Source organism: Aphelocoma coerulescens, chromosome 3 (assembly GCF_041296385.1).
Source record: "Aphelocoma coerulescens isolate FSJ_1873_10779 chromosome 3, UR_Acoe_1.0, whole genome shotgun sequence".
NCBI lineage: Eukaryota > Metazoa > Chordata > Aves > Passeriformes > Corvidae > Aphelocoma > Aphelocoma coerulescens.
In genome coordinates, this window is record NC_091016.1 from 69893639 (window position 1) to 70037817 (window position 144179).

The 144179-nt window shown below is 38.7% G+C and overlaps 3 protein-coding genes across 10 annotated transcripts in view; 2 read left to right on the forward strand and 1 right to left on the reverse strand.

Moving 5' to 3' along the window:
- Positions 1-997: 997 nt before the first annotated feature.
- SAMD3 (sterile alpha motif domain containing 3) lies at positions 998-43447 on the forward strand. Of its 4 annotated transcripts, XM_069010791.1 has the most exons (13): positions 5527-5542; positions 5935-6040; positions 6769-6958; positions 10773-10883; positions 18946-19131; positions 19435-19519; positions 25852-26019; positions 37395-37472; positions 38226-38426; positions 38811-38982; positions 40637-40719; positions 40964-41176; positions 43360-43447. In XM_069010791.1, exons 2-13 carry the CDS (start codon positions 5962-5964, stop codon positions 43399-43401), a joined length of 1608 nt encoding a protein of 535 aa, XP_068866892.1. In that variant the 5' UTR covers positions 5527-5542; positions 5935-5961; the 3' UTR covers positions 43402-43447. The 4 variants fall into 4 exon arrangements, with proteins under 4 accessions (XP_068866891.1, XP_068866894.1, XP_068866892.1 ...); XM_069010790.1 differs by lacking the exons at positions 5527-5542; positions 43360-43447 and adding an exon at positions 998-1039 and having other exon boundaries at positions 40964-41438; XM_069010789.1 differs by lacking the exon at positions 43360-43447 and having other exon boundaries at positions 5528-5542; positions 40964-41438.
- L3MBTL3 (L3MBTL histone methyl-lysine binding protein 3) lies at positions 43195-118746 on the reverse strand. Of its 5 annotated transcripts, none has more exons than XM_069010787.1 (22): positions 118545-118746; positions 108954-109065; positions 97080-97191; positions 94739-94898; positions 93607-93745; positions 92209-92293; positions 90039-90130; positions 87425-87529; positions 85926-86061; positions 83626-83717; positions 82920-83071; positions 74041-74117; positions 72589-72674; positions 70305-70415; positions 68549-68663; positions 65250-65352; positions 57445-57591; positions 55894-56058; positions 51859-51950; positions 47830-47993; positions 46990-47052; positions 43195-45076 (listed from the first exon to the last, which is right to left on the reverse strand). In XM_069010787.1, exons 2-22 carry the CDS (start codon positions 109053-109055, stop codon positions 44933-44935), a joined length of 2442 nt encoding a protein of 813 aa, XP_068866888.1. In that variant the 5' UTR covers positions 109056-109065; positions 118545-118746; the 3' UTR covers positions 43195-44932. The 5 variants fall into 5 exon arrangements, with proteins under 5 accessions (XP_068866888.1, XP_068866887.1, XP_068866885.1 ...); XM_069010786.1 differs by lacking the exon at positions 118545-118746 and adding an exon at positions 117501-117646; XM_069010784.1 differs by lacking the exon at positions 118545-118746 and adding an exon at positions 116784-117155.
- Positions 118747-143970: 25224 nt separating this feature from the next.
- TMEM244 (transmembrane protein 244) overlaps positions 143971-144179 on the forward strand; it is an 8422-nt gene continuing 8213 nt past the window's right edge. Inside the window, exon 1 of the mRNA XM_069008573.1 lies at positions 143971-144046. Coding sequence (XP_068864674.1) covers positions 144014-144046 — 33 coding nt within the window. The 5' untranslated portion in view covers positions 143971-144013. The remainder of the gene's footprint in view (positions 144047-144179) is intronic.

The following is a 144179-nucleotide window of genomic DNA, read 5'->3' on the forward strand; positions in this document are numbered from 1 at the left end:
AGAGATGACTGTGCCCTCAGTCAGCCCACAGCTGTTTGTCTCCAGCACAAGTCAAACAAAACCCAAAGGTGTCTTTCCTTGAGCAGGCCAGACCCCGTTCCTGTGCTTCAAACACATTCTCTTGCTTTACTCCTTCAAAACGCTGATGAGGTGCCAGCAGACTACTAACAATTCATAAGGTGCAGCAAGCTCCAGTTTTCCCAGATTCACAGTGACCATTTGAGAAGTAGCCTCTGGGCCAAAACTGATTGTAAACAGGTGGCCATATTTACCAATGAGGGCACTTTGTTAGTTTCAGGGTTTGCTTGCATATCTTCCAAGTAACTCTCACTCCTCTACCTGGCTGATTCATCCTACTGATCAAATGGCAGGAGAATTCAAAAACTTTGTTGAGGTTGAATGGCAGGAGAATTCAAGAACTTTGTTGAGGTTCTTGTTTCTTTGCTGCTTGATAAACATTTCTGGATACAGTTTGTAGGTTTTTTTGAGGTTGGGCTGTCTCAGACATGTGGCCATGCCTGTTGATGGTATATTTCTCAGAGACGGGCCAAGACCCTTCTCAGCAAGAGGTATAATCCTGACTTTGGGCATGACTGAGTCGCTGGTTGACAAAATCTACCACTGACAAAACATGGCTGAAAAATCTAACTTTGAATGCAAGTTGTAACATATAGAGCATATAATAAGAGCATATAATAAGACCAATTAAAGCATCTGAAAAAAATTAGAGTGGTATTTTGTAACACCTTTTGTGTACTGTAGGTGTAAGAGCAGTGTAGCTCACTTACGAGAAAAACATGTAAATGCTGTGTATCCACGTGGTTCCACATGGGAGCCCCAACTTAGGTCATAGTTCAATGATACTGACTCAGTTAAGGATATGAATCACTATCTAGATGTTACCCAGGCCAAAAAGGTTTCTGTATCCATCCCTTGGGAACAATAGAAAGCAGCTTTGTCGAACATTAGCACCTTTGAGGATCTGCCAACTGAACCACTTATAAAATGTCACCAAGCATTTTCCATCAGAATAGACTTGGTAAGTTGTTATTTTCAGTTAGCATTAAGAATTTTTGTAAGGTCACTACAACTGACTGCTAGTTCAGCTCTCTGAACTGGTTTGTGGTTCTAAATCAAGAGCAAAGCAAGCAAATAATAGAATCGTGTATCCATCCTTTGCAGCAATTGGTGGATCAGCCTCAGTTTTTTGTGTATTCCACATCTTACTAGTCTTATTTACCAGAAAGGCCTGAAGAGTAACATTTCAAGAAACAGAGCTAGTATAAATCAAGCTAAGTTATTTGAGGGAAAGGAGATAGATACATCTCTCTCTTTTTTTTTGGAGGTGGAATGGTTACTACTCACACTTTGAGTTTCTGGCCTAACTTTACAAACTAATGCTCCATTAAGATAGAAATCTTCACTGTTATGATGCATTGAAACAAGGATCAATGCACAACGTGATAAATCAACAGATATGAATCCACCATCTATTTTCACACAATTGGCCAGGGATTTGGTTAAAGGCAATGATCCATCCAAATCCCACCATATGGAAAACTTGATGTTTCAGTTTAGCCTGTACTGCTGATTGCATGACCACACAAATGGCTGCAGAGAAGAGGGCTGGATTATGGATGCCAGTTTACGCTAGTGGGGAATTGCAGTGCAGGGCTACAGTGTCCAAGGTCTCTGTATTGCCTGGTGACAAGGGCTGGAGTCCTCTGCCAGCAAACAGTGACATGATCAACACGGTACTCATGGTCCTGGTGAGAAATATGTACTTTGGGGAGAAAAGTCAGCATGATATCACTTATAAGATGAAATTATTTTTTTCTTTAGTCTTCTGTCTGTGTCATACTGACACAGTGTCTGTGTCATACTGAACATCTTCAGTCTGATTGCTTTCTTTTTGGTACATGAAATTTCCTTTTTGTGATTCATTAATTTTTAACCTTTAGTTGATTCTTTTCCTGTTCTCACTACCCAGTAACATTGCATCTTTATTTGATACAATTTTCTTAAAGGGTAGTATAAAAAGCTTTGATTTTACAGGGCCTTCATTTCCAGAAGGTCTTCTAAAAAAAAAAAAAAAAAAAAAAAAAGAAGGCATTTACAGCTAAGTGTATTATTTCATCACTTGTTGCCAGTGATAGCAAGAATGGAGTATCATTTGAATTACTATTAAAACACAGTCAAATTAACTTTCTTTTCCTCCTTTCAAATTGCCAAATAACTTGAACACCTCTAATAGAGAAAAATTGGTACTTGTATTGAATCTTGCTGTTGAAGTAGGACACCTCATTTTTCCAGTAATACTGCAGATAGTACAGATGAAAACATTTTTAAAGTTCATACAGTAAAAACTTGAATATTAGAAATGGCATATTTAATCAGAAGCACATGTATTAAGGAAAGAGTTGATTTTTTATAATATTCTTCGGAGTTAATTCTTGCAGCAGAGGGATTTGTCTGCTTGGTAAGCTCAATAGATGGGCATGTTCAGAACCCTTGAAACTTCCCTTAACTCTGATCAAAGTTTAGAAGGTTTGTCTGGCTTGTTTCCCTCTATCTACAGGTGACTAATGGATGTGCATGTTTTCTTCCTAGATCTTCTTATACAGCCTTTCTCGTAGGTGATACGGGTTTTCTCTTGCATCTGCTGTATGCTTGCATGTCTCCTTGTCTTGCAGCTGCATGTGTCTTACTCTACAGTAGCATAGAAATGAGAACTGATATGTTGACTTTAAGATTTGCTCCTTAACTGATACTGGAATTTTTTTTCCCTTTCTTTCAGGCATCTCTGCACAATGGTTCTTGCTAGCATAAATGCCTGCTAAGTGACAGCAATGTGTTGTTGGCATTTTCTTGGAGGGATGGGGAAGGTGACAGAAGTGTCGCCTCTGAATCTTTCCCTGTACATTGTTGAAAAGTTTTGTGGACAACTGATGTCCTTTTCATGATAACTCAGCATTGGATCTGAGATTACATATTCTGTCGTCAATAAATTTGCTTGAATGTATTTTTAATTGTTTTAAAAATGGGGTGGTAGTAAGTGGAAAGAAAATAATAAAGTCTCTGTAATGCATTTGAAGATGAAGCCAAATCAAGAGAGCATAAAATTGCACATACTTTGCTTATATCTCTGGTATGCCCAGCTCCTACTCATCACACTTGCAACTTTGAGACCTAGCCTGTACAAAATGTGCCCCACAGCTGTGACGTATAGATGTGCACACATCACATGTCTTACACATTCCTTTAGTACTAAAATGTACTAAAATTAACCATAATTCTGACCTCAGTGAAATCCTCATAGAGGACTGTCAAAAGTTGTGCTATTTGTAGTCTGTGATGCTGTAGGCTCTCTCATAGGTCAGCATGGGAGGTAAATATAATAACTCACTCATCATATTTAAAGTGTTTTGATATATCAGCTTACTCATTTAGAAGTGTCACTTCAAGATTATGGCAGTGCAATATATTTTCTCATAGAACAAGCTGTGGGGTAGATTGGTGCATGTGCAGTATGGATCTGCCAGCACAGGCATGCTGATCAGGAACCCCATCTCTTGCTATTGTGTTGTAACCAACTACATGAGCTGAAATCTGTACCATCGATAGGTCTTTAGCCTGATCTGATTAAAACCCAAGGTTTTTATCCTTTCGTCTTGAAGAATTTTATAGTAAATAGAAGTGTTGTCCTGTTGGATCATAGGGAAAGGTTATTTTCATTGATTTCATTACTTAACTTCATTAACCAGGGCTAATTTAGTCCTAATTATAGTTATTCACCCCAAGTGTATGAAGAAATGGCTCCCAGTGATTGACTATATTTACTAACAAAGAGAGATCACTCACACTTAGAACTGTTCTGAATTTGACTTGAAGTTACGCTGTAAATTGCTGTCTCTGAAACGTCACTGTTACTGGGTTTTTGTTGTTCTGACTTACAAGACTTGACTGAGGAATATAAATATTCACAGATTTCACCACACTAAACACAGGCAACCCTTTGCTGGATAGTCTTTTGATGTTACTATAATAAATAGAATCATTAAGGAAGACAAATATCAGCATCTGTGCTCGGTTCCTGTTGTCTCCATAATGCTTCTAGAAGACCGGTGTGCTCTTTTTCTGGTTGCTGTATCTATAGCATATGCAAGTAACTGAAATCACTTTTGAGAAGCATTGCAAAGTATTTATGTTTCATGACCCTTAATGCATATAATCTGATTTTATTTAAAAAGCACCCTCTCAATTATCATCACTTCCCTCTATAAAGTGTGCAGCCTGCATTTCCATGTGCAAGTGGTCATTTTGCTGCAGAATTAGCCACCCAGGTCTAAATGTGCATATTGTTATGCATGTCTAGAGTTTGCTCGACACTTTTTGAAGTGTTGGTATCTGCCTGTCTGCTTTAGAAGAATTGTTTGAGGGTGTTAGTCTTCTTATAGGATGAAGAAGTGACCTTTCCAACATTTTAATGTATCTCTCTCCTTTTACACTACTTGGTTGATAAGGGAAGTATCTTTCTGCTTTGCACCCGGTTTTATCTTTCGAGTTTTTGGAGACTTTTTTTCTGCCCTACTCTTTGCAAGGAAGTAAGAAGTGTGACAGAAAGGTGTGATTTTTAATTTACAGCAGAGTTCTCAACAAATAATGACTTTTCACACCCTGTTCTTGTTGCTCAGCCTGGGGGAGGAGTTGCATGGCTACTGTTGTCATATCAAATTAAATCCACTCACAAAATTCAGAAAGGCATTCCTCTTAAACTTAACCCTTTTAAGTTGCTGAAGTCGACAGGCATAAGAGTGTAAGCTGAAGTGTGTGTCTTTTGGAGGGTCTCTGCTGTTAAGGATGAAAATGGAAATGCTTTTATTCAGGGAGTTTTTTTCTTTTTTTTTTTTCCTTTACATTTGAGCACAGATGCTGATGAGGTTTGTGAGGGTGAAACCTTGTGTTAGCCTGGAGCTTGCTGCAGGCTCAGGGTACGGAAGGAAATGTTCGGCAAATGATGCCAGACACTTGTATACTTCTCTGAAAAACTGACTCAAATAATGTCATTTTGCTATGGATTGCAAGCATGGTCAAGAAGCTTTTAGGCAGTAGAGCTAAAACACATTAATAAGAATTTCTCCTCAGAGAGATTTCCGCTGCTGAGAAGTTTGCAGTGTGGAACAAGCTATGTCTTTATAAGTAATCTTCCTCTGGGGAGGTCACTGTTGGTTTTGGGATGTCTTGCACCCCTTTGTCATCCAAGTGAGTCCTTCAGGCAGGAGGCACAGGATATGTGCAGGATTCATCCAGATGCAAACATCTCGGCTGCCCCAGGGACTCTGCCTTCCCAGGGTGCCCACTACATCCTTCCAGGTACCACTGGAGCCTGGAGAAAGGAATCAGAAAACAACAGGAGGAGCAGTCTCCTCCCTTTCACCTTTATTGTCCCTAGCTGTTGGTAATTCAGGGATAAGTATTTGCTGGGTACCTGCCCTTCGAGATGGTGCAGAGAGGGTTAAGGTGCTTGATTGACTATAAGCATGTATGTGACAGACTCTTATCTGATGGTGGGGTGGTTTGTTTTTTTTTCCTTCTGTAAAATGTCAGCCATTTCCTGATGAGCCTGATGGTGGTGGTGAATTTCACACCTTTTTTCTTCTCTGTGTGGAAACCTGGGTGTTAATGGTACTGGAGCAGGTCGTGTTTTATAAGGAACGAGGCTGCTTCAGATCAGAGGGAAACCAGGGACGGGAGAGGAGGTGAGGAAAGGGATCCAAGGAAACTGCCAGTTACAACAGGCATTAACTGGATTATTTTGTGCCATTTTTATTTAGAGCATGTAGATATATTATTTGCTAAGTAAATTTTTTTGCTATGGAATGTTGGAGTTCAGCTTAGAGTTCAGCATAAAAATACTATCTTTTCATTTCACAGGGATATTTAGCATTGCAACAACTGAAGATGGAAAATTGGTCGGTTGAGCAAGTCTGCAACTGGTTGAAACAGAAAAATTTAGGAGAACTAGTTCCTAAGTTCCGCGGTAAGCATTTTTGTTGTTTGGGGGATGGGGGTGGTATTTGTTTAGTATTTCTTGCTATGCATTTAATTGGCACTGCCTACCTTGTTTTGGTTTGGGGCATGTGTGTATATGCTAAGTTCAGACTTTTATAGAAATTTATTAGGGTGAGAACTGACATAGATCTGACAAATCAATGTAAGTGTGCAGATTTATTACAAAGTCTCTGAGAAATCCTGGGGGATGAGATTCAGCCTGTGTATAAATAGTCACCTCAAATCAGAGCTGGCAGTTTAAAAGTCTTGACAGGGCCTATTTTATGTTGTATAAATCTTTTGAAATAATGCAAATGTAGTGTGTAAATGTTTTATGTGTGAGTATATAAACAGTCTACAGAGGAGTGCACAAGAAACTGTTATGTGAAGAGCCTATTTCTTGTGTACTCTGTTAAAAAGACTTCATCAGCAAGTAACAGTCTCCCGTGGTTCAAGCAAGGCCTGATTTAAAGCCTTAAAATAGTCACCAACTTGCTTCTGTATGTTTTGGACTTGGCTTTTTGTCAGGGGCAGGTATCTGGCCAGTGATTAGGACTCCTGGCACTGCTTGGGAAAGGATGGTGACAGCTGATGATGACTGTTATCAGTAAAAAGCATCCTTACCTTTGACCTGTCTTCCATCATCATGTTTTTAGGCATATAGAATGTAACTATAAAGTTATTATACAGTAATTTTTTACCCCCTTCAATCTGCAGAAGAAGAAGTAAGTGGAGCAGCTCTTCTGGCTCTTAATGATCGTATGGTGCAGCAGCTGGTGAAGAAGATTGGTCACCAGGCAGTGCTGATGGACCTGATTAAAAAATACCAGCAGCAGAAGAGTGGGCTGGAATCCCTTACATACTGTTGTGAAACAGCTTCTCAAAAATTTCCAGAAGTAATCAGTGGGTGAGTTTGTTCATGGCACAGCAAATACCAATCTGGGTATAGCTGTGTTCTTTTCATGGCATTTTTAAAATGGCATTTACTAGCTCTTCAGCTTTTATGAGCATCTGTAACAAATGTGAAATGTAAAATTAGATTATTACCTTGTGGTTTTAAGCAGGGCATCAACATTCCTGAACTACACCATTAATTACTTTAAACCTTTCTTCATATCCAGATCTAGGACCTAGTTTTCATTTGGATGGAGCACTGTCAAACTTTTATTATGGCTAAAAGTTCCTCTGGTTACAATATTAAGCTTTTGAAGAACTTGCTTTTAAATTCTTGCAAGTCTTGAAGTAAAATAATGGTTTAGCCACAGATAATATTTATGTCACAGGTGTATTGAAAGTCAGTTTATCAAAGGAAACTCTGGATTTGGTCCAGATGTAAACATTTAATAATCCCACAGTGGGATTATTGAAATTTATTGTGAAATTAGGTAGATATTTAGAAAACAAATTCCAGGGAGATTGTCCTTAGTGATTGTGTCCCAGGTCTTGTTTGAGCAGATTTTTTTTTTGTTTGTTTTTTGGGGGTTTCTTATAGGTGGGAGAAGGGGGCAGAATTTGTGGGTTTGTGTTTTCATTGGGGGTATTTGGGTGAGAGGTTTATTGATTCACCCATCCTTTCCCTCCATTCTGACCTATTGTAAGTCTCGCAGGGCTATTTTTTTCTGAATGTCTTGGCTGAGGAGAGAAATCCTGACCTCATGGTCCCTTTTAAACCCAAGAGTCCAGGCCGCAGAGAATGACTTGTCAAGGATGCAAAATAGGTTTTTTCAAAGGAAAGGACTCTAGCACTAAGGCTGCATTAGTCACAGTAGGATTAATCCCAGAGGATTAGAACTCCAGAGAATTTGCCTTCATCCAAACGGAGTCCGGGTTGTGCAGTCTGAGGTGGTCAATAGTGAAAACAAAACCATGATGAACAGTGATGACTGAGTTATTTCCAAACAACTCGTGCTCATGAGCAGAACTAAACTGCCCATGTAGATACATCCTCCTGTCCTCGTGGAAGTATTAGTGAAACTCCTTAGGTAAATGCTCCTGCACCTTTGGAAGAAAGGGATTGCAGGAAGAAGACCATGTCACCGCATGTATGATTTATCACAGGCCTGAATTATGCAATCACACCAAGGGCCTGCCTCCTTGATTTATAGGAAACTCCTTCTTTAGGGGTAGAGTAGGTATCTGCTGTGAGGAAGACTGCTTTGTATAGGTCCTGTACTTCATCCAAAGTGTGGTGGATACACCATAATTTCAGCAGGGTGGTTCAGAAGAAGATATGTCCTTTTTTTTAGGGCAAGTAGAATGCTGATTTGCATATTTAGCTTTCACCCTTGGCTTTGTCAGGACTGTTTGGATAGACTCTCAGATGTGACTGTTTCCCATGTGCTTCTCAGCTCTTGCAGGGCAAGCCATGCTGTCCTACAGAGATGCAGTTCCAGTAGCATGAGTGCAACAGCTTTGCTGTGAAGGTTCTGCAGACTCCAAAAAAATTAAATGCTTAAAATATCAAATGTCAGTAAATATAATTTACAATAAAATCTTCCCCTACCTAGTCTCCTTCCTGGAAAATAAGATGCTGGTATCCTTCTATTTACAGGAAAGTTGTGTAAATAAGCTGCTGTTCCTGAAATATTTTATGTGTCATCAAGAATGACAGAATAAAATCGAAGCATGTTTAAGATGCATTCAGACATGTATTTTAGGAGGAGTAAAAAGTCAATATATTCTGTGCAGTTTGGGGTATAAAATTATGGAAAAGCTCTTATAGTGAAAAGAGTATTTTGTTGCAAAACTAGAAGTTGTATCTTCATATGCAGACAGCTGTGACTCTTTTCTTAACACTGCAGTGCTTGTCTAAGTGATGTAGTTCAAATTTTTTTTTGTCTGTTCAGTACATCTTGACAAAATCCTGTAAGAATAATTTTTTTTGGATCTAGTTAATGACTAAAGTGTATGAACAAATGTAAAATTCATAGTTCTGATAGTTCACAATGTATGTGAACTCACATTTCCTCCATTGCTCAGTGATGTTAGGCTGAATTGCAGTGAGTAGACTAACCATGCTAAGGTTTGCAGTTAGTAGCATCCACATCTGGGTGTGTGGTCCCCCTGTAGTGCCAGGGAACAATGGTGAAACTGAGTTTGCATGTTCCTAGTCCCTATCATGCAGTGCTTGAGCCCAGGTGAAAACTATTTCTCGGTCAGAAAAATAGCTGACCCAGAACTAGCTCACCCAGCCAGGAGGAGTGACAGGGTGGAGAGGGCATTGCTCAGGGCAGGGAAGTAAGCATCATCATCACGGTCTCTTTCTGGGTCAGCTGAAGTCAATGTGGAGCTTCCAAGAGCTCTCAGCAGTATTTCCCTATTGTATTTCTGACATAAATGCTATCCCCAGTGCTTTTTGGTGCACTCCTGGCTGCCACCTTTTTATCCTGTTGTCCTTAGATCATCCTCTCACTGTGTGTGAATTGTGCCGAGCTCTGCTTCCCACTAGAAACAGAAGCAAAGTCCTTGGTTGGACATAGAATTCAGAGAATGATAGGTGAATATTTTCTGTGTGGAAGCAATAGATTTGTGAAAGGATGCCAGATGGGGTTTACATCTTGGATTAGGACACAGAAATAGCATCTTTTGTTTGTCCCTGGTTTGGTGGAAGTGTTCTCAGTCACACAGTAGAAACTGTGCTTATGTGTGTATGAGGAGCTCACTCAGAGACATTTCCAGGTAAATATTAAGATACCTTCCACTTTCACGACCAATTGTTTCTAAGAGTCACACAGAGAACATACTAGGGGTTTTTTTGCTTTGTTCTTTGACTACATAGCTGAAAAATAATGATTCATGGGAAGGGAAAACTCTGCCTATAAATTTGGCACAGTTTAGTGTCACTTCCAAAAGCAACCTTTTGTGTGCTGAGTGCAGCTGAGGGTGGAACAGTTTCTAGAGCATCTTAGAGTTCAGATGTTCTGAAGAGATGAGGTTTAGGGAAAAAAAAAGTGTTTTATGATTGCCACGAATTCTTGGCAGCATAACAGTATCCCCTATCTTAGCTCTGCCTTTCCCCCAGTATGGGGTAATACTGCTGATGTTGGCTTCTACCAACACATCTACTAAAAGAAGTAGTAACAGGAATATGAGGAGGGAGAGAAGTGGACAAAAAGGTTAAGCGGAAAGCAGTGATTTGGACTGGCTCATAGCAAAGTGGCTACCTGGAGTTTTTGTTGCTAGTGATGAGCTAGAGCTGGAGCAAATAACCAGGAACAGTGGACTGTAGTACCACGTGGCACTCAGAGATCTTCTAGAGTGGCTGGAGTAATGCAAAGCTGACTTGAAGCTTTTGTCTTGACCTTCAGGAAAAACCAACTTTTCAAGGTTCTGTTTATATAGAAACTGTCTTGAAATGCTGTGTAATTAGTTCTTTCAGCACACCCCTTGCATGTTGTAATGGTTAGTTTTTTCCCAGGGATTTGGAGATACCAGGTTATGAAGGTGGAAGTTACCCTGCAACTCAGAGAAGGCTGATATTCTTGGGGTTTGAAACTGTGTAGTAATTAGAATATCAGCAGGCAATATTATTTACATTTGTCCTTTCACTATGTCAGTTTGGTAATTGAACTGATTGATTAAGAGACATCAGCATCATGTAAAATCATGACTCTTCAATATGTTAGTTTTTCTCCTCTTCTATTTCTGCCACTTGTATTTTAGAACTCTTTTCTATGAGCTGCACAAGACCTGACAGTGAATTTTTTTCTTTCTTCTTTCAGGGCTACTGACAGACAGATGCTAAATTCTTCTGATCTTGTGGAGCAGAAGAAATATCTGTGTTCAGCTGAAAATGAAAAAGGACTAATTGATCATAGAGTGCTAAAGCAAAAGTGAGTTTATAATATATTCATTGAATGTTCCTTACCTTTTGAAAATAACATAAACACTTCTTGCTTAATTTATACTTAACAAAAAGTGATCTTAATTACCAGAGGTCAGGTTCAGGTATATCCAGGTGTATATAGAAAACAACAAGAACAGAAGTTTTTTAGGATTTGACTGAATGAAATAGCCTGATGATGTGTTTCCATCCTCAGTCCTTGCTCACTGTTTCATGTTACCTCATGCAGAGGACAAGATACAGGTTTGTCTTTATTTATCTGATTTTTAAAAATCATCTTTTACAGATGTGTTTTCAGCAGCAATCTGGCAAATTAGTCAGTACAGAGTGGAATATAGCTATTCAAAAAATTGTGTGCCTGAGGCATCTTAAATATAGCACTTGGGAGGGTAAGCATGCTGATTTCATTTGTACACTCATTTTCCTTGGTTATCAAAATAAGCCTCCCTAGAAACTGGAAGCAAGACAAGGTGATAGTTTTTTTTCTTTTTTTTTTTTCTCCTACCCATGTTTTTCTTCCTTGAGGTGGGCAGTCACTGTTGAAAGAGAGTTCTGCTCCTCTTTCAAAGCAATTATTTTCTTGTTTGCAAAGCTTTGTCTCCTTATCTTTATCCCCCTTTATTTCCACTTGCTACAACTTCTCCTCCTGCCGTTCTCCTCTGCAGATATGATTTAATGCTTTTAAAAGTCCTGGTACTTCTGTTTTTAAAAGAACATCCCAAAAAATCCAAAGATCCTGTCAGCATTGTTATCAAAGAAACAAATCACGTGAACCCTTGGAATAAATCACTAATATGATCCTGCAATGTTTAGCCTGTGCTTCTAAAGGATTTTTATTTTTAATTAATGATGACTAATTTGCCTTGTGCTGTATAAAGAGTTTTAAATGGGTTGTGTGAATCAGGGTAACCATTACACAATGTACAGTTTAAATTATTGATATTTGGCCAGGATTACACTTATATCCTCTGTCTCCTCATTCATTTAATCCAAGCTGAAAAAGAAAAACTTAACATTTGTGGGTTGACTTTTTGGTTTGGTTTTGGTTTTGGTTTTTTCTGTTTGTTTTTGTGTTTGTTTGTTTGTTTGTTTTAATTTGTGTGTGCTGTTGGGTTTTTGTGGTTTGTTTTTGGCTTTGGTTTTTTTTTTCCAGAAGATCCATGGAGCCGTAGCTTCAGTAACTGTGTGATTTTGCTGAAGTGAATTAATGGGTGAATTTATGGATTATTAATGCTGGTGATTTGGCTCCAAGTTTCTCTGTGTTTCCTGGGTAGGTAGTCCTAAGAACTGTGTTAAACACACTCTTCTATATTACTAAATAATACCAAGATATCAAAGAAAATTGTTTAAACACAAAAATAAAGAGTAAGTGGATGACGCAATTGCATATTTTTTTTTCTTGTATTCAAATTTGCCATACATAAAACCAGATGAGGTTTGCAGGCTACTCCAATGGAATAATGCTTTGCTAGCAATGACAGAAGTAAACACAGCCAATCTTTTTGTTAATCTCTCAAGAAGATTAATCTTAAAGCAGTGCCTGTCCGTGAAGACAATAAGATAGCCACAGAGGACAATTCAATAAATGCATTTCCCATATTCTTGCTTTTCTGTATTTGAGTACTAGCAGTTTTATGGCTCCTGACAGCCTGGGGTTTATCTTGTTGCTAAGACAGAGGCTTTTATTATTTGTAAATATCTGATACTGCTGTGGAAAACCAACCTTTTATTGGTTGGTTTATATGTTCTGTCTGCCTTTCCTCAACATATTTGCTTAGCAAAATGACATCCCTAATGCATCCCTTTTCCACTGTTTCCACTATGATGGTCCAGCTGTTTTCCCTCAAGAGTGATGTCCTGGTACATGTATATTTTTACCTTTATTTTTTTTTATAAAAGCATGTTCTGTAGCTCTTGAGGGCTGTGTAACAGATTTACTGTCTGAAAGCCTTGGAGTAATTTACTCAGGAGAACAAATCCTCCAGCCAGCCTCAACAGGTTTGAACTTCCCTATTTGCAGCGAGTTTGGAAGATGTGGTCAGTGCTCCACTAAACCTGGGCCTCCTGAATGTTCATATACCAATAAAGGTATTGCCAACATTGACAGAATATTAGTGCTGGTGCCTGCATAAATTTGAGCTGATAGCAAGGACAATGAATTGGGAGATAACCTTTACATGTACAAATTTGGCATCCATCTTCAAGATGCCCATGATAGCATGCCCATGGGTCATTCATTTGCTCAGCAGAGGAAATGTCCTTAACTAGGGCAGTCCCACATCTATTTTGGTCAGGGTACAGCAACTGCCCTGACTGCTGGGTAGCTGCATCTGAAGTGTCTTTTAGTTATGATATGTCATTCTGCTAATGATCTTTAGAGAGCTCCTTCCTTTGCTTCCCCTAGTACCTATATATCAGTATTGTTGGTCTGTTTCATGTGTTTGATGTGTTTTATCAGAAACACACTCATGCTTGTGCTTTAAAAAAATAAAAGAAAAAAAATTTAAAGGGAAAAGAGAAAAAGAGAAGCTAGCCTGAAAAATTGTCACCTAATCAATTACTTCAAATTATTTTGCTCCATTTACACAAGAGAGCAAATATTACTTTTATATACATACATATACACCCAAATATATCTATAACCCTACAGTGAAAACTCAGCAGGACTGTGCTTTTTAATGTATAGCTTAAGAGTTTCTTTGTTTCTGAGCAAAGACCTTATTCTTGATATCATCAGAATTATTTCTGGTATACGTGCTGATTTTTTTTTCAGTTAGCTCATAAGGACATGAAAAGCAAACTTATAACAAAACCATGTTAAGCCTTTGACAGTGGTCAACAGTAGGAGAGAAGTACTGCCTGTCTATTTTGTTCAGAAGTACAGATGTCAGATGCTTCATTTGATTATACCTTGGTATAATGTAACAGAAAAATAATTTCATTTTTATGATTTCTGATAATTTCACTTCAGTTGTTATTCCATCTTCAGAAAACCTGTCTTATCTGTGAATTTTGGTTTGGTTTGTTTGGGGCTTTGGAGAGATGCTTTAAATTTAGGTTTTTAATTTATGTGGATGCGAGAATTTCTGCCACTCTTGTGTTTTAAGTCAGAATTTCACATCTCTGTCATTGCAATGGGATACTCAAGAATACTAACTTGAAAGTTAAAAGACCTTGAAGACTCATAATAATAGATACTGTCTGTGCTTATTGCCTCAATGTTTTGGAAGTCAAGACAACTGAACTCATGGGTTTGGAGCACTTCGGGTTGCTGGAGCCAAATTTATTCACATGGTGCTGTGAGTCTTCCACAGAAGCTTGCAGGAAAAATAAATAAATTGCTAGATCTTCTTCCTTCCACACCAGGAATGAGCCAAGTCTTACAAATGACTTGGAGAAGACACTAACTGCATTGCCTTATTAAGGTGTAGCAAAGTCATAACAGCAACACAACAAAAAAAAAAAAAAAAAAAAATGCATAAAATTATTTGGATACAGTGTAATATATCATAGGGGTGATATTTGTTTCTTTTAAATGGCCTGATTTACCTGGAAATTTTGTCAGTCAGATTCCCTAAGGAGCATTTTTTCTTCCCCGCTTCGTAACCCACTGCTGCTGGCCTCACGTGAGGTGAAAGGGCAAAGTCTTCCCTTATGTGATGCAGCTCCCCAGATTTAAAAAATCTGGACTCCTTCTAGAAGAAGGTTGTGTCTGCATCTCGCAAAATTGTTTGGAAGCAGATTAATTTTGTCTGTAACCATGCTCATACTGAATGTGATGTCTTCTACAGCAAGGGTGCTACAAGGGAAGCTGAAGTGGGAGCTGCTCTGGGAAATGGGCAGTTTTGGCTCATCTGACACCTCCCACATCCCAGCCTTGCTGAAGTTAATGCTTCTGTGGGAAACTTATTTTTCAGTCTAAAGGATAACTGCCCTTGTGTTTAGTGGGAACTAAAAAATATAAGACATCATCAAGCACGAGGCAGACTGCAAATCCCAGGCTTTAGGGAATGACTGGGAAACCTTGCATTTGTGCTCAAAAGTTGGAAATGACAATGAAGCACTTAAAGAGAATGGCATGAGGCTCTTTTAGGCACAGATCTCAGAACTGTGAATAGAAAAATAGTGCCCTTTTTTATCTGACTATTGAGAGGGAGAAAAGTTTCATTTGATATTTCATCTTCTGTCATAATTTCTTCCTTTTGATGGAAATAGCCTGTCGGGTCCCTTCCCCCCTGCCATGTGGGCCTGGGAGAGGGGCCCTGGGGGGGAGACACGGGGTTTCCCTGCCCTGGTCAGCCTCGTTCCCCATTGGTTGTTTTGTGTTCCCCTGCGTGGGCAAGGACCCTCAGGTCCTGTGATTGCAGCCGTTCCTCGGCAGAGCCCCGGCCATGCGGCTGGAGAAATAAACATCTCTGAAACATCTACCAAGAATTGGTCCATAGATATATTCTTTCCAGGGGCCTCGTTGTCTGATACATGTGTTGCAGTATCCCAACTGTAACAACAGCCTTTGCAACCTTAAGTGTTGTCATAAAGTTGAAAGCATATTATACATGTGTTAGGGAAATGGAACATTTTTTTACAGCTGAAGACTTTTCCTTTCTTTCACATCTGCAAGTTCCTTGTTCTCTCCTCTGTTTCTTCCTTGGATTTGTTGACATGGGCTTTCTTCCAGATTACAAACCTTCGGACCTGAGTCTCTTGCTGATGTATGATGTAAACATGTGAAAGGTTAGACCTTCATTTGTGAATAATGGGAATCTATTGAGACTTCACCCATGTGCTGAGTTTTATGTGGATATACCAAAAATGGGAACAACCCATTGATGTCAGCAAATTTCTTCTTGACTGCCATGTCCTCTACCTAAATGGGATCTGAGCTGAGAAAAGATATAGCAATGGGTGCCTGACTCATGGACTTCAGCAGACAGTAGGGAAAGCTTGTGGCACACAGCCCGTTTATGTATGTGTTCAGTTGGCCTTTAAATCACATTTTTCCCTAAACGAACTAAATACGTGCAGGCAACAGATCCTTCTTACTAGTATGCTCAAGAAGCTTAAAAATAACAAAGTCTTGTTATGATCTAGTATTTGATCTTGTTTCTAGCTCTCTATGGCACTTTACACAGCTATCTTGATTGAGTTGTCTGTATTGATGCCAAGATTATTTTTATTGACTTTTTACAGCTAATTCAGGTAGCTCTGTGTGTCTGTGTGATGTTGCACAGGACACCAAACTTGGAGAGATGATGCTGTGTTTACTCCCCACTGTTCTCTCAAGTGTAATCTAAAACTGTCACTGGATGGTCTGGGTGACACTGCAAGTGTGTAACTCTTTGTCTTCTTGACAGTAAAACAAGGTATTCTCTGGGTTTAGGGATGCCAGGGGTATATGATTCAAATAGGTGGGTCTTTGGGGGTTCTTTGTGGGGTTTTTTGGTGTTTGGTTTTGTTGGTTGGTTGGTTTGTTGTGGGGTATTTTTCCATCTGAAGGAGACAAATGACTCCTCCCAAAATGACGCTATTTTATAGCTTCATGTCTCAGTAAACATGCTGTGCACGAGACGCCGAAGATTACAATGGAGACAAAGAAGGAAATAGCTGTGTGAGACCAGACTGTGACTGAGCACATTAAAGTGGCAATCTACAAAAGATGAGTGGTAAAAGCTCTGTGAATAATTGTCTCCTTGCTGAGGAGATGCTTCTTAGGATGCACTTCCGTACTGCAGCTAAGCATAGAGAGATCAGCTTGCTTCATCTGAATTGGCGTTTGTTTCACCTCATGAGAAGCCATTTTGGGGACTTAAACTGTGAGAAAATTAAATGAAAAGAATAATTAAGAATTTTGTCACTGTAGCTCCTTGTAACTTGCTGCAGGATTAGAGGCTCCCTCGTACTAGTAAGGAAGGGGTGCAAGTAAGTCAGACGTGACAGCAGAGAAAGGAGACTAAAATTTTGCCAGAGCTAGCCATTGGATTAATTTAGCTGTAGAATCAGAAGTCTCAAGAACTGAGAGACAAGAAAAAAATGTAACTTTGAGACTTTGAGATTTTTTAAAGATTTTTTTTTTTTCAGTTTTAAGATTTTGATCTTATTTCTGCCTCAGGTTAGCTAGCAGAGGTATGGCTAGAAACAGGCTACATATGTTTGTACCTGAATCTCAAAACTGTATGTGCAAAGGGATTTATGTATAGAGCCAAGACCTCCCTTGATTGTGGAGAACATCATTACAGCTGAACTGAACTGTTCTTTTAGTTAAACTTGTGAGCATTTGCATGTGAGCATTTCTGAGGATAAAGTTTATGTGGAGTTGTGTCTCTTTTCAAACAAGCTTGTATTTCATTGTGAAATATGACAGCGCATGTTTAACATGACTTCCCAAAAGTGATGAGTCCAGCTAAAGCTAGTAAAATATGTAATCTCATGTACTGTGGAGACCGGAGGAATTTTTGGATCTCATTTGGAGAGCAAGGAATTATTTTGTGTTACGTAAGGCTGAAGATAAATGAAATTTGGAGTATTTTTGTGGCAGTGGCAGGTGTGAAGGGACTGGTGAATGGGAGAGTTGCCACAGTTCCCTGGTTATTAGCCATTCCAACTGGAAGAAATTTTATTTTCTCAGGTGACTGAGTGTAGTCCAGTGTGCCCAATTGGAACCTGCTAAACCTTGCTGCTTTTTGAAACGGCTTTTCAGCTTCACTTGTATTACCAACAAAAGGAATTTCAGTGCTGCTCAGATACAAAGTACTGTAAATTTTAAACTTGAGTCCACTTTTGAGCTAGTTTAAGTGGTAGCTTGTTGAAAACAGTATGTAGTAACTTGCAGCCTGTGTGTTACGTCACTTTCATCGGTAAAGCTGGTGAAAGTACAGGATGCAAACTTAAAGGCTGGGGAGCTGCTCACTGATGCCACATTGAACATCTGTGCTTTGTTTGCATAGGAAGGATTTCCAAGGGATTTCAGAATCTAAGATGGGTTTTATTTCCCTATTTGTATATTAATTTATCACCAAAAAAGGACATGAATGTGTCTATGTGGATATATTGCCTCTTCTTGCACAACTTTTCCTTCTTTTGAGACTGCAAGTACTAAGAGAAGTTCACTGCACTTTGCATCTACTGTTAACTGTCTGTGTCCCATGAACTCTGGTGAGCTTGGAAAGACAGTAGCCCTGACCATTTTGTGCCTGTTTTGCATGGGGAAATGTTAGTGCTGTGAGTACTTCTACTGCTGTTAGGAGCAGATGACAGTACCCTATTTTTTTTTGCTCAGCACTGCATTGCAATTTGTGGTAGGGCTGGGGTTGGTGCAGTTATATCATGGATGTAGAGGTTTTGACAGCCTGCAAACTACATTAAAAGGTGCCAAGGTGGTGTGGCAGCATAACCAGGTCAGAAAGGTTGAGAGTTATAGGCCTACCTACTCAAGAAGGTATTGAGACTGTAACTGGCTATTGGGACCTACTTTTCCCTGTGTTCTTTCAGAATTAGGGTTGGGGCAGCCAGTGGTGATAACCTGCCTCAGGCTCACCCCAGCTGGGGTGTGACATCTGTAAATAGTGGTCGTGGTGTTCTTGTGAAGAGCTGCTGGGCTGTGTCTGTTTTGTTTCAAGATGTGTGCTGATGATAATTGCCTTCATCCCTTTCTTGCCTTCCCCTGTGGAAGAACAGCCTTAACTAATGTCATGTATAATATTTTATTCAATTAAGCTGTTTGTTTTACTAGAGTAGGAAACATATTATAAATGAAGACAGAAAAAGATATTTTGCAACAGTAGCAAGCCCCCAGTGACCTCTGCTCTGCTTTCTGTTAGAAACCACCTCCTACTGTCTGCTGGTTATAACATTTCACATTTGACATCTAGTTTTTAACTGTATGTATTGATTGCTGCTTTTGTACTCTTTGTATGCCGAAACAAAGACAGCAGGTCTTGAATTTCTATAGCAAAAACTTTCCCTTGTGTTGAGTTTTTCCATGTATTTCTCTTTGCCTCCTGCCTGCATAGAAGAAAGATGTGATTGTGACAATATAATCTTTTCTTTTACAGAAAAAATCTAAAATTATTTTTTGCAAGATACAAGACATTGCAGTGGACAAGTTCTTATGCTTTGCCAGACTTCCCTTATGATGTCAAGTGCATATTAGCAGAAAAAAGATGCCCTGATCACAGTATGAGAATAAGGATTATTGAATTTTTACAAGCAGACATGACCAAATACCTAGAAGGATCATTGTGAGTAAACACCATTAAATTTATTTGGGGGAGTTACCTGTTGTCTGCAGGCATAAATTTTCAAATGGATGTAAAGCCATTCTCTTTAATATATTTGCTTAAATAAAGGAGGCTAAGGGACTGAAACCTACTGAAACCAATAGAAAGATTTCATGCAAGCCTTTAAGCTCTGCCCTTTGTTATTTGGAAGGCAATTGATTGCCTGAGAAATAGTCAGTTTAATGTAGATCAGAATAGACTCCAATGTTTAATACTGTCTAGAAAACCAAATATTTCTTTTACATCTCCATCTTGTTTGCACAGGTATCCGAACAGTCAGCAATATAACATTGTTGTCAATGCTCTGCTCCAGGCATACCCATTCCTTGATGAAGATGGGAATGGCTTTGTAAGTATTGTGGTCTTTTTCCACTCAATCAATCACAAGAAAATAATCTTGTTTAGAGGAAATCAATATCAATTTCTTATATGCTCCCTCTACTTGGAGCACACACACTTGGCTGTGTTTGGCAAATCACATTCTTATTTCATTATGTCAATTAAAGATTAACCCAGGTATAGCCATACCTCAACGCTACCATGAGATCATGCAGGCGTGTACATGAAGTCCCTGGTTGCTTGTCAGCTACATTTTCTTTCTGGACTGATTTCTGCCCAGGGATAAAATTAAGTCTGATTTATTTCTGTTTTTAAAAACAAAGAAGCCAGGTCTTTAGAAAATTGCATGAGGACTAACATGACTGATGCTCTTGCAATGTATTATGATCATTGGTGTGTTAGATATGAAACTGCAACATGCAGTAATAGTAGTGGTTTAAGGAATCTAGGTCTAATTTTAAAAAAAAACATTTTAAAAGAATTTTTGGAGTATCAGTGGGGAGGATAACAGAAGGCAGTGGAAGGAGATGATTTAAATTTGAACTACATTTTTTTCACTTGTGACCCAGAATATCTGTCTGTGGTCTCGGAGGACAGTGGTCACCTTTTCACTTCACATCATTGCTTTATCATGTGATACTTTTATAGCATCTTGTAAAAGCTTGTGAGCCTCAGTGGGGACTGTTAGCTTTGAACATAAATATATATCTCACATGCCACTACTCTAGAAAGCAAAATAATTTTGGGAATAAAAAAAAAAAGTTGAGGCTTAAGGGGTAACTATTCTAGTTCTCCCCTGAGCCCAGGCATTGTTGAAGGGAAGGAACTATGGAAAACAAACACATTTCAAAGAGAAGAGAGGGAGCAAAAAGACCAGAGAGAAACAGTCTATCCTCATTTTAATCAGGATGCCTCTCTGAATACCCCAGTTGTGGTCCTTGGGCATGATCCTGAGTAATGCTATGGCTTCATCTAACTTCCTTTAGGAGGAGGAGCTGGAATGATATTTGTCTTGGTCCGAAGACAATTTTAAATCCTTTAATTTTTAAAAACTGATTTTAAACAGGGGTTCTTAAGGTAGGTTTTCAAAGGGCTTTAGTTGCAGTAGGACCATGGACTGGGTGAAACTATTATAACTCTGTTCTTTGGGAAATGGTCATTATTAGCCAGATGGATGGCAGAATTGGTGCTGGCAGAAGTTATGTGATGGGGCAGAGGTTTCAGATTGGTTGTTCGTTATCTTTTGATCTTTCCCTCAGGCTTACTAGAAAGCACATCTGGCAATAACTGCAATAAGTAAGAAAGAAAGCTGGAATTAGCAGTTTCCAGTAATGCTCTCCATTGCCTGGGTTGAAACAGGAAAAATGGCACTAAAGGTATATGCCTACATACTTAAGTTTGGAGAAGGGCATGAGAATGAATTACTCTTTTTATTTGCCCTACTGTTAGACATTCTGTTCTTCCTTCATGATCATAAATGCTATAAATACTTATTTTTTCTTGATCTGAGACAGTTGTGTTACAACAGCTGTAGCTTAAACCCTACAACATATGCATAGCTACTTATCACAAGACTTGCAGTAAAATTGAATTCATATACAATTAAGAAGCAAACTAACAACAAAAAAATTGACAACAAGCATTCTTTCTTTTTTTTCTCAGAAAGGATCTTCAGCATGTCAAAAAAGCAAAATTTTTGTAGGCTTTCCTTTAAAAATTCTCTTTGACTATCACAGGACTATAATTTCTGCTTGCTGTTCCTGATAATATTATTAAATGTAAGATGTAAAATATTGATTACTGAGATATTTTGAATACCTTAAAGTTGTTTATCTATAGTAATTAAATAATTGTTGTTATTATTACAGTTTTTTAAATAGTACATTGAAAGTATTCAAGAAATCTACTGTCAATAAAGTTCAGAGGTAAGGGGGAATGATAGGTAAATGTAGAAAAGGAAAACTAACATGAGAGTATTTTAATCAAAAGTGCTAGTTACATTCCTTGTTAAATGGCATTTGTATATAAACTTCTGGGGAGGCAGTTCATATAATGTGGTTTTGGTGTGTACATTGGGAAGAGAGGAATAGCACTCTGTAAGTTCTTGTATCTCTGTGGACTCCAGAGAGAGCCTCAGGTGGCCAGCTGTGCACAGATGTCAGTGTCTGATAGAAAGCCACCTCCTTTTCATGTCTTGTAAGGCTGAAGGATGGGACACACCAAACATGGCAATTCAACTGGGCTGGCCTCTGACAATATGTTCTTTATCATGGATGGAGAAACTTTGAACTGTAAATGTCAGCACTTCTGTTGCAACATTTTTGTGGGAATGAAATGAACAACTGGAAAAGGAAAAGATCTTCTGGCAAACATAGAGGAACAACAAAAACCAAACATAAGAGCACCTAAATTAACACCAGTATTTTCATGACAGGAAAAAAATTACTAGCAAAACTTTCAATTTTTTAGTTTATTTGTGGGGTTTGTTTCCAAAATACTGGGCATTTATTTACATCTGCAAATTACTTCAAATAATTCAGACAATGTGTGTGTTATGTAGAAACATAGTCTAGTATTTTCAATCTCATACTCTTGCAATGAGAGGTCATTAAAAGTTTGTAGTTTCAAACAAAATTTGATTTTTGGTAGATTATTCACAATTCTGTTTTGTCAGTTAAAAATTTTCCCATTTAATTTTGTAGTATTGAAAAAAATATGCTTCTGTGCCATCAGCCATTTTTCAAAGGTTAACCTATACAACATAGTCAGGACAATGATTATGATCCTAAATAAATTCATTTACAAATAAAGTCATGAATAAGCCCCTTCATGAATAAGCCACTTATGCACAACAGATTTTAAAAGAATGTTATTTATGAGGTCAGTCTAGAAGCAGGGATTAAGAATTATCTGGAATAATAATAATTAATAACATTATTATTAATTATTAATTAATAATTAAAATTAATAATTATATAATAATTAATAATATAACTATAATATAATAATAATTTAAAAAATAATTTTCTACTAATAGTAAAACTAATTTAAAAGTCTGTGGCGTACCTGGAATTAAATTAATTCCAAGATTAACTTTTGGTAAGAGTGCTTTAAAGGGACTACCTAAGTAAATTTTCCCATGGTATTTCCTTCTACTTACAAAACAATGCTATCCTAAACTAACATATGATGTTTTAAAAAATAAAAATATTCATTTAATAATGAAATAGCTTATTAGATTTGTGATGTATATTGTAACCAATACAACATTTGTAAGTTATGGATAAACAGTTTATATAGAAAAAGCCAAGGTCATAGACACAGCAGTCAAAAGCAAATTGGCATGATACTGTTTCTTGATGACTTGCAAGGTATTCTATCTCATTTTACAAGGCTTAAACCCAACAATTTGGAAAGAATCATTTCTCTTATTCCATTTCATTTCAGCCAGCCTTTTGAAAATCATATGATTTCAAGAAAACATGACATGAGGAAGGAAGAGAGAGGGGTTTCTCATCCATGCCACTTGCCAGTGGGCTTTGCATAAGCAGCTGCCTTGAGCTGGTGGCTGCCAAGCAGTGCTGTGGTGCCTGTGAAACCCAGCATGCCAGTGCTGACATGCCCAATTCATGTAACTGCTGCACACAAGATGATTATTTGCTAGTAAATTACTGCTTTTAATCTGCATGTAATCCTTTCCCTCCTATGTCAGATAGACACAGGCTAATCCTTCTACTCCTTTACCAGGAAGGTAAACCTTCCTGGGGTGGTGTTCAGGGGAAGCGGGGGAGGGCAGGGAAATTCATAGAAAATAAAGTTGTTGGTTCAAAAATGGTAACAAAAGCATTCTTTTTAGAGGATGCATTACTCACTAGGGAAACCACATGTGCTTGCAGTCTCATTCTGGAAATAGGTATGTGAGAAGGGACTTGGCTAATTTTATGCCAATCCTATTACAGAAATAGGTTTAGTTAAAATTCTTAATTTATTGGGGGACTGGAAGATGAAACAGCTGATAGTTAGGAACTTTGAGGGATATTTAAAGCCTTGTATAGGTGTCAGCATATTCTTTCATGTGAAAGAATAAGCAAAAAGATATTCTTCTTAAATAAAGATTTTCAAAAGAAGGAAACTGTGTGCAGCTCAACTACAGGGATGCTTAAATTGTCATCTGCTAATATATTCTGGGATGATCATGTTTCAAAATATTATAACATCTGTTAAACACTTCAGAGAAGCATTAAACTAAGGTTTTTGTTTGCTTCTTTCTTAGCAGCCTTAAAATAGCAAGCTAGGCATAAATTTTGCTAGGCATATGAAGATGGGGTATTTGCATCAAAATGTGTAAGGGCAGAACTGTAAATGTACTTAGGGACCTTAATGGTTCAGGTGAACAAGTGGGATTTTCAAGGCATGTAGTCTCTACTTCTGAAAATTGTGCTGAGGTGTAATTTTCACATCGAGGCTGTGACTATGTGTTGTGAGAAGACTGGGTGAGCAGTTGTATTCTATTTTTGTCATTATCTTTAGGTTGTTGATGTGACTTCTGTTCTGGCAGAACCCTAAGCCTGAAGTTTGCATTTTAGAAATGCAGATGGGCTTGTTTTCTTTCCAGTTCTTGGATGTTCAACTGTGACTGGCAGTGAGAGGATGCTTCAGTAAGGGCACAGAGGTGGGTGGCAGGCAGTGTCCCCCTGGGAAGGGCACTCCTGTCCTGGTAGGCCCAGGGCTGCTCAAGAAGAGCTGAAGTAGACACCACAGGGATTGTGTTCTCATAGCTCTTCCACTGTAATTTTTTGCCATTAATAGAGGTCTTGCATTTAGTATTGAGGGCCTGTAGGTCAATAAACTCAGCAGGAGAAATGCAAGGTCACACTGACTTCACCACCATCTCTTCAGAGATCCTCTCGTCTGTATCCTGTGGGTGAGAAAGGCAGGAATGTCAGACTCACTGCAAAGAGAGATACTGTACTACTTAGTCTACTTCTACTGAATTCTGGTTTACACCAAAATTAACCTTTCAAATAATTTGATCTTGACTAATAAATGACACCATTTTAGTAAGAAATTTAGAGCAATCATTCTGTTTATTTTGTGTTTTAGCATGTCAGTGGGTACAGGCTTGAGTATAGTATTAAGTGAGTATAGTATTGGAGTCAAATTTGAAAATTAAGTAACAGATATTTGAATCTCTCTTTACATGTCCTGTCATTTACAGTCACTTTTCTGTTTAATTTTTGTTCCCTCTGACTGTTGAATACCCCTCAATAACTGGAATAAGCAAATGATTTTGAGGAATGACAAAACTACTCAAAACTGTAGGTTGTGCCTCCAGATGTGTTTAACAGCCTTTGCTTAGAAATTGCTTCCCAGGGTGTCAATGGCAAGGCAAGGCTAGCTCCTGCCATGGGACATCCAGCTTTGGGCCACACGTAAATGGCCACTGGTCCTTAAGGATGCATGAGGAAGTTGCTGTCCATACAATTTTCAGAAGTGACTTTTCAATAACTGAATAAAGAAATACACGAGGGTGACAAAAGCAGTGGGGCCACGTAAGCTCTGTCTTTGACTGACAAGGAGTGATGAATGGCTGCATTAAACAGGAACTGCATCTGCTTGCAGTGCAGAAATGCCTTTAAGTTGCACTTTACATACCTTGAGGTGTCTTACAAACGCTAGGACCTGTTTAAATGATCCTCTTAGTTCAGCAGTTTTGAGTTCAGTTTAAAAATATACTTGATCCCAGGATAACTGTAGGCTCCCAGCAAAAGGTAGTGCCAGGCTGTGTCTTTCCCACTCCCTTCTGTTAAATACAATAATCATACAGCTGTGCAACCAGTCAGATACTGCCAGAGGCAAAGGAAAAATAAGACACTAAACTAAAAAAAACCAAAAGCAAACCACCAAAAAAATCCCCCAAAACCCCACATCCCAGTTTCTCTGGCATCTGTGAGCTGATCTGCTTCACTGTGTAGTTTCACAACCCGATGTCATGAATGGAGCATAAAGCAAGAGCTGAGGAAGGGGAAAACACACTACAGTTTCTCTGGCAGCCTTGTATAGATCTAACCCTTAGATTCAATTACTGCTATCCTCATCCAGCCACAGCAGTGCCATTAGCCCAGTCGTTGGTTGCCATAGAGCCATTTACCACAGGTGCTTCTGTTTCCTTCCATCCTGATGCCACCGGTGGTGCCGCCCTATGAGTCTTTTTCTGCTTAATGGCAAACACTTTTTTGTAGAGTCAGATAGAACAAAGTGACCTGCTTTAGGATGGGGCAAATTCTTGAAAGACACTTGTAATGACAGCTATTTCCCCCCCCCCCCCCCCCCCCCATGTAGCTGCTGTGGAAAAGGGCCCTTAAAGATCGTTTCAAATACGTGCGGAGACCCATTGAAGATGATGAGCAAGTCCTGAGGAACAAATGCAAATTTGGCCACAGGAGAGGACAGACCAGAAAATCTTCGTTTGCTGAAAATAAACTCGATGGTGTCCAGGGGCAGGTAGAGGTAAGATTTTTGGTGCTTGACTGAGTTCAGTCTTTCAGCTCCTCTCTTGATTGTAAGGCTCCCAGGCAGTAAAGGGGACAACTGATCTCATCCCATTCAAACTCATTTTGTATAGAGCTTGTCATATGGCCAGACCCTTGACTTTTTTTCATTTCTGGAAAACTAGGTATCAACAACAGAGCTAAGCCTGATACTGGATGCCTTGCACATTTGTTGTCATTTAGAATTGTTGTAAATTGGACAGAAAATACGGTGTGTTTTTTTTAAATGCAGTATTTCTATTCTGCTTTTAGTTATATGCCTCCAATTAGAGTGAAAAACAATAGAGGCTTATGTCTACTAGCTGAAGTCTCTGTACAAATAAGAATGCAAAGAGGTATTTGAGCTGGTAACAAATGTCCGTATCCTCCTCTCACTTTGCAGTTTGTTATGTAAAATCTGTTTGTGTTGATGTGTGATATACACTGGAATGCTTACAAATCTACGCATGCAGTCGCTGTGTATTGCTTTAATTGGAGAATTCAGAGAGTTATCACTGTCCAGTAAGTGTCTGAAGCACACTAATTAATTTAGACACTTTCATAAATACATTAAGGTTCCAGCTATGCTCTGCCAGTGGTCCACACACTTCTTCGTGCTGCAATTAAAACATGGTAAAATTTAAACAATTGTAAGAATGTGATAAAGAAGATATGGAAGTAGATATTTATCTTTCATTCATCCATGTCCATCCTGCTGTTTACCAGACCCTGTATTTAGGGAAGCAAGAGTGGTTTATTGGATGCATTTCTGCATATATTGCCCTTGTGTTTGAAGGTAGCTGTAGTTTCCTGTACAAAATGCAAATACATGTTTGATTTGGTTTTTAGAAATTTCAGTAATTTCTGTTTGTTTCTTTTGGGTTAGGAATGTGTTCAGGAATAAACACTTCCCTTCTTGCCTGCTTTAGTTGAAGGGTTTGCAGAATGTGTGAAGTAAGAAACCTGTAGCTTGGGTGCAAAACAATAAACAGTCTCAGTAAAGATGGAATTATAGGCTCCTGGTTTTGTGTTCACGTTAAGAGTTAGCCATCCTTTATCTGCTAAAGCTTGGAAAGGGCACACGTGGATCTTTTCTGTCTTATGGGGCTCAATGAGAAGGGCTTTGGAGTGATCCTGTAGGAACTGCATGCAAAACTTCATTTATCTGTAGAGAGGGTGTAACCAAACTGCTGTGCAGACCAGGAATCACCACTCTCTTTAACTGCTTTGCCCGAGGCCATCACTGGTCACCCTTGTTTGCTTTAGAAATTGAGGAAGAATGTTACATCTCTTCTGAAGGTCTAGACATTTTTAGGTCATAAGCAAATTAAGGGTTATACTTAAAGGAGGTGAGAGGATGCTGAGCATCCCTAAAGAGCTTTTCCTTTCCTTCTCTCATTTTCCCTGTATCCTGAAAATATATATATATATATATATATAAATAAAATACAAATATAAATGCGAGAATCAACACTTGTGTGCCCTATTAAGGCTTAAGAATGAGTTCCATAAAACTGAGGGAATCATAACTTCCTTAGTTTTAAATGTGTTTCTACATTGAAAGCAGTGATGTCTGACTCTGAGATCCTAAATCATGTCACTAAATATGTGCAAAACTGAACAAAATGTTTAATATTTTTTTTAACAAAAGCAGTGTGGGTTTTTTCATTCTTTTTATTTAGGAACACACATAATGGCACTTTCCTGCCAATCCTTGGCACTAATTGCTCTATGAAAATATAAACTGTTAAACAAAGTGTTTTAGTCTTAAAAAATAAATATTTGATCTAGAAGCCAATACCACAGGCAAACTCAAATGATATTCAAATTACCATTAGCCAGATCCATTGTCTTCATCCCTTTTCCAAGACTGGAAGAATGAATCAGCCTTGGGTGAACTAGAAGCCAACACATCAGAATTAATTAAGGTAAAATTGGGGGGAAATGAATTCCAGGTTAAGGATACCTTTGGAGAATAGTTAATGAAGGATTCCTAGCCCCTTTGGGCCACTACACTCTGCTTTAGATAGGCAGAGTAGGACATTTAGGGCATTACAGGTCAAAGCTGACTGGCAGAACTATGCAGATGAGAGAGCACATCTGTTCCCAACAGATGACCTACTTAGCAGTCACACAGCTGACTTCTATATCGAGCTTTAGTTTCTGAGCAGTCATAAGCTGTAACTCTGTCATGTGTGCTTTATGTCAGTATAGTCTTGAATTGTCAGTTGTATGAAACTGATAAAAAGATTATTCACTGATAGGAAATGTCTCACTGTTATACCTGGCATTTATTTTTATATGAAAAGAATAATAAAGTTATTACTACTAATAAAACCCTTAACCAATCTTTTTACTTCTTCATGTGAAAATCCAGCTGCTTACCAGGACAAGCTTCCTGTGATGTTTTGAGCCAGATGATGTCTGCCCCTTGGTCTGCTCAGAACCCATTATCTTCCAAGCAGGCATTCTTCCTTCAAAAGCAGCTCGAGCGTACTTGGCCTCCCATGCAGGGCATTGCTTCTAGGTGTAGCATCTGTCTTTCTCCTCCAGTTTCTTTAAAACATCTGCTGATGTGTTCCTCGTTACAGAGCATTATATTCAAACAAGATTGAAGAGTAGCTACTCTTTTTCTAGTGACTAGCATCACGTGAAAGGTCTTGAGCAAGCGCAGGGCAGTAGGATGATGGTAAGTAAGCACATAAACCCATGCTGGAGGTATTTGTCACTAAAGGAGATTTTTATTTACATGATGCTCCCTACAAATATCCATCAGGTTGCACCACCAGGGAAAGAAGCTTGGACTGTGCCTGACAGACATAAATTTGAGCCTCTGTGTCTGAGGGATATTCAGAATTTTATCAGGAAAGCCTCCATAAACAACAAATTTAATGGCTATGATGTGAGAATCCTCCTCAGTCATTTTCCAGTCAGGCAAATATGCCAGAGATGCAGTAATCCAGGGGAGAGTGCTTTGTAATGATAATGACCTTCATCTGCTGCAAATGGAAGGTACTTTCCATGAGAAGGGTGATCACACAGTGAAAATACATAAGAAAAGCAAGCCAGTTTCCCCTCTGTAGCCAGGATGGAATTACTGCTAAACCAGCCATCCAGTGGCTTGTTCTGACCAATCTCTTTATTATTTTTTTAGCATCAAAATCCCCTTTCTCTGCCCTAAGGACATGTTTGGTTTATGGTCCTTCAGGCTATGAGAGAAACCACCTCCTGCCAGTTGTAATAGGAAGGGCCCTAGACTTGGGGGAGCCAGAAGGAAAAGAAAGAAAGGACCTTCCTGGTCCTTGGCCAAAGGATTGTCAGAAGGCAAAAGGTGATGGAGAGGGAAATAGGGTTAGAGCTGACAATTGGCTTGCATACCTTGAGAGCTTGTGGCTCAAACACTGTCAGTCTTCCCAGGGGTAGTGACCGAAGAGCAAATTGTCCCTTTCAGAACTTTAAGCTTGGAAAGCTTGTCAGTCTTGAGCAGTGCTGTTCATAGAATGTGTGATTTCACAATCATTTCAGTTAGCTGAATACAGAAATGAAAAAACCCACAGATATCCTGCATGGCTCCACCTGCCAATTCAGGCATGTGTTTCCCATAGGTCCTGTATCATATTCTGCTACTTCCAGAGGTTTCTGAGATACCCTTATAGCCACTAAATAGCTATATCTATGCAGCTGGATTAAGCTCCTTCCATCCATCCCAGACATTAAGTAAGAAAATATCTCTGCAAAGAGACTACCTAAGGGTATCTTAAGCTACCTCAACTGTAAGGGAATATAATAGGCTAGAAGACTGCTAGTAGTTCTTGATCTTAAATAAAAATGGAAAGAGAGTACAGTCCCTCTCTTAGAGCCTCTTATTTCTTACATCCTATGACAGCTTGTTTGTGAGGTCATCAGGGTTTCTCTGAAGTTGTCACACAAATAAATTTGGAGTTAGGTGTGAAAATGAAGCATAGGCTCTGACAAGATGTCAGCTAAGATAGTGGTAGATGTCTGCAGATAAATGGGAGTATTTGCCACACCCAGCAGAGCTGGGAATAACATAATGAAAACTATTTATAAAGAGGGCACCAGCAGGCCATCTTCTTTCTGTGTCAAGGGGATAGACACAAGAAATGTTTTGATTAGTACTTAGGCTGGTAGAAGAGGAAGAATTCTGCAGAAATTTTAACTCACAAAGTTGGACATCTACAGATATTATCCCTGTATAGGGAAGACAAGCAGGACACTTGAAATTGGTGAATGTGCAAATCCTGTGCCAAGAGGATGAAAAAGCAGAGAAGACCCCTGGCCCAGGAGGAACACCATATGTTCTTGCTTCAGTGGTATCATGCAGTACAAGAATGGTGAAATTTACCCTGTTGATTGTATCTGGAAATTGTCTTTTCTGATGAAAGGAGGAATCAGGATTGAGTGAGGCCTACCCCGTGAGACAGTCTCTTTTACCTCAGATTAGGTAAATTCGGCAAATTAGACATACCCTAGGGATATGCCTTTCTTCGAGGTGATAACTAACATCATGTTTGTCAACGATCTTATGCCACTGCAAGAGTCAGAAACTTTAAACAAGATTTCAAGGAGTCTGGAAAGAATAGGATTTGGAAAGTGATGGCTGGAGAAAAAGGGAGCAATGAGAAAAATAAAGCAACAGCAAGGGAAAAAGAGAACTAAATGTCTGTAAAATTCTCAGAGAATGAACAGCTTGTGCATGAGATGCAGAAATTCTCTTGGCTCAATCTCATGTCACTATTGGCAGGTACAGTGTTAGGTGTGATCCATACTGAGAATGCCATACACAGATGAAGCAGGGGTGATAGCACCTTTCCCTCTAAGATTAATGGTCTCCAAATCAAGTGTTGGAATATTTGCACAGCCAGAATATGAGCATGCATATATAAATGACCATTCAATGGCTGTACTGAACTGTTGTAATGTGATTTTTCCACTAAAACTTTGATGTGCATGCATCAAACTTTGAGTGTGCAGTGTTGCTTAGTTAATATTTTAAAATGCTTTTAAGTCAAAGCAAAAGCTTTAAACACAGATCTGTGACATACATCTTGCACTTCACCTTCTTATTTATGTCAGCCAGTGTCTTCATTGTTCTGTGAGTGAAATTGTCAAGTACAGGTTGTCCCTTGATAGAGAAAAACAGATTTCTCTCATTTTGCTTAGGCAGCTTATGAAATCAGAAAGCAGTTTCTGTGATCAGAAATAGACTGACTCATGTGGCTTTGAAAGTTTTTGGTTAGCACTGGCACGTAAATCTAGCTCTGAAGTTGCCTGCCTGGCTCAAAAGGGTAATTATGTGTAATTAAAGCAAAGCCTGCTTTAATTAACCATCTCATTGGAGTACAAGTCAGTGTGGATCCTGCTGATAGTTACATGCTCATTTTGCTCGAAAGCAGCCTGTCCATGCTGTTTCACCTGTCTGTGTTCAGTATTTGGACAGAAGAGGTGGGGCATGGTTGTGATGCCTTCTCAATCATCTCCCACCATCCAGGATGAGAAGATGGGCCATGACCAGTGTAAAGGCAGTTTATAGCCTGCCTTTCAGATTCATGCTTGTTTCAAATCCAGTGTTTGGGGGCTTTTTTTGAGCAGATCTTCACTTTCTAATTGTCATAGCCTGTTTTGATCACTCCTCCTGATATAAAACGCCCCCATGTTCATTACAGTAAATGTCATTCCAATGAGCCTGATTGTCACCACAGAAAAAAGGGCTGTCCCTTACAATAGTGGTGGTAAAAAGAGTTCTATACACTGTGCTTTTATGATGCCTTGTGCCTGTAGGTGTTTGAAATAGCAAGACCCACTTTTCAGTATTTAAAAATTAAGACAGAAGATTCAGAGTATGCTCGCTTAAGTAACTGAAAGCTGTTTCTCACTCTGAAGAAGTTATAAAAGCCAATTAATGGAAAAGGTTATTCCAAACATGGGTCCTAACTACTGTCAGGCTTTCTTGTGCAAGTACCTTGAGCACTGATGCTAACTGATGCAGGTGGACTCAACAATCAAGTAGTCTTAGCAGCATCAATGCTCTCAGAAATAACATGACGTGGAATGTGCACTGGCATCTGGCAAGGAAAATTTGAAATGTGTTTTTTAAAGGAAATATTATTAGCAGCTGCTGGGAGCTGACAAGAGCAATAATAACAAAAGAAAATGGCTGTCCCAACACTACTACCCCTCAGCATCCCAGTCCCAATGTATGGTGTAAAAGGAGCTCCCATTCAGTGCTGATGCCACTGAACCTGTCTGCACAGCACTGCTGTTCCAGGAGATGATTCTCCTTACCATCACGTTTTTTACATTGCTTTCCAGCAAGCAGATTAGTCTGCATCCAAAGGAATTGCCTCAAAGAAATATTCCCAGAGCATCCCAGGTGAGGAACCTGGATCACTGGGTTGGCAGTGATCAGACCGACAGCATGCGGTAGTGTCCTCATATCCATCTCTTTAACTCCTCTGCTCCTATTTGAATTCCCTCTCTCAGACTGAGGGGCCAGTAGGTCCTATTGGTATTCTTCAAAAAAGAGATCTTGATCTTTGTCCTCAGCAACCATTAGGCTGCATTTGCCATTCAGGAATTGGTGCAAACCCATGTAAAGAACAAGAGGTGTCTGTTGTCCACACCAGAGGCGCCTTCATCACTCTGTGATTAGGCAGTCATGTTACATTGGTGTTGACAATTATGTCCTTTACGATTTATGATGCTGGCTTTCAACCGTAACTGAAATCTTAGACCTTGGAGATCACATCATGCATAAGAGTTGCTCCTTTCCACCTTGCAAACTGATGTAGCAGTTTCACAGCCTTGGCTGTGACACCGTTTCATAAAAGTGCCCTGCTAACTGGAGCTTTTTACAAGAATGTGCTAATACAATCTCGTATCTTGGGAAGAATCAAGATCCATCAAAAGGACATTTAAGAATTGGGCCTTTATTTAGAAATCCATCTCCAATCAAATGACTATCCTCTTGCTTCAGGAGGTGGGATGAATTAGGGATTTGGAGTCTAGTAGTTTTATGTTTGCATGTTTTCTTGCTTTAATGTGAGCATCTTAACCTAATCTACTTGTATATGGTTCCAAATAGAACCATGAATGTCAGGTGGAGGGTCACAGTCGAAAGGCATCTGGAGCATAGGCAAGGAGCCTCACAACCTGTGACTTGGTGTCTTCAGTCACAGATACCTGAGATGCCAAGAAGTCAAGAGAGTTTATAGGCATGGTCACTAAGGGATGGGCTCCCTACTGCTGTCACCCTTTGAGTGTGAATCCAGCAGAATGAGTAGGATCCTTGGCAGGACCATACTTCAGGCTAGGGCTAGGTTACTCTGACAGACAAGTACTGGGAATCTTCTGCTTACCATATTAACTTCCTTTCTGCATCCTTTTGCCTTTTTCTCTGTTCTGCTGCTCTTCTCATGAGCTTGTGACAAAAAGGCAGCTTCTTATCTAAAGACATTTAGATAAATTCTCTTTTTTTCCAGAAGGAATTTTTTTTTAAAATTCAAGTTTTTATTGTTTAAAAAGAAAGGAAATCCTTTATGTTATAAACTAAGTCTGTAGGTTGCTAAATAAGAAAAAATTCTGTATACAAAAATAATGAAATATCACCAATTAACATTCTTATTGCTGCAACTGAAATGGATTTTACCAGTGACACATTTGAAAATGTGGCCAGAGGAGTTGGGTGACCTCGAGAAGTAAGGATTCTTCATTTAATGAGGCTATTTTTTTTAGTTCTGCCTGGCATATATACTGCACAGTTAGCTGTGGCTTCTTCAGACAAGAGATCCTGGCTTTGGTCTAGGTAGGATTGCTTTTGAATGGTATTGAAATAACTGAGCTTTAACCTTATAGTCAAATTTTACTGGAATATTGCCATGCTGTAACTAGCTTTCTTGCTTTGACAGTTGAAGTAGAGAGGATGTAGAGTCCTCCCTAAATAAGCATGTGGTAGGCTGATAAACCAGTTCAGTAACAGCTTCCAAACTCATATTCTTCCTGCAATGTTAAAGTTAACTATAAAATGTTTTAAACCACACTTGGAATCATTCTCCCATCAACTGGGTGTCCCACTGAGATAACTTATTTCCCCCAAAAGAAAGCCACCTCTCACCTTTCCACTTACCTTAAAAACCAACTTGTTCACAAACTAAGAATTTGGAAAGACTATAGATAGTGATTGCTCTAAGCAGGATGAACACTGCAAGAAAACAAATTCTAACACTGACTTCTGCTTGTGTTACTCCCAGGTAACAGATGATTTACACTATAAAGTTTGGCCTTCCATTGCTAATTTTTCCCCCTAATAGATAGGTATGACAGCAATTCTTCCTTATACTACTGCTGTATTTCTATTGGTAGCATGCCATTGCCACTGATGAAAATGTCAAATGGTCTCCTTTAGCTAATTAATAATGTCATTAGCTAAACTAGCTCTGAAGGACAGATAGAAAGTCCACCAAATTAAGCAGAGTTTTCTGTGACAGGTGGGATGGAGAGAAGCTGGTGTAAAGGTCACAACTTTTTCTGTGGTTACAGCACACTGGGTCAAGTTGTTTTGCTTTCTTGTCTCTGCAAGTAAGACACTGAAGGTTAGAGGCCCTCAGGTAACGAGCCACCGTGCTCAGCTGGCTGAAGAAGTTCCTGCTTTATGGTCAGGAGGCATGAAAGCAGACCCACAGGAAAAACCAGTGGTGAAAGAGCTGTTTAGAGTCAGAGACTTCAAGCTAGCTCTTGCACAGCATAAAAAACATAGTGTAACTTAAAAAGCCCCAAAAACTGCCCAAGTCTGTGCGTGTGAGAAAGCATGGGCATCTTGAGATTGACAAGTATGGGCCAACCCTTGGTTCTGTGCAGTGGTCACCGTGAAGCAAGAGACAGTCAGTCCAACTTATGGCAAGTTAGCAGGTTAAGGAATAGCTGAATAACCCAATTGGGAATGTGTGAATAATAAGATGGTATTCACAGTAGTAACCAATATAAATTACATACCAGAAACCATCAAAGGCTGATGCAGGAAGCTTGCAGAGATGACACACCAGCAGCAAAACAAAACTGATACTGTGAGTGATCTGATAGAGATTTACAGAGAATTCTTTTTGTGGTTTTCTGCCTTTTCTGCACTGGTTATAAAGGCTTTCTCACCCAGGTGAGAAGCAAAAGCCTGATGCTGCTAAGGGAGAGGAGTGCTCAAGGTGCGCTCCCTAGGTACAGGAGAGCTGGCAGAATATAAAGCCATACCTGAAAAATTAGACAGATTTTGCAAGGATTCTCAGTAGATGAGTTCAGATGATCACATTACTGGGGCCATTCTCCATGGGCAGCATCAGGGCATCTGTCTCAGACTGGCATGTCAGTGAAGGGGTTACAGAATAATTCACTAAAATGTGCAGTAACACATTTCCAGGATCAAGTATTTGAGCAAAATTTTCAGTCCTGTCAAAGGATAAAACAGGTAATTTTCTAATTGTGATGCACAATTCTCTCATGAAACATGATACTAGATATTTGGAGGTAGCTAATTTGACGCCAGTTTCTAGAGTTTCAGGAGAGAGCTAAAGAACATATGGACGAAGAAAGCTTCTGTCTTCACTGGCCCAGTTGGCAATAACTATAATGCAAACCCAAGGGGTTAACACATTAGGAAGGAATCAACAAAGTTCCAGTAAACAGACATAATTCTTCACAAATTCATTAGTTCTTTGAAGTATTTGACAACCCTGAGAACACAGGCAATCCAGCTGATATAGTTTACTTTAAATTCAGAAGAGATTTTAGCACATGCCTTACAAAAGCTCTTAGAGGATATAATTTGAGGGGATAAACAGGAAGGTCCTTGAATGGATAAGCAGTTAAAAGATAGAACAAACAAGGCTAGGCAGAAATAGTTGGGGTTTACAGTGGAAAAGACTATGAATGCTTAGTTTAAGTAGTTCAGTGTATTTCTAAATGATGTGGGAATAGTAGAATAGTTGGTGGATTACATTTTGTGATGCTACCAAGGATACTAAAGACAAAGACTGAGGAATCGGAGAGGGACTCCATGCTAGTGAGCTCCAGGGGAAAAAAACCCAGCAGATAAAGTTCAGTTCTGATAGATGGGAAAAAAGGCACAAGGAGAAAACCCAGTCCTAACGTTTACAGTGATGGGCTCTGAGCTTATTAATACCACTCACAAATGCTATTTTTATACTAGGCCGAAGGATATTTGGCACAATGCTAAGCAGCACTCAAAAAGAAATGTTGATTACACAGAATTATTTAAGAAAGAAACAAAAGGCAATGCATTATTCCACTCTATGCCCATGTGGTGTCCCAGTATCTCAACAAGTACTTTAAGTTATACTGCACCTATTTCATAAAGCTACAGTGAAATTAGAAAACATGTAAAGACAGTAACAAGGATAACTGAAAGCATGGACCAGCTTTCATATGTGGAAATGATTAAACAGTTTAGGATGGTCTCAGCTGGAAAAGAGATGGCTGAGGACAGAATATGACATATCTATAAAACTACAGTGGCAAGGAGATGGTGAAGAGGTTTTGAATCCAATATGATAATCAGAAGGCAGAGGTAGCAGGAGAAAAACAAATAAATGCATTTCCTCTGACAGCATATAGTTAAACTGCCAAATTTACGGCAGGATTTTGTGGAAAGTATGATTTTATGAGAGTTGGAAAAGTGACTGGGAGAAGTAATTGAAGGAGAAAAAAAATCTACTGAGGGCTATATAAATATAAATACTGAAGGCTATTAAATATAAAGTTTGGGAATCCACAAACCTCAGTGTAGTGAAGTCTTGACAGAACCCACGGGAAGTAGCACCATCCACTCATCATTTATACTTTCTCCCAGCACCCTTCCCAGGCAGGTAGGGGAGGGTATGGCACTAACTTTTCTGATCCCTCACCTCTGCTCCTGATCCCTCACCTCTGCACTGAGGAAGAGGCCAGGAATGCCAACACAAGCTGGTCAGACACAAACATTATCGTTGTAACACAATGAAGACTAAAATTCTCTCTTAGAAAGAGTGCAGACTGTGCTAAAGCAGAACCCTAGCAAGGGCCAGGGAGTACCTGCAGGGGTCACGTTAGGTATCTGTCCTGCACATAGAGGGATGGAGACAGTTTTTTTCACTGCGTACCTTGTGCAACCATTCTTGGGATATCACATGCATGGTTTTAAAGAAGGATGTTAATTAAACTGGAAAGCTTAATTGCACGTGCAGAGCACCACAAAGTGGTTTGGGATGTTGTGTGTTTCACAGCTCTGTGTCGGAAATGTTCTGGGGAACATTTTGAAGTGTCTCAATTCCCTCTTGCATTGACCCACAGGCCACCCCTGTGTGTAGCCACAGCTGCATCAGTGACAATACCGACAGGCAAAGCCAGCGGCAGCGCAGCCTGAGGATGGTAACTGTACTACCTGTTCATCTCTATGTCCCCTCAGCTTCTTTCAGTGAGCAAATTCACTGCATGCACTGATGGATAAGCTACATAAACTCAGGCTACTCCTATTGGTGTACTGCTTTGGATAGCCATTCCTCCTCTTGGTAATTACTGGCTTTGGAATTACCTCAGGGACAATAATGATAGTTTTGAGGAAGGTTGTTAACTATCCTCACGTACAAAAATACTTTTTGAAAACTCTAACAGTCAAAATGCTCAAATAATGGTTTTCAGTAAGAGTTTTCTTAATTCAGCTGGTCTCCTTGGGGGTAAAAACTCCAGTAGCATAAATGTGAAAGTTAGTTGTCCTGCTTTTAGGACCTGTATGAGTAAGCGGAAGATACAATTTCTCTTGGTAACACAGAGTTAATACTGCTGAACATTGAGCTTTCTTTAAAACTGACAACTCAGTTCCAATAAACCACAATGACACAAACCAGACACAGGAACAGGAATTTCACGAATAGCCTCAAATATGCAATTTGAGCTTGGGGGACTTGGCTTACAGGTATAGTTTTATATGAAAACAGACCTTAATCTAACTATTAGAATACGAGGGTGAGTTCAGAGAGCTGGAGTTGAAACCACACTACACTTTCTGCTGAGCTTGACTACACTCAAACCACAGAGGTCACATCAAATGACCCGAGTGAAGAAAGCTAAATAATCAGATAAAAAGGCTGATTTGTTACAATTCTGTCCTTCATGTCTTGATAGAAATCTGCTCATCTTAAAGGCAGTACAATGGATTTACATATTAAGTGGCTTAATCAAGAATATATGAAAACTCAGAGGAACTGGGAAGAAGTGGATAACAGAATGAATGTGACAATAGAAATACGGAGACAGATGATCAGCGATAAGGCACCTCTAAAAGATATTCTTAGACTATTTCCTTTCTTAAGATGCCCTTATCAGGTAACAGAGCTATTTTTAATAATGACATAGAATTCTGTGTTATAGATGTGATACATCTGTAGGAATGTATTTTACGGGATATTTCTACTGAAGTATCCATCAGCAATGTTCTCTTTAATCGAACTCATATTTTTGCAGCTAATCCCATTTTGAAAGGTTCACCAGTTCTGTCTTAAAGGTGCCACCCACACCACCAGTGGACTATTTGAAGTATTTTGGTGTTACTTGATGTATTTCTTCCCTGCTTTGAAAAGAAATTAAATCAGCCTCTTGAGTTTATAATCTTATTTAACTGAGCTAGTTTTATCCTGTCTTCCAAGTGCATGCATTGTTTACAGTTTTGGTGTTGAGGTTTGCAATATCAAATATTTGTTTTTCTTTTAGCTTTTTAGGGAGTTCCAGCTTCTCACACACATGGACATTTATAAGAAAACAGTCGAGATTTTGGAGATTTATTCAGAAAACATATTGTCCTTATATGTGGTGAGGAATAATCCAATTAACATTATGCTGCAAGAAAATCTGAAGCAGCACACAGAGGAAGACGTTCTGAAATGTCAGTACAAATCTCCTATGCTCTGAATATCAGAGTTTTGTTGTAGCTACTTGTTCTTACTTATGTAACTAGTTTCAATCGTACTGCAAAAATATTTCAAAAATGTTATGGTTTCTTTGAAAATATATAATGATTGTGAAGCATTGAGAATAAAAGCTACTAAATTAGTGGGAAAATTAAGTCAGTCAAGTATTGAAACTTCTTTTTTCCACTGAAGAAAAGGCTGCAGGTTTGATAAAGTAAGTAATTACCTTAAAATAAGTATTGCTAGATGAGCAGAAGTACATATTTCTAGATATATGAGTGCTTCTAAAAATACCCATGTAAAACTAATTTTCTGCTTTAGAAATAGCCCCATAAAAAAAAGACACAATTTCCTTTAGAAAGCAAGTTTCTATGGCTAAAATCTTCATCCCAGTAAAATTAAAGCTGTAGTTCCCACTACCTATTTCAGCCACCTCATCTCTGCAGAGACACACTGCAGGAAAAAGGGCACAAACTGGTACCTCTGGTGAGGTTCATGTACCTCAACGTGTTTGGCTCCCTGGCTGTGGGGGAGCAAACACCTCCTGACATTCAGCTTCTTCCAGTCTGAGCAGTCTGGGGAATGTGGTGCTGCAGGGACAAAACCTACCAAGCAGTCACTCAGAATTGCTATTCGTCCCCAGCCAACGCTGCCTATGCCCAAGCTTAGCTCTCTGAGAAGTGCTCCTTAGACTCACTCTCTATCAAACAGGCATAATGCCAGGATGTGAGTCCAAGGTCACATGATATGAACACATTTGTGTCTTATAGCAGTTTCACTCCATTTATTGCCAGGTCATCTTTGACAGAAGAAAGCAGTGTAGGTTAAAATACTGGGGGTTTCCTTCACTTAGATTAAAAACACAAGTACTCGTGATAGATTAAAATGCTTCAAGGAATAGTCTAATACAGAAAGCCTTTATGGACTTTTTATTCATAGCTTTGACCAAGGAAAACTATGGATATAGTAAGTAACTTCCCCTTTTCTTATACAGTGTGTCCACAGAGATTTTCACTTATACCTTAGTAAAGTCCCAAGGCATTTACTTCTCTGTTTTTCTCTCACAAACAACTTGACCTGGCACCTAGATAATAAAAGCATGCCAAGTTAAGTTCAGTGAAGCACATGACACCAGAAGCCTGACCTGCAAAATAGTTGTTACACTCAGTAACAGCTGAACCAGAGGGATAGCAGGTACAGGTGCCAGGAGGTTCTGCAGCACCAGCTTGTACTGCAGCCTTCAAAGCAGAGTCCTCTGGCAACACGACTCCCCAGACATCCAGTTTACCGAGGACAGAGGAGTTTGGGGAAGGCCAGTGGGGGCAGGAAGACTACTCAATTCACAAACTCAAAGCAACCCAAAGGGCAACTTAACCTATTGTGAGGGAAATTGAATCATAATATTGAGTAGCAGAGTTCCATGAATGATTTGGACACTAATGTCCATTAATAGCCGATGCACCTAAACATTGACTGTGGTACAAACTACCTTTCAGAGTGGACTGAACAACAGCTCCACTACTGAGCTGTTAAAACTATTATGTAGACTGCAATCTGTTTTTCCAGGAGGATACTGCAGCGCCAGAAAGTTTTCATTTGTAATTTAGTAGAAATCCTTGCCTTTGACAGATATGAAAATGACTGCTGCATGTTTACTCCTGCCAGAGGTCTTTGGAGATGATTCCAGTCTGTTTGCTGCAGTGAACGAGGAGGTAGGAGACAGAGCACCAGCAGCCTTGGTCTCTCTTCCTTTTATCACCTGCATAGGCACATCACCTGGCCTTTTGGTGGCTCAGCTTAGTTCCTGGTAAGAGATGACATATGTCTTTTGAGTAGAAGTACTCACAGAAATACTACTTAAGTTCAAAGCAGTGTTATCAGGCTTACTTAATTCTCTGAGCTGTTCATTGAAGCAATGCTGTGGCATTATTTGAAATACCCTCTTTTGAAATTTAGGTAAAGGCAGTGACACCAGTGTTGGAAGTGAAAAATCCCTTCAACGTGAATTCATGCGCGTTTGCCCTGTACGTAGAAAGGGAAGAGTTAGCCCAGCTCGATGACTGCACCATGGCTCTGGCAGCGCTGGTGGCTGCATTTCATGTGTTCAATATCCCATGCCCAAAGAGAATCCACAGGACACTGAACTTCCTGGAGTCCCTGGTCTTTGAGGTGAGGAACCCACCATCCCTGCCCATCCCAGTAAAGACAGGGCTGGAGGCACCCAAGCATCCAGTATCTGGTGCTGCACCCAGCACTCCACTCAGGAGCATTTGATATTTTGTTAAAATAAATTCTTTTGTGCCATTCTTTCTAGTGAAATTGTATGTATATTTAAAAGTTATGTTTAGTAATATCCTTTTTTTTTATTGTACTGGCTACTTAAAAAAAAATTAAAACTCAAGTAGTTTCATTATTTAAAATGTAGATTTTAGAGCAGTCTAGACATAATAAAATTTTCTAGATTACTTCATGTGTTATGCATTATTTTTCTATATGGAGTATTTGACAAATTCAGATATTTTGACTGAGAATTAAAAAAAATGTGAATCAATATGAGCACTTAGCTTCTTTAGATGGTAATACAGTTAATGTTTTGAAATGGCACAAATTAAACATGTACTTATTACCATTGCTTCATAATATTAGGATTGCTGAGAGCCTAATATAATTCTTGTGGTTTAAAATGGTGGGCCTGATTTTTAATTTGCAGGATGATGACTTTTCATTGTTTTTTTCTTGCATGAAACATTTTTTGTTTGAACATTAATCCTGAATTTAAAAAATAGGGATTCTAAGATGAGCTCTCAAAGTAGCAAGAATGACGTATCTGGGGTGCTGCCATGTGCATTGGTAACCACAGCTTTGGTGCTGCAGAGGGAATGCCTAATTTTCTTTCCAAAATTGTTCCCTGGAACAAATCAGCTTTCTCCATGTGGTGACTCTGTCTGCCCACACAGAGTGGAGGCCCTCTCCTCTCTCCTTCCACAGCCTTCTCTTTTACCCGACACTCTCCTCTTAGCTCTTGCATGTCTGAAATCCCAGGGGACACTGCCTGGCAGTGCACGGCTTTGGACAAGTGCCTGGTGATAGACAGGAAGAGCAGCCAGCAGACAAGACCCATTGCATTAATTAGAAATAAAAAATGGCTTTTTATTAAAACACTGCATTTTATTAGAGACCAATCTCCCACCAGCTCAAAAAATGTCAGTGTAGGCAAAGCAGCACTTGTGGTCACAATGATTCTTTAAACACTCAAACACAGTCTGGAAGATCACAGAAACTTTGGTAAAGCATGGCTGTGCAAGGAGTGACTCCAAGGCAGTGATTACAGCGGGAGATCCTTCAGGATGAGAGGAGATGGCTGCATTTAATGGCCAAATTCTCTTGCTATAGGCTTAGGATTTTTCACATAGCTCCCATGGAATGCAGAGTACAACCTTTACCAGTGCAAGGGCTGGTCTACCACCTATACAACACAAAAACCAATGCCAACTGCCATTTCAAAGATTCAGTAGGTCTGATGAATGGTTTTAGTTTTCAAGTGAATTTGTTGGGTAGTTTTGTCTGTAGTTTTTGTAACAGAGCAACACTTAACTACCCTCATCACATGGGATACAAAAGTAAGGATTATGTATGTCCTCCTTATTGTATATGATAGCTGATGAATAAAAAATTGGGCTCAAGTGAGGTTTATTCTACATCTTGTAAACAGTATTAATTCAAATCCATTTCTTAAACAACAGTACTTTGTAAGTAGTTGTATATAAAAATTCAGGGAGATGCTAACATCCCCAAGTAATCTCTGTTGAGCCGCAAATCTCTTCAGTGGTTATCACTGCAGGCTCCAGACCTGGCACACAGGACAGACACAGAGGGTAAAGGAAAATAAACTATATGGAAGGAGAGAATGAAAGAAAACAGAAGAATTTGGCATTTTACTGGTCTGCATGTGTAACTTCAGCTGCTGCCAGTGACAAAGTCCAGAGCTATAAATGGGATTCTGACTGTAATGGCAAGGGGAGCCTTGGGAGTAAGTGTTCAGGGAGAGGGCACACAGCAGTAGCCAAGTTGCTCTTTTGAAACTCCTGGCCACACTGAGCTACAGTGAGTAATTACTCCACACCACACCCATCAGGAGCAGCTGGGTTCATCTGAGAATCCTGGGCACACAAAAAGGTAACAGAGGCTCCAGTTAAGGTTTTATTTGTATTGTAGTACAATAAGAGTGCAATTTGAATGTACAAATATTGAACAAAATGTAAAAATATTATTTATGCAATGCTATGGAAGGAAATTAACAGAGTGAAGCAACTTACTTCATACTGACCCTGTTTCACTTCATATTATGGCAGGCACCAGTCACCTACACGATCTGGAAGGGACACACAGAGTGAAAACTTAAGAACTCCAGCCAAAGAAAAGCCTAGCAAAATCTGTGGGAAGATGTAAAATTCTCCCAGCTCTGTGCAACGGAAATGCTCTGTTTGTTCTCAGCTCTACAGCTGAGCAACTGCCCACTGCAGCACTAAACACAGGGCTGCCAAAAAACCTGATCCAACTCTTCTCTCTCTTGTTACACAAGTAGCATTCTGGAGCAGTCCTCAGTATACAGGTAGCTAGGCTTTCTCCCATGTAAAGTGCATCTGGTCTACATATACCAAGTGCAACAACTTTCGCTGACAAATGTTACAATAATCCTCCAAGAAAGGAGGTTGCCTCACCTCAGTAACTGCTGGTGATGTCTGCAGCCTGCCAATGACCTAGCAAATTGCATGTGTTTTACAGGTAGGATGTGCTGGTGCACCACAAGCATTTAAGTATCCTTTTCCTCCTGCTTTGCCTTTCCCCCTATGCCTTATTCATTTACAAATCAGAGTTTTCAGCTAGAAAGTGGTGGGTGAAATAATTCTCCCACCACTGTGAAAGCAAACCTCTCTGGAATATGAAACCAGGGTAGCAGTCCTATCTTGGGCACAGTTTTTCTCCATTGTTGTGGTAACTACCCTGAAGACAGGGAAGTGCAGACACGATTGAATGTAGTTTCTTTTCTGCTAATCTCCTTGCCTCAAAAGAATCCTATTTGCCTCCATGTTCTGAAGGACTGTAGCAGGCTCCCATGTAAATGGCTGGGACTCTATTGTGCAGCATAAACAAAAAGTCTTCTATGAAGTCAAACTTTATTTTTCAGTTGCAGCCTTCTCTGTACTGGTCTTTTGATAAAATACATTAAAGATGCTGGTGGCAAAACTCACGTAACATTTCTGTAATCGTGCAAAAGTAAAAACATTCAGTTATCAAGAAAGCATTATTTTCAACCCCAACAAGGTTTGTTTTGTTACAAGCAAACAGACAGTTTTATTATCTGTAAAGTCATATGCTGTAGCATAATGTGTCACATATGTAACATTAAGTGTTTCATTTTTAAACTATGGCACAAATACACATTAGCCATAACAGTCTCATCTGGCTACCTGTAGCCTAATTTTTGGCTGATCAGTTTTTATTTTGATAAAATGAAGTAAAAGCTTCTGAAAAGTAAAATGGGTACATGAAGTACAATTCAAGAATCCTTAGAAAATATTAACGTTCCCTTATATAATACAGCATAAATAATTAAAGAAGGTTTTCTTGATGTCCAGAGAGAGTTAGGGATCCTAACCATCCATGGAGAATTAGCGCCATTAGTTTGGTAAATAAGACCAGCTGACTCGGTTGTTACACAGTACCTTCTCAAAAGCTTGAACACTTCCCAGAAGGATTCAGATGTGTACTGGCTCTAGGAGAATATAAATAGTCCACCAGTGCTGAACTTATGTTTCTTCCTTTCTGAGAGTCCTTTCTCAATACTTCTAGTGAGTCTTTGTGCTTTGAATAATACATGAGCTCCAGTGGGGAAAGCTGGTTCGTGCACATTTTCCATTATCTTCAAAGTTCATTGTGTGAGTTTTTCTCTGCAGCTTTGAACATCAGAATGGAATTAAAGATTTTTAGGGCTGGTCCCAGCTTAATGCTCATTATTTTGACTATGTCTGATTGGGTCATTAGCAGAAATGCTTCTCCATCAATTTGCTTTAAAAGAAAAACACACAAAGCTATTAATAGGTCTGACAGTGCAGCAGTATAAACGTTTCAGAAAACATGAAAAGAAAAGTCCCAGCAATTTCAGACAAAGTTAAGGGCTGGCTGAATACAAGCACTTTCAAATGCTTTCAGGACAGCTTTGATTTCAACCTTTAGACAGATCAGCTAGTTCAAGAGAACAGGATGATCTGCTTGAAAACAACCTTCTGGCTAATTTTTAGCTAAACAGTTTTTATTTTCATACTGACAATATAAAACCTATTGAAAAGTAAAGTGGGTAAATTACGTGTAATTCAACTATACTGAAGCACAGCAATGCTGTTAAACATCTTAGTTATTCCTTTTATGCAAGCATCCATAAGGAAAGTTTCTGGATTTCACTCCCAGCTACAGAACTGGAATCCCCTTCAGGCCACCACTTTCTACTCACTAAACAGCAAATTGGAATTATTTTGATCCCAGATGAAAACAGGGGCCAGGCTAATAAAACTGCCTTTTTAACACAAACACAACAGAACTTTTCAAAACCCGGAATTTTTTTCTGCCAGCTTTGTAGTGTTGCTATTTTACAAAACATTACAAATGAACATTCTCCTGTAAGCAAATCCTTCTCTCAGCAGGAGTGCTAAATCCCAACGTGAAGAGCCCCAGGGTCCTTACTTCCAGGGGCTTCAATGGGGCCAACATTTTCCTCACTTGATTAGCAATATGCCAACTTTTATTTCTAAATTCATTGATGAGACACCCCAAGTGACATAGGGGACGATCTAGGTTTGAATAGTTAAATGTCCAACATCTGAGCAAGTGCAAAATGCCCAGAGATGCAGCCTGCCAGTCCTTTGATATGCAGCTGTAATAGTCATTACAATCTATAGCACAGCCTGAAAACTTCTGTTGCAGGAGATTAGCAGGGCCATCTGTATGCATTTTCCCTCAGGAGGTGCCTTCTCAGGTCTAAGTACCACAATTATTCTTCACTTGAAAGGCTGGCTGACTCTGCCCATTCAGGTCGTCTGGCTGGGATAAGCACCGGAACTATTCACTCTGGCATCTGTGATCAAACTGCCTTCTTGAAACTAAGCATTAACAGGAATAACAAACCGCTGAGCAGAAAAAAAACCAACCTAGTTTATAACGGCCTAATGTACCTAAAAGCCCTATCCATTCTTAATGACAACTTTGGAACAACAATCTTCTCAGATGACAAATGCATGCCTGGCATGCTCACAAAGGGAGCACATACTCCTTTGAACCTCACCAGAACCTTCAGATCTTCTCACTTCCTGCTCACTCAAATCACCTTCATAAACTGGTTATATCAGGAGGAAGAGCATCAATAGCCAAGTGTGATCAGACAAGATGCAGAGTTTTAAGAGGTGGTTATCTTGAACCACTGTTCTGCTTTATTTTACCTACTAACATCCTGCAGAACTAAAATAACATACTTGTTTATAAATTTCATCCAACCAGATCAAGAAAGAACAGTAGTAAATAACGAAGTTGGTAAGCAATTTCAATTGGCAGGAACAAAGTTGTAAAAGCACCTGGTTGACACTTGACTAGTTTTCTCTCTAATTTCTTCTTACTTCATGGCCTGAAAACCAACCTCATCTTCCATACATTTGTAACTGACTTTAAACAATGTGGCATTGAAATAGGTTGCCCAGGAAGGTGGTAGAGTCACCATTCCTGGAAGTGTTTAAGAGGCATCTGGATCTGGTGCTGGTTGATAAGGTTTAAGGGCTACAGGGACAGTGCTAGTTTGGAGGGTTAGAGCTAATATCTTAAAGATCTCTTCCAACTCTGACTAGTCTATGATTCCATACACTTCATCCTACTAATTTATATGTATTTCTACCAAGCTTTGTTGTCTCTGTCTTTTTGAAATAAAATTCACCCACCTCATCTTTAAACACCTTGCCATGTTCTTCACATCCTGGTAAACTTCGTATAAATTCAGAGACCTGCCACCAAAGTATACAACAAAAGATTTAGTAAGACTTATGTTTTCTCAAAATAGTCTTTAAGGTTGACATTCATTAAAGTCTTTCAGCTATTGTTTTTACAGCCTCGTATTAGGTGTTCTACCTTCTTCTCTAGTGTATGGAGTCATGCTTCTTTTTTTCTCTGATTAAATGAGATCCCAGTGCCTCTGGTGCAGAGAATAGTCACAGGTATTTGTGAAAGTAAAGCAATGACAAGACTTTGTCTGTCCAGGCATTGTTACATACCTGCATGGAGACAGGGCTCTAATCTTAAAATCAGGTGTTATGGCCTAACCATATCCACAGCGTTCCTCTCTGCACTCTCCAAAGCAGTGTGCCACATCCAAACTATGCACCAGGAAGAGCTTCTTGGTTCATGCAGACCCCTACACCATTCCTCCAGAATGTTTGTGTGGGGACTAGATGTTGGGAGTGGAGACCATGGGCACCTGATATGCTGGGCTGTACATTTAACACTACTCTTACACTTAGTGTACCCTTACACCAGTCAGTATGTTTTTATATATATACATATATATGCATATTTATCTCTATCAATACACATATGCATTAATATTTCTGCTGCTGGGGCTGCATGGCAGCAGAATGGGCGTTTTGGGGATCGGTTACATTAGGTCTGGCTGAGTCTAATCATCTGAGTACTCACGTATTATTCTTAATCAATGGGGATAATCTAAAGCTCTGAATCAACTTTCAAGGAGTGGTAGTAAGACAGAAGATAAAGGGGGAACCTACCTCATCTGTACTCCACTTAGAAACTTTACTGGCTGGGATCCCAGCTACACTTGGAAGGAGCTTGCTCTGCTGTTCCCAGCGCAAAGGTAGGCCAGGGATTTGCAGCTTGGAAGACACGATAACGGGTTGAGAGAGAAGTCTCTGCGTGTTGGGCTCCTCAACATCTTCAGCAACAGGAAGCAAGAAACAAGAATTAAATCCCTCTGTCAGTGATGAGATCAGTCACAATAAAAGCACATTCATTTCTATTCCTACATATGGACCTCCCTACACAAGCTGTACAGTTTTGCTTACACCAGAATTAGAGTGCCATGACTGTTCTTCCACTGGTATGACTATCATTATATTGTCTCTCTATAAATACAACTGCTCTTACATGGAAGAAGTCTCTTTCAACACAACACAATTCAACACCATCAGAGCTGTTAGCATAACACACTATAGGTCAAACAATTTTAAATATTTTGGTACAATAAATCACACACACATTTAATAGTTGTACAGCAACACAAGAATTAACTTAATTTTGGAGTCGAGCTGTTAGAAAATCGAAAGCAGCACTGCACTGCTACAAAATTCCAAGTGAATCAGTTATACAGTTCCAGCCCACACAAAATTTATGGCTCATCCACAACAAAATGTTTTTCAGTTCTTCTGAGGAAAAACACCAACGTCTGCAAATTCTCTGCTTCCACTTTAACTGAATGTTTTGTTTGGAAAATAACATTAAACTCCTCCGTGCTGCTTTTATCACACTCATCCATAATAGAAGGAATGATCTCCCATTGCACTGCCCCTAAAGGTAATGTACTGGTGGGAGGGTGTCTTCAGCCACATGCTGCTGTTTTCTGGAGAAAAGCAGCAGTTGCAGACACATGCAGCAGGAGAGAGTGAAGAGTCGCGTCTTGAATGATGTTGAACTGCATATGACATCCCTGTTCATTTACATCCATTAGAAGTGCAAAAGCACATGCCTGCTATATGAACTCAGGCCAGAGTGCTTCCCAGTTGCCAACTAAAATTGTGGAAAACCTCTGAAATTCACTTCTGAAGGAACTGCCAACAAAGCATGCTCTTAATGCCTAATATTCCTTAAGAACATGGTTCATGCAGCTACAAATCCATATGCTGTTTTTGTTTGGACTGCTCATTTCTGTTGCAGTTCCATTCTACTTCCATTTTTGAGAAGCTGCACAAGTTCTCCCAATCCTTACTGTTATACTTTTCACATATTTATGCCCAACAACTAGAGCACAAATTCCCATTATAGATTTTTGCCAGCACAGTGGGGCTGGTCTATAATATGCCTATCATAGGATGTTATTACATTTGCTTGTATTGTTCTGCTCCTCTAGCCTAATTTTTTGTTACTTTCAAGATTTATCCTCATTTCATATTAATGCCTATTATTCAGAAGTTGACTCAAGCCATTTAGTCAGCACTGTCAGCCCACTCATTAATTTTTTTAAAATAGACTCCTTAATATTTTACTACCATTATACTCTCACTCTTCGAAGAGAGTTCCCTAAATATTTCTTTACACTTCACTGTTGTTTTACGAATGCTCCTTAGAGCCTCTAATACTAATAAAAATCTCAGTGAGAAAGGAATGTGTCTTGTCAGGCAGCAACTGTGCTGAATGTAAAGCATATTTTACTGAACAGTATCTTTCTAATTGTTCCCTTGAATCCCCTCCCCATCCTCATCCTCTGATCTTTTCCTTCTAGAAAAGGTCTCTCAAGAGTTGAAAATATAAGTATTCAGCTATTTTTTTCCTTTCATCCACTAAACATGCAATATAGTAATACTGCCACATAAATAGCTGACTATAATACTGTGTGAAGAAAATACTGCACAAATCACACTCTGTATTTGCATGTTTCAACATATGTACACACAACAGCACATAGGTACAGGCATAGTAGCATGAGCAGCATTCTCAGTCTATGTAGTATCTGCCTCACAGGTAAGACAAAGAGCACACAAATGGAGCATGTAAAGCGCCAATTTACCCAACTAGACGGAGAAAATTAAAAATAAAAGTCCCTAGCCCTGTGGCAGACATAATTAGAACATCACCAAAAGGAAATTTAGGTTTAGTGTGGGTAACCTTGTAACAGAAAGTCCAGAACACACCAGTTTGGCTACTATCTATGTCTCTAATACCAGACAGTTAAAAGTTTTCCCTACCCTCATGCTCCGGGATATTTCTCACTCTGCAAGCCCTGCTTCCCATAGAGGGGCAATCTGTCTTTCTGGGCCAGAGAAAATATGAGATATATTCCAATTTTGCCAGCTCCACAAGACAGCAGTCAGATGCGCAAAGTTCACACTTCTAAACCTAACCCGTGTTCTTTGCTGACATTGTGCTTCAGCATCAGCCCACCTGCCTTTACATTCTTCTTCATACTTTATGCTACCTTGTTATCCTTCTCTGTGATAGTTCATCTCTATCTTCTTAGCAAGTTACCACAGAACAAAATATAAACTTACACTTCAAAGAAGCCAAATGGCAAATACTTTCCAGTATTAATGAGAGACCATTAACACTGTTCACTCCCTCCTGCATGGTTCTAGCTCTTAGCATGTTAAAAACCATTTTTAAGCACAAGATTTATGTCCACAAAAAAGTTCATAGGAAGGGGCTGTGATTTCAGCGGAGCTCTTTAGCTCCAAATAATCTTTCTCCAAAGAAAGATAAGATAGCAGTACACATTTTATAAAATTATCAGTAGAGAACTGAGTATTGCAAGAGTAGGCTGAAGAACAAGGTAAGCGACATGCCAAAAAAACAGGGCAACAAGCACAGTTACCAACAGACACAATTCACTAATTTGCAATTATTTTATCTTGAGATTTCCATGCCTCTGATAGCAAGAACTTAATGATCCATTTTTGTCTTACAGCCTAAATGTGCCATCCTACTTAAACACATAATAACGCAACATTACGTGTATAACAAAAACAACTTTTCTAGATGATAATGTAAGAAAATGTTCTGTTTTCCTAAATCCCACTATGCAAGAACCTCATAAGCAGAGCTTGTTGGTGAAACTTTATCCAAACAGTCAATTCTGTCAAACTCAAAATGCTTCACAAAATCAGGCCAGTTTTCTTAGAATTAAAAAGTAAGACATGTAGATCTTAAAGAAACATAGTTACTCAAGTCCTATGAATTTTGATTAAAGCCTTAAAAACTGTTGTTGCACAAAAAATTGCCGAAGAAAATAATCAAAAAATACAAGGAACTAAGATTAGGAAATTAAGACACTTAACTTGCATTGACCTTCGTGTCAGCTGCACTGAAACAATGCCCTGACCCAGAGTCATAACTATCCTGACATACTAAGTTACACACATGTAAAATAATTATCAAATATAAGACTGCTTTGTTCTGGATTTGTGCTGTATTCTTTCTAAACAATGAAGATAAAAATTAATAATGAACAGTTGCTTGAATCTGTCCAACTGGATGTGTGAACAGCCAAGTGTTTTGATACAGCAGTACATACAAAGAATCACTGAACAGAAGAAAACTCCACGCTGGAAGAAACCTCTGGAGACCGTATCAGAACTTTCCTGTCTTGCCAATGAAGAGCCACAGTCTGGCCATCACCCTCAACAAGACTGAGGCTGGGTTAAGTAAGTCACCTTAATTTTGCATTATGCCTGTAATGTGTAAATGCTTTAACTTTCAAAACACTTTCGAGGCAATAAGCAAATGTTATACCTTTACCACTTGGATTGGTTTAATGACCTATTTTTAAAAGTCAGTGGAAAAACATCATTGAAATGAGATTTTTTATATCACTAATCATTTTGCACTTATGTTTACAACTGTGATAAAGTTCTTGGCAAAGCCTCTGATCATTACAAGATAAAGAAACAGTGCTGTCAAGAAATTTTTGGACACAAACAGTGAATGTGGAAAACAAGTTGTAATTCAGTTTAATGAGAATTTCAAGGGACATCACATTTCTTCACCTCTGCAGATTTCAATTTGAAACAAATGAAGTACTGCAAATTTACCTTTAATTTCATTTGAAATGAGCGGTTTATTTTCTGTCTCCTCATCTTCACAGTCTTTGTTCTTTATGGTGTCCTTTGTTTGTAGTACTCCACTGAGGAAAATAAGATGTTCAATTTTTATTAATACATCATAAAAATCACTATGCATGATGACATCTCTTGCTAGCAATGCTATTAATACACCAGGATTTCCACACAAAGGATGTCGTATCATTATAAAATAAAGAAACAAAGAGGATCACTTTTCTGACTTACAGAATGGCATGATTACTGACGTGAATTTTGCAAAGAAGGCTCAGGAACAGTGTAAACCAAGATTATGTAAACCATACCAGCACACTTGACTTCATAACTGAAACCGAAAACTATGCAAATGAAGGCAGTGGATGCGTCCACAGCAGAAGATGAGAAGAGTGAAACCCACATCTATAGCTGCATGTCCCTTACTGGTTATGCAGGCTATCTTCAGGAACTGTCTGAAATAACACCTACTCCTTTTTCTCATTCTCATTTCTCATTTCTCATTCATCTCTACCTGACATCAATTCCTTGTCAGTACAGTTCCTGACACCCAGTTGCGCAGCTGTTAATGATCCCATCGAAAATATCTGTATTCCCTTGTATCTGCTTTTGCACTACTTGTGATCCAGCTGCTCCCTCAGCTTTGCTGGCCCAAACATTTGCAAAGAGGGAATGTCTTCCCCCTATTGAGAAAAACCGGGTAAGAGATGTGGAAATAAGAGAATTTCTTATTCTCATATTAAGAGAATTTCTTAATAAGAGAATTTCTTATTCTCTTATGAAGGCGGGCGTAAGTGGGGGTGTGCACATTTCCATCTTAAAGTGAGCCCCTGGGAAGTTCCTTTTCAAACTCTGCCTTCAGAAGGTATTTCCAGCCTGGTTTCTTACAGGTGTGAAGTGATATGAATTTGCTGACATGTGTCTACTTACTCCTGCTTTTAAGAATTTCAGAACATTTCGGCCAATTCTTACTAAACCATCACAGATACAGAGCACTCAGAGATGCCAAGTACATAATAAGTATATTCCAAAATTATTCAGCAGACAGAATGATTCTTAGAGTCAAGACTACAAGAAATCCCCAGAAGAGTCAACAAGAACCCCTTAACAAATGTCACATTCACAGATAAAAAGCCAATCTACACCTAACACCTTGTTACATATCAAGATTAGCTAACCTCAAAAGACAAATCTGCAGAAGAAACAGGTCTGTTTAATTCCACTGCTTACATTTATACTAATAAATAACATTTATATATTACATACAAGAAAACATCTGTGACTATATCAAGTAGGAGCTTGATTTAAGATTCAAGTTCACTGACTTCAACAGAAATATAATTATCACACTACTAATGGTGCAAAATGAACAAAGCAGATCAGAAAATCCAGCCTTTTTAGTATGACAGGACACAAATAATAATGGTATGACAAGCAATACCAGTGGAACGTGTACAGCAGGCACTTCTTGTGCCACAAAGGACTTCTCCACAGTATCTTCCTCAGAAAGATTTATTTACTTAAAACTTATTTTCCCAACTCCTCAAACACAGAAAATTTCTGAAGTAACATGCTACAAACTAGTGCAATTAATTCCAAAGGCAAATGATAGCTGTAATTCAACATAGGGGAGAGAGATCACCAAAACCTGTGAGGAAACAAGTACCTCCCCATTTTCTTGAGAGCAATTTTCATAGCAATATACATCCAGAAATTTTACCTCGTTAGTTAAATATTACAGTATCATGAATTGAAGGTTTTGGGGAAGATGCTGGAAGACAAATTGAATTTTCTTTTAAGAGCTAGTATCATTTGATTCCCAAGCCTGAGTGTTCACCTTCCTTCACTGTAGAGATTTCCAGAGTGGAATCCTTATTACAGTGAAGTTCTTCTGCTACTCTGAAGATACTTTCAAATTAAAATTGAATATGCTATAGGCATGTAATTTTTATCACGACTTTTAATCTCAGGAACATTCCAGAGGGACACGCTGCACTATTTATGTACATAATTATATTTTTGCAAACCAAAATTTTCTAGTATAATTGTTTGATGCAGAGAGCCTAAAAAAAAAAAAAGGAGTAAGTGGAACTAGAGATTAGCTGAGTACCACTTAGATTACCACTTAGATTTAACACAACAAAATAAAACTCATGTTTGGGTTCATTTGTGGATGGCTTCTCAATGAAGGACTTCTGTGAAACAAAAGGTTACCTTTGAATATAAGGTTTACACAATTGAACTGAAGTCAAACATAATTAAATCCACGCTGTGAGCTCAGCAACTAAAGAGCACACAAGTGTGTGTATCGATGTCTTCAATTATGCATGTGTACTTTGAATACACATCTAAAAAGATCCACTGAGTATTGCAATAACTAGATGCTCAATATTTTATAACCACAGCAGTTCATATATACCTAATGTTATTTTTCATGCCTTTTTCAAAGGAAGATTATTCAACTGAAAGTCCTCTATGACTTTGCTGGATACATAACAAATGAGGAAAGCTAGACGATAAAATGCAGACAGTCATCAGTGGATTCAAATAGTTGAAACACAAACTGCAGAGTCTCTGGGTTGTTCAAAATTGGCACAAGACTTATTCTCTTAATGAAAATGACTCAATGCAGGGAACAGATAGCACATGTATTGGTTAGCTTAAGTCTTCTAAAGCTAACACCCTCTAAAAAAGATAAAAGACAAAAAATTTTTTCTTTAATTAATCTTAACAGGTATTCTGTAAAGCCAAAGCATATTTCTAAAAAAAAATGAATTTACTGTAAGTATAGTTAAAATGATTAATTACAACTATTTTTTAACACAGGTTATTTCAAAATTACACTTGAAGCCATCTTTTTTTATTTGCTGTTTAAATTCACTAGAGTATGACTAGTGAATGCTGTTTATTAGTAGTAGGGAAATTATATCAACACTACTTGATGCTCTTACTAAATCTTTTCCAAAATAACTTGAACAATATAACCTGATTGAAATAACATGAGAGAATGTTAAAAAAAAAAATCTAAAAAGATGCAAAAAGCTACAAACGAAGTTTTATTTTTTATTTAATGTAGGTGTTTGCAATAAAGGAAATAACTAATAATAGTTAAACAGTCTAGTGGACAAAGGAAGAAAACTAATAAAACACTGCCACATCTGGTTAACCCAATTTGAAAAAAAATTAAAAAAAAAAAACAACTTGCAGTGTTTTCAGAGGATTTAATTCACAGAATATCCTAAGCTGGAAGGGACCCACAAGTATTATCAAAGTCCAATTCTTAACAAAAACAGTTGCATTTCAATCATCGGCTTTACTGCGGGACATTTACCATATAGTACCAACTCTCCACTCTCTGTCTCTCAAGCCACTATTATTGCTAACACAGTTCATGTATTATGAACACAAAACAATGTAGCTCATGTAAATATGTAACAAATGACACTTCTTACTCCAGGGTGTCATCTATTTCTGTTTGAAAATAGTCAGTAAAATAATGTAGCAATACTGTAATTAATTAAAAATTTAGGGAATCCTATTGCCTCACATATCCCAATGAAAACACTGAATTGTGTACTTTAGCTCCAAAGATAGTTTCCAGACTTGCACTGGAGAATAATATTTATCGTATAAAAAGCTATCTCATGTCATTTTCTGTCAAAAATGCATGCCAGATGCTGAAAGTTATGGAATTACTTTCAATTTTTCCACATCTGTACATATTTGTATATATACAATAACATATTTGTACACAAACCCAGGAAGAAGGATCTCAATTTCCAGTAATTTATCTGTATTGTATTTTTCCTCTCCCCTGACGTGTTTCTATTTCTTACATACCTTGTGATACTCCCTTCCCCTCTATTTCTAAGATAAAAAGATCTAAAGAGCTTCCATCTCCTTTCCCACCACTTCTAAGAACTCCACAGACAAACCACTGGGCTGCATTGCCTGGTAAGTTGCATTTTAAACTGACTCCAAACAACCAATACTTTGAAAGGAGCTGAGAGTTACCCAAGTGCCTTCTTTTCTTTCACATTGCATAACAGGGGCTTCTTGCAAGGAGATTTACTTTCTGCATCTTCCAGCCTGGTGGTTTCTGGCACAGTTTTCCCAGATGGTCGATTGTGAGGTGAAGATTTCATACCTACATGACCAGGGCTGGGGCATTTTCTGTCACTGTTTAAAACAAATTAACAATATGTTTAAAAGTGGAAGCAGCTAAGCTGTTGTTTAATTTATCTTCTCTATGCACAAAAAGTCAACTGAAGACATCCAAGGTGGTTTTCTTTGTTTAAGAAATACAGAGAAGTTTTTTGCTTGGCACTAACAAGATTGTACACCTGGGATTTTCAGAAATCAAAATAAAGAACTCTTTCTCCATTCAATCAATGGTAAAATGGTTAGGCAATTCAACAGGAAGACAATTTGTCTAACAGTATTTTTGATAATAAGCTAACCACTTCAAATATTTGTGACATAAGAACACTTTGAGGTATTACTTTCTTCATATCCTTTCTATCCCATGATATGTCACTGTGCAGCCTTTAAAATGTTGTATGCAGCCTCTTAATTGGGACAGTGAAAAAAGTAGCACTTGACACAGTCCCTGCCACTGAGGACATTGCTCAAAATGTTACTGGATTCACTGTAACGGTACGCAGGCTACCTGCCAGCGAGCAATTAAGTCACTTCAGATTTCTAAAACCTTAAATTTATAAGAACAATCAAATCAGGCAGAACTCTTTGACAGTGAAATGCCTGGGATTTTAAAGCATGAAGCTGAAACTGTCTCTGAGAAGGCAATTTAAAATACCATCTATTGAAAATATGTGGTCATTACAGCAGGAACTGGAAACCTTCACTACAAACATTCACATTTCACATTTACATTAACACAGCCTTGAAAAGAATGGAAAGCCTCTCTTCTTTTCCTGTCCTTCTTAAATTCTCTATTTTTCCCTATATCCCAAAATAAACACAGGAATCAGTATCCACAATTTCCGAGATAAAATAATAATCTGAAATAATCATCTTGGTATTGCACTCCTTTGTTTTTTTCCCAGTGCTCCTGTTTAAAAGCTTCAGCTACAGACTTCAGCATTATTCTTGCAAAACTCAGTCCCAGTAACTTGATTCCCCACTCCCACTGTAATGACAGAATAGTGGCTGTTCTTCAAAGAGCAACATTAACTTACAGTCACATCAATAAGGCTACTACAGCAAACAAAAGAAACACAGAGACATAATTTTCTAAAGTGAAACCAACTGGTCAACATTCAATTTTAAATTCCAATTAACCACTTAGTAGTCTAGATAGTTACACCGAAGATGAAACTGAACTCTTGTTAAACCACAGTCTCAGTATCAGTCTTTGACAGTATCAGTCTGTGACCTTTTAGATAAGCACTGAAAAAACCATTTTTCTTCCCTGTAAATGAAAATGTAGATAAAAAGGCAGGCCTTTCTGAAACCATTCAGTCATTGCACAATTATAAATTGCATTGCAGAACACAGAAATCAAGTACTGCTGTTAGTCACGGACATCGCTTCAATCATAATTACTTGATTACAGGAGAGGTGGATCTTTCACTTGTTTCCACTTTTCTGTTTCTGGAGATAGGACTGGCTGCAGGCATCTCCCCACTCAACCGGTCAGGTAAGAGGCTTTCTTTGTTCAAGTTCATCTCTGAATATGGGCAGCTGACTGCACTAGAAGTTAAAGAAGAAAAATGACTCCTTATTCTCAGACACTTTAATGATTTCACTTTTTTCAAACAAAATGACATTGGAGTTTCCTAGAAGTAGATGACATAATATAAAGAAGATTAAAAAAATGCAGTAAGTACTCATACTTTAAAATGTTAATAAATCCATCGATTAAAAAATTCAGCTTTACATATCCTTTTGACAACAACTTGTGTAACACAAATTATATTAATTTGTATTACAACATTCATTGAGGAAAATTGCTTGATGAATGCTTAGCCTGCTCCCTCATAATTTTAATGGTACTTATACAACACAGGATGCCTTTGACTATATCCATATCTCTCCAAATAAATTCATATTACAATGGCTATTTATTTATGTGAAGGAGGATGTTTCTATTATGAAATGTCTACACAGAAGCTGCATTTCAAGGGTACAACACGAGGAATGGTGCACATCCCCTTACTGCAGTGAGTGCCCCATCTTTGCAAATGCCATTTTGTGATATTCCATTAAGAGACTGTGATATTTTCACAGTCTTTCTTAACATTCAGTACTCTCTGTTTCCATGTGCTCCTGCTAGGGAAAGAATTTGACGCTGAGCATTGATACAACAACTTGTAACTATTACTCTAACAAACGTGAAAGTTGTACAACTCAAAGTCAGAATACCTGTGTTTGCACAAGAAGTAAGAGGAAAACAAAGCAATACAAACCAAAACACACGGGGCCAGACTAGGATATTTTCTTTAGAAGATTGCTCTGCAGTGTGCAGCTGCATACTCAGCCAGACTGCATACTCAACACATCAATGATAATATCCTAAACTCTGAATAGTGTGTATATATGTCACAACATATATGAATAGCATCACACTCAAGTTTTCAAAACTCTGTGTAAGATACAGGAGAGACTGTACTAAATATGATGCTCTATTTGTGGCTCATGAGCTATGACACTAACTATATTCTGAAATTATGCTTTCCTATTCACTTGTATTTTTACAAGGACTTCTATAATGTTAAAAGGTAAAAACCCCATATTCTGCAATTTTGCCCATTTTCTTTTCAATAATATAACTACCTATCTTGCCACAAATCAGTGCAATGTTTTATTTGTTTCACTGATCGTTACATGCATGATTTCCAAGGAGAACTGTCTAATATAAACAAGTCTACCTTGACAGCCATACGCCCTGCCACCTCCAAATTACAAAAATAAATAGAAAAACAACAGCTTTCACTATCATTTTCTTTCTACAAAGCACAGCGCTAAAAAAGAAAAAAGGCCTTTTATTCAAAATATGCTGTACACTCTCCTTTTCCTTTACCAAGGAAAAGGTAAAGCTCTTGGTTCAGAATGAGTATGTAACAGCTCCTATAATGGGGCTGGACAAATATTGGTAATTCAATTTTGATGTCGCCAATATAAACAAAAAGTTGGTGGAAATTTACATTTCTCTCAGCACTTGCATAAAAGGAGAAAATTCCTTAAGGCCAAGCCAGTCAGCCCTTGCTGGGGTTATCAAGACAGGAGATCAACAGCATGTCTATTTCTGCAGTTGACTCATTTGAAAACAAGACAGTATTGACTTTTTTTAAAAATTATTATTCTTGTTATTTTAAAATCCTTGAGTAGCTATGCTGAACTTGAATTATGGAGGAAAAAAATATAATAGTTTCTGCTTTTCTAATCAAGATGAGATCCCTGTTTAAGGCTACTCCAAGCAGATGTTGCTGCATAAGAGTCTCTACAGGGCTTTAAAGGGACATGCAGCCCTATCCCCAGGTGATCCAATGAAGCACAGAACAGTCATCTTTGCCTTCTTCTGGGGAACTTTTTGTTTACACATCCAAATGAGATAGAGTCCAGCCACCCATTTGGCTATAAAACACTACATTTGAAGTATGGTGTGCTTTTGTTAATGAAATTTTTTAGAACAAAATATACAAATAAAAATTAACTTGGAGCATTCACCTTTTATTTCTACTTTCTCTTAAGCAAAATAGGGCATTTTGTTTTAAACCTATTTGTATATGTCTATTTACATTTATTCTCAAGCTAGTGGGTTTTTGTGTCTTAGGACTAGCCCCTGCCAGATGTCTTCTGCTGCTACATTTACCACAATGATGTATTTTTTCTCTTTCAAACGAAATATGAGATCAAAGATACAGGCTCCTGTTCAGAAAAAGGTTTTAAGGCACCAATGGTAGTGTGATTTAAGTTCTTGCTGTGACAAACACATACCATTGTGATGAAATACAGTTATCAGAAATTCATGAATATATTGGTTAATCTCAGTTCTGCCATTGCTACAGGGCAAAGCATGTAATTTTCTTTTGGCTTCCAAGGCTTACAGGAATGTTTTGAGCAATGTTTCTGAGCAGTTAAAGGGCTGTCACAAGGAAACACTGAACACTGCCATTGTGGTATTTAACTTCAGCTGTGTATTATTAAGCAAGACTTGCATCACAATGAAATCTGACAATATGATTGTCAGACTCCAGCAGGCTTTCCCCTTACACACATCACTAATGGTTTTAAATTTAAAAAAAAAAAAAAAACAAACCAAAACAAAAAAACCCCAAGAAAAAGCCTCAAAATTCAGTCTTTTATTATAACTTGCCTGCTCACATAGCACCTTTTAGTATCTTCTGGAAAAACTGAAGCTGAATGACTGTTTCAGTCAACAATAGTTATAATATTAATGATGCTTTGGAACACTACATTCAGATGACTTTTTCTCTGTAATTAATAATTCAAGTTGCTGGATCATTTTTTAAAAACTCCTTGATAACCCTTTGATGTTACAGTTACTTGAGGCAACAAAAAGAACCCTCGTGGTTTCCACTGTTAACTTTGTTACAATAAAACACAGCATGAATGAACATGTGTATGGCTTTAGATCAAGCAGTAAAGCCTCCCGAAACTCAATGCCTCCAGCCTTCAGTTCAGTTTAACTTGTCTACTACAAAGAATGAAAAAAATTAATCTTGTTATTCCTACATAATAGAAGTATTTGATTTATATAGGACTGTAAGTTTTTAACGCAACTCATCTCAAGGGCTCAGAAGTCTTGGTGCTTAGGTTATTTAATCATAAAAAAGGATTTTTAACTCTTCTGTCACCTTAAACCTGGATTTCTGCTCCAGCTTACAGTTTGCTTTAGCACATGGTTTTGAAAACAGCAGAAGTTAAGAAGTTAGTTTCCAAAATGATCAGATGTCCTTGGCGGGGGGGTACCAAGGTCTGCCAGAGGCTCAGGAAGAATGGCAGGAGGCAAACACAGCAGCAGGTACTCAATGCGAAACCTCTGCTATTCATGTGACAGGGCTTTACACCCCCCAGCACTGCTCCACAGCTTTGAAACCAGTCCAACAGGAGGATCTCAATTATCATCAGAGCTGCCTCAGTAAACAAACATTCACATTAATAGCACCTGACACACACACATCCCCACACAGGAGAGTAATCAGCTATCTCTAAATGTTGAAGGATCAGCACAGCACAACAATTAGCTGTCTGCAGGGCACTGCTGAAATGGCAGCAGACTGGCTGGCAATATGTGTGTGCATAACACAGTTTTCTGAGGAAAGGAAGCCACTGTTTCCAGAGTCCTGCACATGCTGAGTAAAAACTGGGCATAAAAATAAGTTTCTGTTTTTATTGAATCATGAAAGATGAATACAGAAAAAGGCAATGCACCATTCTGATCACAGGCCTGTAATTTTCAAGTCAACAGGGGTTTTACATAACCAGCCCTTTCCAGAACGGTCTGACGGAACAGAAGTGTTGAGTAGCATATCACACCTGTGTTTATTTGCAATTGCTCTTCTATCACACTCAAGATCTGTCTCTAGATGCAGTAACATACATATCTCTTTTCTATAAAGTTCAAGGGTAGGAAGATAAAACAGGGCTGCTGATAGTTAGGCATGGACCTTAGTCTTCTCCACACATTTGAAGATGCTCCTATCTTGTAGCAGTATGGAAATTTTATGAAGCACAGAGTCCAGATGGAATACTCTCAGCTACACCTAGTATCAGAAGGGAACATAGGCCAGAATTCTCTCTTAAACTGAAGAAGGGTAAGGCAGCACCCTGTTCGGTCTAAGAACCTGCATATGAAGTACTTTTAAATACAGATTATTAGTCTTTATGACCACTTGGAATATTTTGCAAACCTGTATCAAGCCACAGACAGGTCTCCTGGTTTAACTATACTGGTTGGAAATGTTACCAACCCCAGCTCCTCAGTGCCTTTCAGGTGCAAGTTATTGCCAAGCACTGCCAAGGGATGAGGTTGTATGAGAGCTCCAGAAAAAGTCACCTGGACTAATGAGTGGATTAGACTATCTAGAGTAGCCTATGTCCAGATGACCACATCAGCTGGTGATATATGATTAGCAAGAAACCTTTAGACAGCATCTGAGGGATGTGTTCTTTTTTTCTGATGGATTTTGTTAAGTAATCTCTTTACTTCAGACTTTATTAAACCATTTTTAACTAGTCTCAAAACAAACAGCACAACTATACTCTTCCACAATTACACATGTTTATCATAAAAAGCATTCATTTTTTAGGGGAAAGCTGCTTCAGCAGTCTAAACCTGAATCAAGAGTACTTTAGAATGGATTTGACCGGTGCCAATGACTTTACATAAAAAATAAATAAAACTTGAGACTGGCATCAAACCAGCTGACAGTTACTTCAGCAGACACTGAACAAACAGATGTGACCTCCTGCTGAGCTGAGGTTTCCATGTCTATACACCATGTGCTGTCTTACAACACAGCCTCTACCACAGTACTTCAGTTCACTTCAACTTACACATAACACACGTGGAGTTTGAAGTTTCTGGCAAAAATCTTTACTCATGAAGAGTTGACTCAAAATTCTAATGAACTACTTGCAACTGACCTCTTCGCGTTCCTGCTTGAACCTGAGAGTTATGGCATGCATTAAACATCAGGGTATACAATTCACAATCATAAATATGCAGGTGATCTGCATAATGCTAACAATCTGTACATCAGGCTGTTTCAACTGCGCAGCACATAACCCTGGATCAGCTGTTGATAGATACCAAGTCCTTATTAACATCAGCTTCTCCAAAAAGTAAATGCTTTAGCCCTGCTATATAATTAATCACCGAGGCTTTCATCTGATTCCTAAGGAACAAGCTCTCAAAATTACTTCAGAACTACTTAGCATTTTAAATTATCATCCTTTCTGCACACAGGCATTTATGCTTTGCACCTCATCACAAAAGAAAAGATAAGCACGGTTAAATACATTTCAAGGTTGCCAAGATAAAAGAGCCATGGGAATGCTACCTGATTTGAAAATTATACAAATTTCAAAATCTCTTCATTAATTCAGGAAAAAAGTGGTGGTACAACATTACAATTTTTGTGGTGACCTGGACCCTCAAGTTTGTAGGCTTCAGATGAGTAACAAATCTCATTATTTGCCTCAGAAATTCTGAGGAACAAAACTTGAATATCAGCAAAGAGGGCAAACCAATAGCTAGTGAATAAGATACTTACTGTATCATAAACATTTCTATGAAACGGCAAATATCTGTCTTACGATCAACAAAATTTCTTTGCTTATATTTTTACACCCTAGAACTATCAGTTAATGTGCAAATAATAGGATTGCCAAGACTACAGTAAGAATAAAGCACAATGAAATGCCATGAGTTTGTTTCTTTTCTTAATATTCAGGATGAGTAAGTATAACAACCTTTAAATAGCGTGGCAAATGTAGCTATAAAAGCAAAGGCTACACAGAGTAAATAGACATATAGCTCTTACTCATCCTTTCCATCTAAAACATTAGAACTTTTATTGCCAATGTTTATTTAGAGAGATCATAAATGAAAACCTTTTCAGACAAATTTAGTTTCTTTTTTTTCTTATTTTAAGTTTCAACTTTGGGCTGAAACCCATGGTATGTTCACCTGATTCTAACTAAATGAGATAGCACTTGGTAAGGAATTGGAATTTACTGCCTTCCAGATTAGATGCAGTAATAAATTATACAAGACTCAAGTCTCCTAGAATACGAAATAAAATGGGTTTCAGATAAGCAGTCAGGAAGCTTTTTAGGCAAATCCGGTTTAGTTCACATTTGCAGTGGATTAAGACTATGAATGCAGAAGGTTACGATACGGTAATAGATGGTAACCTCTTAAGGATTGACTTGACTGTTTAAGGAGTTATCCTGCTTGTTGAGTGCAATAAAGGGAAAGTAGAAAAAGGAAGATAAAAAAACTGGGAGAAAAAAAACCAAAGAAAAATAACAGAGACAGAAAAAGACAACAGGAATAGGGTGAGAATAATCTGAAAGACAGTGGTGTGGCATACTGTGTCGTGACAACTCCACCACAATTCTTACTGCAACAAGTTGTGTCACTGGAGCTAGCCTAGCTACGTCCCTTCCTGGGGACAAAGCCTGTCCTACCATCATGAGCTCCTTCTGCTCCTAACAGTACAAACACAATGCTTTGCTGCAGATAGGGAAGAATTTGCAGCAGAAGATGCCTTTTGCACATCAAAATGTAGCAATACAGTGAGTATTGCTGGCCAGGTATCTTTGTTAGGAATTAGCCAGGACCTTAACACATGGTGATACATCATCAAATCCTTGTAGTATAATTTGAGTCAACAGGACATAATTCTCTCATCAAAAACATGAAAAGATTGCAGAGCTCACTCTCGGATAAAGGCAGTTTAAAAAGCTAATTTAAAAAATATATAGGTAAATAACCAAAGAGCAATCCTCTAGCCATATGAGAGAGCAGGAAGAACAAAGTGACATGACATTTGAGAATTTTATGACTACATAATGGGAAAATGACAACTTCTGAAAGCTCCAATTTGCAAAAAGGTAACAGGATGCTATTCATGATGCTTAGTTCTCAGCTTAGCATACTATATTACTTGTACATCCCTTACTGAAACAGTCTGGATTCACCTCACACTCTAAATACTTTTAAAATAATAAGATTTCAACTTGGGAAATGTTTCCCATTTACTTGTTAATTGTCTCTCTGTCCCCTCCATTCCAATCTACCATGCTAATATCAACTACTGTCTAGGATGAGATGTCCATATTTCTGAATTATACCTCAGAAGGTGTTCAACAAAACACCTTTAGAAACACTAAATAGAAGCAGCAAGCTGTCATTCAGGAATACGTCAATCGGAATTTCCTTTCTAGCATTGTTCCAAACCAACAAGCAAATCCTTACCCCTACCAGCCAAGCAGAAAAAAAAATCCAAGGCATAATAAAATCATATTTGAAAAGGTTCAAAAGTTATTACTTTACACATATCTGTCTGTAACATTTTGCAGTCTGGACAGCCGAGGAATCCTCATAGGAACAAAATAGAGAGTAACTGAATCTACCAATTGTGACAAAAAGTAATGTACGGCAAATCTTATCTCAGTACACCCTGGTGAAATGAAGTTACAGATTGCTAATGTTTATTTCAGCATGCTCACTATGGCAACTGAAACTGCATATTCAGGTTTACAAGATTTCCTATTTTTTTCCAGCTTGGATCTGTTTTCTTATGAACAACAATTTAAAAAAAACATCTGCACACATCCCTCAATTGAAAGAATAAAATCAGTTTCACAGAACATACCTATGATGGCCAATATGTCTTGCTCTTTTGATGTGTCCAACTCCCTTACATCCTGCTGTGGGACACCCTCCATGCTCTAAAGCTTCCACCAGTTCCAAGGGACCTGCATGCCAGGTGAAATTACAAATGAGATTTTTAAAAATGATCTAACATTTAAAAGCTATATAAATATGCACAAATACCTGTGCATTGTAGCAAGCATGAAGAAATAAGTAAACAGAAGTACTTTAATAATGCATTCTGCAAAAGCATGATGGAGATTTAAACAACCTAATCCACTGGAGAAATAATTTTATTCCATGTGAGTAAATCTCTACAACAGAACTACATCTATATAAAGAACACAAATCTTGGAGCAGCTGCATGACATCAAATTTCTCTTCTACTATCTACATTTAGCTGGAACCTGGTTGTTTTGCAAGAGCACAGAAAAAGCAAGTTATCCTATCCCTGTTCCTGAAGACAGGGATGTGTTTGTAATGCATACTGTCCTTACACATTTTTTAGCTGAAGTTTTCCAGTAAACAAGATGTGAAAACGAAGACTGAAAATACTACTAAAAAACACAAGCCATCAGGAGATTTTTGACATTTTCACTTCACTGGATTTATGTGTCTATCTGATTTTCATCAACCTGTAACAATGATGCCTGCAGGATTAAAGGATGTATGCCAAAAGGCGCTTTGAGGTCCAAGCAAACAATGCACAGCTTCATAGGAAGTGAGACACAGCCGTGCTCCAGTACACGACACTGGGAACGCCTGCTGCACCTCTGCAAGTGTGCACTGACCCCCTCTAGTTCTTCTTGAAAAGTACATGAACGTGCATCTCCTCCTACAGATAATACAGATATTACAAAGCCTATTTAAATAGATTTTTCTAGATGAAAGACAGATTCCTGCTCGCAGATGGATAATGGAAGACAGAGAATTATTATGTATAATTAAAGCAGTCCAAAAGCTTTTCTTACCAAATGTTCCAGCTATGAAAATGTTACAACACTATGACTACACTGAAGTCCAAAGACTTCTACAGCCTTTAAAGACTGTAACTGGTGAGAGAACAGGGAATTTCACCTTTTCTACCTTTATGCAGAATTCATACTTAAAATGTAGCAAGTAAGTGGACTCAGAGGAAGAGTGACCTGAATAGGGATGTTTCTGTAAAAGGAAGTCCTGCTTCACTGATGTTCTGATTTTGAAAAAAAAAACCTCCCTATAAATGTTCTCTCCTCACTTAAAAAATTCAAACTCTTTAAAAAAGTAATTTAAAAGAGCTACAACTGGTTGTCCATGTTTAAGTGAGAAGCTGCTGTTTGCATCACTGTGAAACAATATAAAAATCAACACCAATACTTGGCTCTCAATTCCCTAACTGCTATCATAAAGGTCATAATTCATCATGATGAATTCACTACATCTGAAAAGACTATGAATACATGAATACTGACTGGTAACTGCTCTAGACTAATATTACTAACATTGCACAGCATTCTCACAAACCTTCCTAATGTGAAAGGCGGAGATCTGGACCTCATCATTGAGAATCCTATTATATTGACTGAAGCAGAAACTGTCTTGCAAAATATTGTCTTCCCTCCTCACGAAACCCTTTCAGAAGTCTGGCAATGCTTTTTAACTTACTTGGAAACAATATTAACATTTTTATAATATTCTATATGGTAATAAAACAAAGTCATATTGTTGGAATAATCTTTTTACTCAGCAATCATTCTATTTTATAAGTATTTGTGTAGGTTATTGCCTTTTCCTACTTAATGAATCGTCAACTTCCTCTCCTGTCATTCTGTCATTCTCCTGTCCGTCTTAATTTTCATAGCTTAACAGAAAGTTACTTCTAACAGTCACATCCTAAAAGGGATGAACAGTGCCTCCTAAGCCACCATCTAGAGCAGATGATGTGTTATACATGATGGGCATCTGTACCTTGTTTCTTTTAATGGCTCCAAAACAATGAATTTACCTATTAGTACTCACACCGAGGCTAAGATTTTTTATTTTTATATCAATCTCAACATAATAAAAATGTTGCAACCTTATTCAGCTCTTTTGCCATATGATACAATTTTTATTTATCTGGCCACAGACTGCTTTTCCCCCTGGGCTGCTCATTCAGCACACAGGACAGCACATCTCAGATTAAGAAGCAGATATGCATCATCCTGTCTTCTCCTTGTTATTCACTTTGTGCTTTGGCACTTATGGCACTCTATTCAGACTCTGAAGGCAGAATGATTAACTTCCTAACAGGCAGTCATCACTGTACTGCTGGAGTGCTCAGAAAACTAATGAATACACTCTGATCACAGCCTGGATAGGAATCATTTCTTCTTGGCATTTAGAGACATTGAATTGAGGCACCATGATTTTCAGGTAACATATTCACACTGTGTGTGATTTATCCCAGTTATTTTACACTTAATTTTTTTCTGAGTACTTGGCATTGCTCAGCATTTCTTATTTTCCAAGCACAGTTCTTTCTGACCTTATTACAGCTGTGAATACTCAGCACTTGAGCAAACCATACCTCAGAGTCACTATATAAACCAATCTCAGAGAAGAGCACTCACTTAAAAACTCATCTCTTCAGAGTTTGGCTAAAGTGATTCCACTGTCATTATCTAGAAACACGGGGGCCTAGGCAGGGATATATTTACCAAAAAGTCTCTTCTCCCTGCAATCTTCAGTCTCATTTGTCATATACCTCCCACTTCAACAAGTACAACAAAATCCCCGGACAGGGCAAGCTGGTAAATCCAGTGTTATTATTGGTACCATGCTTCTGTTAGATTTATTTTCAAAGTGGGCACCATTAATCCCTCTTTGCTCAGCTGAAGAAAAAAAGAAAGTAAGTTGTTTTTGAGGATTTGCCACAGCAATTGAAAGCAGCATCTTCTCAGTGCACTCTGGACTCCTTTGAGCCAAAAAGCATAGTAACCATCAAGAGAGATGTGAACAAAGGATCTTAAGAATGATATCCTACCCCTACTGAGTGTCACAGCAGTTTCAGCACTGGCTTTGAGAAGACCAGGATTTTACACAACAGGTCTTTAACATTACATCTGGTTTTGACTGTGGTTCTTGTATTTCCATTGCAGTAAGGGTCAATAAAGCTATCTACTAAAAGTGATTAATTACTGACTATTGATTTTGCACTAAATGTCACATTTGCAATTATACCCTAGTGGCTTCTCTTCTTCGAATGGCACTGGCAGGGAAAAAGATAGCACAGCACACACGCCTTTCACCGCCATTACATTACAATGTGGTTTCTCTTACTAAGTGGGGGCTGAAGAGGGTGTCCAGTTTTTGTACACCAGCCTGCAGGATGGATATCAGGGCTGTCTACATCAGTCCAATAATCATAAATACTATCCCAGCCATCAAAATGAACCTAAAATACAAAAGGGAGAATAGTACATTTTAGATCAGGAATATTCTCCATAGAATCAGTTTACCTGAGTAATCTCTAGAAATGACACGTCCATTAGAGAAGTCACTTTTAGAGAACTACTTAAGTTACATGGAAAATACATGTACATTACATTCTGGACCCAGGCATACTGTCACTAAAGTAAAGAGTAAACAACCATATGTCATATGGTTGTTTACTGTGTTATCAGGGTCAAATCCCAGGAATAACACAGTTCTCACATTAGTTCTCACACTAATACTTAAATTAAGTACGAATTTCTGCTTTTTCATCTCTCAAAAAACCACAAAAAAATCCAAATGTTTTTTAATCTCCTGTTTGAACTGGATTTAAGAACAGCAGAGCAGTAAGCAAGGACTAAAAGAATGTAATTTATCGGTAAAAAACAAACAACCCCTCCATCATACAAGCAACAATTTTACTAAAATCAGACTATACAGGATAAAGAGTTGAAACTGAAGAGTAAATGAAGCATGTGACTTCCCAGGAAAGCACCAGTATGGCTTATACACATATTTTTTTTCCACACAAAAGCTAAATATCTTCAAATCTTGCATGACCTCTGTAGCAGTAAACTCCTCAGATCTCTCATGCGCACGTGTGTGGATGCACGTACACACAGAGACACAAACAGAGCTCTTTCAACATATGCTACAGGGTCAAATTACTGCCCTAGAAGTTACAAATCTTGTCATTTAATAAATTAGACTGGAGAGTGGGTATTTTCTTGATTTTGGGATGGGGTTTTTTTGTTTCCTTTTTTTTTTTTATTTTGCATGTCCAACTTAAGGTAGAAAAATGCGTCAGTGTGAAGATATTAGTTCTGATGACTCCCTACCAGCAGTTAATTCAGATGATTCAAAAGGAAATGTCAGCTGCATCTCCTACCTGAAATAACAAGTATGCCTGGTAAAAAAATCTCTATGAACTGCAAACACATACATCCTTTGTTTCTAATTGGATATCTAGTATATGTTAGTCCTTCCAACAGTTAAGGGCTCCAGAGTGGAAAACTGGCTTTGTACAATAAAAGAAAATTAATTCAAATACACAACTTCTGCAAAATACATTAAAAATACATTAACTTAACTTAATCCAATCTAAAGCCCATAATTAACAGAAACTTCAGAATTGCAGAAATCACTGACAAAGGACAAGAGATCAGGGCTATTTCTTTGATATCTCACATATATCTCTCTCTTCCCTTGGAAGCTTCTAGAGACAGATTCAATTAACCTAGACCAAATATTTTATGGTCCCTAATACAAATATCAAAGCACCCTTTGATACTTGACATTAAATAATCACATTTCTTGATAGAATAGACAATTGTCTCCTATGAGCTATTCCCAAAGCAATTTTCCAATATATTCATCTCTGCTCTCCAACTACTCACCTCAGCACAAGTAACTGGGAGGACAATAATACAACCCATTCTGAAGGAATTAGGCATATATCAATTAGTGAACAGCAAGAGCAAAATCTTAGCAGGACAGAGCAATGCCACTCATTTCTTCCCATGGTTAATTTTACAACTACAAGATTTTCAGTTTTACAAAGGCCTCATCATTTACTTAAGCATGATAATACAGAGAAACTTACTTTTATTCTATAGTCATCAGTATCTACAATAGTTGCTACTCTGATAAACACTGGATTTCTCTTGTCAACCACTTCAAGTTTCATGTTTTTCTGAAAGCCATGAGAAGGTTTCTAGAAAAGAAGAACAATACTGTGTGAAACAGAAGAAAACCTCGAAATCTCATGCAGTTGTAAAATATATATAATCCATCAAAAATTTTCTGCCTTTATTTTTTCAAATCTGCCCTCCCTCTACTAGAAATTCAAGTATAAAAATGTAATGCAAACCAGTCTTATCAATCTAGTGAAATAAAGTAAGTACTTTGGGATTCCAGGTTCTCCTGGAGTGGACTTGGATTCAAGCCATCCAAGGATGTAAATGGGTATCTTTGTTTGAATCAGTTTTTTTCCTAAATTCCCTAGAAAAGTTTTCCTAGAGATTTTGGCCAACAATTTCAACGCAGTATTTAATAGATCATTACAAACCAGTTCCCTGAAATGTCCATGAAATGGTCTACAGGAAACATATTTGTGCTTTCTGGTATGCATTTTTGTTTCATGAATCAAACTCTTTTTCAGTCTCCTACTGAAAACATAACTAATCCACAGCATAACAGTAACAAACACGACCAAATGCCTGGGTTTTTAATACTATTTTGACAAGAATGGTGTCTTTGGTAGGAGTATTGGATTTTGTGTTTTGTCATCTGCAGTTATGAAAACTAAAGCAAAATTATTTCCATTTTAAAGGAACATATTCACAAGACAAATTATGGGTTTTACTCTAATTTTTTAGGAAAATAATGTATTGGTCCCTCTAGGACTTCCCAGAGTATCGGTGTTTTTTTCTTCAGCTGCAGCTTAAGAACTCGGTTTTCTCCCATAATACAACATCAAACACTGTTACTGTCTCAGATATAACCAAATACCTTCCTAATCCTTGCTCAGGGTATTCATGCTGAGAATGTAAGATTGAGAAACTTTATTAAACCAGACACACCTTGGGGTGATAGACTGCAGGTCATTAATAAACTCTGGTAATCTACTGACCTCAGGAACTGCTATTAACACCACATTTTGGCTTTTGTTAATCCAGCTCTTAGCAAAGTGTTACTGAGAATCAGTGTCCCTAATATGAAAAGCCAAGGCAAATGTGCTTCAGTGTGCTGTGAGACAAAGGCTGGGAGCTATGATGCTGGCTCCCAATAGCAATAGAAGATGATTAGAGGGGATGGAACACCTCTCCTAGGTTAAAGGGATTGAACACCTCTCCTATGAGGAAAGTCTGAGACAACTGGGCTTTTTCAGTCTGAAAAAGAGATGCCTTAGGAGTGACCTAATTGCAGCCTTCCAGTACCTGAAAGGAGACTAAAAGAAAGATGGAGAGGGGCCTTTTTACAAGGGCATGCAGTGACAGGATAAGGGAAAATGGTTTCAAACTAAAAGAGAGTAGGTTTAGATTAGATACTAGGAAATAATACTTTACAGTGAAGATGATGGGGCACTTGAACAGGTTGCCTGGAACTGTGGATGTCCAATCCCTTGAAGTGTTTAAGGCCAGGCTGGATGGAGCTCTGAGCAACATGGTCTAGTGAAAGGTGTCCCTGCCCATGGCAGGGGGATTGGAAGTAGATGATCTTTAAGTTCCCTTCTAGCTCAAGCCATTGCGTAATTCCTTTCTGCATTAGTGACCATCACTGAAATCTTAAGAGCTCAAAAAGATGGATCACTGAAAGAAACTAGCAAGGACAAAGATAAAAGAAAAGGATGTTGCCCACAGACACCATAGTTAAGTTGAGGAGCTGCTTGTGGATGCTGCCCACATGCCCTAGTTGCAAGATTGCAGAAAAAAAGTCTGCTGAAGGGTGTTGAAAAAAAGCTCTTGCCCGAGGCAATGGACTAGATGGACAAACAGACTAACCTCTTACAAACGTTTTTACACTGTATCTATTGCACGATATAAAATCTACAGAAATACAAATCTTCAAAATATGTTACCATGACTCAGTAGCTAGCTCATTATTTGTAATAAGTAGGCAGTAATTTTCCATAGCAAATTACACTCATTAGTAATATATTTGTAGCATTTAATCCCATTTATAATAATTAAAATAATACATTAATTGTTATTTATAATAATCTGATTTCTAACAGTGAACTACAACTTGCATAAAAATAAACCACCTATTATGCAACTAATTAACTGGATACTTGCAAACATAGGAACAACATATATGCATTCCCTTCTTAAACTAATTAATCACGTGAATTTAAAAGCATGAAAAATATTTAAGCGTTTTCTCACCACTTTAAAAGCCCTTGCAGGTGCAGGTAATGAACTGGTTTCTTCCAAATACTTATCCCAAGAAAAATGCTTAGCATGTGGATAATCTGACACAGAAGAAATATGAGCAAAATGAAACACAACAATGCAAAAAAATTAGGTTAATATTTAATTTGCATAGTGCCTAGCACTTTAATAATACTGTTTTGATTTACTCTTTGGCCTTACAAAATAATTACAAGAAAGGCTCTTCTAAATTGTCTCTGATAAATTCACCATACCGGTTAAAATAGCCAACAATCCTCTCATACACTCTACTGAGTAGGTATTGTACACAACTGCTTTGGGTAGGAGAATATTCTGTGATTCCCTCTGCAATAATGTAGACTGGAAGAACCTGTCCACTTAACTGAGGAAATTAAATCAAGTAACCAACAGTCATTCACTGGTAAACAATCTGATCAGTGATAGCTTTGTACCACAGTGAGCACACCTGACTACTTGTTACTCTTTTAGTGAGCAATTTTCAACTAAATTTCTAGCAAAATACCCCGGACATTTATGAATAATCCACAGACATCATCAAAGAAGATGCTGCCTTTCTCAGAAAATGTCATGTTTATAAACACTCTAGGGAAGAAACACAAAGACAGCTTGGCTCTTAAAGAAAAGGCAGTGCCTGTCCTTCATCTTTACTCTGAACCAGAAGTTTAACTTGAAGTTTAAACATTATTATTCATGAGCTAGAACAGAATTTGTTTTACAAGGGATTCACTGAATTACAGGCTGCAATTAACCTCCTGACAGACAGACTGCTTATGACTTTTCAAGATTTCTGGTTATTAGAATTTTTGTTGAAGTTGGTTTTAACCAATTAAAACTTTCCATGTTCTCAGACCACAGATGTCAGTTTCTGCAACAGGGCATTTAGGTCATCCAGCCATACACAACAGTCCTGAAAAACAGTCTCAAGTTTCACACTAATGAATATGCTTCCTTTCTCCTGTATCATCTCTCTCACAGCATTTTCCTTCATTTCAAAGACCCCTTACAAGTTTGATTCCTTGATCAATAAGGCAATTTTCTCATGAATCCATTACCTGGCACACTCAGTTCACACGAAGATGTTTTTCTTATGCAATGATCTCATGCACCTGTAATTTGCTTTATCAGCATTTTCAGAATGTGACTCTTACAGGACTTGTCAGCCATTCAGCCAAAAATACAACCTAGTTCAGATTTCAAGGGATATCTTTTGTGAGTAAATGTCTCTTTACTAAATCAGTATATATTTGCATACTTAACACCTAACACCTATTATACTTCTATTTTTAATACAATAAGTCCTGCAAAAAAAATTACAACTCTGCAAATATTAATTTCTAATTACAGAAAAAATTCAGGAGAAGTAACAGAAAGATTATTGTAAATTTTAATGATGCTAGCTGACTGTAGATACACACAGATACAAACCTGGTGGAGTGATGAGAGTTCTTTTATGTTCTTTACACCATCCAACAGGATGAATATGTGGGCTAGCTGCCTCACACCTGGAGGAAGGGGAGAAAAAAAGGGCCTGAAAATGCAGTTCTTCAGACATCCTACTATGCTTACAAACCAAGACCTACAAGAGAGACTTAAATTCCAAACAACCCACAACACCTTCAACTTACACTTGAACTGCAAACATAACCTGAAGATATGAACACATCTAACACAGACTTGTCACCACCTATACAAGCATAAGGCTTTATTTACAATTTTGCTGGAAGATCAAAAAAATCAAGTCCTTTAAATTAGGGGTAGATCTCATTTGAGAAGCTATAATGCTGGATCTGAAAAATCCACAAGCAGAGACTCTTGGTAGAATCATGTTGGCTAGTTGCAAGAACACCAAAATCCCATCAAAGACAGATGGAGTCTTACAATGCCAAGACCAAAATTTGAAACCAAAAGCTTAAAGAGCTTGATTAATGATCCAGGTTGCACCTGGACGCAGAGGAGAAAACCATGTATAACTGCAATGCACTGCCAATAGCAAACAAAAACTCAAAACTGGATTCTGAGTGGCTTAAATGGTGTTATAAACATGTTTCTGTAGCCCAGAAGCATATAAGCAAAGCAAGTCTGAGAAAAATTCTGAAAACAAAAGAGAAACCAAACCAAAAAACCAAAAACCCCAAACAAAACAAAAAATACCCAAAACACAACAAAACATGCATTTAGGCCCAAAACTACATTAAAGAATTAGTGATCCAAGACTGCAAACTGCCCTAAAAACACTGATCAAACTCTCTTACTCAAAGGGTTAACAACTTCCCATATTTTCTGCCAAGTGCATCCTAGTTTGCACTACTGCTGTTGCCTGTGGTGTGCCACAAGAGCCACAGAAGATGAACAGAGGCAGGGTGAGCTACACTTGACATGTGCTGGCATCTGTCTGAAGCAGTGAGATCACTCTCACTGTGCTCACTGGGTCAGCTACATTGTGCACAGAAGAAAGCGGCCCTGGGTGCTGGCTTTCAAGTCCTCTTACAAAAACAAACAAAAGAGACACACACTGCAAAGAAAACTGATATAAACGCAGACAAGAGAAAACCTGTTTAAGCCTCCTTTAATATTAAATTATTATATCTAGAACTATATATATCCTTACTACATATTATGATATTATTTCATAACGTAACACATTTTGCACAATAAAACACACAGGGTATATAATATATAAGGTATATACTATAATTATTGTATTGTATTAATACACAATATTATTAGCAAAGGCAAAAAGTAAGACTGATCTACAGGAAAAGTAAAATGCTATCAGGCTCTGCTGTGAAACGTGCACCATCCCTATGTCTGTGTCGGTATTTACTGATGGTTTTTCAGCTGGCCAAACAATTGACAGTGCTTTTTTAATGAAGTAAAATACACTGTATTTATATAGCCAGGATGACTAAGAAACATGCTGCTGACACAGAAGGCCAGCATCACTCTGCATGGCCTTGCACTACACTGTGCAAACACAGTTTGCCTCTATTTAGCTGAAAACTCATATATTATACCCATGTAGATCTGTCCTTAAGGACCTCACTTCTCTTAGTAGCATGCCCCACCTAATTTCTTGTTTAGTTAGATAAATTCAGTATTACAGTGCACTACCTCCCTCCTCCACTATTTCCTATCCCTAAAGGTGTTTCAGTAGCTGACATTAAATATTTCCAGCTATTGTCCCCCCCCCCTTCTGAAGAATCCCACCAGCATTTCCATCTCTCCAGTGGCCATGAGCTCAGTGTCTCACTCACTCCAAGGACCCAGCAAGGCCAACAAAATGAAGCCTGAGTAAATTGAAGTAGCTAAGGTCTTCATTCCCAGTTCCCCAGGGAGAGATCAAGAAACCTTAAGCAGCCAAGCAGTCATCTAGATTGAAACACCACGTCTCCCTCCTGTGTTTTCCAAACACCTCTCAAATATTTAATGAGAAAAGAAGAAAAGCAGAGAGCAACCATGCATGAAGGCACACACTTCATACAAAAATCACTGAGCAACATGCCACTCATGATCCCGTTTCTATCTAATCTCTCTCTGAAGTCAATGTCTCCATCATTAGGCTGGAGAATAACATTCTCTCCACTTTCCCTCAACCCAAGCTACTAATGCAAATTACCCGAACAGTGTTGAGCTGCTCTCTCTGAGTGCCATAATATGATCATTATCGGTATCTACCCAGAAAGTATTACCATGCTGGAACTTCAAATTAATTAAGTTCCCTTAATTAGCAATACTAATTTATATACTTCTAAAAGATCACATGCTGATAATGTGCAATACCTAATAGGGTGCAATGAACCGTGCATGACAGAAAAAGAAACTAAAGGTAAATTATGCAGGCACTCTATAGTCTTAAGATTCAAAGGTCTGCAGATGTGGAACACAAACATACTTTAAGGATTGCAAAAGGAAACACAGCACAGAAAAGATTGTAGAGTGGACCCTGGGCTACACCACATTGCAGTTTTGAACCTCCACTGCATAAAAGAAAAATGAAGGAGCACAGCATATTTGAAATACATGGAATAACATTATCTTAATTTTTTTTTTTTTAATCTGGAAAGTATTTTACATGATGTCTAAAACTCAGTATGGACATACTTCAACAACAGAAATGCAGGCTGGGTGTCTCATAACATCGTTTCACAACAAGCACTCCTCTAGCCTTCTACATAAACAGAGTGAAGCACTAGTGATGAAAAATACTGGCCAACATAATACAATTATCTTGTGGCTATATATATGAAACAGTTTTGCTAGTATTTCTTTGTAATGATGCCAATCAGGTAATTCCCAGCAGATAAAACCTACCTTAGATAGACTCTGTAATGGCTCTGACAATAGCCAAGGATTTAACTCAGTTCAAGAACACCAGCCTTTTGTTCTTCTACAATATATAAAGCTATACTGTATGTATTTAGTATTTATAGTATCACACCAGGTACTCTCTAAATTGTTGAAGTTGCCATTAATAAAAGGAAGCAAAGGAAGAAAAAGACCTTTTGTGATAATTTAGCACTGTTAAAAGTCAGCACGTGACTCCTAGAAATGTTTTGTCCCAAAAAAATAAGAAAAAAAAAGTGAGTCCTTCATGCTTCCTCTGGCCTCTTTTTTTCTCTTTACAGTAACTCTGAAGAGAAGCTAACAAGTAACAAGCACGTGGGGCAGCATGCCTCTCTTCAATCCCTCTCATGCCGCGAGTTTTATATGGATGAGGTTCTTTTCTGCACTGAAAAGAAATATCCTCTTACTTCCTAAAATGTTTTGAAGTAAAGTCCACAAATTATTTTCAAAAGTCTCCTGAGCTAAATTTGGGAACAAGACCCATGCTCAAGTCACTGTGGCACTATCAGAATTATAATTAAGATAATCACTCAGATGTGTAAAAACACGAGGACAAACCTTCTAAATGCACTTGGTTTGCTTTGCTTTTTCAAGCATAGTCTGAACACAATTTTAATAAAATTCTGAAAAGTGAATGCCACTGCACGCACTTCTTGCCTTGAAGATTCAAGAAGAAGCAAATGACCAAGGAATGTCGGAATGAAAGATGCATTCCTGGAAGACGCTCTGACATTTCAGTGAGCATGGAACACAAAACAATGTGTGATTCAACAGCATTGCAAAATAGCACCATGAAATATCTACAAACTTTGATTTGATTTAAAATAAAAACCCATTCATTACAGATAAGCCTATAAGAAGACTCTGCAACCACAGTGGACTCAGGAAAAAGAAAGATCCCTGTTACAGCAAAACCAGATCATACAGTTTATCTTCACCTACTGATTTTACACAGCCTTTTAGCTTCTAACAGTTCATTTAACAATAGAAAGTAGAGATCAGTAAAAGTCACACACAATTTAAAGTAAAATTATTATGCTTTAATGTGTGTTATTTAATGGACATCCATCTAGTTTGGAAGAACAACAATAGTCTATCAGACTAAGCCCAAGAGCTGTCAGCTGCAATGCTAAAGCCTAGCTGACCTTTCACAATCAATTTGCCACATCCCACAGCTTTTTATCTCCTTTGTTCCAGACCAGAAGGCAGATCACCCAGCTCACACGCTTCATAAAACACGATGCTCCACGAATTGTGAGGATGCTTGCTAGGCCAAAAACGGTTACCAACACTAGCAGGAGCTGGAGGATTTTGCACCTCCAAACCTACCTACCTCTAGACCAAGGCAGAGCACCACCACCACCTTCTGCCAGGCAGTAGAGACGTGACAAATGCACGCTCAACTAATAAAACAAGGTTACAGTGTCCACACAATTCATGTCACTTGTGAACCACTCTTTCTGTTGTGTGAGAACATGCAGACAGAAAAAGAAATCTAATATCCATACTGGAAACTGAAGCTAATCTAGGAAGCTGAAGTGGAGCCAAAAGCAGCAGAGTGCACCAGCTGAACCTATAAGAGAGCCACGCAGAGGGACAGAACAAGTGACAGCTTGCTGAGTTATGGACATCTTAACTACAGAAAAAACATCAAAGCAGGGAAGAGCTACATGATGTAAATGGCCAGGAAATAGTTCTGCAATAAAGAAAACCGAGGGCAGCTGACAACATGACCCCCTGGTGCTTGCACCACTTTGCGTGAAAGGAACACATATAAAGTTCAGCAGTCCTTAGCTCACGGCAGGAGAGCACATCCCAATGGGAGACGCACACGTGGAAGAAGACTTAATATTCTTCTATTGATCACTTCCACCTGTCCTGTTAATTTTTCCCAAAAATCTGTTTCACATATACAGCTGATCATAACTAGATCAAGAGAGATGGATGATAATAAATTATAAAAAAAATGCTTGCTGTTGAAAAAGTTAATACTCAATTATTTCAGAAAAATATTTTTCAAAATAGGTCTCCACCTGAAGCTCTAGACAGATTTTTTTATTAAATAGTCAGCATTGTCTTTACAATGCTTTAGTAAGTTGTATGTGTTATAATAATTTTCTGTTTTGAACTGATTTCTGATTTTCCCTTTTGGGAAACAAATCTTTTGATAGTTTGATTTTCACTTTAATAAGTGTAGATACAGTCTATAATGAAAATGTTATCTATCGAAAACCACTCATACCCACATGCCCAATACACACAAATAATAATATGTCCTCAAAAATGCTACTTATACAAGTTCTTGATTTTGACATGTCAGTCATCCAACAGTGCATAAAAAAAGAAAGAAAAATATAAAAACCATCCTGCAGCCCCATCTAGTGCATAATTGAGAATACTTCATCATTGACAAGTATAAAGCTGGTATAATTTTAGGTCAGGACTTCTCAAAGTGTAATCCAGGAGACATGTAGGAGGTTATGGCATGCATCCAGAGGTGGTACAGCAACATCATCTATTTTCTATTTAAAGTCTGATAAAAAAGCAGCATGGTGATTCACATGAAATTTTAGAGCTTTAGGGTCAGATAATGGTTCATTATCCATTTAAACAGTTAAAAGCATGCACTGTGACTCATGGTTCTTCAAGATTGTTTTATCTTCTTTTTGACATATTATAACCCCTTCTAAAAGACTGTTCCTTTCAAAGAGAAAGTGGAGCAAAGTTAATTATCTCAAAAATGAAACAAGCAGAGTGCAACTTTTAAGGACTTGGCTGCTAGGAAAGTAGTAAATACTGATGGAGAACAGGGCTGGCCTCTTACTTAGTCTCACACCAAAATCCAGTCTGTTCCAAAAGTCATACAGATCAGAAAATTATTCCAAAAACCAAAAGCTATTTTATTTTCACAGAAGGATTCAGAAATCATTTTTCTATGCAAGACAGACAGGAACAGAACAGTGAGAGATGCATGGGCCATTGTATTTTAACACACTCCTGCTAAGCTGATCCCAAAAGCTGCTTGTACGAACTTCTTAGCAGGGGAAGTTCAGACCCAGCCAAGGATGAATGAAGGCACCCAGAGCCCTCTGACAGAGCAAGTCTGGGATGCAGTACGTCCAGCACAGCCATTGCTCCACTTCTCCTGTGCACAAACAGCAACAAGCTGGCACAGCTTCACCTCTTTCATGAACTCTGGCTGTGCTTCCATTTGGTCACAAAAAAATTAGGAAGCTAAGGTGACATCGATCTGTGTGCAAGCAAAACTGATGTAAGAGAATGGAGGAATATGAGATGGATCTGTAGTTAACTCATAGTTCTGACATACCCAAAGATTCCCAATGCTATTTCCAGGTTCAGACAACGGTAAGAAAATTCAGGAGTTCCACTGAACAAGAATGCCTTCGGCTTTCAAAGAAGTATTATGTTTCATCAAAAGATATGGAACAGATGGAAAGGACCTGAAGGCTTATGCTGTATAGGCCAAAATTCTCCTTCATTAAGTAAAGTCTTGAATTTGACAATTTTGTTCACTTTTCTTCCATCTAAAAGCCACTATCAAAGGAAAATTTAATAGGATTTATAATATACTGAAAGTATCATGACCGTGCATTAAAGAGCTGCTGTAATGACTAATTCTAGCCAGGGTACTTACTCTCAACCAAAAACATATTTCCTAATACTCAGAAAGAAAGGAAGGAAGACTATCTTCAGGCTGAAAGCCTGAAGCCTAAAAAACCTTAGGTGATGGTAGTGGATTTCTGTTGCCTGAAGTCAGTAAAATCAGTCAACTCTCTTTTAGGTATCCAAAAATAGGAAAGGTTTTTTAACCTCAGTGAGAAAGTTCAGTCTACTCCAAATAAAACACAAAAGGTATACAGAGGTATAAGGTAAAAAGAGGTACTTGTTTGAAAATAACCAACATACACAAAGTAAGTCATTTCACCTTCATTATAATTCTGAGATTGAAGCCTACATGCAGGCACAGGGAAACTGTGAGGCTCGGTTCTGGGTAATCTCAAAAAACCTTTTTGTTTTTAGTTACTGACAGCAGTTGGTAGACATGAAATTTATGCACCTAAGATATTTTAAGGCCCCTACAAACCTAATATCTAAAATTAAAAATGTAAGTGGGATGCATTCAGGTTGCATTTTCAGACTCTCTTTTGGTCGGACATTCAACTGCTATTTTCATTTGCTGCTCTTTTCTCCCATTTTCTTTCCTTCTTTCTCTATTTACTTTTCTCAATGCAATGCTGAGATATAGGCCACACTACTCAAAATTTAATTTCCATGCACAGTACTTCCAGGAGCATCTTCTTGCTGCTTCCAGAACAGTATTTCACAATTTCACCAAAAGAACAAAACTTAAGCTTGACTTCAGTATAAACACAGCTCCAATGATTTATCAAAACCTATAGGAAAACCTAAAAACTTTCCACTTCAAATTTTCATCATCCTTTATGAGGGTTTTATGCCATGTATTCTACCTCCAAAATTCAGAAAACCCACTTCAGGATACTATATCTATAACTAACACCATAAATGTAAAGCTTGGTTATATACTTAAAAACTGCTTCTCCCTCCTCTGAAAAGATTGGTGGCCAAAGTTCCTGTTGACTTTGGAATATTAACAAGTCTGAAATTCAGTATACATCTGCTATATACAGTGCAGTATTTTAGAAAGATACCTATGCTATGTCTGAACAAACTACAGGTTATATTGCACTGTGTTTATCCTAAAAGCTTTGCCTAACTGCCATTTTAATTATTAATGTCATAGTTGTTATTACTGAATATTCAAATACCAAGAAATTTAGAGTTAAGTTTTCCCAGTCCCCACTTCCCTGATGCTTTGTAGAGAAAATGTATGGTTTGTGTTACTTCTTCATGGAAATAATTGCTAATCTGTCTGGTCTTTGACTAGTATGGTCTATTGCCTTGATATTCAGTTCTTGACTGTTCACTAATGCTTCAGTAAGTCAGTTCTACTTCAGTTTATTTGTCATGTTGGCCACAAAATTATTATTTCAAGAGATGGACTTGCAAAGTTTTGAAGTTATTTTAATAGTTTTGTGGCATTCTCATTGACATAATGCCTAAGTAGTCATCAAATACAGATAAAAAGTTTCTTCATTTATATTTATAGGCTCAGCTATACAATTAAGTTGCCACTGCTGAACCCCAGACATAAAGGGGATACATACAATACTCTGCCTGTTCTGCAGTAACCTACTCTCCCCAAAGACTGTAAGATAAACTACCTTAAATCTGTCAGCTGAAGATCCAAGTAGGAACACAAACTTTCACTGTGACAGCCTAAACCTCCTTCATTATCTTTATGCACCTAGTACATTCTGCTCCATCCACTGACTTTCCTATATAGATACACACAACCCCTCCACCATACAACATGCAGAAATGTCATCTCTAACACAGGTCAGGATAGCAGGCTCCCAATTTTCACTGGAATGTAGAACACAGAGGACTAAAACCAGGTTTTCCCACTATCCTGTTGCCTTATAGAAGATGACTACAGTTCTGTTACAACAGAAGTGGATCAAGAACCTTACGAATACATGCAGCCTTTTCTTCAATTCACAACTATAAGTAAAACTAATTCCAAGTACACTTAGTCTCATTATCATGGTGCATATTCTCCACTGAAGATATCAGCCTCAGAGATAATATGTAATTGAAGTCAATCCACAACTCCAGATGCAGCAGCACACACAAACACTCATTTAGCACAATCTCAGCATTTTTTACATGCAGCTTGACATGGGAAACTTAATTCCTCCAGTTTGCCACTAAGATGTACTTTGGTGGCCACACTTAGAAATCTAGCAAAAGTGGTATGGTATCTGTATCACCAGTCTGGAAAGCATCACAGAAAACATCACTTAGAGCTAACACAGTTCTGATACATCTCACTAGGATACAAAACAAAAACATCATACCAGTAGTCATAACTCTCGTCCCAGTTGTCAAAATGAACCAGAAAACGATTGTCCACCATGTCTGTTACCGTGGCAACACAAATGAAAGTCGGGTTCTTCTTGTCTACGGCTTCCAGCTTCATCCCCACTCGAAATCCCGACGGAATCACTGTCTACAAAGAGAAAGACATTTAACTGAAGATAAATGCTAAAAACCCAGAAATCTCCCCAGTGTACACAATCAATATATTCATGTCATTTCCAAGTTTCCCAATTAGTTGTCCCATCAGAGTGGCAGCAGCCTAATTAGCTGACATGAGAGATATTCAAACACAGGGACTTGTGATTTATGAAAAAGAAGAAGTCCTAAACATGCTGCTAAAATTAAATGTATTCGTTTTAGCTCTGTCTTAGATACTCTCTCTGAAAGAGCATTCTTGTTCCCCAACATTATGGTGCAAGACACAGTACTAATAACAAATCTTTAATTTAAGATACTGTTTCTGAATGCACTGGAATTTTAAACAGATCAGTAGAAAAGTAATGAATTGGAATTGCAGCAGTTAGCTGCAGTGGAGAATGTTATTCAATTGTAAAGCAATTGTTGTAAAGATTCTAGTCTTAAATTTCAGGTCTCAAGTCTGCCATCACTGAAATGTGCTATTAGTCTCTACCACACACATGAGCACACTCACAACTACCCCACAAGTAACAAGTGAGTACTTACTGCATTCTGGTTTTCAAACAGTGATTTAGGAGCAGCTTGAGCCTTGCATGCCTTCAAGTAGGAGGGCCAGCTGAATTCTTCTTCCTTATATCCTAAATGAGGGTTGTAAAAGAAGGGCAAGAAAGGGCACTTATGAGACACAAGGTGCATGTATCAGTGAGAGATCAACTTTATACTATGATCTTCTTCCCTTTGAACAAACATCTCCAAACAGCACAGGCTAGAAACCAGCTTTTTGTCTCTCCCCATGAAAACCTCACCTTACCACCTCCCTGCCTTACAGGTACTAACTTACTTCCCTTTGTTGGTCTCACTGACACAAACACACAGCCAACAAGTGTTCTCCACCTACTTTTCAGTCTGTTGCTTCTACTTCAGAATCAGAAAAAGACCTACAGATCCCACAGCTCTTCCCACTATGCCAGCCAGTACGAAAAAAAAAAGTCCCTCCTCCTCCAGACTTCACTGTATTACATCATCAGGCTAACACTAATACATCATCACTACCAGCTTTAAAACAAACCCCCTAGGTTATATCAAACCAGCTGCTTACACAATCAATGCCCCAGGACCCCTTCCACATTGACAGTGTAAACTGTCCCCTGCATGGACTTTATAAATTTTTTATTCTGTGCATATAACACTTGGAAAGAAATCTGTATTTCTGTTAATGTTTCGCTTCTTAGGGGGAAAAAGCACAAATAATTTATAACATGTTGAACTGCATAAAATAATCTACAATAAACCATTTGTAGTTCTAATCTACAAAACAATGCTAGGAGTTGGAAGCAAATAGATTTTCTCCTTCATTTTTCTGTTGAGTAATAGTTATAGAAACATCTCCTTTAGCCAATATGTTACAACCCAGTAAAGCAAGACCAAAACCACAACAAATTTCAGTGAGTGATTGCCTTTACTGAAATGTGTCACCCCTTAACTATTTGAAGTATTACTCAAATATGCCAGAGACAACTGCTTTGCTTAACCCGAGATTCTCATATTATCCCAGGAACCGCAAGTTTAAAACCCTTCACCTTCTCTGCACAGGGCTTTCTCACTTTTTATTTCAAATAGTAGTTGACATAAATTAACCTAAAAGTCCAAACAAAAATACTTTTCTTATACTCCAATTGCTTCTTGTCCTGATACACTACAGCTGTAGACCATTTGAAACCATTTTTAAAGCAATACAGTATTGAGATTTCTCATTTTCCCTTTGTAATTCTAGAGAGTATTCAAACCTAAGTCCAAACTCACAGTAGACAATAAAAACCTCCCACCTACTGTATGTGTGATGGGATCAGATACTGGGACTAGGACAAAGTCTAGGGAAAAAAACCTGGTTCTAGTAGATTATGGAACAGTTTCTGGGCAGTCTGGGTCTTCCTGTCACCAAGTGAGAAAGGGAGATCTTAAGCTCCTAATTTAACTCTCAAAAGATGACCAAAGGTCAGTTTGATTTATTCACTGCAGATATAGAACAGTCAATGCAATTTTGACATGTATATGTACACAGGTACATCCATTCTCTTGCTGCAGAATTTGCCTGTGTGAGATAAAAAAAGTGGCCTCCTCTACACAAAATGAATAGTGTCCTGAAACACTATCTTTTCTAATTTCTGTGAAACCCAGTTCGATTTTGCCGCTTCACTCCCCTATGTCCACTGGAAGCCCAGCAGCAGCTACCTGTTGCCTCTGCTGCTGTGGGGATGGGAGACATCCCACCACAAGGCATATTCTGCCCAGCAGCACTAGGAGTTACCCACCCATTCCATTTTAATTAACAAGAATAGAAATACGTTTCAGAAAACATCTAGAATAATATTCTTATTTTTCATGTCCCTCCATTCCCCTCCTCCCCCCCACGTCAGACCACCGGGTTCCAAATTTTTAAAGTTTATATTATGAAGGTCAAAAATTTGTATTTTAGCTGAAAAATGAAAGGCTACTAATGCAAACCTTTGAGTTCTTCTCTGAGGTGCCATTTTATATACATACTATCTTGCAATAAGCATTGATTTGGGGTCTAAGTTTGCTGCTCAGTTTTCTTTCCTAATGCCTTACGATGACTCTTATGGCCCATTTTGTTTTCTAGGTTTCTCTCGATTTCCACTGAATAAAAGTGGAAAAAATGCTTTCAAACTTGACATTTTAGGCAAGACTTAGTGTTTAATTTGCCATTTTCAAATACTCTTGACTAAATTAACTAAAACATTTCTGCCAAAAAAATATAACAGCATTACACAGGTAGTCTCAATCTCAGAACTGTGTAAGACACACAGATTTAAACTTAACAATACCTTTAGGGGGATGAAGCTTGTGACCTGTTTTTTCACACCATCCAACAGGATGAATGTCTGAAGAATCAGCGTTCACCCAGAAATCATAACAATCTGGGTATCCATCAAAATGGAGTCGTATTCTGTACCCACAAACCTAAAAGCAAGAATCGACAACGTACAACACTATGTTTTAAGATCTTTGCCCAACACATAAACACTTCCATTTGATATCATATGTAATAACTGAATGTTTTCAGTCAGCTTTTTACTTCTGCTCAATCCAACATTGGATGAATAAATTCATTTGATAAAATGAATTAAAAGGCAAAGCTATTTGGAGAGAATTAAAAGGCAAAGCAATTCTCAGTCTGAGTGCCTCCTCTTCTGGTCAAAAGAATTTAACTAAAAGCTGGCTATTGCCAGTAGTGTTCAAAAACTTGAAAATAGTTCAACCCAGCATCAGAGTAAAATATAAGCCCTACAGAAGAGCATGAATACATCTGATACAACTGAGGACAAAGTGCAGATAATGAGGTTCTCAAGCTATCCTGATTAACTGATATACAAGGGAGCACTGAACAATAAGTATGTTCAAAAGGCTCTCCAGAGAGATACTGAAAACTGTTTAAGTAAAGATGAGAAGTCAGTGGAGGTATTCCCCAGAACTTCATTATTCCATGAAGTAATAAGTCAGCCACTGAGAGAAAAAAACAGGACACAATACTCTCTCTGTATGGAAGTTCTCCACATCTCCCTGAGTGCCAAATGCCATAAATTTACTGCAGTCATCAGTGAAAATCTCAACATCAGCCCTATTCTATATTTAATTTGTATTCTGACATAACTTCCAGTTTCCTCATTTTAATTCACAAATGAAATCCAAAAACCCATTAAAACTACGCAAAACTTAAAGTAAGGTATGTTTAAAAAAATATACAAAATATACCTGAGAAGCAGGTTCTCTATTGAAAGCAAAGAAGCTGTTTGTCAGAAAAACTATTTCATGAACCACAGCAAAAGAAAAACTGAGCTTATATTTTATGTTAACTTGCACAGGTTGCCAATACAGGCAATTTCTGCGGCCATCAGTCTGAAAAAGTTGTAGCACAACAGCAACACAAGAAACTTTTAGGTATTTGTATCAGTGAATGGAGCAACTGCAAATACTATCAAACTTCTATAAAACTGCTATGTATCAGTTGTCATACTTACATTTCTATTTATTTTTTCTTTAAAAAGTACAGTATTACAGATAAACACATCATCCAACTAGTCTAATACTGTTTTCTCTAGCTATGTATTTTAAATATATGCAAATAGTCACTGCTGCATTGACACTGGATATATTTTTCACATGTCTATCAGGCAGAAATAATATAGCATTATTAATTTAAAAACCATCTTCCTACGTATAGTTTGTCTGCCTGTTAGATAAGAGTGAGGGTTTTCAGCTGCTGCTGTTTCATTTCAGCCTCTCCTACAACCCCACACCACAGCTGCTTGCAGCCTCTACTTACCTCAGCCACTGTGAGAACACAGTAGATCGACTGGTGCTCAGGATCCACACCCTCCAGCTTCATCCCTACCTTGAATCCATTCTTGTTGTATGGGAAAGACTGATACTGCAAGGGAAAGTAACAGTTTCAATACTTCTGAAAGTATAGCGGAGAAACACCCAATATCTTTGTAAGGAATAGAACAACGATTATTTATTATTCATGCTTCTGAAAGAACTAATAAATCACTTTAAATTAAGTCTCGTGTTTTCAAAAATGTAGAGAGGAAAAGAGAAATTGGTGATTGTTTGAAAAACACATTGATACTAGAATGACTTAAACTTTGAGAGTATGCAAGAAAATTAGGAAGAATTAGCAAAAGAGTCAAGGGAAAGAAGATGACATGATTTGTCCTCAACTTTTTTCACTAACTGTCAATAAAACATCTTAGCAATTTAATTATTTATTTTTCAGCCTGTACAGTGACACTGACACCTTCCTGGTGGACGTCATTCCCTAAAATAATCACAACGACTCTCTATTTTACCTTCCACATCTCAGGCCATGAAAGATGAACTGAAAGGCAGAAATATTGAACACTGTATATTGACATGGCCTACTTGCTGTCCTTCATATGCTGAGTCCAGATTATGTAGTCTTTCAGGAGAATTTCTGCATCACAGGAACATGACCTATCCTTACATCACATTACAGTGAACCCAGAAGAACAGCTTTCAAAAAACAGGGATTGAAAAAGAGGCTAAGCAGGATGGATATTTTCAACCAGAAGGCATCAGCATCCCTCTGTTAAAGAGGAAGGAAGGTAGCAGATATTAAGGTTAAATTGGAAGGAATATCAGAAAAATACGTGACCAAAACTGAAGACAGTTTTCCACAGGTTAGAAAATTCACAGTTTTGATGTCCCAAATGGTTACAAAAAAATACACAGGAAAAGCATCTTAAATATTCCCTTTTCCTTCCGTTTCTGTCTAAAAGCTACACATGCTCCCGAATCAACTGCAGTACCTCTGCAGCCAATGGGAAGAGAAGGGTACCGAGGGAGCTACTCAGAAAGGTACCACCTACTTGGAAGGAAGCAAAACTTTGTGAGACACAGTTTAGAAATTGTTCTAAGATCAGGAAGTGGCAAGGACTCTCCATCATCCTGACCATTCCTAACTATGGGTACAAAACAGCACAGTGAAAAGTATTGCTTCTGAACTGGTAAAAAAAAAAAGAAGAAAAGAGTAATACTCAAAATGCAAACAGAAATCAAGGATTCATAATTGGTGATGTTTGATTTGGGGTTTTTTTTAACCTACCTGTTTATATGGCTTGATTGCTCATCTGTAAAATGGAGAAATATTACCTGGCCAATTCTGAGTGTTATTAAGAATTGTCTTTCTGCTACAGGTTTTAAATACTGCCCACTAAATAAAGCATTACCCAGAGGCTAAAGACTTTGAAAGAAAATACTAAATTAAGATGCACTGGATGAGAAAGGTACAATGTGGAAGAAACATAGAGTAATTCCAGACTTCATCACCATGTGCAGCATCCTGCAAAAGCCTGTGAGCTGCTATAGCATTTCATGGACCTACAGACAGGCAGAGCAATGCTTTGTAAATCTACCTTCTCACTAGGATATTCCTTATCCAGATTGTTTTCTTGCTAATTTTTGAACCAGTATATGGCACTGGGGGATACAACTAAAGGTAGTCAGAGAACAGTTGTTCTTGCACAAATCTATGGAATCTGCACACCTCAATCCTAGTTCTTCACTTTTCTAACTCAACAACATCTAAAAGCATCAATTAATGATCAGCATCACATGCATGCATAAGCTGAAAAGCTAATTCCTGCACAGAAGACTTAACAGCTGAAGTATGAAACATACAGAAAGAAATTGATGCAAGAAACAGACTACAAGTAAGAACAGAATTATCAAAAAAAAAGCAACACATAGCAGGAGTACAGCAGCTGAGACATGTTCACAGGTTTCACCAGGTTTTGCAAGAGAAGATAACACCACAGAAACCTTATGGATTGGGATACAAAGCTCTCTTCCAAGCAAGAGAAGTGGCACTAACGAAAGCACTGAAATGACAATGACTACCATAGCAGGCAAAGGACAAGCAGGACATGATGATGTGACATCCAATCAGATGATGGGCAAAAGAACAAGATGAATTAGTATCTGATGTAGTAACAAAATATAATGACAGCAGAAGCTGAAGAAAAGACAGGTAATATAATCAAAGCAACAAGACAAAAGATGACCTTTGTACCACCTTTCTAAACATATTTAAAGAAAATTATATGGCATGAAAAAGTGTGGCTATGTATCACATTTTTAGCTTCAGAGATTAAAAGGAATGGCTAGAACGGCAGATCTTGGAAAAGTATCTGCTTTCTGCAGTCTGATTTAACAGCATTCATCAACAACAACAGAATTCTCTGAAAAAACAGAGAAAGATAATTGCTTTCATAATTGCTGAGGGACACAGCATTATTTTCATCATGCAGGTTTTCCCCCAGAAAAGCATAAAATCTTCAAACTATTTTTGTGTATCGATTTCCCAGGAATTTCATGATCTTAAGTGGTTGACTGACTTAAGTTTCAGATGGTCATACCTCTTTAAAAAGCTTAGTAGGTACTGCAATGGCCCTTTCTTCCTCCAGATAGGATGCCCAACACCATGCTTGCCTTCCTTTAGAGGGTACAGCTATAAAGAAGCATAAAACAGTGAAATATTTCTGTAACTGTTAATGTCTCAAGAAAAAAACCCCCACAACATTTTGAAGTTTATAATATCCTTAAATTTACATTTTATGAAATGCACTCATGGTGTTGCTCAGAACTTAATTCAGAAAAAGGAGAAGCCCTGTAGGCTCAAAGGCATCAGGAACATGAAGGTTCCTGGTTTGCCCAGAAACATTTCCAGCAGTTCAAACCTGGATTAGTAACAAGATAAAGCTCCTTCAGAAGCTTTCAAGAACAACTTACAAAGTCTTGCTCCAACCCGTTTTTCCTTACTGCTCCTAAGAAGCATTAAGATATACAATTTGCAGATGTATAAAAAGATGAGTTCAAATCACAAAATAGCTCAGTATTTTAAGGGGTTTCTTCTTCCCCCATGTACTTCTACAGTACTCAGAATGTTTCTCACCTACTCCATCACTTTGTAGTTTGATGGTTTGGGGTAGAAAGGCAGTGATTTAACAGTATTTTCTCCAAGCCATCAGAACTGTCACCAGTACTTTTTTTCCTCATGATGTCATTAGCATATGACAGAAACCTCCAGTTTCAGGTTTGTTCATGCAGTATGGATACTTGCATAGTAATTGCAATATTGCTTACAGTCCATCTTAATACTGGCTACAGTCACACAGTTTTTAGGCCTTGAAAATAAGGCACTACCTGCACTAGCAGTAGCCAGGAACTTCAAGAACAGATGGTCTGTGAGGCTGGCCCTGTATGTTCCTACTTTCATACACCTCTACTCTGCTCTACTGATCTCCACCTAAAATGCTGCCTCTGCACAGGCAGCTTAGCATTTCAGACCATAAGCTCACATGGTTGGAAGGATTCATCACAGTCCACCCTATGATTCTGGCTTGATCCAGACTGTGGGCTACTCACAAGAAAAATAAATCCCTTAAGTAACAGTCTGGCTTAGCATTTTTACGATTAAAATATGAGCCATAACAATAGTGATGCCAAACTCTCCTGAAGAAAGATGATAATGTAACCAAAAGATAATAAATTTCAAAGTGATAGTGATCGCTCAACACTATTAGACCACATTCATTTTATTTGGGACTTACCCAGTTTTTATCTATTCCATTAAAGAAATTAATTGTGCTTGGTTCTGAATACAAATACCAGTTTATTCTTTTATACTGATGTTTTCCCAAATGAAAATTAAAAAAACCCAACAGAAGAAATGTGTATGATCATTCTGTCAGTGGGCAGCAGTGATTTTCACAGAGCATCAGCTTATCTCTGTTATCTCTCTTATCTCTTCAGCCTTAGAAGCAGCTATAGAAACATATCAGGAGTGATTCTGTCCTGGGAGGGGCATCTTTCATAAATTTTATTGTTCATCTTCAGCCAGCAGTTCATCTGCCTAGTGTACATCAAAGCTAATTGGAGTTCTGCGTTGATTAGTGGCCTGGCAACCTCTGTTAATGTCTCCCCATCTAGCATAAGAAGCACTCTGGAGGGCAAGATGTAGGTCTGTGGTTGGTGTACCACTGAGGTATAATAGCAGCTGATTCTCCAAACCTGCCTAAAATTATCTATCATACAAATAGCTTGAAAGGACAGCACTCACTTAAAATATGTTTATTATGTTGCTTGATGTGGTATATCTCCCTTTGGATTGATTATAGCAATTATTCCTAAACAGTTCCATAAATGTGTCTATTTCTAGCACATAATGAAGATGCAAAATTGATCCCCAAGGAAACAAAAGTAAACTTTCACTGCTGCTTGATACATGTCTTTCAACATCTGGGAACTCAATGGAGCTGATTCCCTCTAATACTGGCACTATTTAGAGGGATGAAAAGAAAAAAAACCTGAAATATACATTAGTTGCATTTACACTCACTATATCCTCCCCTATGCTGCCTTAAAATTTAATTGCTATAAATGACACTGGCACCGTTTTTTTACAGTACTGAAAAAAATTCAATAGGGAACACAAATTCTGTGAAACAATGCTGGCAATTCACAATAAGATATGGATATTACCTAAAGAATTGATGGTTGAGATTTTCATTTCATAATCTAACTTACTTTGTTTCAAAACTGTTATCTCCCCTTTTCTTTTTCTCCTGGCTCTCTGTGAGACTCTCAAGATCCTTCCTTCAGGTTTGTCCTCCTAAATTAGAAAGAGAAAAAAACAAAAAAAAAAAGACTACAGTAACCTTACTAGCTTAGAAGTCTAGTATGATAAAACCTGAGATACTGTAGTTTAAACTCCATTTAAATGGCTATTGACCCAGCTCTCTCCTACCTCAAACAAATGCACAGATGTCTAACAGAAGCAAAGTGAGCCATCAGTGACAAAGTACAGCAAACAGCGAAAATGACAGGCAGAAGGACTCTCACCACTTGGCACTCAGCCAGCCAGCCTTGCCTGACCCAGGGACAGATCATGAAGCCTTCAGCAGACCTCACTGAGACACTGATCAATAACAGTACCTTTGGCATGTTCACGTTTCCAAAATAATTTAAAAGAAAACCTCTCACAGCTTTAGTCTGGCTTTTTTCAAAGGTACTATTGCTTTATTAAATATAAAATGGCACTGATCCTTATAATTTTTTTACTGTTTTTGTATTAACAGTTTTGTGAGCACCTGAACAGATGAGCAGAGTAAGTACTCATCTGGGAAGGCAGATGCATGGAGACAAAGAAGGTACCCCCAGACTTTTGCCTAAGATATTGCTATACAGACAGCTGCAAATTCCCCCCTGACAACTCAAGCGTCTTCAGCCTTTTGACAATTCAGTGGCTGCAGAACTCTACCCTTCTCCCTGAAAACTGTGCTACCTCCAGTAGTGTCACAGCTATTGGGAAGAAAACAAATATTATAGGGAAACAAACATTACAGGAAGGTACTGTGGTAAGCTTTTTCTGAAGTGAAGAAAAAATCAATAAATTCAAAAGGAAAAAAACCCAAAAGGTGCCCCAAAGCAAATTACACTGCAACACGAGAGCAAACCAAATTTTTGGTTATGTTTTTCAAAGGCAAATTACACTAAGGAAATCCAAAGTATTCTCTTCTTAACTGTAGTGAAGCTTTCTTTGTAAATAAATTATTGGTCTATAGTTATTTATTCATATGCAGAATGACAAAGTAACAGGTGTTGGGAAATATGTACTCCTGTTTTTCTATGTCTACGACTTGGCAAGTCTAGATTAGCATCATTTTTTCTTTAAGTTCTTTTTATTCTGGTCTTAAAAAAGCAGGGAAGAGTGATAAAAACCAGCTTTTATCAGTTCATTGTCAATAATATTACAATTTACTGCTGAGGCATAATTAATTGCCAAACAAACCAACTACTTATTGTGGCTCTGACAGAGTGATGAAGTCTCTTCTCTTTGTGGACTGATGGAGCTACTGACATTGCAACACAAGGCAAAACTCCCTCCCAAATATTTGCAGGAATGGGTTTATGATGCATACTAACAATTTCATCGGGATTCTCCTTCTTCTCCCCATTATCCCGGGACTCTTCTTTGAGAGGTAATTTTGCTTTTCTTTTCCGAATGCCTTTAGAATCATCTTCTCCATTGCATTCCATGCTGGGATTTTCCTCCTTTGGTTCTCTAACACAAGAGTAACACAATGACACAAAGCCAGTATTATTTCACTTCTCATATTCATAAAACAAGTTAAAAAACCAGTGTGTGGGTCCCATAGTATTATACCAAACATATTCTTATAAATACTACTGAAAATTAATTCTGCCAAAAGAATTAATCTGAGAGACACACAATAGCAACTGTAAAAGGAAAACTGTCAGCTTATGCTGAACAAGTTCTACGTGTTTTAAACAGAGTGTCTTTTTCCATATACCATCAAGTCTCCTGGAGAAGCAAACTGTGAAATGTTTGGGACTGCAGGGCAGTTTACAGAGAGGAAGGCAAAGGTAATTGTTAAGTTTGACAAATCCAATTGGAGAAAGCTGGTATGTGATTGCATAAAATGCTAAACAAGAAATCAGAACAGAAAACTTTTGAAGCAATTAGCTAAAGATGAAAGAAAACGTACAAAGTCATAAATGTTAAAAACTGCCATATCTAGCGATATACAATACAGAATGGACACACTAACAGAAACATACTTTTATGATGAGATGAAATGAACTAACTGAAAAAAAAAGAACTGAGAAACTGCAGCATACTCATGTTTTCACTCACTGTCATCTATAAAACAGCTCTTGCACTTAATTATAATTAACTTACCACCCCAACCATCTCATTACTGATTATCTTAATTCTAATGACTATGAAACAGGGTGGGAGTCTGACACTGATTCATGCATCCCATAGACTGTTTTACTGCTTGCTTCTGACAGCAGAACACAGCACACTCTGAGTAAAAAAGACTGCCTTCAATGTCAGTGTTAGACAAAACCAAATGTTGTTAAGGCATTTACACAAAAAAACAGTGAAAGAAAATTATAAACCAATGGTGACAACGCAACTTGTCTGTTTAATATCCCCCCCTCCCCACCATAAACATTTTATCCCACCACTTCTCTCTCGTGCTGCATTTATGCCAAATTCTTTGTTTCTATGCTTTATTATAGCACCTACTTGTTTTTTACTTGCTGGGCACATTTCTGGCTGCAAAATTTCCCTTCAGGAACAAATTCTTCTATGGTACCATAGCGGTAACAGTTTTCACAGAAAACAAGTCCATCCACTTTTGGAGTTTCCTTCAACCTTGTGGGGATCCCTGTCTTTTCTGAAAAGGCTGCACAACGACAAAAGTTAACTTCACTTAAGTAGAGGAGATACATTCCCAACCATCCTCAGCAGGCCTTACCAAGCAAACAGAAAAACATAAGCCACACCACTCTTGTCAGAACAAGAACTAGGAGTTAGTGTTTGTATGAAGTCCAGATTGCTGACAAACAAATTGGGTTTTCAAATTGCAACAGGAGAGAGGAACCCACTGATTCTATGATTCTGTCACTGCTTGACGTGGCTACTCGTGGAAGGACTGAATTTTGCGACAGGCACCACACTGACTGCCCACAGAGTCATCACTGCTCAGAATCCATGACCTCATCTCCTGCTGATATGCCTATATCTAAATTTGGGAGAAAAGGGTTGGGGGCAGTTATCTTTCATTAGGTGAAATTACTTCTGGAAGCAAATCGCTGACTACAGTCTGCAGTCTTCAGCAGCAGTTGCTCAACCAGCCTGAGGTCCACCAAAAGTGAAAAATCACTAAACTTGTAACAAAGCAATCTTCAAACACTAAGTTACTCACTCATCCTAAGCTGCGATTTCCCCACAACAGGCATATAGCCCAGGAGAGGCTATATCCAGGAGAGAATGCAGTTTTTTTCCCTCACAAGCAAGTATGAAGCACTGTCAAGTACTCCAGCCTCTAGAGCAAGTTGTTGTCTTTGTACCCCCCCCCCCCCAAAAGGCAAATTTCAAGTCACAAATTATTTGTGTTGCTTAGGCACTGTACTGTCTTTGATAGCAGAGTCAAATGAACTCATAGCATGCAGGATATCTCCCCTAGAAGAATATATATGTTATATTTACACACCAGCATCATAAGTGGTTCAAAACAGCTATTTCTTCTCACAATGGAAAATTTTAGCAGCGTTTTTACTTTTGGAGAGCACTAAATTAATCAAGGACAGTGTAAGGTAGCAGCAGAATGCTTACTTGATATGTTTATATGTCCATAAACCAAGTTTAATTCAGGAGAATCACAATTTTTTTTGATTAGGTTTGCCAGACTGTAGCGGATGCAGTTTCATGCTTTACTGTCAGTAACTGTGATCTCTCAGTCTAAGCAGAAAATCTGTTCTGCTACTACAGTATCACAATTTCGCTACTCTCATCACAGATTTGAAACTTGAATTAACTATCACTGCCTTGCTACAGAACACATTAACTGTGGTCTGAAGCTTCACACCTCAGGGGGAGCCCAAACCACTTTCCCACCAGTGTTAATGTTCCACATGACAATTATGATCTAATAGCAAGGGAGCAGCAAAGGAAAGCTCTCACTGCCTTCACTTCTCCTGCTTATAGGGATGATTATGAAACAAAAATTGTGAAGTCTGCTTTTCAAAGGACTTACAGAATGCATATTTTAAAAGAAAGTTGATAAAATGTAATACCAACAAGGAAAAAACTAGGAAGTTGTAAATACTCGCAAATTAAATACTCGCAGTTGTGATATTCTCTTCCATGCTACTCCATCATTACTGGAGTCAGTGTAAAAAGATTGCAGTAATTTATGACCACATAAACCAACTTTTCTTGAACAAAACAGGTGTTTCTTACTTCAGTATTTTAAATGCAGGAAACACCTTATCTGGTAGGTACATACTACCTTATAATTATACCATTCCAGATAAACACTAACTGTTACTACACACAGATTTTAATGCTGCAAAAAAGCATAGTTGGCAGGAGCAAGGCATCTGTGTGGGTACACACTGCACAGCTAACACTGACATCAGTGGTGGCTGCTGAGCTGACCATACGAAGGCAATTTGCAGTGCACAGTTTGTAAAGTCTGTGGGCAGTCTGGAGAACCAAACTCAACAAAAATGACCTCTAAAAAATTCTCAATAATTTAAAGAAATTTACTATTTTGCAAACTAAATAGAGGGAATATACCAATTCTAAATTTAGAGAAAATTACTCTAAGGAAAAAATTGTGGCTGTAATTGAACTTCAGATGTTTAACTGTGGAATTATTTCCTTTTAACTTGAAATGAATTTATTTTCATACTAATTTACATCCCAAGAAATGGGTTACTTCATCAGAGATACTCTGTCCATTAAAGCAAGTAAGTTTTTTTTGGTTTTTTTTTTATTTTGGAGGGAAGCTTTAAGGAAAGCTGGTACATTAAAGAAACTACAGTCTACCACAGAAAATGTTTACTGCTTCTTAACTGACCTTCTTGAGCAGTTGGAACCATCCAGGTTGTGGTAGCAGTGGCCTTTTTAACACTTTCCATCTCAGTTTCATCTGTAATTACTTCCAGGGCCCCAAATTCATTGACTCTAAACTGTAAGACAAAACAAATGGAATAGAGCATAGTAAAAAATTACTAGAAGTCTCTTGAAGTATCTTCTATTCAATATAGTTTTTACATGGTGTCCTTGCCACATTGCCTATTTTCTATGTGTTTCTGCTTATCCCCATGGGATTCAAACCAAGCCTTTCTTGTTTCTATCAAGCCAAATGCAAATTCATTTTGATATCTATAAATATTAATTTGCAATAGATACTGATACAGATGCCTCCACATACAGATCAATATCTAACTTACACACATAAAAAAAAATCAGTAACAGAAATTAATGAGAACATCCCTTAACCAGATGTTTTTCATTGCCAGCAAAATAACACACTCCAGACATTGACTATTCTTTCTGAGGACAAGGGAGCTGAATGAACATCACACACCAAATGCTTCACAGAGTACAGAAATTTCAGCATCCTCTGAAAACACAGTACTTCTCCACTATAAAGTGCACATAAACAAATATCTCAAGGCAGTTTATGAGGTGTTTAATTACACGCTGAATGTGATATTACTGTCAGCCAGACACAAGGCTCAACAATGCCCCACATGCTGTGCTTACAATGGAGCACCGCGAGTTACAGGCATCCTGCTGCCAGAAGAAAAGTTTCTTTGCAATGCTGTAGTGATTACAGCACTGCCACATGAAAATAGCTTCTGCTTCCCAGTCACTACGTGGTTTGCAGGCCCAGCTGGTTACACGGTTTAGCTCAAGGCAGGGTTTTGTCCCTGATCGTCTGCTCCGAACAGCGAAGGGGTGTCTTTGCCACAGAGAACGGGTCTTTATCAGTGTGATCTCTCACCAACAGCTTTCAACAGGGAAAATTATGTCTGAGAGGGTACTTCAGAACTCCCCAGCATCCACCAGAGAGGATATTCCTTCAAGGCCATAGCATGAAGCCTATTTCTCTTTCTCTGGTCAGGCAACTTTACATTGGGAAAATGAGAAAGGGAATAATTGCCTGGCCCTCTGTGTGCCTCCAGAGGCTGATGAACACATCATTCCCCCTCACTTTGGACCCTGCCATGGTACAGTACTGAAAATAAGCCATTCTGGCTGCAAGCAAAGGTGACCCCCATATACACATACCACAGCATTGTGCTTTCAGCACAGTCCTTCCAGCCTTAACATTTGCAAAGAGTCAACAAGTCCTAAGGAATGTGAACAGATAAGAAATAATAAGCTGAGGGGAGGGAAAGGAAGAAGAGGCATATGACACAATCATATGACATCTGGAGCTAAGATTTTTACTTGTGATCAGCTGTGCTCACAACAGATATGAAAGCATGGACAAACTGTTGATAAATCCATCTGGACTGAAATACCATGAGTTCAACTTTGAAAGGCAACCAAATGCAGTAAACACCACGTGCTGATACTTCAGTTTGTGGAGAGACAGTCATGCTGTTCCACCCAAAGAAAAGGAGTAGAGTTACTATTCAGAAGAGTCTTACAGCTGACTTATGCACTCAGTCTTGTTCCTATTTTGGTTAAGCCCATTTTTGCTCCTGGTGCTTTGCTGCCTCTGCAACAGGTAGATGCTAGAGAGAAAACCTTCCCTACTTTCAAGAGCTCCAACATTTCAAGAGCTGTCTCACAGCAGGCAAGCTGTGAGCATGGGCCAAGACACCTGCAGGTTGCAGCAGCCTACCAGCCAACAGGGCGCAGGGAGGTTACCGACCATCTCTTGGAAACACTCTCCCACACCTTCATACTGTATCAGCAGGAAATCCATGCACCAAAGGCATTTCTGAACAGTCCTGGGATACCTAAATACTTGGGATATTTCCGCATGATTCGATCAATGTCCAGCTCTGACACCACTCACGTGCTCCTCCTCCACTGGGGCCTCCTGTGGAATGCAAGGACATCACCCCAGGTAATGCAGTGACCTGCCAGCCCTTCTGGCTCCAGGAGGCTGACTGATAGGCACCAAACAATGGAAGACAGATGACTGTAGGGAAGGCTGCTCACAGCTACTCTTTCCCTGGAGGCTGTTAACAGCAGCAAGAGCTGAACCCTTATGGAAAAGTTCTTCAACAGTCAGGCCAACCACGCCAAGACAACTTGCCACTGTCTTATCAGGCACAACAGTCCGACTGGGCACTGCCTCACTGACTGGTGTAACTTCACTTTTCACCTGCAGCCTTGCCTTTACCAGTCTCAGAGGCTTCCAGCCCCTGTTCTGATGCAAACTTGAATTCACGTCTGCTCTCTCTCTCCCTATTTCCCCAGCGACACCATCAGCACTAATGTATCTGCCAAGCTCTTTGTGGCTAACGAGAACAACGCCTCACACCTGGGGAGTCATACTCTGGTTTTAGCTGGGGAGGAAAAGACATGAACAGCTTGTGACAAAGGTTAACTGCTTGAAAACAGGATGAATAGATGTACAAAGCAGCATGTTGCACAAAGTCATCACAGAATAAAAGTTGCCAGAGCAACATGCCAACTAGCGTTTACTCTTGGAAGAATGACAAAAAAGGATCTCAATTAATGGTGGTTTATGTGCCTATGAAAAAATTCAACACATTTGTAAGTCTCTTCTACTTAGAGAGTAGGCAACAGAAAACCTGAAAGTAAAAGTTTCATCATAACATTTCCTCTAAACCAAAATACAGTAAGAGCAGTCCTCCCAGACACTTCCCTAGGTGTCTTGACACTTTGGAATTTCACAGGTGATATAGAGGGAAAGAAACAGTGCCTTTGAGCTAACTTCTGAGAATGGATCCATAGCTTTGTGATAATAAAAATTTGTTTTCAAGTCACAAAACTCCCTAAATAAATACAGAAATTTGCCCTGGATGAAGGGATTTCCCTTCAATCTGCCTTCATTGCATCAAACAGTAAAAATCCCCTTGACAGAAACAAAGTCAGGCCATTACCAAGTACTTTACAAATAAACTCTCAAAAAAGACTGATTTTTGTCCCTTCAATGTTTTAAAGAGAATAAATGATAAGGTTCATTGGGTATAAATTTAATCCACTTGACTTTTGTCAAATGCCTGTTGGCAAAATTTAAGTAACCTCTTAAGATAATTCTGTCCCACACTATAGAACCATTGGTCTTAAAAGACAGCAACAAAGAAGAGAAAGAAACCTCAACAGCTTTCCTGAGAAAATTCACAGTAAGATAAACAGGAATAAATATAACATCTGGATAGAAAATTTACCTTCCAAAGTTTCATGTAAAGGCAAGCAATGAGGGCAAAAATACACGTTCAATTAACTGCAATTCTTTTAATGCAAATATATTGTAACTGAGTCGGCAGGATGAGTCCAGCTGCCAGCAGGTAACTATACAACAAAGAACTTATTCAGCTGCTTTGTCTGCAGTTTCCACAAGGATCAAGGACCATAGCTTCCTTTAAAACATCATTAGAGATTCCTTCCACTCAGAGCTGAGATACAGTTTCATGTTCTTGGGAAATGATGCCCTGATATACTAAAATTTCAGCTTGTATGACTGTTAATTTTATCCCCAGGAACATTTTAATATTCATTCAACAGAAAACGAACATACTGAGGGAAGCAAAGGCTTAAATAAATAATAATCAAACATTATCAATACTTTCTGAACCATTTCTGTCTGTCCACATGCTAAAAATTATTCTCAATAAACATTTTTAAAAAAATTAAAATTGTATGAAAATTTACACAGGACTGGAACAAGTATCATAAGCCACTGATATGAAGCCTTTGTCTATTGCAAGCAATAGTATCACACAAAGTATTTCATAAACGTTTCAGAAGCAGCCAGATATTCTGTTACCAGTGTCTCTACTGAAAGTCCCTTCCTGAATTTCTTTCTTGAAAAACCCCTTTTTATGTTTTAATTTCCATGTACTCATAGTCAGTTTGTACCCATTTTTTCCTAAGCCACACTGCCATATGTAGTACCGTAACATTTACTCTCTTAGCATATGATATAGCAAGGAATTATGTACCTCCTCAAACTTGATTTTATTGCACTAAGCACAAGGTTCTTCTGTTCTTATGAAAACCTTCTCCATCTTCCTGTTCAGCCTGTCATTCTTTGCCCACCATGTGCTGTGCTGAACCACAGAAGTCCCAGGGAGCATGACAAAGCATAACACCAAAAGTGGACTGCTGCTGTCTCTCCTCCAGTGGGTTTAGAGCATTTCCATTTCTAATGGAAGTTCTTTGCCCTATCCTGCTGGCTGGAAGATGCTGTAGTTTTTTGTAGGGGAAATTGAATGTTAAAAGGGCTTCCAGTTCTCTTTTCCACGTTTCATAAAATTACTCTTGAGCATTTGTCTCTATGTGTGATGAAAAAATTGCGCACGATGCAAAATGTCTATCATGTTGTAGGTTAATTCTTATAAAATCAAACCTGTTGGGAACATATATATAAAACCTAGTTTCAAATTAAGTCCCCACTGTTACATGTGTCCAAGTCAGAGCAACACAGATCAGACTATCAAGGTTTGCTCTTACTTGTGCCTTCTTAAGAATGTAAAAGATCTCATCAGTTCCCACAGATATCAGATCAGAATAAAAGTTGCTATCATGTTATATATGGTATAATTATTATTTGAGAGAACTGACAAATAAAAACAAAGAAAAAGGAAGAACAACTGAAGCAAAGGAAAAACAAAAAAGAGCAAAACCCCCACATATGTTAATGCACAGCTTTAAAATAAATTAGAAAAATCAGCCAACACTACCATCTACTGGGCAAGATAAGGACAAAGAGTTCTTTGCAATAAAGACAATTGTTGCTGCATTCTGACAGTAACTTCAGCAACAAAACATATCTTGACACCACAACCGTGATTGTGGACACAGAAGAAACCTGCAAAATTTTTATTATCCAAAACAGAAGTAAATTGAGCAAATGCTCAATGCTCTTTATGCCCATGAAGCAGCTAAGTTTAAAGCAGCAGAATTCAACAGCAGTTTGTCAAGAAGACAGACACCTGGGACTTCAGTGATAGAAGCCAAAGAACTACACTCTGATCTCTGGCTAGCAAGAAGTTCTCATTACTCTTGATGTTAATCACCATTTAGTCACAGTGGTTTCAGTGGGACTGCTCAGATAAATCAGAGCTTTTCTGGCATTTTACAGCTCCTCATCTTTTTAAAGTGAAGGAATTATCTGTCACCACTGAATTGTCCAACCACATCCTGCTACACATCAAACTATTTTTTTACATATTACTTAAGTTAAATAAGTTATTAAACACCTGACATTGTCCATTCAACCAGACCCCTCTTCCCTGTGTGTGTGATACACTCTTTACATGCACACATTATTTTTTCCACAGAACCCCTGCCCCAGGCAAGGGCTGGATAGCATTCAGAAAAATGAGGCAGCTGTTGGTATTTTTATGTTCTTTCTTCAAGCAGTAAAGCCAGTCTTATTTACTCTACATGGTTTGAAAGCAGAATGACTGTTTATTTTCTTTTTTTAAAAAACCCAATGTACAACAAAGAACATGTATCTAAAAAAGCTTTAGGCACTCTAGCAATTACTGTTACAATGCAGTGCAAAGTAACTCCTGAAACAAAATCTCTGTTCTCAGCCACTTAGAAAAGAAAAAAAACCTCTCTTGGTAGCTCTTCATCCTTCTGAGTATTCTCCTCCCAGCTTATTTTAAAGCAGTCAGTAAGCATGTGACCCCTTACACTTGCCTCATCACAAAATTTTGATTCTTTCAGGGATAGAGAATGTTGGGGAAATGTGTTCCTTCCCCTGACAATTCTGCTTCTTCAATGATGAGAAAGGATCCTGCCTGCACACTGCTACTCTGCAAGTATGGCAAAAGACAAACTTAAGTAGGATCACAGGGTATCTAGAGCTCCCTAAACCATAATCAGCAGAGATTAAATTCCTCACCACGACCAATAGGCAAGGCCAGACCCACTCTCATTGAAATGATCCTGTCAGCAAGAAAGTAGTCAAGCATTCCACCAATCTTGGATTGATTTTAAGATACTTCAATAACACTGCAATAGGCTAATCCTGAAGTAAAAAAGCAGAGAGAACAATTTGCATCTAAAAGGAAAGGTTTTCTTCCAATCTGGGCAGGCACAAGCAGGAAAGAATTGCTATCAAATTATATCCTTCCAAAAATAAAAATAATAGGAGCATTCTCTCATCATTGCTGAACAGAAAGCTTAGGTACTGTAGGAACCCAGAGTGCCATCAGAAAGAGAGACTGACATTTCCCCAGCATATACCAATACCTCAGTCTTGTCTGCAGTAATGTTTATCTACTTTATTCTTAGACACTCCTCAGGCTCTTCCAACCCCCCCTTTCCACTTCAAGTGCTAAAGAATTATCTTAGTATCAGAGGGCTTCCCACTGATTTCTCTACACTGCAAACTCAGTCTGCCTTATTATCTCCACTTGAGTACGAAATTGCAGCTAAACAGACTTTCTTAAGGTGACACATAAATCAGCAATAGAGCCAGAAGTCAAGGCCTGCCAAGATGATGCTTATTGATCCAGAAGTTGATTTACAAGGCAACCCTAGCTGTGAAATATTTTGGCCAGAATATTTCTAAATACAAAACACTAATATCTCATGGGAAGCCCAAGCTAGCAACAAATAAAAAATGGCTACCTGCCAAAAATTTGGTTCCAGTGAGTTGTTCAGCGCTGTGCAGGAAGGCTGTGGTAGGAGCAAGTGAGGTGCTGAGCATTCCTCTTTGGGATTTACCTGCAATAATCACAAAACTATTCCTTTTCCTTCCTGAAACCCTCTGCCTAGTTGTTCAGAAGTTTAACAGCATCTACAGCTAATGGCCCAGGAGATTTTGTGGTAAAATACCACATGATCACTTAAGGGAATACTACCATGACTATACATGAGGAAACCCAAATAAAGATCCAAACGCAAACCTAAACCCAGCATTTCTTGCCTTTGCAGTTTTAACAATTTTAATAGTGAAACTTCCTTTTTTGGTCTTCTTTTTTCTTCCATAAGGTTGACTCATTTTATGACATTGCAAAGTTTTAACCAGAAATCTATGGCAATGAAACATAGCAAGAGCTAATTAATTACCTTACATTGCAACAGAATAAAATTAATTTTTATATGGAAAGGACCAGGCCACTAGACAGATCTGCTGGGGCTCACACATGGTCAGAGAAAGTGCCTGTCTACCTTGCTTTCTGCTCCCTATTCTACTCCTCACCACATTCTCTGAATGGAATCCATCTTCTCTTTGGAGCAGCACCTTCCCAGCGCTGGCAGTGATTTAACCAGCTTCCGGAAGTTGATGTTTCCCAAAGACACCATTCTCACGGACTCTCCCTGCCTCTCCAGATTCAAAGTACAGCACATGCTGCCATGAGAGAACAGAAACAGCTTTGCACTGAAAAAGCATTACATTAAATTATTGTCTGAGACACTACCAATGTTTCTATAACAATGTGAGGAAAGAAGTTGTTCTTAAATCATGCATTATCACAGGCAAGCTTGAATGTAATTTCAGAACAGGCAGGTGGAAGGATGTACTTTACTGCCTCGTGTTGCTGCACCCCTGCATTCAGAAGCACAGCAATCCAAATCACTGTTATTCTCTTTACAGCACTGCTGGAAATACCAAACACCATTGGCCATTACTCCACCATTCAGTTCCACTACTCTAGTTGGTTTCCTATAATATTTGCTGCCCAACTTTATTTACAGGTAAATTTCTTCATCATCAAATTTTAATTTTTTTTCCCTTATGTTCAAGCACATTTTGCAAGCTGGAAATAACAACCAAAATTCTGTCCACGGAGTATATAACTGCTCACTTTCCAAACACAGCACTAGAAAATGCATTAAGAAGTACTTCATAAACTTCTGTCACTGCAGTAGGAAGTGACTGTAAATTATTACAGCTTTTCCAATTTAATGAGTATATTTAAATCTTGAAGCCATGGTGTTACTGTGTGCACTCAGCACAGAGAGTTAAAAAAAAAAAAAAAAGGAGAAAAAAGAGAAGCATTTCACATTTACATTCACACCATGCAGAGTAACTGGTAAGCACTGATGTTTTTCAGATGAGCATACATTACTTTGCCTGCCACATGAAGGCATTCTGTAATTTGTAAACTATTTTAAATTCTACTGGAATTCAAGTTTTCTGTTTTATTTAAACATCTTGAAAGAACTAATATACAATGCTAAAATTTTTGTTCACAGTCTTCAGTGCATCATACTGTACAATTTTTAATTCTCCCTATTCCATGTGTAATTTGAAATTCTAGCATTTTCCACAACTACTCACTACTTATCTGTCACACAGCATGCTCAAAGCAGCATTCAAGGAGTGTTAACTATTTTTGATGAAGATTTTTAACAAAATCTGTATCAGAATGTATTTCCACAGACTTCTTGAACTACAAGTGACAAAACCCTAACAATTAACAGTGCCCAAAGTCATAGGAAAAGAACATTCTCAGCATGTTACTGGTATAGAAACAGATACAGGAATAAGACACTGTGGCATGGCTGAGCTTGGTATCTGATTTGGCTCCCTTGTTTTGGTTCGACTGAGAAGTGAGTGCTCCCTGGTGCAGCCCATCCCACTGAAGTCTGGTAGGCATGAAACTGCCTACAGGACTTCCTAACAAAAAGAAATAATCTAAGTATCTGTTCCTGGTTTAGATGTTCTTCTGCATCATAAGAAAAATGTTCAAGAAACATTTTGCTCCACTTACAATAGTGTTTTACCAACTTTTAGTCATTCAGGAACTCATACTCACAAAAATGAAGTGGTTCTAAAAAGAATGGCTGCTTATATATATTTGCCTGGTAATCCCAGACCGGATATTAATACAGCACATCAGAAAAGACATTTCTTAAAACATGCATATGTTAAAATAGGCATGAAACTTCATTATGTAAGTAGTAAAGACAAGCAAATGGTACATGGTTTATAGGATTAAAAATAAGGACTTCAAGTAGGTAACTCTCTAAAATGTCTGTATTTAAAAGCAGTATTTCAACATTTTGGCATAGGTTTAGCTTAATGTTAATATGCTCATACAATATAGATTACCAAATCTGACTGTTCAAAGGCAACTTCCCCTAACATTTTGGGGAAAGACTTAATGTGAAAATTTAAGCAATACATTGTCAACAATAGATATTTAAACTATTGCTTATTATTTGTTCTAAAATGCCTCTGACACTCTAATCTATTGCCAAGCTGTAAAAATAGAACATTTATATTTGAGTATCTTGCTATTACAGTGTTTTACCAGATTTTTCAAGTGCATTTCAATGTAAATGCACAACAATAGTTTGATACCTTTAGTGGAACAAGTCTATTACAATTTTTGAAAACACATGCAAGCTTACAATAAGTAACTGCTAAGTAAGGTCATTTTCTTTAGGTTCAGGACACAATAGTAAAGTACTCTGTGATCAGGAGAGTTCAAGTAAATAATCTTAATTAACTCTATTCTGAGAATTCCACAAAGAGCATAACATATCTTCCATGATCACATTTACAGTTTCAAGTCATTAGTCACCTTTTTAACCATCAGTACTTAGAAGCAGTCCTGAAATATGAGTTGTTACAATTATCATAAAAGCTTAAAATCCTTACAATTATCATAAAAGCTTAAATGTCCTTACTACTTTAACAGCTCAAGTTGTTTAGGTATCAGTGGAAACACCTAGTCTCTCACTGAATCTTGATGTTCCCGGGTACGGTGACCTCCTCAGGCTAATTTTGCATTGTTAGAAAATATTCTTCCTTCAGTCAGTCTTAAAATGCCTCCATTTCAATTTCATCCTTTCAACTCCTTGCTTTTGTATTTAAAAAATTCAAATTTTGTATTTAAAAAACAAGCAAACAGCCCCCCCCCCCTCCAAATAATAACCCAGAAAGGAGCTGCCTGGACAATACTCTGTATCTTTCACCATTCTGGGTAGACTACTATGGCACCTCTGAATGCACCTTCCCTAACTCTTGGACCAAAGAAAGAATCTCTGTCCAAAAATCAAATTTCTGTTTGTTTCCAAATTAAATAAATAAATAAACTAACTAAAAGAGAAGCTTTAAAATGAAGTTCACGCTTTCCTGAAAAGGACATAGTTAAGAATCTTCTTACAAGATTTCTTGAAGCTACCCTGAACTACTTCCCAGGTCCTTTTCCTCACTTTACATGGAAACTTTCCCATTCCTCTACTACTTAGTGACTCAAACTTTGCTTCAGTTTTGTTTGACCTAGGGTAACCAAAACTGAAAAAAGCAGAAACCAATGATTTATATGAGATTATGATATTTGCCCGCACTGTTCCCTTTTGTATTGCTCAAATATTTCAATACTATGGTTCCCTTTCACACAATGTTGTGTATTGAAATAGAAAGAAATTGTAAAAGCCTGGAGTTAAAAATACAGAAAATACTGTTACAGGTATCAGGGATGTGGAAGCTCATCATAGCCTTGGCTATCATCATCACCATGAGATGATGAAGTCTGGAAGCCTGCAAGACGCCAGTGAAACAAACAGTGAACCAGCAGCACTGGACTTCAGAAGAGGTGCCTGTTGACTTGCTCAGAAATCTGCTTGCCAGGTTCATACAGGAGACTCTTCTAAGGGGTAAATAGGCCCAGGAAATCTGTCCCTCTCTCCAGGGACTTCACACCAGGAGAATGAGGCATGGTGCAAGGTGTTAAGCAAATATGGATGAAGGCCAACATGAATGAACTAGGAACTCCTGACTTAGTTCAAAAAGGAAAAGGAGGCAAGCAGAATGTGGAACAGAAACTTTACAGACAAGGTATATAGTGATATTGCTGTAGTGTACAGTGATGGAAATTTATTGTACTGTTCTGCAATTTAAAAAAAAAATTCAAGCAAAGCCAAAAAACAAACAAACAACTTAAACACCAACAAAAAACCACATTCACAACATGTACCCTGAATTTCAAATATTTTTTGACTCTTTACTTCAACAACAGAAATCCTATCAGGTACCAAAAGATAAAAAAGTTGTTTTAAATGCCATACACTTTCTTGTGAGATTCCTTTCAAGTAACAAACTATGAGCAAACCACATTCGTTTGAATGATATGAAAATACTGCCTTTAATCAACAGGAAATAGGTACAAGATAGTCTCTAATAACAAAATTGCAAGCACAGCAAAAGACACCTTCTTACAACACAGTAAAAAGTATGAGATAAATAAAAAGAAACTGAAAACAAAATAAAACAGTTACAATTTACTTCAGGAAGCTCAACCAGTGTGAAAAATGTAAGCAAAATTACTACTCCAATATAATTCAAACTTCTAAACCGTACCAAGCTCAGAAGCACTCACTTTATTCATCTTTCTAGGCACCCACATGACAAAGGCACAGCAAAAATAAACTATTTTTAGAAATAAAAAGAACTAAGAACATAAGACCGTGAGAGCCAATGACAGTACAAAAATTCTTAGTGATACAGTAATATAATGCTCTAAGTGGACGGAATTTTCACACTTTTGAGATTTCTTTGGGATTTTGTGCATTTGATTAATTCTGTCTGTATAGTGAGGCAGTGCTAATTTATGCCTTCCTACGGGGATGATGGCTGTCTGTGCCAGTACCACAAACTGAATCAAGAAACTCCAGAGCTTAAACCTAACAGGCTACAGTCTCTTAACTCAGAACTGCAGATTCATGTTTTATTCATAAAGCAGATACCTACACACCAGCTTTTCAAATGCATTCTTTTGTCATTTAACATTTTTATTTCACTTACTGGAAAAATTACTTATCTTACCTTTAGGTCACTTCCTGGCAAGGTACCTATGCCATCCTTCCAGTCCATTGCACTAAATACATCAAACTCCTGACCATTTCCACTAGAGGCAGATTCATTCATGATGCATGTACTAAAAAAAAAAAAAAAAAAAAAAAAAAGTTATCTGAAAATTCCGTAAGTGGTTTAATGCTTATATCACCAGATATTTCTTCTAATGCATTTTCACAGATTCGTATCAAATGCTTCCCTCTGCACACTGCCAAGCAACATGGACAACTGATGACAAGGGTGATAATACACATGATGTAACAAAAGTAAGAGGAAATCTTTCTAAAGCTTTGAAAAAAATACCTGTTTCACACACTAGGAGGCAATGAGGTTGTACTAGAGAGAAAAGAAAAATTTCAAACTGCAAATAAATTGACATGAGGAAAACATTTCAAGTACACTTAAAAACATCTGTTCTGGGAAAGGCAAGACATGAGTGCATGCCCATAATAAATACATTAAGCACTGATTAACAGAACTGCATTTCCTTAATACTGGATATCATGCTGATGTGAATGCTTTACCCAAGTTCAAATTAAAATTTCAAAATTAATTTGAAACTGTCAGTTTCCTGGTCTGACTCAGGACACTTGAATATTCTTTAGCTGTTTTGAATTGCATTTATTAAAACTTATTTCCATGCAGAGAAACACATATACAGCAGAGAAACCTACTGCTTTGCAAGAATTGACTTTACGGGATGCCTCTGTTTCAGAACAGTGAATGGAGAGAAGATATTATTTATCTCCAGAAATAGTGCATCTGGACATCCCCTTCTGTGGTAAAAAATTTGCACAAGCAACAGAAGTACGCCGCACGTGCCTCTGACCCCGGCTTCAGCTCACCCTTTGTCACTGGAACAAGCACACCTTCAGTTGCACTGAACTGCAAGTGCTTCTAGCAGACAGTTGTGAGCTCCACCAACATCTTCCCACTTCTCACAAACCCAGCAATCTTTAAATCTGTGGCCTGGCACCTAATTTACTATTTGTTCAGTGTGGAATCTGACTTACTTTATTTCTGAAGAACTTTTGCACTACATCTAGTAGCTGAAATAATTTGTGGCAAAATTGGCTGTTGTTTGTGAACTGTTAACAAAATCTCACCACTTTTGAAATTTGCACTTTCCGAACTTTTTGAAATGTAAACTTTCTGAACTTTCAAACAAACACTTTCTAAGCCTCACGCCCCATATGGAGACTGCAAACTTTTGCTGCAAGTATCAGTATTTGAAATTCAAATAGATAGAGAGCTTCCTCAGAGCTTAACCTTGTTTTCTAAAATGTAATTTCTAACTTAAGTCCCACTCTAAATCTGCAAATACTCTCTGGAAATCTTGACTTTTCACAAAAAAAACCCAAAACAAAACAAAAGGTGCTATTTGTTCACTCTGATAACAGAAAAAGACGCAAACCAAGCAGAATTAAACTCCGGTCACCTAGAAGCTTTTTATTGAAACTTCGTGGAGAAAAATGCTTAGTTAACTTTGTTGCATGAAAACCAATCAAATTTACATTGTATTCATCAGAAAAACAGTATCAATCACTATAACATCACCACTACAGACAGATACTAGCTTGGTTTCAGGTACATAATGTGAACTCCCTTGCACTTCTCCTTGGTTTCCTCTTCTTTTCTAGCAGAAATCTTTAAAATTCTGAGCAACACCTTACTCCATGAGTACTTTCATTACACTACAGCAACTACACAGTATCAACAAGATAACAGGAACTGGACCTCAGTCAGTTTCCACTGCTAAGAATGAAAGCTTCTGTATTCCCCTTCATTTCATATGGCGGGCAGGGTTCACAGAAAACTCTTTGAGAAAACTTTACGTTTTTCACATGACAAGTTTGAAGTAAGAAGAACCACATGATTCAATGCATCTTCCCCACCTTTAGGTAATTCTCCATGAGAAAGTATCGAAAACCATAACAACAATGTACAAAAATTAATTTTAAAAAACGTCAATAAATCTAAACAAATACAGTGCAAACTGAGAAATTCCCCAAAGCCATAGACCCCATCTTTTAAAATCACTCCTAGGCAAAATCCACCACCCTATGTCAGGGGAAGCTCCTGCAGTACAGCTTGGGATCTCTGCTTGATCTGAGTACCAAATACCACTGCAAACCAATTCAAGCAGGCTTGACCAAACTGAACTGCAGCACAGTGGCAGCGGCACAGGCCTTCCCTCAAGAACACAAGACCCAAACTGCTAAGGAGTAGCCGAAAAATTGGATCTCTCAAGATACCCGTGAAGTCTTAAGGACATGAAACATGCTGGTTCAAGCACACTGGTGGAACAAGCTCCCCAAGATTAGCCTGGCTGAGCAAGCCCAAAGCTGTGTTCTGCATTAACTGAAGTCTCTAAGCAATCTTAAATTATCATCCTATTTGGAGGACACTTCACTCAACCCTCCTGTGGTTTATTATAGAAAACATGCTCCAATGATTTCTGCAGAAGGTATGACAGAAGTTGGGAAAAGACTTGGAAGGCTGTGGAGAAATGCTTCCTCTCAGCAGGCACTGTACCACAGAGCAAGGAGCATCGGACAGGACAGCTGCTCTATCAGATGCTGTCATCTCCCATAGCACCACTCTCATTATAGACACGAAAATTACATGGGGGCTGGGAAACTGAAAGAGTCTAGCCTACCTAGGCAGGGAGTAAACCATGAAATGTAATTAAAAATTGGTAACAGAAATGTTCAGGGCATACTTGTCTCAAGAAAACATGCAAATTCTGATTTAAATGCACCCAAGAAACTTTCCTCAGGTAACAAACAGCAATAATGATACATTCTAAAGATGGCTAAACACATTTGTTACTGTTTTCCTTTTGAAATTAATTCGAAGTCAAAGGCACAATCTTTTTACCTTTCACATTCTGCAGCCTTCAGAAGTGTTCTTGGTGGGGATGAAAAGGTCACAGGGCAATGCAGATAAAAATTAATTTACAAAAAGGAATTACTTTTAACAAAATACCTGTTTCCAGCTTTGCTAAGTTTGAACAGACAAAAGATAGGCCTTATCCCTCTACTAATGACAGAAAGAAAGGAGATACAGACCAGTAAAATTGTTACAGCAATGAGGTACTAAAAAAGGATGAAATCACTGCAATATTTACATCTAAATCTCAGAACAAAGAAAGCTAAAGAACGTGTTATCCACTCATTTTATTTTTTGTTTTTAAAGCTCTGATGTAATTCTCTGAACTAGTATAACGCCTTCTATAATGATTTCATCTGCTATCATTTCTGCTGCTGCACTGCCAGAAAAGTAGTAAAAATACCAGATGAATAAGGGGCAATGCCTGTCAGTGAATGCCATCTGATGTGAAGGAAAGGACTTAATAGTAAGAACCTGGAGCAGTCATCTTCCAAACGTATCTCCAAAATCTGCCTTCAGGGATGCAACTGTTTCTCAGTCTTCACAGCCATAAGAGAAGTGTGCTGCACATTAATATTTCAACATTAACTTTGTTTCAGACATACATAATAAAGTCATTATAATAAACAGATAAGATTAAGACACATCCTTTAGAAAAACCTTCATTTTTACCAACTGGTTCAACAATAAATTAGTACCTCACAGAGAGGATACTGAGAATAACAGCACTAAAAATTAGTTTCATCTGTGAGAGACTGTATAAAGATATAGCAGGACAGAATATGACAATTAAACTTACAAGTAGCTTTTGAAGTAATTAAAGGGTTACGTACTGAATACATCAGAAAGTAGCAATAGGACTCTTTCTTCCAGTCAGTGCTTTAAAAAGACTAACTGACCCCTACCCAAATTTTTAAAATCTAATATGCTAACTGTGAAATGCCTGTACAATTTCTAACCACTGGGGTCAACTCAATACTGATCACTGGGCAGCAAAGAGAGATTTCAGTGGTAAAGCCACCAGACATCACTGCCAGACTAGCATAACATGTCTGCAGTAATTTTTCTTTTCTACTTATGCGTCCTTGTGTATTTTTATTTTTACTTTTGAGGATTTCTGTGATGACAAGACAGCCTAGCAGATTTGTCCCATACTGATCCTCTCCTCAGCTGACAGCTCCTATGAGGAGAAGCAAAACTGGGAACGCACGCGCCAGGGGAGGTCACAGCGACTGACACCAAGAATGAGTTCCAAGGGAAAAAGATCCCAAGAGAGACAATATCCTTTTGGAGCCAAGCCATAGTTCCTCTTCCCCACCAGACTGGGTGACACCAGCACTGATGGCTGTTCAGAAACAAAGGCAACAGGTGAGGGGTTTTGTCCCAATATTGTATGCATTTATTTTGGACATGTCCAAGGCTGCCTGGCATAGCACCCATGAGCTAAAAGGACACACTTTCCCTAATCCAGTAAATCAGGAAAACAATATGGATCTGAAGGGAACAACTCAGTGTACCAAAGCTGCAAATACACCAACTCCTAGACACCAGGGATGAGTGGATATTCGGCTTAGTTTTATTTAACATGTAAGAATGTGAATACTACCAGCACTGACTTGCTACACTCCCAAAGCCACATGAGGTGGAATTACCGCTCACAGTGTAAGCTCCCTATATTTGACAACAGTAGTAAGTTTGACCTTCATGGCAGCAAAAGCAAAGCCAATTGACTATGAACCCACTGGGGTGAGCCCTGCTTCTCTCTTCACAGTCCTCTCTTCGAGCTGTGCACACCCCACACTTGCCTCTTTCTCAACCCTCTTATTTTTGCACCAGACTCTTCACTTAAAGAAAAACAACCACAACAGGAACAGTACAGGAAATGGTAAAATTCTTTGATGCTACCCGCCACATTTTAGTGTGTTTTCTTTTTTTCTCGTACCTGTTTAAAAGTTTAATTATTTTAAAATTTCATTAAAAGAATTATTTTCTGATACATGTTTTCCTCAAAAATCTCATTCTTCATTGTTTAGAAACTACTTTACTAGTTTTGCCATGTTTCTATTCTCTGTGTTGAAAAGTTATTTGGGTAAATTTCACTATTTTACCTGTTGCTCATGAAGTTTATTACAAGCGAGGTATTTTAAAAATGAGATATATAGCTTTTATATGTATTCACAAAGGGACATAGCATAAAATTCTTAGCCACTCAATGTTTGTAACAGCAGAAGGACCAAAGTTCCTATTGATGATGTCCCCTTAGCATTACTTAGTTTATCTGTTGCTACTCTTCTGACTACTAGATTTCACAGGGGTACTGTGTATGTTTGCTCCTGCTTCCCAATACTTTGGCTTTAAACTTTTTTCCCTCACAAGAAGAATCTGGCTACAGATGCACTACAAAATACTATGAAGCCTGGGTCTGCACCAGTGCTTAAAGGAGGTTCATGCTGTCCTCATCCGAGCCTGGTCTCTGTCAGCAAGGTAACACAGTTATTGCTGTACCATTGCTAGAGACTGGGTAACAATTACACATAGCCTTCATCTACTGCTTAGTTTTCAAATATCCACGAGAAACTGTAACAACACTAGTTACCCAATACCAAAGCTATTCTGTCATCTAACGAAACTTACCACTGACAGCCTTTCCTTGTTTATAAACAGTCTGTACCTCACACCAGAAAAGTATTTCCTCTGCAAAACTTTTATGACTCCTTTGTTTCTGTTACTGTCTGTGCAGGCCTGAGTGGAGGTTTAACGTACTCAGAAAGTAAGAGTTGCATGCAACAACTTCGAAATCCTATGTCTTAAATTCTCTTAATTACTTGAACTAGGCACAGAAAGTTTATTTGAGTCTCCTTCCTTCCCCTGTGCAGACACTGCCTGCACTGAATCTTCACACCTCCTATCACCTGACCTGTTTCAAATTGTTATTTCCTACCAGAAGTTAATTCAACATACATCTGAGCATCCCATTTGTCTGACTCATGCCCTCTTCTTCCTCATCTGCCTCATTACCAGCTTCCATAAACTCTGCTGTTCATAAACAATTAGGTCACCTTTTCTACTTCCTAAATACACTCAGCAGGTTACTGCATTTATAGCCTTTTCCTTCTCCCCCATTCATAAGGAACTACTGGCACCTCCCATTGTGATAAGCGGTCCTACTACTGGAGCACTAACAAGCTATGACTATACACATGCTATCACTTTCTTTAGTAAGCCTCATGCCAGCTCATCACTGATTCCTCATACCCATCACTCACAATCCATCATCCTCCTTACCAGTAGTATTAAAAAACAGACGAGAGTAAATTGAACAGCCCACAAAACCTCAACCACCTCTCTTCACAGAACAGGTGATTCCAAATAAAACTCAACAAGTCAGAGGAAAAGGAGTCATCACAAGTTATTGAAACTTTTAAAGTAATACTCTAAAAAAACTCAGTAAACTGAAGGTGAAATATACACCACAAAAGCATACTAAGCCAGAGTTTATTACAATTGCCCAGCTGACAACAAACACCAATCAAGACAATTGCTTCAGCCACCTTCAATAGAGCACCAGTTCATGAGACCAACTGGACCACAGCCGATGCTGCTGAAGTTTCACTGAGAACAAACTCCTACCCGGCACCACCCGGATTAAAGTGGAAAGCTGTGCTGCCTTCAGCCACTACTTTCAGGGAGTTTCTCTTACAGATGTTCATCGTATAGACTTGTAGGAACATGGTGACTTTCTTGGTAAAAAGCATCGGTTTCTGAAGAGCTTTAAAATTTGCGCTAAGAAAAGTGTGTTACAATCCTGAGCACAGATTATTTCCTAAAATGATATAGACTGAACTTTTTATATCATATGAGCTTTATTTATGCTCACCACCTGATTTTTAGCACTGAGCATCCATTCATGAGTAGAACCAGCAAAAATGATCGGTCCAGTGCCACTCAACTATATGGAAGAAATTAAGAAAATAGAACAAAACTAAAAATGTAACTCCTGATGCCTTTCCCTGTAAAGCTTTCACACCAAGATAAGCACAGGTAATTAAAAGACATGGAAGAGGCCGTGACCCTCACGCCCCGAGGGAGGCTGCCGCATCTCCAGGGGCCTCCTAGCCGTGCAGCGCTCCTCAAACCTAAAAACCCCGGGGGCTCGAGCCACGCTCTCGAGTGGGACAAGTGACACGGCCGCAGGGCGCGCCCCCCGCCGCTCCCGCGCAGGCCGTGCCTCCCCGGCGGGGCGCGCCGGCCCCGGCAGCGCCCGCCCGGAGCCGCCCGGGCCGCTCCCCGCCCGCTGCCCCTGCGCCCGGCGCGGCGGAGCGCAGCGGCGGCCGGAACGCTGCGGCGAGGCCCGGCGGGCGCGGCCGCCGCTCCCCGGCGCCGGCAGCCCGCGGCCTACCAGCAGAGGTCCCTCCTTGGCCAGTTTTGCGGCGTGTTTTTGCTGCACTTGAAACTTTCTGGAGAAAACCCGGGCTCAGGTCCGCGTCTTCCCCAGGCTCGGGCAGAACCACCGAGACAAAAGCGCCCGCCCGGCTCCTCGGGAGCAGCGCTCGGGGAAAGCGGTTCTCGAGTCTCTCCGTTTCCCTCCCGAATTTGCCTTTTTTTCCTTCGCCCCCGCCCCGGGCAATTAAACAGAGCGGGGGAAGAGTGCCCCCCTGCCCCAGCGAGGGGGCGGCGGTGGGGGCGAGCGCGGTGCGGGCGGGGGTGGGAGAGGAACTGGGTGTTAAGTGTTCCTGAGGAAGTTGCACAACGAAAGAGGGACTCTGCTTGTTTACTGGGTCCCTCGCTTTTTTATTTTTCTTCCCACCCCGCCCCCCCCCCCCCCTTCGCCTCACCCCCCCGGGACCGGGATCCGGGAAAAGGAGGTTGCCTCCGAGTGGAAAGGAAAAAAAAATTTTAAAATTTTACCTTCGCCTCCCTCCTCCCCTCCCCCAGCGCGGAGGAGAAGGAGGAGGAGGAGGGGGGCGAGCTCTCTTTTTTTCTAGGGGGCTGCGGGGGCTCGCTCCTCGGCCGCTCGCAGCCGATCTCCGGGCATCCCTCGGCGGAGAAGTCACCCCTTCCCGCGGGAGGGGCCGGCACACGCCGCCTCCCCGGAGGGCTCGCCCCCGCCCGGCCCCGCAGCCGCCAGCGCCCGGCCCCGCGCTGCAACTTTTTCTCTCACGCTCTCTCGTGCGCTCGCTCCGACGGGGAGGGGGGAAAACCATGGGGGTGGGGAGCGGGCGCCGCTGCGGCCCCGACGCGGCGCCCCCCGCCCCGGGCGCTGCAGCCCCGGCAGCCTCTCCCAAGCCCCGGCCGGGGGCGGGCGGCCGCTCCGCGGGAGCGCCTTCCCGTCGGCCGCCGCTCCCTCCCCCCCCCCGAAAAAAAAAATCGCTTTCCGCCCCCCCCCACCGAAAAAAACACCGCCCCACACGCGCTAGCGAGAACAAGTGTGCCTATATCCTGTTGTTATATGCACCGGCTGCGGAGACGGGGAGGGAGAGACGGGCGTGTGCGCGGGGAGCCGCTCCCCCACCCCGGCCGCACTTCAGGCGAGAGCGCGCAACTTAACAGAAAAGCCGCGTCCTATTCCCTGCCCCTACCTCCCCCCCGCTCCCTGCCCCCGTCGTCGGCACAATACGCACTCACGTGTATGTGCGCTCACACACACCGCCGGCACCCCGGGGCCAGCCCCCGGCAGCCCCCCGAGGCCGGCCCGCGGAGCCGGCGGCGGTGACAGGCGCCGGCCCCCGCCGCCGCACGCAGCCCGAAGCGGGCAGGGGCCGTTCCCCCGCCGCCTCACATGTCTGCCGCAGCGAGCGCGGCGCACGCACCGCACAGAGGCAGGAACTGAGCACTCGAGCAAAAGACTTTTTTTTTTTTCGTCTCTTTAAAAAAAAAAAAAAATTGCTACAAGCTTGCCTTTTTTTTTTTTTTTTTGTATGTGTATGTGTGTGCAAACTTTCCCCAAAATGGCGGAAATTGGGAGATGATTATATTTTAAATATCTCTCTCACACAATCACACAAAGTGCAGGAGCGACGGAAAATACAAACTCTCCGCTGCGCGCTGGTAGAGGCCTTCGCACACGGCGACCCACGGCACATTCAACCGGTATATCCCGGCAGCCGCCACCTCTCGCCGCTTCCGACCAAAAAACCCGGGGCTTTTTCGCACCCCTCTCCGCTGCGCATTGCCCCCTCGCAGCCCGCACTTCTCCCCGTCCTTCAGCCTGTGCGAACAAAGAGCCGGGGCTGCGGAGGGGGGGCTCGGGTAGCAGCAAGCCCCCTCCCTCCGCTCCGCTCCCTCCCCGCCCGGCGCTCACACGCACACCCGTGCCCCCCCACCTTCCCCCCCCGCCGCCCGGCCGCGGCACCCGCATCACATTGTTCCCAACAGCGCGGCGGTGCCCCGTAAGTGTCATTAAATGGAGCCAACTGACAAGCTCATTGGTGGGGCAAGTCTGCAAAATGTCTCTCCCCTTCCCTTCCCCCTCCCTTCGGAACCCACTACCCCCCCCCAAAAAAAAGGGCCCCCCCAAACACATTTCCACAGCTCCCTCCCCCGTGTATATATATATGTACATACACATACGTGCGTGCTTGCCTGTGTATATATATAAATATACAGCGCATATATATATACATGTACTCCCTTCATGTGTTTGGGAAGAGAAAAAGAAATACCAGGCACCTCTCTCTTTCTTTTGTTCCTCTTTCACACTCGTACACTTATGATTTAGTGGGATCCCCGGTGCCCCGGCCGCTCCCCAGCCACTTGCGAGTCACTTGCCCACTTTCCCCGGCATTAACTTCCATCCTTTCTGCTCGAGGTGGTCGGGGAGAAGCCCCCCTCCCCTTCCCCAGATACGTTTCGTAAGGGAGGGAGAGGAGGTGCGTCTCTCCCTTTATCTCTCGCGCTCTCTCTAACTTTCATCCTCACCTAGGGGGAAAATTAAAACCCGTCACCAGCCTTTGCCATCGCGGCTCCCTAAACGGCTTGCGGATCAGATCGGAACCCGCCGCTCCTTACCCCCCCAAATTCTCTCTTTCTCCGTCTCTCGAGTAGTCCTGACAAATATGGTCCAGGGCTGCGGGCACAGTGAGCATGCGCCCGCGGAGCCAGGGCTGGGGAAAGGGGAAACTGCCGCCGCCGCCGCCGCCGCCGCGGCTCCTCTTCCTCCCTCGCCTGCGCTGCCGCTGCGCCCCGGCCGCCCGCAGCCGGCACCCGGCAGCCGGCACCGGCGGCGGGCATCGCCCTCGCCAAAAACGCGGCCGCCGACAAGGGCTCCGGCGGAGGTGCATCCTCCCCCTGATTTACTGCCGACGCTGGAGGAATAATAAGGAGACTTGTGCGGCAGCCGCGCGCTATTTTGGGCGCTTTCAAAAATAACGCCTTGCACTTTTCGGGGAGGGGGAGGTCCGGTCCTCGGGGGTCCCGCCAGGTGCTGCTGAGGTTGGATGGTGGGCGCCGAGGGACCGGGGAGAGCCTGTCTGCGGCTCTTGGCCCCATCCTCTGCGCAGAACAGACCTGGGGCAGAGGCAGGACAGCTGGGCACCAGTAAGGAAAGTGCGGGTCCTGCGGGAGAGAGGCTGCTCTCCGCCGCGGCCGGCCAGGGGATCCCCGAGGAGATGGTCTGAAGCCGGACAGCGCGGAGCCAGGCTCCTCCTGCGCTCCCGAAATACGGGGTGCATTCAGTATGGACACGTTCCTTGTGATGGGCCTCCTCTCGTTTACAACCTCGCCAGCTTACAAAATAAAACTAGTCTCAGATGTGCCACCTGCTTGAATACATCGGTGTCCTGTATTCCTAAAGACAAATGTCACCTTCATTTATTTTCTGTCCCTGGTTCAGAAAACAGTGAAAACTGAAGGCCCCTGTTATTTCAGGGGATTGCCCAGGGTGGACTTCACCTGCAAGGAGGTCTGTTAACAAAAGAACCTTACACAACATAGACCTGTATGAGGCCTAAGTGTACTGGGAAAGAGGAAGGATGGAGGATTGTGATAAGATGTAAATATGATACTTTAAAAACTGTATATACATATATATATATGTAGTTTGAGGCAAAGTATAAAACAACATTGAACACAATCTTAATTATACTAATCCTAAATATTTTTTTCAGACCAGACAGCATCTCCCTGAAATCATTCTGTCCTAAAGGCAAAAATGGGCAAAATAAATTTTGGATTTTTGATGGTTTGCCATATTATTATATATCTCTTAAAATAACTCTAAAATCTCAATGCATCTTTTGTTAATCCCAGTAATGATCAATGACCAAACTTTGTCTTGCTTTTATATATGCTCCCTTCTACAATTACAATTCCAACTTCGGCCCAAATTACTAGAATAGAAATAATAATAAGTACTAATAGGCAGCCAGTAATAAGTATCAGGTGAATATCATTAGAAATAAATTCAAATGACAAGACTAAGTACAACATTTTTGGTATTATGGATACATACTGTATTACCCTTTGATCCCCATGATGGGGATGGCATTGCACTGCACATGGGATAGAGATGGTCCATCTCTGACAGGACTTCCTAGCCTCAGCTTCTGTTCAGTAGAGTATTTACTTCAGAATGTGTGTTAAAATATTTAATAACCAATCTTGATAACTCTGCTCCCTTAAACTATGCCCATCTTCAAACAGTTCAGACAATCAGGCTTTTACCATGCTATCTTGACAGTTGCTATTTAATTTTTTTCCACAGCAATAAAATGGGGCTCACAATTAAGTATTTGCAGGATTGGTGCCTAAGCAAAATATGTTATAGTTGTTTTATGATGAGCAATGATAAGACTTCTCACACCCCTCCAGCTCAAATGGCATTGCATATAGGCTGCAGTTTTCATCAATAAACATATGTTCATTAGAAACTAATTACAGAAAACAGTACTAACCTAATTGTAATAATTAGTGATAACATACATTTTAACTCTTCTAAAACACAGATGCAAAAAATAGTGAAGAATGAGAAAATTCCTACTTTCCATCAGTGAACTCTTAGTTGAGGAAATTTATGTGTTAGAAACAAAGAATAAACTGTAACTGAAGTCATTCAATGCTTTTTTGAAAATTATTTCCCAATGTTCCCAATGTTCAATGTTGTTGAAATGTTTTAAATCAGACAGTTGCCAAATAACTAGATTATTCTGTTGTAGCATTAAATTAGCTGGGCTCTGCAGAAGATACTCAAAGAATGGTACAATTTGGTGATATTTCAAACTCTTTAGGATGTTTGACCTGTACTGGTTATTCTCCAGATGATATTGACATTTTGGGGGAGGGTGTAACATACTCCGCTAAGAAAATACATTTCTAAGAGTACAACTCTTAGTACAAGTGGACTAGCTATCTGCCATTATTTTACTTATGCTTGAAAGACTTTGTCCCTTTCCTCTGAAAATCTTAAAGGGAAACATAGTCATGTGTGACGATAAGAGTGTAGCACCTTACAGAAAATGATGACACAGGTGGAAAAGCTCCTTGAAGGATGTATATTGCAAGGAGTAACTGAAACCAAGGATTTGAAACAGCTGCTTTATTGGATAAAACAAATAACTCTTTGATTAAAATAAAAGGACCTATGAAATTAATAAAGGTACCTTCTGTTCTCCGTCTCTTCTTCAATCCTTGCCCTAACCACAGTGTGTCAGCTCGCGATGTATAATAAACCCATTATTTTGTCAATAAAAATTTATTCAGTAAAAATAGATTAAACATTATTCACATATGCTCTTGAAACATTAGTTCTGTTGCCATTTTATTTAATACTAGTATTCCATCTGTATTCCAAAAGCAGAGAATTTCAAACACTTGTTTTCTATATGTAAGTATGGCATTTAATATGATTTTGGCAGTATGTTTAATGACAGATTTTGGAGTAGCTAAATTTGGTCTCTCTCTGAGTATTCTTGTAACTCGTTGAATAGGTGTTTGTGCTGTAGCCAAATACTGATTATTTTTCTAAGAGCATGTGCATGAACATCCATATACATGGCTTCCAAAATCCAAATCTTGAGTACCATTTAAGGGGGTGAGAGCAAAGAAATGTACATTATCCATTCAGTTTGCATATTGGGTTTGTGTGATCTAATGGCTCCTCAGCAAGTATCTACATAAACAGAGAAAAAGAGAATCAGTATTTACATTTTCCCAAATTATTTGGCATTTCTGGGGTCTTGATTTCTACAGTACAGATGAACATGCTTTAAAGATGGCCTTGTTAATCAAAAAAAGCCTGCATGGGACTTTTTATCACGCTTATAGTAACCTGTGCAGCTCATTGTGTGACCTTTCTTACCAGTAACAGCCATCAGTCTCCCATGTGATTCTTCCCCAACGTGGAAGACTGGAAAGGGGGCTTGAAGGCAATCACTGGGGAAAAAAATATTGTACATGCTATGTAAAGCTCTAAGCCAGGAAAAATTGAAGTGTGAAAGCTTTAAGAAGTTGGGAATGAAAAGAGAACGTGTATGTGCTCATCCACCAATTAAGGCAAGCAAATTGCAGCCTATGGTGATTCCAGTTCCTCTCAATAGTGTTGTCTCCCTGTCCAGAGAATTTGATGTCCACACTGATGCTAAGAAGTAATGACTAACTTATTATCAATAGAGTCAACTGGTTTTGCCACTAATCCTGGAATAATTATCAAAGTTGATTCAAATGTCACGCTAAACTGGAGAACCAGTAATACTTCCTAGATTTCAAACCTGTGTGCCTGCCTGGCTGCATCCCAACTCCCTACCACAGTGAGACTCAGGTATGCAACAGTCTTTTTTTCCTGGGAAGGAAGCTTGAGCATGAGTACTTGAAAGAAACTGCAGTGTTTTCCAGAGAGGTTTCAGCCCAACGTGCCCTGGATGCTCTGTAGGTACAGCCTTGGAGAGCTTGTTTCTGGAGACACTGATGAAGCCTTTGAAAATTCCTACTTTTACAAAGTTGCAAGACTGCAGAGCTTTCCGGAGTTGGTCTTCATCCTAAAGAAATTCAAAGGCAGATAGGGAAGTTAAGGGATTGTCAGTTCAGGAGTGAGTCCAGAGCAATATTGCATATAAAGAGTTTGGGGAGCATTGGACCAGAATAATGAGTTGTAAAAACAGAAAAAGTAATTCGTAAGAGTGATTCAAATGCAAATTAGCAATATTGATGAGGACTCTTGAACCAGGAAAAGGCTGAAGTTAAAAGCTTAGACATGTTGGTTCGATATTAGGGAAGGGCTTGGAGCACTGGCAGATCTTAAATCAGTTGAAGGAAACAGGAGATGGCTCCTAAGACAAGAGGTATGAGGGTACAGCAGAGATTGTGCGGTCTGGAATGGATGATAGGCCAAAAGAAATGTGTAAGAATAAAGGTCCTGAGGGAGAGGAAAGGAAGGGGTAGTAGGAAAAGAGAGACACCAAAGAGGAGGACAACAGGTATGGAAAAGGGCAAACAGAGTAAGTGGGTCAAGAAGGGAAAGGGGGAAGAAGGGAGGGAACCTATGCCAGGCAAATCTGGAAGTAACAGGAGATTTGCATTCTTTAAAAATGGAGTTTCCTAGATGTAGTTTTAAGGGATAATAAGGAGCAATATCTTGGTTATGAGAGGGTAAGAAGGTAACCACCACATGGCTCTTTTTGGCACAGAAATGTATTCATGCATGCTCTTTCCTAAGGTATGTGGCCACACTCTGCATACGAGGGTCATTATAATTTCCCATAGTAAAAGGCTTTGACTCCAACTGTGCATAAGATTATAACAGCCTTGCAGCAGAGCATTACATTGGACAGTCTGTTCAGGCTGTATTCTCCAGACCTGTCATCCAAAAGCTAGTAGTCACTCTGAGAGCTGAGGCTGTAGTTTTAATATGCACAAAGAAGGCAAGTTGATGAGGCAGCACAGAACAAACATCACTCTCGGGAACAGAAGCTGAATGAGAAAGGGTTGCAGTCTTCACTTCTCAGGTGGAAAACAATTCTGTTGCAATAGGCAACAAAAGCAGGGGCTATTTGAATAATTGTTTGTAGAAATTTTAGATCTATAACTGCTGCTGAAAAATATCTGGAAGTGAATAAATAGCTCATCCTGTGGGTCTGCTTGGACGGCAAAGCCTGACAGCATGGAGAAAAGAGGAGGAAGTCCCATCTGAGGTCCTTAAAACACAATGGCAGGGTGAGAACTTGCTCTAACTTGCTCTCCCTGGAGAGCAATAGAACAGTTTTCAGAGCAACATGTGTCAGACTTAGTGACTCACAGCCACATGTGGACATTCCTAGTAAAATATAAATTGGTCCAGCAGTAGATGAAGAGGAAAGAATCCCAAATATTGCTTGTATTAGACATAAGATCAAATGACTCAAAGTGTGCATGCAGACTCTTCTTTCTTCATTTTAAAATCTTTTTACCTATTAGTGTGTTCAAACAAGTCAATAACACTCTTTTTTTTTTTTTTCCAGTACTGATGGTGTCAGATTGCATATACCAGGCAATACATGCTTGCTGTATGTGGGATAATGCAGAGGTTTGCTCTGAGCAAAGAGATCTCTCCTTGTAGAGGCTAATGCAAAAACCTGATGCCAACAGTTAAAGGCTGTAGAAGGAAACCAGAAATGCAGCAAATGCTGAACAAAGTGGTTTTGGACATTGCTAAGAGGTTTTCCTTACCTGAGAATTAGGATTGCAGCAGAACAGGTATCCTCTAGTCCTGCCAAACGTGACTGCAATCAAAGCAACAGACAAAGCATCTCCTGTTTGCTGTTAGGTCCAACAACCCATGTAGAACAACAAGAAGTGAGTCCTTTTTAACATTTTTCCAGTGATGTTGTGTCATGTGGACACAGCAATAGCATTCCCCTCTTTGACAAGCAACAGAGAATATTAATGGGGCCTGTTTCTGAGACTGACAACGAATGGATTATTCAGAATCTGAGAAATTTATATTCCATTGCCGATGATCCTGAGTCATCAGGCTTTGTGGAGTCAACTCATACATTTCCTGTGCTGGCATAGTGGGCATTGTGCTCTCGTTGGTCTATATATGTGAGTATGTAAATATAAATAGTAAATCAGTCAGTAAAAGGGAGTTTTTGTTCTGGACTTTTAAGCTATGTGCTAACCCCTCATGTTAGGAAATCAATCTGCCAAAATCTCATTTATTATCTAGAAAATAATGACAAGTGTGAACTAATATTCTTAGTAAAGTAATTACACACAATAGTAAGAGGTGGGAGTACCTGTTTGCTGTAGAATTCAAGGTTCGACAAACACATTTCAATGGAGAACTCTGTCTCCTGGCTACCACAACAAAGCAGGCAGGATATTCTTTTTGCTTTGAACACAGAACTGTATATGTTAGTAGTCTGTGCAGGCTAATGTCTATTTGTGGAAGAATCAACTCATGTTGGTTTACATTTGCAGTTTCCCACAACATGATTTGATTTCAATATCCACTGATAACAGAACTGATGCATGCTCTTAAGCGTTCAAGAAGAACTGAACTTCAGAAAAATACTTTCACTGAAAATAGTTCATTTTCACATGTTCCAAGATAAGCTTCACGTGACACTTTACATCAACCCCTCCTAACTTCTTACCCCCCGGGGAATTCTTTGCAAATCAAAATCCTCTGTGCCTTAAATTTTAGAAAGAAAATGATGCAGCATGGGAACATTGACTGTAAAATCGTTAATATCATTATAGTACTGTATTGGGAAGCAAATCTACCCTTCTTTACATAACCTCCAAATATTTAAACCGGAAAAATTAAGTTAAAACTGAAGGACTTTTAGATTTGCAGTGCAAAAATACTGCATTTGGGGATGTTGATGAGTTCTCAGGGAACATTTAAAAATTGTAAGCATCCAAGGAAACATGGAAGGACTTTAAGATGATTGGCTAAAAACGGATCACAGACTTTTCTGGCTCCAAAGAGAAAGTTTTTTCCCCTCTCACCACTCATCCAGGGAGGCATGGATGTACATAGCAGTTTCATAAATATATTTGTTCATCCTGAAAGCATCATGCATATTCGTCACCTTACTCACAGAAATAATTACAATGATGGTGATGTGTAAGTGTACTGCTAGCGCACAAACCTCACCTGGGGCTGTTATCAGTGACTGACTTATGGCTTCTCTCGTACGTGTTGAGTTTGGAGCTAAGGCTTTATAGAAAGCCAGTGGAGTGAAGAATGTCCTTTAGAGTGGGACTCAAACATGTACATGAAAAGTTTATTGCTTTTATTAAATGTACAGTGAATTCAGATATGCACCTTACATTACAGGCGATGTGAATATCTGAATTGCAATTCTCCATTGAGAAATTTTTGTCAAAAACTGTCTCCTACATGATGATGGTATCTTTCCATTCATAATATTTCTGACTTCATCTTTTTTGGATGAGATAGTTCTGAGCATCAATCCAATGACAAGGAGATATTACCTAAATATGTCTTAGTGAGCAAAAGCAGTATATAGTATTTATTTATTTATTTATTTATTTACATTAAACTGCTGAGTCTTTTGGTAAGTAACAGGGTTGTTCTTCTCTATGGAATGTAAGCCAAGTTTCAGCTGGGGACAAATAATTGAGTTATATAAGCTCATATAAAAAATAGAATGACCCACATCAATAACAACAGGATCATATTATAATAAAATGCTAGTTCTTGTATAATTTCCTGAATGCAGAAATCACCTATATAAATGGACTTGTGTAAGGGAAGCCATATATTTGGCCTATGTATTGGTGTACATGCATGTGAGCCAAAACGTGAACAGCTTCCCTTTTGGTAAAGTTCTGTTCCGTAGAGAAGATGGGTATCCAGGCCTGAGTATCACGATTTGCATTAGTATCAGAAGATTGATATAAGATGACATGGACTGAGAAGAAGAAGAGGCTGCATGCAAAAAATACTATGGAAAACTAAAATTTTTTTTATTTCTGGAATAGGCCACAGTTCTGTACAGTTTTGTTTAGGTTACTACAACCCATCAGAGTAAGGCTCTACTGAGCACAGTTCTGCACACATCAGGGAATCAGCAGCTGCAGATTTAAATAGGATAAGAAACATTATATAAACTTACTGCACATGCTGCTTCTCCTGTTGTAGTAGCTAGTATGTCAAGACATGCTTATAGAAACAGACACATGCATATGTGCAGGGCAGACAAGGTAGATGCTCGGCTGGAATTCAAACCCATGTGCATTTACAACTGCTGTTTCCACCCCTCTCTTGCACAGCTTGCAAATTCACAAGCTGACACGGTATATTCCAAATATTTTAAGTTGCAGTTCTCTTCAAAGCTAAAGGATGGAAGTATAACATGCTAATTTTGAATATTTAATACTTTACAATTCTCACAGACTAGTTTTATCAAGCAATATCTGTTCCTAAACATACAGACTGTGCACAACAAGAACACCTTTCTTTAACTATAACTGGCGTTACTGGTGCTCAAAGCCAGCGTATGAATCCTTAATGCTTAGTTACCTCAGAATTAGTTTTCTTCACAGTAAGAGCACGATGTACTCCAAAGTAATGAATATTTCCATGCCAATTTCTATTTGAAATTCTTAATTTTATTGTCTACAGCATTTATTTATTAATGTCACAAGAATTCTTTTATAACAGAGAAATTTTCCTGACTATTCTTTCATAACTGCTGCCTAATATTCTAATAGGTGAAAAATAAATGTTGGTAGAACATAAGCATGGAAAATTCCAGCCTAAAATACTTCTTTAGGTAATGAGTACCTGAAAACAGGGAATTAGAATGAAAACCATTTCTAGCCTTGTTGCATTTGCCTCCTTGTAGCTCTAATATAGAGTTCACATTATGAAAGGTGTGTGTATATGTTTCTGCAGCCTAGACCTGGTTGCTTAACCAATGACACATAAATCTAACCAATCAAGTACAGCATAGAAAGAGCAAAAATTGGGGATTTTTTTACACTGGTTAGCTTCTCTGCATTAACATAAATGTAAAAGTAACCACTTGAGGCATACTTAGGTTCCAGTTGCTCCCTGAGCTTAGCTGAGAGAGTTTCATTTCAGCATGCATAGACTCAAACTTATTTCAGCTGGCTGTTAATAAGAGCCAAACCCAAGCATTCTCCATGATATAGAATTAAGTTCTCTTAAAACTAATCAAGACCACAAGGTAATCTTGCTCTGGTTATTGAAGAATCATCCAAACAATTTTTTTCTTGCTTCTTTTCCGAAGCGGGCTAAATTATAAAAGAATTCTACATCAGAAATTTGCAGTAGCTCAAGATCAGTAAGATATGTAGTAGATCAATTCTGCATAATAACTGGTGATTATGCTAGCTATGATCAGATAGACTGGGAAATCATGCCAATATTTCAGGTACTTAGCAGGTTAGATAGCAATGCTGATGTTTTAAAATAAGTGCAGCACTACAGTCAGTAGGGCACTGATTCCTCAAACAATGCGACTGCCTTATTCTCTATGTATCTGTGTGAGATTGCAACAGTGTGGTCATTATATATGTTTTTACAATTAAAATAAAATTCAGAAGATAAAATGCACTTCTAAATCCACTCAGTGACTGGTCAGTCAAAAACCCACAGAGATCAATAGGACAGTAATTTTCAATGGGAACTGGGCTCAAAAACCTTTATACCATTTTTAAAATTTTGCCCAAGTCTAAAAACAATCAATTATTTCTGGAGCCAAAATGTCATGTGCTTAGTGATGAAAACTTCAGGATGTGAAAATATCTCTAACATTGTAAATGTTAAGAAAAATAAAAGTCATTTTGTTTTACATATGCTCAGCATCAGGAAAGACTGATCCCTGAGACCAAATATAAGCTATGTGAATTGAAGCAATTAAACAAAGTCACAGTAGTGTTTATATGAAACTGTTGAGTGTAGCCCTCTCCCCAGACTGCATGAGCAATAAAGATTCATCTGATCTTACATAGGTCTTTCCTATTAGACTCAATAGCTTTGTGAAACCTTAACTAACAACTTCCTAAAAGGAAACATTTGAAAAACTGACCTGTAAGCAAAGTAAGAATTCTGTTGACAGATTCACCTTACCAGGGCATACAATTCACTGCACTGATTTAAAATTTACCTACAATTAATCCCATACCTGGCAACTGGAAAACATAGGAAATCTAGTTTAAAACAAAGTTTTCAAATTGCAGAAGAGAAGAAATCAATTGCTCAAATCTGAATCAAAATCTCAATAGATGTTCACTTTTTTTTTTTTGGTGGAAGGATGGCCATTTAATATCAGGGGTATTAAGTTGCAGATCACATAACAAAAGTTTAATTTCCTTGGCTATATCTGTAGTCAACTTCCAAATGTTCTGGGTCTCCCTGTCAGCTCAAATGTTCCTTTGTTGGTCATCCCTCAAAGCTCACCCAGTGTCATGCAGCATAGTATCAGCCCAGGCAACTTGCAGAGACTGCACAACTGTGAAGCTTGTGAGAGAGCAGCTGAATTTCACCCAGGTCTGGAATGCACAGCTGGGAGATTTTCCCAGCTCCAGTAACACTCCCATCCCCACTCATCCACCCCAGTCACTCCAATCACACGTAACTGAAGAGACCCTGTAGACCCACAGCAAATTTAAAATTTGTCAGCCATGTATAAAAGCCCCTATGGGCCACAAGTAGTTCATTGGGCATGGGTAAATAAGTAGCTTGTTCTGAGATTTCCCTTTTTTACTTCTGAGCCCAGTTTTTGCCTGCAGTTCATCTGCTAAGTAATTATTCCCAGCAAGCAGCATCACAAAGAAGAAAGTTTCTGATAAACTAGTTGGCAGGAATCGCTGCTTCCAGACAAAACGAAACATCTCCCATGCCCCTTTGGCAGTCCAAACACATGCTGCCTTGACTGTGAGGATATGATATGAATCACCTGGTCTTTTACAAGCAAGAAAAAAGAGTGAAGTCTTAATACCCACAAATCCAATGCAGGAACTATTGGTGCTCTTGGACTCGTCAGAGTCTGAGTGGTGAGCTCTTCCAGCCAGCTCTTCACTGCTGCCATAGGAAAATACATCAAAGGAACCACACAGGACATTTTGTGGTAACTGGATATCAAGTCATTAGATTCTTCGAAAATTTGGATTATATCATTCAGATATCTTGAGGCAAAAAATAAAAGTCATACTGAGTCTTGTCAAGTAGTTTAAAAACCAGCAGTTCTGATTTTCAAGGTAAGAAAACTTTTTGCTTTTTCAATATGATAATTGTTCATTCCTAAGAATAGAAGCTGAATGAAAAAAAAGTCCCCTTTTACCTGTCTGAAATAGATACTAAGAAACCTGGATCCAGGGAAGTGAGGAGCAGGCTAGATTAAAACAGATAGGAGTATGACCTTATAATTTTTATGCATATAAATATTACATATATCAGAATATGTAACAGTTTTCTTATATAGCATAAACACTAATTTTTGCAAACTGCTGGAAAGGTGGGCCTTAGATTTGAGTAATTCCGTGAAGATGGTAAAAAGTATTTGGAAGGAACTTTTTATGCATACATTTTTGTTTTAATATTATTCATCTTTTTAAACAAAAAACCTTGAAGTTGCTTTGAGGTTTGGCACCTTGGAAGTTATTCCACTGGAGAAAATTATTACACTATGCTTATAACTATATATAGTGTTACTGGATCAGATAGCACAGTCTGTAGTGAAGATGTCCCAACATTCTTCACTTCAAAACAGCTCTTAGAGTTACTTTTTCAAATGAGTTTTGGACTGAAAAATTTCTTACCAAGTGCTTTTCCTTAGCTTTATTATTTTCTTGTTTGTTTCTCAATTTACAGATAAAATAATGTAAGACTTTATGAGGACAAAACATGTGTTATGTTGCCCATGTTGAAAATGTTGTGGGTTTTTACATTAAAAGTTTTACTCCATCCAGTTATTGAGGTAAAAATATTAAATCTGACAGGAATAGAGGGCTTTATGCTAGAGAATTATTCATGCTACTCCTCTTAAAATCTACTCACATTTTAAAAAATTCTTTATGCAAGTGTTCAGAAAATACTAGCTAGGTATTTAGCTGAAAATTCTGATAAGTCTGTCTGCCATGGACCTACTCAAGGCTGAAGGGACTTAATTCTTCCTGTGATTACAGCCAAGTGCCACAAAAATGTGTGCCTCTCAGGGACCTTTCTGTTGACAGGGTACAGCAGAGAAAACAAATTAATTTGAATGCAGTGTAGACAAAAGTGAAATTTAGGAGTTAGTGATTGCATACATGGAGAAAGAAATGGAAGGAGTATTGTGAGCAAGAGGGTGGGACAATGAATTGCCAAGTGTATATGCAGGAGACTGGGACTGTGAACTTGTGTGGAAGATGAGGTTTAGAGGATGGCAGATAACTGTGGTGCACAAGGGAGGAGAAATGAGGTTAGCTGGACAAAGGGCCGGTACAAATATGTGAAGAGAATTAGATGAAGATTTCAAGGGAAGGGGTCAAAAATTAACGCCAGTTCTACCAGGGATTAAATAGTGCAAGAGGGCTAACTTGTGGTTTGGAAGTTGGTCAGTGGTTAAGCTGAACTAATTGGGTAGGTAAGAAGACAAGATGGTAAAAGACATAAAGAATAAGATTCAAACCAAACATTAAACCAACATTTTAAAGCTGCAATGTGAGGCTAAATGTAAACTTTTAACGCATAGGAAATGTGGGCATTGACACTGCTTTTGAAACTTTAATTTGAACCCTTGGGCACAGGCATAATGATACACTCTTATGGCATGATGATAGACTATTTCTTCTACAGAAAGCCAGCCTTACTCAGGGAACCCCATTATAAGAAATCTCCTCTGGGTTTCCACAAGGTTATATATTGAAGGTTACAAAGCTCCTGCTTCATTGACTCTGGCAGTCAGAAGGTGTGAAATGCATTAAGCAGTGGATTGCTAGAAGGAAAGCCACCTGCATGGAGATGCTGAAAATTAGGTTCTTTCTTTGCCTCTGACAGTCCTCATATAATACTAAACAAGCAATTTCCAGCCAGTCACTAATTTCTCATTTTCAGAGAGCCACCCAAAGATCTGAGATCTTGTCAGAAATAGTGTTGGCCAGTCACAGTTGAATTCTGCTGGAATAATGGTTCAGACACAGTGGATTGAGAAGTTGGGTCCTTGACATTCTGGGCATTGGATATTACAGAATAGTTTTGACTTTAAATTTTGGCTTTCCCGTTCTATGGTAGTTAATGCTTCTCACCTCAAACTGTTCTTCAGGTCCAGATAATCCTCCAAATAGAGAAACATAACTTAATTTGTGTATTCCAAGATATTTCAAGTTGAATATTTCAATAAACAGCTCTCTTATTTATGCAAAACTACATGGATTTGTTTGCTTCAACTTGAACATTTAGTTCAGTCCTACAGGGCTTTTGGCACTTTTTTGATTAGCTTGTGATTCATCTCATGCAAAGGGTCAACTGTGCCCTTGAATTAAATACATAAGGAGAAAAAAAGAAACAGTTTTGGAATGAGAAAGTCACTGTAGCTTGGATTTACTGAATAAAAACCTATGTGGTTAAGCTTTGTAAGTAAAATAGAACCTCCACTTTTGGACAGAAAAGGTACAGTTTGGAGTTACAGTAGAATATCATGTAGACAAATTAATTTCAATGGAACAATAGTTTGAAGCATTGTATTCATTTTATTTTCAAACTCAGGAATCACAGACTGTGATTCTTTCATACCCAAGTAGAGTTCCTTAAATGACAGCTAATGTAGGAAGATACAGAGCCAAAAACGTGGGTTAGAAGAGGAATATTTTTTGTAGTAGCATGGGAGGATGAAACTCAGAAGAGCCTTTTATATCTTTTAGTGACTCAGGTATTACACATCCAGATGAGTGCCTAACAGCACAACAGTTTGCAGTGAAAATTCTCAGGCTAGAGGACTCAAGGCAAAGGGTTACATGAGTGAAATCATAAGTGTGCCTGGTTCAGCTGAAATCAAACTCAGGGCACCCCTAATCCTGGAGTGATGTTTACAGCTCATGATGCTGCAATTAGAAAAAAACAAACAAACACACAAACAAACAAAGACACAAAAAAACCCAAACAAAAACACACAAAAAACCTCCAAAACAAAACAAAACAAAAACCAAAAAGAAATTCACTAACTGCATCAGAATGCAGATAGCAGAGAAGAATTTAAATTTAATGCTCACTCAGAGTATTAAATGGTGGAAACTTTAGCTAGAACCTGTCATTTGCTAAGACTATCTATTTTTTTTCCTTTTTTTCCCCCCATTGTGAACATATGTACAATGTATCACCTTGCATTAACAGGTCTCATATCACCTTCCCCTGACCCAAACATCCAAAGAACTTTATATGACAGGAAATATTATTCTCCCACATAACTGTAGACTGATGGCAGATGCAGAGGAAAGCTAAGGCCTCCTAAATTCCACAGAGAAAGTTTAAGCAAGAAATAAGAAAACTCCTGAGACCCTGCTCAGTTTTTTAATACAACTGTTATCATAACAGATACAATTCTTTCCCTTCTAAAAAGGTCACTCAAAAATAAAGAATTTTTTAAAAATTATAAACATGTATGAGGATGTATGCTTACAATCTCAAAAAAAAAAATTACTTTTTCATCGGAAAAGTTAACAATCTGTTACAGAAAAATGACTTCAGCCTTCTAGGATGTGAGAATGCCTCTGCATTTGGATTACAGATCTAAAATATTGCAGGAGTTTTCTCTAAGCAATTTTCCTTTGAGCAAGACAATATCTGGTACTGGAAACAAGTTGATGAAATTTAAAAAAAATTGAGACACTAAATAGATTTTTAAACATTCATTTAGTCTTATTTAAAAGAGCTCCTTCAAACCATAAGAAAGATGATTTAATATAAGAACTGGATTCCCTTACCTTCTACATGAAACAAAAGCCTATAAAAGGGCTAAATTTTCAAGAGTAGTTCATTTGCAAGGGAAAAATTCATTACTGTATATTCAGGTCAATGGTCTGGCATTTTGGCTAAAAAATTTGAAAACATTATTTTTGGCATTGCAATAAGGTGACATTGCAAGTTGCAGCAGGTATGATCTTTTGTTTTCACAGCCTACAGCCAGAAGGAGCCATTAGACCCTGTAGTTTTACCTCCTGTAGGATACAATTAGGTTTAAACCAGACCTGTTACTGCATTATGTTCAAATTTAAACTATTAAGTTAGATGAATAAGGTTTCAGTGCCCAAAAGAGTAAGAGATTTGTTAGCCACAGTCAGAAAACAGGACATGGAAGGTAACACTTGTGCCCAAGGCTGCTGCAAGAGCTGACAGCCCAGTAGGTGATGTAATCTCAGAAGATGAACCACGCTCTATGCAACAGAGGAAGAAATAGTCCTTTGCAGCACTTGGCAAATTTAATGTGGTGGTTATTTGTTTCCACCTCCACATCTGGTAAAATCTGCATATATAAGGAGGACACATTAAGCAGGACAAGAAAAGTAGAGATCCCCCACATGGCCTTAAAGCATGAATTTGTTCTGCCAGAGGTCCCATGTCCAGGTGTGGTTGATCTCTGGTACTTCAGAGGACTATCAAGAAGCTTGGGATAACTTGCTTACACGTTGCTAATTTTTCATGAGGCAGAAAAATGCTGTGCTGATTCTTTCTGGTGAATAACTAATGGCCCTATGCATGAGATCCCATTGCAATGATTGCTTTACTGCACAGTTGAAATTTAACAGGCATGCTGAGGGTGATGCCTACAATATCCCTGAGGCCTGTGGGGGGTGGCAATAAACATCACTTCACTGGACACAGATTTAGGAAAACCAGGGAGAACTGCACACCTATTCAGTCAGCCCAGTGGACCTACTACACTTTTTCTCAGGAACTGGATTAAAGCAAATCTTTTTGGAATTAATCTTGCTTGAGGTTCTGACGTGTCCTAAACTCTGCACATTTTTTAAAACTGTCAATTTGCCACACCAATAGAAATTAAATCAGAACCCAAATTTTATTTTTGATATCATAGGACCAGTAAGCTAAACTACTGTTTAAAAAAAGTCCCAAGTCAGAATTGCCAGGCTATTTCCATAAGAAAATGACAGTACCACTGCTGGTCCTTTGTCCTTAAGAACTGTTAAATCTCAAACAAGCTAATCCACAAAAAAAGTGTGAAAACTCAGTTTTCAAATAAAAACTTATCAAGGAACGATACCAACATCAGTTAATGGCACTGCAAGAACACAATATTTAGATATACGTTTATTTATATACATCTGAAATGTAGGAAAGTAAAATAAGCAAGCAAGATAATTTTTTTGTCTAACTCATGCTTTTAAAAGGGATCTCTGTCTCTGACAGTTGGTGTCAGAGCAATGAACAATAGAGAAGTATACTAACAGACACAAGGCCTATGCCAATTGTTTCTAACGTAAGATCACTAAATATTTCCTTGCATTATGATAGCAACACTGAAGTGTCACTGGTGTGAAATGGATAAAAACAAGATCTTGAGTATGTTAATGTGTTAATGAGTTTTTATAAGTGACCACAAATAGCACTTGTGTATGGAAATGTGCAGCAGCTGCTTAGAAAAGCCATCCACTATTGCAAAATTATGAGGGAAAAGGAAAGGATAACATCATAAGAGGTCTTGCCCCTAGCTGAGGCTCTGTGTGAACTGATGGATGCAAAACTCTCCAAATCAGAGATTTGTGGCACATGAAGGATTGGGCACTGTAAAATGTGAGCATTCGCAGGGGTCCTGTATAACTGGGCACACATGAAAAGGGATTTAGATTTTCAAGTCTCTTTTGTCTCTGTTGGCATGTGCCACTCACTATCTCTTGACTCCCATGGAACATACCTGGTACCTAAAACTGAATGATGGGCCTGAACTCTGGCATTTTTCCTGTGTGATGGGAAGTTAAAAGGCTTAGTACAACAGACTTGATTTAAACAAGCAAACAGAAACAAATATGATATTTACTTACTGTAGGCGCTTTCAGTACCTAAGGTTAAAGAGCCATCTGTTTCTCTGGTGTAATTCCACTGGTTTCGACGGAATCAGGGCAGGATATATTTGATGCAATACCTTCACCTGGTCACCTAGCACACAGCAGAGACGTTCCCTTTGTGTGGAAGGCTGCACACAATCAGTTTGCCATCTAGTGGCAACTATTTTGAACACAGACAGCAATTTAAACCAGTGATTTTTTGAATAGCGGGATGTGTTAAATCAACTGAGGTGGATGAAAACACACATTGTCAGGTAAAAATTATTTTGAAGCCTCAAAGGGTAACTGCATGTGTACCCAGCATTGTACATTCAGACAGGAAAAATGTCCTGACTCAGCTGTCTAACAAAAACATTTCCAATCGTGTTAATACTTCCTGCACAGCATGACTGGATATAGATCACCTGTAGCATTTTACATAAAAGAAGATGGAACAACATACTGATGATTAGACACCTTCTAATTCACCCATCTGCTGCTCCTGTCTGTCTCTCTCTGGGACTGAAAGAAAGGCTGTTACTGAAAATATTCACATAGTCAAACTGGCCCTACCTGAGTCGTCCCAGTGACTGGAACTGCAGCTGCTTATGTGGGAAAAGCAATGACATGGCCAAGTCAGATTGTTTGTATTAAGGTTATGAGTTACTAATAGAAAGACTAGTCACAGCTAGAGATCAAATGCCACAGCTCTGAACCCAAAGCAGCTACCAGAGTCTGCTCAGGAAATGCAAAAAAGATGTACTTTTTGGTGGTGGGTGGCCTGGTAGTACTTATGCATTTATGAGAGTGGGTTTATTTTCCCTACTTTTAATGTGAATTCAGTTGTTCTTAAAAGTGACTGGACATTTATCTGCTTGTAGTACCTAAATGATCTTTGTTACTATACTATTCCTTGACTATAAATACCATATGTATTGTGACACAGGAAATGTACCTGCCATAGAAAAATGCTCTTATCCTTTTATAATTACTTCAAGCTCAAAGTGGCAAAGACTTCCGCCCTTCCTTCTGCACAAAGATTTCCATAAATTTAATAAGAAACTTTAAAAAAACATTCAAACCAGCGTCAGAATACAATGTTCCTAGACCTGATTTTAAGATAGTAAAAAGATATGAGTCCTGCATGTCTAATTTCTACTGAGAGCCAATTCCATAATGATGGAGATTAAATACTTAAGAGCTAACTCATGTCAGTCAGTCTAGAAGACATGCCAATAGCTAGCAGCACCTAGCCTTAGTGAATGACAGGAACCAAAGAGTGACAAAAGGTCAGCTATGAACACAGGTCCTCCAGTTTTAGAGTATCCTGAATTGGCAGGGGAATCCCCTGAGCACTAGAAACTTGAGCAATGTGAAGTGAAAAATTTGATTTAGGGAAGATTTTAGGCTGCTGAAATTCATATTAGGATGTCATTAGCTATTATCACGCAGAAAACCATTTAATAATGAATTCTATTAAACTGGAGTTGTACTAAAGAGCTATTGACATGCATTTTGGAGATGTCATAAATGCAGTTTTGTTTGTTTGTTTTCTGACAAATATCAGCTGGATTTAATGTCAGAGAAGCACTAAAATTGAGTAAAAATTCTTTAGATGACAACATTTATCATGTTCCAGAGCTTAATGATATGTCTGCTTACACTGTAGTCAAAAATATAAATATACATGGATGTTTCATTGAGTTACTGAATGCATCTGTACTCAATCTCCTCTTCAGTGATCACAGACAAATGCTCAATTCATTGAATATATATTTTAGCCCCATTTACCAACCTAGCTGTGATAAAGTGACTTGCATTCTGTTCTGGGCCGTGAATCATGGTCACAAGAGTTAATTAAAGTTCTAATGGCAGGGTCAACAAGGTCAAGTGAATGAGTTTGTCTATATGTAATTAGGGCAGAACAGAAGATAATGAAGTTCAACAGGTGTAACTGAGAGCGGAAGCTGTCTGTTGTATTTTCAGTGCTTGACCTGAAGATTCAAAATTGCTTTTGGAATAAAAGGTTGGGAAAAGTATCTTTTTACTTGTAAATGGAAGAAATTTCTCTCTAGAATGAGACAATGCCCCAGCAACCTTTTTACTCTCATTTTCAAACCTGCTGAACTCAAGCATTTGAGTAACTCAACTGCTTCAAGAGCACATGTTTTTATTTTCTGAGCAAATGCAGTGTAAATATGACTGCAGAAAAATAAAGATAAATGAGAAAATTCTGCAGATGGAAATTCACCCTGTATGTAGTTTATTCCACATCAGATCAGTTTTAGAATTCCTTTATTTTCTCCTATTAGAAGGATGAGTTCAAACTAAAGATGGCAAATAACAAAAATCATGGATTTGTGGCACTTTTCAATCTAATAAGAAAATACATTTATCCTGACTCCTCTATACAGACATCTCTTGCTCACAAACTTGCTCATTCTAAAACAACCACTTTCCCCAGATACTGATAAACAGAAAAAGCATTCTCCATGAGCAGGACAAAATACATGCAGAATAATTTACTGCATAATCCTAAGAACCCAGTGCAAAAGCACTGAGGCAGGTTTATTTAAACTCCATCTTCAGAGAGCAAAGGGAAATGTGTGAACATGGAAGTGTCCCAATAGTCCTTCCCCAGCAATCCCCCAGCTGTATATTAACAGGTTTATGATAGCTATTGGCAGTGCAAATTTCTTTCTGCTACCTTGCCCATGCTGGAATCAGCTCTTCAGTCAGAAGGTACACTTCTGCAAATGAAAAAGGAGTTCCGTTTCCACACTCAATCAATCCCAATATCTCTCCTAAGAGCACCAAGAAGAGATCATTAATTAGTGCCACATATTGCTGTGCTGGTGACACCTTCCTACAATGAACAAAAATGTGACAGGTCATCTTGTCGAGGCTCTACAGTTACATCTGCCCCAGTAAATTAAAACAGTGACTGGGAACATTCCTGGGCATAGAAATGGGATGGCACATTGAATTAAATGGTAACAGGAAAAGTTCTTGTCCATGCTGGCTAGCACAGCCAGGGGGAAAGCAAAGGCCTTGGTCATGCTTCCCATATGGCTTGTGGGCAGCCAGCCTGTCCAATGGAGTGAGGGCACACCACTCATGCCATGCCTCTTGGCCCAGGAGCACCCACAGCACTTGTGTGTTACCAGTGTACACATAGTGGGTGGCTACTTGCTAAGATTTCATGTAATATATACAATTCATAGTTGAATCAATTATACAACAGATAATCCCATTAACTGCTCAACCATTCCAAAATCACCTGTAATATCCTGTCAGATAGATTTCAGATTTTTTAAATGGTGGAAGACCAGGCTTGGCAGCTGTTAGATGATGTGGTAACAGCCTGTCTGCACACCCCTGAGGGAGGGCAGTGAGAGACAATGTCAGAGAGGGAGCTCAAACAGTACCGTGGTGGGCTAATCCCAGGCCCATCAAGGAGAACCGCTGATCCATTTCTGCAAGCCCAGGGAGCTCTGACATACAATGGCAGGCAGGAACTCAAGTTACTGCCTGTGAGGAGCAAACACGTTCCTATGGTTATGTCAGGAGAGCCTCAGCCACTTTGCTCAGGTGTGAAACCCAAGATGAGTCACTTGGAGCTTTCCTCTGAATCACCTTTCAGGCTAAAGGGGTAGGACACTCTATGGGATGCAGGGGAAGAGTGTATTTGGGTCTGCCCAGTATTTGTAATGAGATGTTTAGGGGTGGAACCAAAGGCTGGGAAAGGAGGGATTTAGGTGACTGGTGAAGGAACAAGTGTGGAAAAGTGTGCTTAAATGTGAGAGTCTGGGCCAGAAACTGGCTGCAGCCACAGGGGTCCTGGTCTCAGCAACTGGACAAACTGGGATCCAGACACTAACTGCTGGGCAGACTGTGTGCCAATCCAGCTCCTGGAGCTGGGTTACAGCTACCTTTCTGTTTGTATAAGTGTATCTTCTCACTAATGGGCCTCCAACCTATTCAGACAATGACAGGAGCAGAATGAGACCACTGGTGTTGTCTGTGTGCCCATCTGTGAGCTATGTGGCATCCATGTATACATGCACATATATGCATATGTGCAATGTGTATGCACATGTATGTATGCTATGTGTGTGTGGTTACACACAGCCTGGCTATTCCTTGGTGTTGGGAGCATGGAGGTGCAGCAGCCTTTCCTATGTCCAAGTGTTTGATCCCACGTGATGTATTTTCCTCTAACCGCAGCAGCAATCTTACAGCTCCTCAGTTTTTGTGGGCCTAGTCCTAAAGGGATTTTCAGTGCTTCACTGTACTTACCAAAAATTCCCACTAACACTAGTGGAAATGCCAGAATATCTTCAAATTGTAGGCTTGTCAGCACATTTAGCTTCTCAGCAGAAAGGCCAAATATTGATTTTTTTTTTCTTTTTTTCTAAATACAGACAATTAAACTTTCTTCTTAGACATACAGTGGGGCCAGAGAGGAATGTTTACACTGCTGCAATTGTGTTATAGCTTCTATCTGGATAAACAGAAGACTTCATTTTCAGTCCTATCAATCCCACAACATTCACAAACAATAAAATTAATTTCTAGTTTGAATAAATAAAGCCTACTAAATTGGTTTCTTTGCCAATACTTTCAAACTTTATATTGAACTTGTTCACAAAGTCAACAGTGTCAGTTAACAAAACAAAAGATGTTGTTTACTATTTTTGCTATTAAGCCAACTCCCAGTAGCTCATTGGGGTTAATTATTTCTAAAAAGAATCCAATTCATTTGCAGTTTGCTAATCAGAAAGAATTTTACCAGTTTTTGTGTTGAATTCTTTTGGTCCTATGAACATTTTAGAATTTGCAAGCTTTAACACAGAAATTCAAGGAGACAACTTTTCAGAAGCTGCAAGTTCCTAACCTTCACTTCTTATTTAATAAATTATATTGAAAGTTGTTTTACATAATATTATCAGGAATAGGGGCATTGTTAAAAGCAATTCAACAAAATTTAAAACAAGTAGTAGACTGATGCATTCAAAGAACATTCCTGCTTCCACCTAATTCTCAGATTTCTCACCCCTTAAAATGTATCCATCTGCAACAGAGGTTAAAGAAGGAAAGAATCTAATTGCTTCAATCCTCATGGTGGTAGAGTTTAGACCTCACACGATTCTGTCTCCTCCCATATGAGAGTCAAGCTGTCATACTGAGGCTGTACAATGCATATGTGACCAATGCCAAATTGTAGGGGCTGTCCTTCATAGGACACAATTAAGCTACATTTAGTCATTACATGTTCCAAGTCAAGAAATGTTGGCTCCCTTCACTGCATTGACAGATTCTACCAGTCACTTCCAGCCACAAGAACAGCAGCCACCATTTATTTTTCCAAGCTCTTCTATCCTCACACACAATGTAAGTTCTTCCCTATCAGCAGATGGAGACAGAGTACACATCTTTTGATGTCATCACCCAGTAAACTAAAAATTTCTCACCACACAATCCAGTCAGCATCCATTTGGTTGAGCTCTGTGTGTTTTTAAAGATTTCAAGATAATAAATCTAAACTAAACTAATCTAAAACTTAGGTTTTAGTAATTTCTCTGATTTTAAAGCTTTTTTTCAGGTTTTGGAATTACCTAAGGAATGTGATTCGTGGTCTAGCTCTACTTTTTAAGGCACAGAGCTGTAGTGCAAACAATCAGCTTAACAGCAACACAAATTACCTATTCTTTTCCATGAGCCGTTCCTGTAATATGGCTGTATGATACAGTTCTTAAAATTGTTGTTAATTATTTTTGCAATACTAGTTGACAGCATCACAAATTGTGGGTGTAAATGGTAACATTCTAAAAAAAGCCAAAACCCAGAAAAACAAATCCTAAATAATAAGCTTAGGCAGCAAACTTAGCTGTAAGGTTTATAAAGTTTTCCTCACATTTCACTATTACATTTGCCTTTTTGTTCTAGCACAGGTAGCAGACAGGAACTAGGTACTGCCTTGCTACTATTAGGTGCCATTATCATATTCTTTAAAATAATTACTGCCCTATAGAAGTATCCTTAATTTTACTTTCAAAAGGTGTTCTCCATTCTGCAATTTTCTGCTGTTATGGTTCTTTGAATGTCTCTTAGATATTGTCCATTACATATCACTACAAAGAAAGTGTGTGTGTACAGCCAAAAGTCAAATAACAGTTTTTACTAACTATTGTCAAGCATGTGAGGGTCAGGTATTGATATCCTACCTAAGTAACTGTTTTCTATGTGCTTCCATAAAGCAAACTAGCACAAACTCCAGGGGTTCAAAAGTAATGGAGTATTATTTTTCCTCACAATCCTAAGAAAATTCTGAAGTGTAATGATTTAAAGAAAAAAAAAGTGTATATTAAAAGGTAGGGCTTTTTGAAACCAGAGTAGATAATTTATTTTAACTTCTATTAAAACTTGTCTTTTATCTCTCTGCTGAATAGGAGCTGTCATTTTTCCTACAACTGATCCAGTAAATTTTAAGAAAATAAAAAAGACAAAAAGTCATTATTCCATTATCTTCACATGTAGCTAACAGCAACATCTTTATAGTTAACATTCACTACTGATTAATTTAGTCAGTATTTTGGGTGACACACACTTTCTGCCACTTCCATGTTTGATTTGCTCCTGCTCACTGGGTTACCAAAATTCAGATGTTTACAATCTTGAAGCAAGGGTGTGACAGCAATATTATCTGTTCTCTCAGAGTATTTAAAGTTTTTAACTGTGTAATAGGAATGGGAAGAACCTCTTAGTGTCCCCAACAAATCCATGCCTACAGCTTCCATTACATTTCAGTCAAACTTGTTGACTTTGTTTGGGTCATCAGTCTTTGATTAAATCGACCCTTTGTGAAGAAGTAGTGAATGTAAACACTTGTTATGTACAATAGTTATCTTAGATTAATGCAATCCACTACTTTTTCAATCATCTTGCTAGTTATATCTACTGAGAAAGTTTCTGCAGATGAATTTTAGGTCATGGCTGTTTTCAGCTGTTTCTTTGGGGTAGATAGTGTGCTCTTTAAATGAATCCTTTTGCTCCTTTTCAAATATTTTTTTAATTATTAAAGCAAATATTTCTTCATTTATTTGCTGCTTGTGACTATTGCAACTGTTTAAGCAACGTAGTTTAAAGGGATTTTATTTTGTTTTAGTATATTCCTTTGTCATCCCTTCAGCCCTCAAAAAAGGACTTTACTGATGTACAGATTTTCATGCTAGTATTTTTGCACAGGAAGGAATTTCACACAATACTACCAGTAATTTCCCTGACAGTATTCACAATCTGGAGCTATCAAATCTATGAGTGAAAGCTCTTGTTTGCCGAGTGCAGACTGCATTTTAGACTGGATAACATTCATTTAGTATGACTAAAAAGGCATAAAAAACCCTAATGAAATTTGCACATATTATGTTAGTGTCAGCAGGAAAAAAAAAGTTCATTCTTGGTTCAGTTTCAGAAGCATCTTCTTTTTCCAAATAACACAGCAGACTGAATCATAATGTGCCTGTAAAAAGTCAAAACTGAATCCATTAAGGAATTGCTCAGTAGAAGTTGGATGTGCTCTGAAACCCACTAAATTTCATTCTACTGAAGGAACAAAATAGAGTTCAGGAAAAGAAGAGTCATAACATAAATCTGGAATTTCTTAACTGAATTATACCTAATTTAATGTGATTTATACTTAATGTAATAAAGTGATAGTCAGAAGAAAAATGTTAGCAAAAAACATTATGAAGAATGTACCACTCCACATCTATAGTCAATAGAATTAATGCTAGAAAATGTGAAAGACAATTAAAAGTAGGAAGTTACAATAACCCAAAGGAACTGTGATCACATGAATGCTGAAAAAAAAGTAATTGAAAGGTAGAAAAGAATAATAATGTTATGTCTAGTAGCCAAGTTATATTATAGATGTGTTTCGGCTGACTGCAGCTACAAAAGTACGAACATTGCATGAGCAAGCAGGATTTTCTCTTTGCTCTTCAGCGGCTTACATTTAGCTCACAGCTGTCTTCAGTCTCAAGTCAGTTTAATCCAATCAACTCACCTCACCCTGTCCTATACTTACCCATAAGAATGTTTTTTGGGGTGAAAACCAGCTGCTTCTTCCTGCTAATGTTGGCATACGAAATATAGCAACAGCACTTTCTTTCACTCGTCATGTGTCCATGGCTCTCAAGGTCAAAACTGCTGAAACCAAGGTAAAAGGAATTGAGTTTATTTAGTGTTGTATTTGTCATCAGATAGTATTAGAGAATTAGACAACTGTTGTAGGGCTGAAATGAGCTGTTGCTTTCATTCTTACAGACTGTTCTTAAACGTTCTCTTCCTAAA

Bases quoted from the DNA above. Each gene is read 5' to 3' on its own strand.
- SAMD3 (XM_069010790.1), top strand. From the start codon at position 5,962: ATGGAAAATTGGTCGGTTGAGCAAGTCTGCAACTGGTTGAAACAGAAA. The intron at 6,959-10,772 runs GTGAGTTTGTTC...TTCTTCTTTCAG, and splicing joins TTTCCAGAAGTAATCAGTGG to GGCTACTGACAGACAGATGC. The intron at 26,020-37,394 runs GTAAGATTTTTG...ATTGACCCACAG, and splicing joins GTGTCCAGGGGCAGGTAGAG to GCCACCCCTGTGTGTAGCCA.
- L3MBTL3 (XM_069010784.1), bottom strand. From the start codon at position 117,079: ATGGTTTTCCCCCCTCCCCGTCGGAGCGAGCGCACGAGAGAGCGTGAG. The intron at 87,530-90,038 runs GTATGACCATCT...TTTCCCTTGCAG, and splicing joins CTACTAAGCTTTTTAAAGAG to TATCAGTCTTTCCCATACAA. The intron at 83,718-85,925 runs GTATTGTTAAGT...ACCCTCATTTAG, and splicing joins CAAGCTTCATCCCCCTAAAG to GATATAAGGAAGAAGAATTC.